At 43.7% G+C, this 116,500-nt stretch overlaps 3 protein-coding genes across 10 annotated transcripts; 2 read left to right on the top strand and 1 right to left on the bottom strand.

The window, feature by feature from the left end:
* The first annotated feature begins 1,333 nt into the window (after positions 1-1,333).
* On the top strand, positions 1,334-40,531 carry greb1l (GREB1 like retinoic acid receptor coactivator). Of its 4 annotated transcripts, none has more exons than XM_061084674.1 (34): positions 1,334-1,549; positions 19,612-19,723; positions 23,315-23,474; positions 23,828-24,001; positions 24,182-24,358; positions 24,496-24,672; positions 24,777-24,899; positions 26,328-26,450; positions 27,625-27,762; positions 27,870-27,995; positions 28,539-28,676; positions 29,189-29,374; positions 29,626-29,925; positions 30,018-30,146; positions 30,378-30,512; positions 30,874-31,074; positions 31,186-31,366; positions 31,808-31,997; positions 32,936-33,072; positions 33,286-33,628; positions 34,179-34,294; positions 34,377-34,609; positions 34,698-35,257; positions 35,394-35,499; positions 35,598-35,744; positions 35,860-35,999; positions 36,178-36,339; positions 36,467-36,671; positions 37,464-37,626; positions 37,903-38,130; positions 38,222-38,363; positions 38,456-38,656; positions 39,214-39,352; positions 39,494-40,531. In XM_061084674.1, the coding sequence occupies exons 1-34, from the start codon at positions 1,530-1,532 to the stop codon at positions 39,655-39,657; spliced, it is 5,976 nt and encodes a 1,991-aa protein (XP_060940657.1). In that variant the 5' UTR covers positions 1,334-1,529; the 3' UTR covers positions 39,658-40,531. The 4 variants fall into 4 exon arrangements, with proteins under 4 accessions (XP_060940657.1, XP_060940658.1, XP_060940656.1 ...); XM_061084675.1 differs by having other exon boundaries at positions 30,871-31,074; positions 32,939-33,072; XM_061084673.1 differs by having other exon boundaries at positions 30,871-31,074.
* Positions 40,532-47,158: 6,627 nt separating this feature from the next.
* Positions 47,159-55,787, bottom strand: abhd3 (abhydrolase domain containing 3, phospholipase). Its single transcript, XM_061085088.1, has 9 exons — positions 55,626-55,787; positions 53,788-53,951; positions 51,800-51,982; positions 50,439-50,484; positions 48,654-48,766; positions 48,181-48,354; positions 47,869-47,917; positions 47,612-47,777; positions 47,159-47,340 (listed from the first exon to the last, which is right to left on the bottom strand). The coding sequence occupies exons 1-9, from the start codon at positions 55,785-55,787 to the stop codon at positions 47,159-47,161; spliced, it is 1,239 nt and encodes a 412-aa protein (XP_060941071.1).
* A 2,031-nt stretch (positions 55,788-57,818) lies between these two features.
* On the top strand, positions 57,819-110,684 carry mib1 (MIB E3 ubiquitin protein ligase 1). 5 transcript variants are annotated; one of them, XM_061084379.1, is made up of 22 exons: positions 57,819-58,688; positions 59,346-59,517; positions 63,048-63,177; positions 66,774-66,878; positions 67,913-67,979; positions 68,469-68,673; positions 69,090-69,273; positions 70,781-70,925; positions 71,062-71,195; positions 72,219-72,326; positions 72,482-72,679; positions 72,890-73,041; positions 101,321-101,453; positions 102,416-102,502; positions 103,010-103,168; positions 105,238-105,419; positions 106,424-106,613; positions 106,725-106,803; positions 106,910-106,996; positions 108,519-108,587; positions 109,382-109,482; positions 110,517-110,684. In XM_061084379.1, the coding sequence occupies exons 1-22, from the start codon at positions 58,460-58,462 to the stop codon at positions 110,655-110,657; spliced, it is 3,057 nt and encodes a 1,018-aa protein (XP_060940362.1). In that variant the 5' UTR covers positions 57,819-58,459; the 3' UTR covers positions 110,658-110,684. The 5 variants fall into 5 exon arrangements, with proteins under 5 accessions (XP_060940362.1, XP_060940361.1, XP_060940360.1 ...); XM_061084378.1 differs by having other exon boundaries at positions 108,516-108,587; XM_061084377.1 differs by having other exon boundaries at positions 106,910-107,110.
* Positions 110,685-116,500: the final 5,816 nt, after the last annotated feature.

Genomic DNA, 116,500 nt, shown 5'->3' with positions numbered 1-116,500 from the left:
CATCAATTCCAACTGACGTATGCATATTATTCATTTAAATTCCTTTTTGTATAATCCGTTCTTTCCTCCTGCCAATTTGTGTGACGTAAATTATTACCCACAACAGTCAGTGTTGGTTATTTTAATGTGCAAACTCAAAAGCCTGCAAACCAAAAACTGTCGAAGATGAAGTGATTAATTTGTCAAAGCGACATTGTGTGCTCATTACTTTCATCACCTTTAGTCTTTCTTTCATTTGTGAAACAGCTTGGTCACTATCAATTTAAATTTCCACAAATCCTATTCTTTCAATAAAATTGTGCTTTGAACAACGTTATCTGAAGTTTGAGTGTGAACCTCAATGAAACCCTTTATCTACTCAACTCAATTTACATTATAACCTGTTGAATCAGTGCATCAATTCAGTATTTCTACCAATAGAGGGGGATGATCTCCTAAAAACCAATGACTGTATGATTAAAAACCCAAAGCTGGAGAAATACATTTGCTGCTTTAATGACACAGTTTAATGTGGCCTATTCATACATGCTTATATGCACTATATAGTATTTGGACATTGTCTGTACAATTATGCTTTATACATATATATACTGACTGTGTATGTAGGAGTTTTTATAAACGTGAGCACACATAAGTCCTTGTATGTATGTATGTATGTATGTATGTATGTATGTATGTATGTATGTATGTATGTATGTATGTATGTATGTATGTATGTATGTATGTATGTATGTATGTATGTATGTATGTATGTATGTATGTATGTATGTATGTATGTATGTATCATTCAATGAGTTATTACAATGTTTGCAATGCATGTATTTTCATATTTATTCTTTGTTATTATTTGTTAGTTTATCTAATTTCTAATATTTATATTTTTTCTCTCGAGTAATGGATCCTATATTTGTAGCAGTGGTCTGTCCATTGACCCCTCTCATCGTGACTCAGCCTGTTGATCTTATCTTAAACTTCACAGTATATAAAGTTACACTGGGGGGGGGGGGGGCAGTGAACTATAACACGAGTATTCTCTCCATTGTACTTTTAAACTTCTATTTGGATGATTTGATATTTAGCTGGTGAACATTAGAGCCCACTTGTGTGATATTTGGATGCATTTATGAATCGTCTCTCTCCTCCCATCACATCAGACTGGCCTGTACGTGCAGTAAGTCCCTGACGTCACAAGTCAGCTGTGGCGGAGCGGAGCGCACGGAGCTCGGACACAGAACCGACACGGAGCCGAGGAGGCGGCGGTGCATGGAGCTCCACATCCGACATGGACATGGCTTAAAGACGCGTTTCAGTCCGGATAAAGGTAGGTGCATGTGAGGCTGCTCCTTCTTCCCCTTCTCCCTGAACACCTCTTCATTATGTCATGTCCCGTTGAGGAGCCTGGGTCACTGTGATGAGCTGTGTGTCGTTGACTCTCCGTGGGTGACGGTCTCTCTCCAGCCTGTAGCTCCGCCATGACCAAGACGTTCAACTCCACAAGTTTATTTCATCCTCAAGTGATGCCTCGATGAATGCACTTTTATTTTGAAAGGTGAGGTTTAAATGTGGCATGAGGTGATTGGGTAATTTATTGCATGCAAAGTCAACAAAAATGCAATTTAAAGCAGTTTTTCTTATTTAATTGCCTAAATAAACAAGCCTTGTTTTATGCCATGGCGGTCTGCTGCAAATGTGTGTAACAGACCCACATCTATTTGCCTAATTTGTGTTTTAATGAACACATTTTGTGGTGACATATGTCAGTGTGCCCTTTCTAAAGCCGTGGCAGTAAAATAAGTCTGCTCACACTTTATTCTCCATGAGCACACAACCAGTTTATTTATGATTTCTCCAAATATCCTGTTCTGCTTTCATTCCTGAACATGTCCCTCCCTCTGATGAATCATTGTTAACAAACTCCTGTCAGGTACAAAGTATATCAATCTTGGACAGGGCTGTGAGTTTACACGTTTGTCTGTTGAATTCTGTTACAACTGCCCAAGGCCCGGTGTTGAAACAGGCTCCAGCAGCTTGCAGATAGGCAGAGATCAGATAAGACCGGCCAGGAGATGTCTTTGGTGGTTTGTCATTGTAATCACAGGCAAACCGGTCCGTCTTGACAACGTCTTATCTTTCCATTCTTCCATGTTTGATGTCCCAAAGGTTGCGTTGCACGCCTCCTCCATAACCTCCCAGCCCCCCTCCTCCAAAGTGTCACTAGAGCGAATGACAGTTGCATGCACAAAGGACAAGAAAGAGGAGATGTTGATTTTGACAGATGCAAACTGGGCCTTCATATGTCAACATCATTCCAGGTCATGCTGTACTTTAAGAACTCCTTTTCATGTAAAAGCAGCATTTAAATCCTGCTGTTTCTGGTCTCCTGTTTCTGCTGTACAATCTCCAGCTACAGAATTGGCACATAATAAGAAATACAGACCTTCTATCTCAATTGTTTACTTTTGACTGTACTGGCAATATATCAGACAGCCGTGTTTGTTTTTTCTGCATGGTATGAAAAGAGAACCATCCCTCAAAGTCAGCCAGGTAGTATCTTGTAAGTGTGTGCACTGTACGAGCAGCGTGTGTCGTGAGTTCGCTGGGTGGGCTGTCTCAGCCAATGACAGAGAGGGCAAGGGCTGGAGGGGTCAGGGGGCTCTGGACGCTGACCATCTGGCCGTTAGGGGGGGGCTGGTTTCCTCATTGGCTGTCTTTGTTCCCAGCAAACAATTGGGACTTAATCTGGGAGGAGATAAGTAAGGCCCCCGTGACACCACTCCTGTGCTCGGACAGGTTTCGCTCCTTTAGCCTTTAAGGAGATGTCTCTCTCCCATGTTGCTTTGTGAAGGCCTCAGGTTTAATGCTGAGAATTCGTGTGTGCAATTTCTGCAGCATCTTGCTTTTTTTGTGCCAGCAGGCATGATGCATGTGATTGGAATTTGAGTAGGAAACAGTTTGGATACAGCTTGCTTCAAACAAAAATGCTATATGTCATTAATGAGGAATAAACACATCAAGTTCTCTCCTCGCTAGGAAAACCATGCAGCTTTTGTGACCCATTTCACAACATGTCTCTTTAACTCTCAAAATACATTTCATAAACCTTCTTTCTTGTTATGATAATGGAGCCTCCTCTATTTTTTTGTCCCAGCTCTCATTCACAGTTGTTTGATTTTGATGAAGACCTGCTCTTAGGCTCAGAGAGTCTCCCAAAAAACATGCACCGTGACATTTCTCTTATAAAAAGCTGGACCACGCTGTGGATAGATGACTGTTTCATAACCATTTAAAGTGATTGTCACCAGGGTAACAGATTCATTTATTTTCTCTCATTCTTGGTTCACTGTAATTCGGAGCACACCAAGTTTTTACTTAATATGTTTATTTCTTTATTTAGAAAATGACGGAGCCGGTTTCAGCCAGTCCAAGAAAAAAAAGATAGGGTTAAGGTTAAAGGGAAAAAGGTGGTAAAAAAAGATACTAAGTTGTTACTTTAAGATATTAAGTATTCTTTTTAGATCCTACTCTATTATTTTGGTATATTAACTCTGTATTTTATGATACTAAGTCATCATTTTGAGGCACGAAGTCATTATTTTGAGATATTAAGTCATTATTTTACGATACTAAGTCATTATCTTGAGGTATTGTGCCTTCATGGTGAGAAAGTTTGTCATTATGACATACAGGACGTTTGGGGGCTTCCTCAATAGGGTGTGTGTTCATTTGATCATTAATCTTATTATGTTATGACCAGTGTGTGATAGATCGCTCTTAACTTGGGTTCAGTGTCATAACAAAAAGGTTTACATCGCCATTGATTACCAATCCAGTCAGTTGCTCAGGGGTTTCAGTTTCTGCTGTGGCCTCGGCCAGATCCAGAAACATTTCATTTAAAAAAATTGTGAATTACGGGTTTAGATCATTAACACATCAGCGCTCTGCACGAGTCAGCAGTGCAGGCAGATGCTTCTCTTGATCCTTTCAGTGGGTCCTTCGCAGGGATTGTGGGCTTTTCTGATCCAGGTTGCAGATGGTCAAAGGGACAAAATCCCAACTAGAGAAGAGATCAGTGCTTTTGTTTGAAACTTTTGTTTTTGACTGGGATGTGACAGGACCCAGAAGACAGGTGGTCCTCAAAACAGCCGTCATTCACCAAACTGCTGAGGCAGCAGTCAGGAGCCGCTTTTCAAAATGTCACTGGTTATACTCCATGTTTGCGGTAAAACAATATCACAAAATACGTAACAATACTGTGAATTCATTATGTTAAACATGGTCTCTGTGCCTGTTTTGGTTTTATTATATACCCTATTGTTTGATATATATCACATCTGCATTAATGTCTCAGCTACAGCTCTTGGAAGTGATGCTAATTTGAACAGTTTTATGTATTACTGGTAAATTTGATCTGTTACGCATCATTTTTTATATGTAGATAATATTTCTCCAGATAACAGGGTAACTCATACGTTTTTTATATTAACAGCCAACTCAAATGACATTTCATAAAAGGTTCATTATTTCCCAATGGAAAGATGTATGAAGAGGCATGAAATGGAGAAACTCGAGTGAAGGCCATAGTGAGCACAGGAGGATTACACTTGAGTTGGTACTTGAGTTAATGTAGCCACTGATCCACTTTCATACGAAACAGGATTCAATTATTTTTTTATGTCAAACACAAATCAAACATATATAAATCACAGATTCAATCATTTCAGTTCCTGTTTCGTGATTCTTAGCAGCATCTGTATTTTTCTGGCAGTACCACTGTCGGCTGTAAGAACCATTCTGGTATGTAATGCATAGAATTAGAGTAGGACAGACACAAATAGCTAATTCCCACAGTGAGGTCTGTCATTACATATCAGATATAGTGACCGTTTGTCCGTCTCAGTTAAACATCAGGATTTAATGTTTAAAAGATCGTCTCTATGCTGATAAAGCCAAAGAGTGTTCCGCATGGATGCTTGTAAACTTTTAACCTGTCCTTTTTATTGAGGGCCAAGAATTCCGGGAACACCACGTTCACTGCTCGAATCCCAGTTCAAATAAATGGGAGGAAAATATTCACAGACTGTAATGGCCCGGTCAGCGTGGGATGTTGCAAGTAAAGGATTACAGTTTAATAATGTTTCTATAACAGAAAAGCAGTAGTTCCATTGTTTGCTGTAATTGAACGGTTTATTCAGTTTCCATAGAAACCCATTCATCGGAGTACCTTAGAAAAATGGTCGTGTCCTCCTGCCTGGCCTTTGGAGTGACCACATCTCTCTTCAAAAAATGCAGCATGAAAGGAGAGGGAGGGAAAGCACAGATAAGGCCTGAAGAGGAGCAGGAGAGGGAGGGGGCTGAGGAGGAGAAGAGATGGGAGAAGAGGTTGAAACAGATGTGGGAGTGATGAAGAGAGGGAAGCGAGGCAGCTGGATGCAGACAGCGAGCGAGACAGGGGGCGATGCGGTCGACCCAGACCTCACGCTGGTGGCCCCCCCAGGGTTCAGGACGACGAGCGGAGTGTGGCGTGTGTGCCGCCAGGCCGAGCAGAACCTGAGTCCACCTGTATATACTGTATGAGTGTGTATGACAGAGTCGACAATTGGATCATTAAAGCCATTCTCACAAAGGGCCCCGCCCCTCCCCCGGCTGAAAGGAGATGTCAAAGGTCTGTGACCTCTTGCATTTATGTGCATTGATCCCTCTGGCGGGGGAGGGGCTTCCTCCTCAAAGCCTTCCACCATCAGCTGTTACATCTTAGTTTCACCTGCAGGAAGTGGATGTTACATTTTATTTTATTGTGGCAAATGTGCACACATACAATGAGCAGGGCTTGGGGATATTGTTCCTTTACATCGGACTGGAAAGTGACAAGAGGCTGCGAACATGTCATATTTAGATTTAGTTCTATATCAACTAAGATTTAGTTGTGATGTGTGTGTGCAATGTTGTTTAGAGGTGAAAACTGTCAATCAATTAAAATATGAAAGAGAATGGGTTTTCTGCACAGAACGAGGCAGCTCTGGCTCTGAGAGCATGTGACACACACTGACACTGTTTTCAGTCATTTCATTAACGGAATACTTCATTTAAAAATTAGTCGATTAATGGAAAATGACAGTAATTAGCAGTTGCAGTGCTGCTTTTGTTCCGTAAGGCAGGACAGGCACACAAGCTTTATTTATGTGGCACAGTTCATTCATTTATTCCATGTTGAAGCACAATGTGTTGCACAAAGCAGTGGAAAGTGTAACGATAAGAAAAAACAAAGGAATAAAATCTGATTAAATACAACGATAGCTATGCTAATAAATTATTAGACAAAAAAGGGATTAAAAGCTGAGGAAATACTTTGGAACGTTGTCTCCTCTTTGTCACGTCCTGGCAGCTGCAGTGTTTTAAAAAAAACTCAGTTTGTTCAGTGAGCAAACATCTTGTATCGTGTCCTTCCATCACAAAACAGTGACAAGAGAAGGAAAATTAAGTTGTTATTGATATGGAATTGTAGAGCTCTGTGCTTATCGTTTGACTAGTGTCTGTGGAACACATCACTCCTGGCTTGATGTCTTGACCATGAATTTGTGAGTCCACCTCGTGCCTCAGTGTTTACGGCCGACTCACAGTGAAGTGAGGGAAAGGTTGAATGACATTCTAAGCAAAAAAAAAAAAAAAAAACATGTTGCTTTATCACAGTCCTAGAATGTGTCTTTAAGTGATGGATGGAAGGAACTGACAGCCAGGAAAGTAGGACACGCAGTACAGCCAAAAAGACTGGCCTATACATCCTGTTCTTTTGTTACAAGGGAGGCTCCTGATGATTATTGTGTGTGGGTGTGTGGGTGTGTGTGTGTGGGTGTTATGCATGAGTGCACGTGACCCTAAGTAGATGGCACTTCCTGTTGTCCTGTTAGTTATCACTGATTGTGACATGCAGGACAGGTTCTTATCCGTCACCACTGAATCTCCTGGTTGACCCGGTCCCCAGTTTATTTTAACCCCCTGTCTCTACAACTTAAATAATACTTCTTCCTATTCATGCAACTATTTTTTTATGGCTCTAATACTGAATATTTTTTAGAGAAAATGTCGAAATGTAAGAAGCATAAAAATATTTAGCATTTCCCAAACTTCCTCCATTGCCCTAATGTCTCCGTGCCCCTCACCCCCGGATCAAAGTTGAAATAGCTCCCTGGCAGAAATGAATGGAACTTATCTGTACGTGCCCCCGAGCCGTCCATCAGGAAGCGTGTCCGAAGCAAAGTCAAAGGGTCACCGTTAACCGCACGCGTGTGTGGGTGTGTGTGTGTGGGGGGGAGTGGTGACATGTCAAGGTGAAGGAGGAGTTTCAGTCCTGTGTTCCTCCAGTTGAACGCTTTCAATTGCAGCCGCAATAAACAAATAAGGGTCAATAACCCTGACACCTGGGTAACCTTGCCTCGCACACCACATCCCAGCAGGACGCAGGCATGAAGAACTCATGTCTGCACTGTTCCTCCTTCGTTTACTTGTATTTTCCGTGGGCTCCACTACACCGACGTGAGCTCATGAAGAGCAAAGTATGCGGGCAGCTCTGTGGAGAGCACTTAGTAATAATATATCATCATTCTTGCCATTGAAACCTGGAAAGCACTGAGCCGAGAATTCCTCCTTGCACAGCGCTGTTATGGAACAGTGTGTTCTCACGGAGTGCACCTCTGTATTCCCTTTCTCTCTGAGCACAGACGCCAGCCCCAGTGGAACAGTTCCTGCAGCCAGAAATCACTGAATGCAGCTTAGGTGTTCTTTTTAAAGAGTACAGTGTGTGCCGCGACACGGGACACAGGACAGATCATGTTACTGTGGTCTGCAGGAAAGTTAATGGTTGTTTTTTTTGGTTTGAGGTTCATTGTTTTGGCCTCTGCATCAAGTGCAGGATTGTTTTTTTTATCGATGTGGACATCAGACACAACTGAATATTTTCATGAGTTTTATGCTTTTGATTACAGGCCACATCTAATATGCATGAGGCAGCTGTCAGAGACAACACACAGGGGAACTGATGAGTTTCAGAAAATGTTTGACTTGTTACATAATGGTCGATTGTAATATGAGTTCATAACAGTGTCTGGATTTACTAACTTTATTGATATCAACAATATTAAGAATCCAATACTTGATTAAGTTTATTTTTTTATTTTATTTGCCTTTATTTAACCAGGTCGGTCCCCTTGAGATACAATGACCTCTTTTCCAAGGGAAGCCTGGCCAAGACAGCAGCATACAAAAAATGTCAACAGTCACAAGACACACAGAAATCACATAACACAGATAAAATACATTTAAAAAAAAAAAAAGATAAGGCAACAGGACTAAAGCTCCGGATTCACACCAAAACAAGAACAAGTGCGGTATGAAGCACGTTAAGTAAACACGATAAGTAAAATTATCTTTAAGTTTTGGACTGTCACTCGTCTTACAAATGAGCTGTTTAATTGATAATCACTTTGTCTTTATTGCACTTTTCATATTTATAGGTAACACATCAGTTTTTCAGCAGCTACGAAAAGTTTGAACGCTCAGCGGTAGATAGAACATGTGCAAACAACAGCTGGAAACACTCAGGCTCACAGCCAGATTTCTATGACAGCATCATTAGCTTTTGCCCACATGTATTGTCCCAAACCTCCCTCCCTGCACACACACACTCACACAATCACACACACACAGACACAGTCCAACACACACACACGTGCGCGCACATCGGAACACAAGGTCACAGTGTGTTGATGTTGCCAGCCAGGGCTTGTGGGGGAGAGTGCTGTCTGTAGCAGAAGGCTTTTCCATACGCTGTCACAGCTCGTCCAAGGCTAAGGTGACCAAGACCCAGGCCTGCTGCGAGGACTCAGCGTTCCTCTGTGGCAGGGGAGGTCATTCTCTCTCTCTCTCTCTCTCTCTCTCTCTCTCTCTCTCTCTCTCTCTCTCTCTCTCTCTCTCTCTCTCTCTCTCTCTCTCTCTCTCTCTCTCTCTCTCTCTCTCTCTCGCTCTCTCTCCTCTCTCTCTCACATCAGACTTTAAATAGAAAACTACTAGAAAACGCAACGCAATGATCCGATACCGTTTCTCGTCCTGATATCTGAATTTGGCAGATAACGAGTACTGATCTGATACCAGTGCATTTTGTGAAATACCGACTCTATTTTAACAGCTCACTGCTAATAACCCTCTATGGAAGTGATGATAACTATCATTGTTGTGTGGCCTGGTTCAGGTTAAACAAATGCATATAGAGAATTAATCCTATATGACTTCTTTTATCATCTAGTCTGATAGTCATAACTTAAAAAGGCCCAAAATTTATGAATACACAGCAACAGACGACATGTTTGTCTGTTTTCTATCTTTGCTTTGCTTTGTCTTTGTGGATTCGATGAGGTTTCCAAAGTTTGCTGCTGCTCCTTTTTCCCCTTCGCCTCGGGGAGATGTTTGCTGTAGTTGTAGATGGCAGAACTGTAGCGTCTTTCATACGGCAAATGCCACCGATTTACTTGGACTTTCCAGCCTGAAAATATTGCTAAGTTGCTGACATGTTAGCCTGGAGCTTCCTGTCTTTTTCGTCCCATCTGCCAGTTGGTCCAGTATCCATCTCTCGCAGGGATCAGAGCGGGATGAAGTGGCACCGCTCCTGAATAGGTTTACTGTCACTTTTTCTCATCAGCCAGGTTTGTGTGTGGGGGTCAAGCCCGCAACAAAGCTCGACTCTGCTTCCATTGTCTTGTTAAGACAAAAAAAAAGAGTCCTGCTGATGCCCAGGCTCTTGCTGCAGTAAGGGGGTCTGATGGGATTTAAGTGTGGGTCCTGTCACCGTGGGCAACCTGGCGCTTATTAATCGGGACGTTGGGGGATGACGGAGGCGACCGGGGGTGGGGTTGAAGTTGATGCAGCAGTGCCGCCTGGGGTCAGGAAGAAGGGCATGATGGATACAGTTGATCGCCCGGTAAGGAAGTTTGGAGATAAAAGGGGAGGAGGCTCTGTCGTCAGGACATTAAGGAGCCTCTTTGTCACCGTGTCACTCAAATGGATTCAAGGTGGCCGGGACTTTTTTTCAGGGATGCAAAGAAAGGAGGGGTCCCATTGTGAAAGGTGGGTCTCTCTCTGGATGCCTGATAAACACAACAGACCCCTTTCTTATGTCCTCTCCATGAGCACTCAGGTCTCCTGCATGGCTAAATTAAGTTAGTGTGGCAGAGGTCGGGTCTTTCCGGGGGAAGACTGTCGACTGGATCCTTTCTATTGTGTCAGCAACTTTAATCTACGTTACTTCTCTTTTAAAGCTTAACGCATCTAAAATGTTTAGTGAAGATCCTTAAACGCAGACAATGGACGTCTTAATCTCCAACTTGTCTCAGACATTTAGAATTAGTAAAGCCGGGTATAGAGCTGCAACCTATACGACGACTCTTTTTATCCATTAATGTGCTAATTACTTTCTTAATTATCTAATTAAAACCCCTATAGGAGAAAAAAAAGTGCCTCCTTTATGGTGGAAAAGCTTGAACTTGGTTTTGTTTTCTATTTTTTGTTACATACAATTTATCTTACATACTTGAATATACCTTTTCTATCCATCATTTAATTAATTGCATAATTCTTTGATCATTAAAGTTTCTGACTATTCATTTTATATTCATCATTTTTTTTATTATAGCTACAGAGCTACTAAAAAATATCAAAACAGGTCTCATTCTGAAATCTGGCATTAAATCCATAGTTAGGTCAATAATTAATACAATAGTTTTTATTTGAAATATTTGTTATGACCTTTATAGCCTCCATGCAAACATATAATTCAGCACATATATAGAATAACATTTCCGATGTATGATGAAGCTTTAATGATATAACAATAACCAAGTGATGCATCAGTATTTATTTTTCTATTGGTGATCATCTCCTCATTGATATCACCACTCACCCCCCCCGTCTGACTGAGATATGATGTATATGCATGTTGCAGCTCAGGCTCCTGGAAGCAGAACCTGACCCCTGTGCTGGTCGTGTCATCTGATAAGAGCCGATGTTTTGATAGCGCTGCCCCTCTCAACATGATCCATGGATCTCCTTTTACACCCCATAACAAATAGGGCTGTCTAAACAACAGTTTATGACCAGGACAAGGCCTGGTCAACCATCATCAAAGATCTGCTCTGGGATGAGCCATTAGGTGTGGACCAGATGTTACAAGCTGTGGTGATGGAGGAATCACTTTCTTGCTTCGGGTGGGATACAGTAAGGGAACTAGTTTATGTGTCTTTGCGAAGGAGGTTAATGTGTTTGTTTGTTTGCAGGAATACGCAAAAACATGCAAAAATAACCCATCATATTTCGGTGCTTCTCCTGATCATATCAACAACATGGATCCTGATGTTTAGGGACATGTATTTTTTTTAGAGTGTGAAATTTGGTGCAGATCCTCAAAATGGGTTTCACTCTTTGACCTTTTTCATGTAAGGCCAAACAGGATTTTTGCAGAAATCTTTTTTTTTTTAGAAAATCTGAGTTTTCCTTACCTCCTCTTGCCCTTTACCATTGACCAGCGTTTGACCGCTGCCGCTGACAGTTTTACTGTATGAAATAGAACTCATTGTTGTCTTATTCAATATCGCTCCCCCTGAATAAGTCCATAAATGCATTAGGGTCCTGTGTCTCTCCCTGTTGTTCCGACTCAGGGTTGAACTGGTGTTCAACCCGGCCGCGTTGTAAAATGCAGATTGGGTTGACTGACAGGGCTTCCATTTTATTACACAGTCATGAACAGAGCTGTAAACTGTGACTCATCCTTCACATTCATTCACTTATTCCATCAGGGTTAGGAGTCATGAGAGCAGATCCCTCTGAATGCCGCTCCCATCGTTTGGTCTTTTCTGGAGATGAGATGATGCTGTTTGAAGTCTTTAAATGATTTATGTTGAAAATATTGGTCTTGTGATTTATGGCACAGACGCCCAAAGTAAAAGCATGAGCCTGTATTTGGCTTTCAAGTTTGCAAAGGATGAAATTGAGGGAAAAGTGCAATTTCTACAGCCGTACTTCAAGCATGGGTAATAGCTAACTCATTAGTATATCATTAGTTAACAATACACATAAGGACACAAAACCTTTTGTAGCTACTAGCCATGTCCAATGGCATTGTTGGGACCTGTCTTGTCGGCAACTGTTGTTTTGCATGATAAAAATACTTTAAGTTTTCTTTTTTTTTAAATTTAATGGAACTTAACGCTTGATCAAAGACATTGTTTAAAAATATAAACTTAAAACTTACTGTACCACATAAATACCACAAACACATAATTCTGTATGTATAGGACGGATATTTACATGATTTAACAAACACCAACTTAGACTTTTGGTTAAACAATAAAATCCTCGTCAAAATGTCAGAATAAAATTAACTGAAAAATTACAGCAAACAACCTTAAAAAAAAATCAATTTATCAATTGACTCTCGACTATTTTTTGGAGAATTTTCAAGCTTTTACCTGTAACACATTATTAATGATATTTCTAATTATGTTGTTAACCAATACTTAGAGTCTGTGGTGTCACTCGGGTCAGAGCTGCGTTTAACAAGGTTTGATTTTCATTTGTGCTGCATCAGTTCTCTGCTCGGTGGACCTCTGCCATTAGACCACGCTGGCCTTTGTCCGCGGCTCAGATTCGGTTTAAGGTTAAATGCCTTGCCCTTAAACTCATCCGCCGGGCCAAAGTGTGTGGCAAGGTCACCGTTCCAATCAACTGAGTGTTAACACAAAGGCTGCTTGTCCCCTAATGGATTAGCTCTACAGTGACTCAATGAGTCGCTGCACCACCCCTCCAGCCCCTCGCGGGCCTTCCCAGCGCTGCTCTCCTTTCACACGCACCACCTAGCCCTTCATTTTGAAATGAGTTTTATAACTGGACAGTAAACTTCCAGTGGGTTAATGATGATGGCTTCTTCATCTGCCCAAATGCTCCTTTTGTCCGCCCCTCCTCGAGCCCGGGACCCTGCCCCCGTTGCCTCTGGTCACACCAGGCCTTAAACCCTGGTTCACCCCACTTTATAGTTCCACAGATAATCCCCTAGAACACACACACACACAGACACACACGCACGGACACGCACACACACACCCACACACACAGCCTCGGGCTATTATCTCCACTGAGCCTTGCACTGGTGTCTTTCTCCCACTCTTTCTCTCCCGACTTCAGCAATGGCATTCAACTGGAATGTTTGCCTTTGTCTGTGTGGCCTACTGGAAACCCATGAATGGCCTTAGCTCATCTGCTATCCTCACTAGCTCCGATTTGCACTTCAGGGCCCAGCAGGGGGTCCCGATCCGAGGGAGGAGGGAGGGTCTCGGAGAAGGCCGGGGGGCTTTTATAAGGAAATTAGAGCCGCGGACTGCCACCCGGACAGTAAACAAGGGTGCGAGTCCTCACACCCTTGGCGTCACGAAGGCCCGTATGAAACCAGCAGCGAAGGGCCTCCTGGTTGCGGGAATTTTCACATGGTCGCCCATTTCGGGTTTGTTGTTTTGCTTTTTTGACAGTTGTGCTGCGGGATTGTTTTCTTATTATAAGAGTGTGACGTGTTAAGTGGCACCTCGGCCGCTGTACTTCCTCTCTGACCTGATACTCTCAGTTTGTCGCTGGAACCTCAATCGCAAATCACTTTTAATTAAACCTTAATCTGACATTTAATATACGGAAGTGATCCTTGTGTGCTAGTTGGGCCGATCGGAGGAGCAGTGGAAATTGAGGTGATTCTCTTGTAGCTCTTGGCTGCTTCGAACAGCCATCATGTGTTCGGCATCTGCTGAGTCAGCGAAAGACAAAGCTGCGGCACTCATCTGGGAATCCTAAGAGAGAGAGAGAGGAAGACCCCCCCCTCTTTCTCTGAATCTAGAACAAGATCTCCCCCCACGGCTGATCACGTGACTCGTCTTTCCTCAGGTGGCAGGGACACTTCCCCTTTGTCAAGGATGTAAGCAGGAGCTCAATGCAGAGGTGAAGGATGGGCTCGGGGGGCGGGCGAGCATTCAATCCACACTCTTTTGTTTTCTTTCCCTTTTCTGAACTGTGTCTTTTGAGGCCAAACAAAAAAAAATGCCGGGGTTTACTCATTATCTCCGTCTTTAAATGGGGCCATTTAAGACAGGGCCATGTCAAAGTCAGGGGCTGAGGCGTAAATCACGCTGACAGCTCTTTTCCCTCGGTTGAACTTGTGGCTGCGCCGGTGTCTTAACCTCGGACGACCGGAGAGATTTCTCTTTTGCTTACACCTGATAAAGAAAACCTTCATAAACAGCATCTCCACCACGTACCGTCACGCAGAATCCGATGTGAGGCCCGAGACCCGTTTATTTGTCTGGTCTGTGTGGTCAAAATCAGCAAGAGCCGGACAAATTTCACAGTCAAACTCAAGCCCAATGTGTGGACAAATGTGGCCGATTGGGAGAAATGGGTGCGTGAAGGCGCCGTAAGGACTAATGGGGGCTCCTGATTGGCTGGAGCGGTGGTTTACAGCCGCCCTCACGCTGACTGCGCCCTCATATAACCATTGGAGGGGAGGTGAGAAGAGCTGCACACGACTTGATTAAAACAACTGTTGACTGTGTCTGTGGTAATGAACTGGAACATGAGTCACGCGGCCCGGTGAAGCAGGAGATGTGGATAACCAGAGAATTCGTGACAACGGAAATATAGAAACTGTTTATTTCAGACATTATTTTGACTTTATTTCTTTTTTTATCAGGTCATTTGTGTGTTCAAGATGGTATTAAAAAAAAAATCCATCATGGTGTTTCTTTCATCTCGAGAGTTTGAATCAATCAAATCAGTGTATTTGGTGGAAAATATTGGCAAAATGTAGAGACTCCGGTGATTTGGGAATATACCCTTCTGTCAAGTAGACGTGAGTTTACTCAGAGTTACTGTTTACCTGACAAATTCTTGCTGACTTTACTGGACATTAAGAAGTTGCCAGGAAACCAGACGAAGCAGCTTCAGTATGTTTCATACTGTACATTTTGTTTGTTACGTCGGCAGAAATTATTAAATCACTTTTTTTCCTTTATAAATTTGGTAGTTTTTCCTTATTCTAGTTGAGGATTAAGGGCAGAGGATGTCACACCTTGTTAAGCCCTTGAGTCAAATTGCTATTTGTGAATACGGGTTATAAGAATAAAGTTTGATTGATTGATTGATTGATTGATTGATTGATTGATTGATTGATTGATTGATTGATTGAAGAACAAGATGTTGAATTTCCACAAACCTGCAGAAAAAGGACAAACTTAAAAATGATGCTTTGCAAATGCAATCACTGACTATGGATTGTGAAATGGAAGAATGAATGAAAACTGACTCAAAGGTGAAAAGGCGATTTCTTACATTTCAGTAACATTCAAGTTAAACTTAAGAAAATGTGACATTCAACCGCAAAGTGGTAGATGTGTGTTTCCCATCACTGATGCGACACATTCCTAACTTCACTCAACCCACATATACAGTGTCATCAATCTTGACCCTTGGTTATTTCCTCGGGAATTTGTCCCTTTCTCTTCCTGGCAGAGTCCTGATAAGGTGCTAGCGCTGATCACTGAGCTGTAATGACACATAATCCTCTAACATCTGCCGGCGCCTGTTGATTTGCGGTGCATTCCCGTTTATTTATTTTGACCAGATGAGCCTCTGGTATTTACAGCCCGAGTAAAAAGCCCTAGTGTGGGGTCAATCCCGGGCACGGCTTCCAAGACAAAATGCTCCGGCTGACCTGAGACGAATTCTGCTGTTGTGAATTGGCCCCCAATAAAAAAAAAAAAAAAAAAATAAAGAAGTTGGGGTTTGGCAGCGAGAAGCTGAGATTTTGGAGTGCGAGGGGAAAGTTTAGAGATGACCTCGCTTCCTCGAATGCCTCCACATGACAGGGCGCCCTCGGACAGATGTCGTTGGCGTGCTGGGGGTCACGCGTGGCAGGGCGCCGTGGCCGTGTGGCGGCCGGGGAAGATGTCGCTCCCCTCCTTTGTTTCCCCCCCCCCCACTCCTCGACTCTGCAGGCCTCCAAGAGCATCTGTCACCACAGGGGGTCAGCAGGGCCAAGATGAATGAGCCCCCGATGGATTCCAGCCCCCCCTCCTCCTCCTTGGCAAATGGCACAGGACAGAGGAGGGCATAGGGGACTTGGGGGAGGGGTCTGTGTTTGTGTGTGTGTGTGTGTGTGTTTGTTTGCATGCCAGTGAGAGAGAGAGAGAGAGAGAGAGAGAGAGAGAGAGAGAGAGAGAGAGAGAGAGAGAGAGAGAGAGGCGGGTGTCTGCTGTACTGAGGGGAAGGAGTGGGATTCCCATTTCTCTCTATACAGGATCATGACAAAGGTGACTTGAGACCCACCACAGCAGAGTGAAACTCCATATGCTGCCTGGATATTAGGAGATTCCTCCCACCAGGATTTATTATCTGACATGGACTGCATTTGACAAAAAAAAAAAGGAAAAAAGGAAAAACGCTGCCTTCACATTTTGGATTTACTGCGTTTGAATTGGATCTGATGGGTTTCCTGTGCTGCTGCTGTGAGGCGTCATGGAAGGTACAGGAGAAGTTTGCTTGTGGGTCACGTAGCATTAATGAGATGGGCTTTTAGCACCTCATTTAGAGAACATGCAGAGATGTTTGTCTTTTTTTTCCATCCACACCCCACACCCCACTCTCTCTCTCTCTCTCTCTCTCTCTCTCTCTCTCTCTCTCTCTCACGTCTGATGGGCAGTGGTTGTCTTTTCTGATGTTAAGAGTGTGCTGAGTTCTTTCCCGCATTTCGACCCATTGGTATGGACTTTAACACGTGGAAGCATAACAATGAGGTGAAAATGACCTGAGATATTTATCAGATTCCCATTAACATCTTATCTGCTGCTACACAAGGGGACTGGAAGGCTTCAGCCCACAGCCAGTTTTAATTTAGGTCTCAGTAAATCCTGGATAAACCCTTGTTTTGTTGCCTGCAGTTTCTGAATCAGCTAAATGTTAAACTGGTATCAAATGTCAAGTTAACCAGTTTGGAGGTAATGTAACTGCAGGTTGAGATTTCTTCACATTTCTGTGGCCTTTACGTGAAGAATCTGCTGCTTCAGAGTGAGATCAAACCAGTTTAAGTCAATTTAATCCTGCTCCTCACACACCACTGTAAACACTGTAATGTTATTATGCAGCTGAGGGAGAAACAAAAGGACCAGAGAGAAAGAAAAGGCCGATTTGAAAGTAAAATCAACCCAGTGGAATAGACTTAAATAAAAAAATAAATTAGGTTAAATGTCTTGAGATTTATTCTACAACATGTGATTTTGGGAAGACTTTTATTTGCTTTACACATTCTTAAAGTGTGTCATTAAACAACCAAACCAATTCCAGATGTTTTAGAATTTAATTTCATGCTTCATTAGTTTTACCAACTTTGAAGCATGAACTTAAACAAACTACTATAGATTACTATTATTTTACCTCATGGAATAATTTTATTATCTCAAATTAAGGTCTCATCTTTCTTGATACAATCTTAAATATAAAATGTAAAAAATTAAATATGAGTCATCACTACAGATGGAGAACAGTGTATAAACAGATGTTTCTTTTGAATTTGATTAAATTCCATTCTGAATGGATCTGTCAATTTTCTGACATCAAATAAATCTTTTTACATACATTTTTGCACCAAACTTATTAACACACTCAGTCATATGATGTGTTTATTACAGGAGTGTGTGTCCATGCACGTGTCGTTGCACTATAAATGTATTTGTCTTTCACCGTCGCCTTGATTCCTGTCTCAACAAAAAAAAACGCACATCATCAGCCCCAACATGCCCTCGAATGTCATCCCTGGAAAACCAGAACCTGACCAGGCGCCTCAGGGCCAAGCTCGAGCATGTGACCAGCTTTACGGCACCTTCCGTCCTCATCTCCTGAGACATCTGCGTCTCCTCTCGGTGTCGTCTCCCCCCTCGCGACCTGATAAGCATCCAAATATTTCAGGACTGTGCTGCCTGGCTAATTAACAGAATGTGAAACCTCAGGTGGAGATTCATATCCTCTGTTGGAACACCCAGGGGAAGAGGAAGCCCGGACCTGTGCTACTTCATACTTAAGCTGGAACTACTTTCATGTCATCAATGCTATTTTATGTTAAAGTAAATTTGCCGTGAGCTTTTCAGTTCCCCCCTTTTTTTTTTTTTTTTTTATGTTTTCTGACATATTGGCATTTCTGCTTTAACTCTTCAGTTTGATAATCTGCATCCAGCCGGCTAATCATTCACCAAATAAGTTCCAGTCAGTAAATGCAAGTTGAACCAGCTTGTGTACACTTGCTATTGGAAGGACTTGGACCCCGGAGCGGCGTCGCTCTTACAGGACGGCAGCACACAGTCAGAAGTGATGACAGTCGGCGCTGAGCGGAGAACTTTGCTTCGGCTATATCAGACACTGAGTGGCTAAACAATACTTTGTCAAGGGGTCAAAGTAACTGACGAGTCCATTCAGAGAGTGCTGCTGCAAACTAAAGCACCCAATTGTGTTTCATGAAAATAGCCCCGGGGGGGCCGTGGTATCACATAACAGCCTTTTAGCCTCGCAATAGTGAGTAATATGTCATGGTGTGAGTTTGAGAAGCCAGAAGTGTAACTATCCCCTTTGTGGACTGTGGTGACCTTAGGTACAATGTCAAAAGAAGATTGTTCACCCAATTGGGAAAATGAAGAATGAAGAATTTTGTTCAAATTAAAGTTATATTAACAAAATTCAACTTTAATTTGAAGAAACTGAATTAATTTGCGTGTTGCATATGAAAAAAAATTGCATTTGTTCTTGAACTTGCAAAAAAAGATCTATAATTCAATTTCCTATGATAAAAGTTAAAACTGAACGTGGACACTATGTTTTGACCTCTTTGCGAAGCATTAAAATACCATAATGACAGAAATACTTTGATAAAAATGTCCATTATTGTCCAGAGTATTAAAACTTCCAGAAAAGACAGATTTCTTAAAATGTTTAAAACTCTTAAAAGCAGGATTGGAACTAGAATACGACTCACTGGAGTGTAATCCTCCACCAAGGCCCAACAATCACCTTCAATTCAAACAAGCTGCATCTAAATAGACGAGTCCCCTAAATATGTTATATATTTCATTTAGATTTGTGCATTGTTCCCTGCAACCGGCAAAGAAAGCAATTATTTTGCCTGCATGTCCCGTCCTTCGATGTTTTGTTGAAATCTGCAGCTGTTGTTGCGTCATCCTGTTGAAAAACCAACTACCTAACTAAACAACAAACACATGTGCGTTGCTCAAAACACAACATAAGAGGCAACAAGTAGGATTTGGTTAGTAGACTCGTTTTATGAAAAAAGAAAAATACTGTAACTTGATAACATTATTGATTTTTGGGGGATTTCAGTCCAGAATCTGTTGCTTTTCATTTCCGTTCAAAACCGCAGCGTGCTACAGTGTCCATATCTTTCAGCACAGGTCCAAAAGGATTCATCTGTGTTCCTCTGTGTCGCTGATAGAGTCGCTGTGTGAGCTAATCAGAAATCTCTCTGCTCTCCCCCAGGTCTGGAAGCTCTGAGAGAAACTTCTTCTCTGAAAGTTCCTGCCGAGTGTTTCTGACCCAGCATGTAGCAGAGGTGAACAAGTCCCTTCACGCCCGGGAACCATCTGACAACGTAAGTCCCCTTGTTTTTATTTTAATAAGCTGCTTCATGTGTTGTTGGTAGAAATCCAGCTTCCTGATATTCTCCTCTTGGCTAGTCGTCTCACTCCAGCGAGTGGAGATTAGTGGAGCTTATTCTGACCCGGGGTCAGATTCATGCAATCTGTTGATGCCACCCAGGAGGAGAGGACTGGCCTTGACTGACCATCTGACTTCTGCAGAGTCACCACTTGCTCTCATGAACGCTCCCCTTTTTAGCCACTAGCCTCCTTGTGTTTGACCATCTATCATGCAAACAGCCGCTGCTGACTCACCACCCCCCCCCCACCTTCGCCACCACAGCTGACCTTAGCAACCACCTGAGTCACACCCCAGAAACATCCGCTGGGCGACCTCTGCCACAGTCACGCTTTGTTTTACGTGGTGCAGGTGATGAAAGGTCACTCTCTGTGTTCACCTCCGGTCGGCGCAGGGTTAATGACAAACCAGTCCTCTGAGGCTGGAGGGTCCGTCGGCTGAAGAGGCCTCCGGAGCCTCCTTTAACGTCACAATCCAACAGGCAGCGGCTGCTTTAAAAAACGCCCTCAGGCAATCATTTTCTTTTTTTTTGTCTTAAACCCCTTCTGTCATTGTTTCTCAACGCAGCCCCGGCCACCTTCCTCCCATCAGTTAAGCAAGAAATACTGTAGCTTCATTCTGTTAAGCTGCTTATCTCCTCAACAGCACAGTCAGGCACTGTTAATCTTGTCTTTTGTCTGGGTTGGTCGGATTCCTCCCCAGGAAGGTTGTTAGGTAAACACAGGGTCTGGAACCTGCCCAGGCGTGGGCAAGGTCAGGACCAGAAAGACGACTGCAACCGCATTCCCACCAGGCCTAATGAAAATAAAGAGTCAGGGGAAGAGAAACAATAGATGATTCTTAACCGAGTGACAGAAACGGTTGATTGAATCCCTGCAAAGTCTATTTTTAAAACAAGCCTCTGCCTCCATGTACATGTTTTTAGATCATGTATAAATTAAGACATTAAGACAACGTTTTTGACAAATATATGTTTATTGATTAGTTGGATTACCAGAACTCAGGGTTTAATGAAAAAACATAATCCAAACGAGGAGGCAATTCTTTAATAATAAGCTTGAATCCATTATTGAAACAGCAATTTAAGTTTTAGAGGCAGAAATAGGTAAAGTTCTATATTTTACTGGAAGAATGTGTTTTGTTGTAGGGACAAACTCTTTCAACTCTGCATACACGTGCACTTACTTTAAGTATAAGTATGAATATAGGTATAAGTATAAGTATAATGTTAAGTACAACTTACGACATTGCAAATAGAAACCGACAGATCAGATGTTTGGGGGTTGATTCCGTTTTCAATTTACTGCAACCGCATTCCCACCCTGCCTAATGAAAATAAAGAGTCAGGGGAAGAGAAACAATAGATGATTCTTAACCGAGTGACAGAAACGGTTGATTGAAGCCTCTGCCTCCATGCACGTGTTTTTAGATCATGTATAAATTAAGACATTAAGACAACTGTTTTGGCGAAAATATTTTTATTGATTAGTTGGATTAGGTCTATGACTGTGTTATAACCTTAACCAAGCAAAAAAATCCTATAAAATATTGACTCTTACTGAAGAATCTTTGGATTTTGGGACAAAACAGCACATTTATAAACACCTTTTGCACCTTAAATGGATATTTTACTACTTGTAGACAAATCTACTATATGTTATAAGTTAAATAGCTTCAATTGTTCTGTTTTCACAGCCATTCAAGGAGGTTTTGTTTTCATCTCCATTTGCTTGTCTCCAATTTGGATTTCCACCAAACTTGCCGGAGGGATGTTTTCACTCTCTTGAACGTTTTGTGACAGTCTTGTTGATTTCTCATTTCTATTTTTTTATTATTATCATTTTTGTGTTTTGTGTCATGTTTTCATTTGGCACATTTGCTGCTGTTACATTTCACATTCAGCCCATTTGCCCTGAACGAAACACAATTTTAAAGCTGATCCAGAGCTGATGCTGTGAAAGCACAGCCTGGCGTTAAGTTTAAACATAACTAAATGATGAGTTGAGGAAACTTGTGAAACCGAACACAGTCAAAGTTAACATGTGACCCTGTCCTGTTGTCCTGCTCAGCAGACGATCTGTCTACGTTAGGACAGAACCAGGAGTTTGAGCTTTTTCCAAACAGCTGAAGCCTGTAACCTGCGTCTCGCTCCACTTGACGGTTGTAATGTTTATTAACCACAACACTGTCCTGCACCTGTCAAATGTTTTCCAAGGACAAGCCTGGATGGCGTTTCAGGCTAAACGTCAGGAAAGCAGCCAAAACACTCCCTTTATTTTCTCTTTCAGATTTCCATCCTTTGAAAACTCTTGATAGTGGGTTCGGTATTAAAAACAGATCTGGTGACATGTTATGACAAATTTCAAAGTGGGAGTTTGAGTTGGAAGATGTGTTTTAATGAAGTGTCCCACTGAAAGGAGCTTTTCTCCTCACGCTCTGTCTTCCCCTCTTTCTTCTCTCTCTCCTCTTTGAGAGTCCGAGCTCGGCCCTGTGTCCAGCTGCCACCTGCCACCGGAGAGCCGGCCCGGGCCCACACAGCCGACCCCGGCAGATGTCCCACAGTGGACCCTGGGGTGGGGGGGTGGGGGGCACGGGGGCAGATCAGGCAGAGTAAAACATGGACAGACGGAGTAAAAAAAAAAACAGACAGGGAAAAGCCATTGGCCTTGGCTGTTATGTTTCCGTGTGTGTGGTCTAGATGTCACTCATTTAGTTGGGACCTGCATCTGCTTTTGGAATTATGTATTATAAACTAAAAGGCTGCGGCTAATATCAATTTTTATTATTAATTAACCAAATTTTTGTCTTGAATTAACTGGTTAATGTGTGAAATGCTTCAAATAAAATCCAACCAAGGAGGCAATTTTTTAATAATAAGCTTGAATCCACTATTGCAACAGCAATTTAAGTTTTAGAGGCAGAAACAGGCAAAGTTCTTTATTTTACTGGAAGAATGTGTTTTGTACAAACTCTTCCAACTCTGCATACATGTGCACTTACTTTAACTATAAGTACAAGTATGAGTATGAGTATGAGTGTAAGTATAAGTATAATGGTAAGTACAACAATTTTGCTTATTAGACACTGCAAGTAGAAACCGACAGATCAGATGTTTGGGGGTTGATCCTGTTATCGATTTAAAAACATTTCCAAAACAGAAATGTACACCTTTATTGTTCTGCATGGTTTATTCTGTAAATTAAAGAATAAAAGAAAAGAAAGAAAGGCTCATATCAGCTGATTCTGTTTGTTAACTTATGTATCGTCATGGTTCTGGTAAACTTTGGACAGATTTGCATTTTTTTAGCAAATCCATTCCCAGAGTAAAACCTCTCCTCACCGTGATCCTTGTCCCTTTTCACAAAGTATAAAACAGGATTATTATGTCAGGTCTCTCTCATGTGAACAGATCATTTGCTTGAGACACCTGTTGCTGTCTCGCTCTGTGTAAAGCCTCTCCTATCCGAGGATCTAATCAGTGAAGAGAGACGAAACAGCATCGTGACAGTGCATCTCTTCTCCACAGATAATGGGGAATTCATATGCCGGGCAGCTGAAGTCTGCTCGATTTGAAGAGGTTCTCCACAACTCGATTGAGGCTTCACTGCGCTCGAGCAGCGGAGATCCACAGCCCATCTTCACACAGCTCTACCTGGAGCCGGAGCCGTATCCTGGAAACATGGAAGGTAGGAGGAGCCTCACAGTGAGGGCCAAGTAGGCCAGTGCTTCAAATCCAATTACATTCAGGTTCACTCAAACCTTCTAAATGTTTTCTGTTTCTGTGTCTGAACAGCTGCAGTACAATTAAATGATAAAATTTCCTGAATTATTCAGCTTCAATTAAATTGCCTTATGTTTACTATGTCAGTCATCTCTGCTGATACATTATCAATATTGAAATATCAAGTCACAGCCCTGGTCATGACTTTATAGGTCTTTATTTCATAATACATATAATTGAAAATGATTTCAAATCTGTCAAATACATTGTTGCCCATTGTTGGGATCAGGCTCTAACGTGATTTAAAATCTACTTCAGACATTAAGCCCAAAGTCGACCTCCATGCCGGGGAGCCCCCGGGTCAAGACCTCATGAACGGCCACTCGTCCAACGATCTGGAGGAGCTGGAGGAAGAAGACGACTCAGACAGCAGCAGCCCCCCCCTCCCCTACCTGCAGGTGCCTGCACCCGACGGCTGCTGCACACTGGACGGTAACCACCCCCCCAACCTGCACGCCTTAATCCTGACTCTCAAATATAAATCAATCACAGAAAAGGACTCAAATCCTTACAGAACATGTCATATTTTTACTGATTAATAGATAAACTGAAAGCTCGGCCCCGTTTTTTTCTTCAAATCCCTCATCTGCTTCCTCCTCCTCCTCCTCTCAGGGTTCTGTCAGGCAGGCAAAGACCTCCGCCTGGACTCCATAGCAACAGAGCCCATCGAGGTCCCAGCAGGCTTCGAGCTGGTGGGCGCCAAGTCCCCCAGTGTCCCCGAGCACATACTGGTCTGTGCCGTGGACCGCCGCTTTTTGCCTGACGACAATGGGAAAAATGCACTTTTAGGTCAGTGTGTTCCCCCCCGAGGTCTGAGATCAGATCGTTTTTTTTTAAGTTCCTGGTAGAATGAATTCGGTCAATCACTGGATTGGTAAAATAACTCCTTCTAAACTAATGCAATCATCTTGTTATGTGACCTCCAGGTTTTTCAGGGAACTGTGTGGGCTGCGGTGAAAGGGGCTTCAGATACTTCACTGAGTTTTCCAACCACATCAACCTGAAGTTGTCCACCCAGCCCAAGAAGCAGAAGCACTTAAAGAACTACCTGGTGAAGAATTCTCAGGGTGCTCTGTGCAAAGGACCCCTCATCTGCTGGAAAGGTAGAAAAAACCATAATTTTTCAAATCTGTGTGAGGCTGATTTATTCTCTGACGATGAGCTTGTGAACACAGTGACTCACGCTTGTTGTTGTTGTTTCTCTCAGACTGTAAAACCCGCCAGTTGTCCAGCAACGCGTCCACCTCCAAACCCAGCTCGTCCTCCTCACTCAGCAGTAAAGAAAGTGGAGGCACCAGCGGACACAGCTTGTCTCCCTTTTCCCTTTCAGGTGAGACAGTACAACAACAACAACAACAACAACACAGATGCACATGATTCAAGCTCAAACAAATTTCCGACGCTAATTTAAATTTAAATTAAAAGATTTTGCCTGTATTCTCCCTAAAATGACAATCCGTAATATATATTCAACCAAAAAGTAGTCGTTGTGTCCGTTGGTATAGCTGACAGGTTTATGTTGTTGCCATAGAGACGTGTTGTGGCGCCTGAGCCCTGAAAGGTGAGCACAGTCTGACATGTGAAGAAAGATGTTCACGACTCAGGTTGTGTCAAACCGGGTTTTTGCTTGGTTTCATTCCACTTGCTTTGAATTATGGTTTGATACATTATTCTTAATGTCTATTGGACATCGGTTATATCTCTCAGTCCATAGTTATGGTTTATTCTGCAAATATGTCCTATGTGCAATAGAGGAAACTGAATTATGAGGTAAAGACCAAACACTAAGTTAACACCTTGCTCCAAAGCACCTCTACAAACTATACTGCCTTTTGTCATTGAGATAATTATTCTCCCCATTTTAAATATCTGTATCACTCTTGTTTTGACAAAAATATCTTATCTCAATGCAAAATAAGATTTGCAGTTTATGTTCATACTGTTCATATTGTTATTATCAGAATCTGGCATTAGCACCATCGGCTTTCTGTTGCAATTTCAGACTAAAAAGACAATTTAATACATTTCAGTTGCACGATTCTGTACAGAAAAGACATGTCACAACCCTGTTGTAAGAGGGTGAATCTTAAACAGCAATGTGATGAATTTAAGGCTGAATAATACGACCAGGAGGAATATTCTGCCTCTCTTCAAGTAGAGGTTCCTCCCTGACTTGTCACAACAGCAGGGCCTCTTTCCCTCTTTGATTGAAAAAGGGCTCCTGGGCTTCTGGTATTGATTTGTTCTGAACCTGGAAGCAGCCTGTCAGCACAGATCGCACACATTAGTGTGTTTAGGCCGCTGAGCCGCGGGGCTCGTTGGTTGGGATTCTCGTTTTTCCTGGAATCTCCTGACTGCGACCTTCAGGTACATCCTGCTCCCACATGAGGTCACTGAAACTCGCCCAGGAGGAGAGAGGCGGTGCACTGTAGCATGCAGCCTCGCAACCTCCGTGCCAAATTATCCTGGAATCATTAATGAAAAGCAGTGGCCTGTTTGTACTGTGCAAACGACCTGGAGTCTGAAGAGCGTGTGTTCATTTGACATGAGTTTGATACAAGCAGCATGAAGTCCAAAGGTGAACGATTGGTCCAAATTGACCCGTCAGAGGAATGGTGGATGTTAGGGCTTTAGTTTGAAGCAATCCATACAGTTTGACACCGGTCTGGTGCAAAGAAACACAACGCCACCGACAGTCAGAGTGTTTTTAAGTGTTATATGTGTTTTTACACTGTTACACGTCTGTTTTCATTTCTAGATTCCCCACCCACCAGGACGACGCAGGCCTCCTCTGTGTTTTTCGGGGGTCAGGACCTCAGCAGAGACTCCAGCTTCCTCAAACCTCTGGCCTCCACACCTGGAATCAAGACTCTCCCAATAGGTGAAGCTCTTTTTTCAGCACGGCAGTAGCTTTTCCATGGTTTCATCAGTGCATATTATTGCCAATTAAATTGAATTCTGCATTTTAATCCATCATATGAAAATCAAAGTACACATTCTAGTCACACTCCTACATTCCCAGTTGCATCCGAGCTTCGAAAGCAACATTTGTCCAGATTTAGATGCTGATGAGCCTTTGCCTTTGCTTGAGTGACACTTCACTGGCCTTGCCCTTACACTGAAAGAGGTTGCTTAGCTACAGGTTGTTTTCTACGTGGTTCAGCACAAGGCAGATGGATCTGCGGCTGACCGTGGAGCACAGATTAAGCTCTGCTACGTCCTGTTAAGACTCACACACACACACACAACATGGACACACAAACACGCGACTGTGTTTGTGTGTGTGTGTCACTTATACACACCAATCAATACTGAAAGAAGGAATGCTGTAATGACTTTTTAAGGCCTTGCTATCCATTAGTCCCTTTACAAGGTTGTGATATTGACAAGCAAAGACGACACATACGGATCAATGCTTTAGTGAATTGCATACACAGTGAATATGAGATTGGAAAAAGTCCAGTGGGGTCACTGTGGATAGACGATCATATACAGGAAATCAATACGCTGCTGTCAGTGCTGACACATTTATGTATTGTTCTCTCTGTGTTGCAGCTGGGAGTATAATTTAAATTAATGTATTGAGTAAAATATTAGACATAAATATTTCAGATTAGCCATTAGCAATGATGGTCTGTCAGTTTGTCAGTTTGTCAGTTTTTCCTTCACATTGACTGATCAACATCAACTGGATTAGGGTTAGGGTTAGGGATAGGGTTAGTTTTATTTTACATTTTCTTTATTTATTGTCATCACAGGATTCAATCTTTATTACGACTGTGTTTAAATACAATTTCCTCTAGCGCCCTCATCAGGTCAAGATCTAAATTTTATTTTCCAAGGTTGTTTTTTTTGAGTCAGCTTCATCCGTCATTCAGGATGTTTCACCCCCGTTTTATAACATCAAATAATCAATTCAAACCAAACTTAACTTGAGGTTTTGGCTTCACTTGTGGAGAGATTCCATGTCGTCCATCTTTACATACAATCCAAGGGTTCAGTATATGTTCTATCTGTGTCTAGTGTGTTAATATGGCATGTGTGTGTGTGTCCAGTACCCACAGCTCTGAGGGTGACCGGGCCGACTAACGGTCTGGGTGTGGATGGACGTCCTCCCTTACTGAGCCCATCCCAGGTGTCCTTAGGGCCTCAGGTCCAGGGCTATCGCTCTGCCAACATAGCAGACATTCCACGTAAGCCTTTCTCTCTTCTCTGGCAAAACTAGAATAACTGTCAAAACTGTCATTTTGCTCCATTTCCCATTCTAACGTAGTTCTCTGTGTCTGTTTGTGATCCTCAGTATCTTCTGTCATGAACTCGGGTCCGCCAAAAAAACGCCACCGGAGCTGGCATCCCACCACGTTAGTTCCTGTCCCGTCAACAGCCGTCCCTGTTCCAGCCATCCGACCGAACGTTTTCTCCCCAGGTCAGATCCCCAACCTCGTCACCACGGGTCTCTGAGCTGTAATGTATTCGACATGAGTCAATGGGAGCCGGATTTTAAATTGCCCTTAATATGTCACATGTTTCCTTTTTAGTTAATTTCCCTCTGTGTGCGTATGTGCTTGCAATGTGTATGTGTGTGTGTGTGTGTGTGTGTGTGTGTGTTTGTGTGTGTTCCTGTGCCTTTTGGAGCAGAGCCTGTGTTGTTCTGCCTCCTCTGGTTTGGGGACAGACTACGCACAGACCTGCTTTTCTCTGGTTGTTAGGGATGATTCACCGAACATCTCCATGGAGATACAGATGGAGAGTTTTGTAGCAGAAATGGTTTTTTAAAATTGCAGGATTGAAGAAGATTTCATGTAATTGCGGTTCTATATAAACCAGCACTATTCCAAATAAATTAGATTAGCACATTAGCAGAGCAGCCACAACTATTAATGCAGGGTTTATATGAAAATGCGTATCATTTAACAGATTAGCTGTTCTTATCCTGATATTAACATGTTGTTTCTTAATTTCCATGCAGGTGCTGTGTTAGGAGTTTCCTCTGCTCAGCCGCCGGTGGCTCCGGTCATTCAGCCCCAACCTGTCACAGTCGGAGAGACGGTCATCGTCCCCGACAACCTGCTCAACTCTTCGGGTGTTCGCCCTGTCATCCTCATTGGTACGATTCTTTATTCAGAGATCTGTCCTGCAGCACCACAACCTCATTCTTAAGTGTCAGGAAAACAGAATCAAATTCTGTTTCAACCCAGAGTAGGACAAAGTAAAATAAGAATTCAGTTGTCCTCCTGATGATAATCGGCCATTTTTAGAGGTCAGACAGTGTATTCATGTAGGTATGAAACGTTTTTTTTTTAACTCTAGGCTCATCCCTGCACTTTATCCCATTATTTACTTTGTAGCGTCACATCACACTCATACAGGATTAAAAAGTTTATCTTTTTTTTCAGACCATATTCGGGTGTCACACTTTACTTTGATTAGATTGTGATGTTCCTCATATTTTGACTCCAAAATGTAGACTTTCTAAAAATCGACTTTATATTATAACTAGTTAAAAATGTGTGTTAAATGTATTAACGGTAAACATATTATTATCATTGGTTGATATAGTTTATTTATTGCCTCTGTGTGTTTCAGTTTTGTCTAATGAAGGCTTCCTCTCTTTTTCAGGACATGGCACTTTACCTTACTTCTATGGGAATGTTGGGGATATAGTGGTGAGCCCCCTGCTGGTCAGCTGCTACAAGAGCAGCCAGCTGACAGAGAAAACCCTGGAGACTTTGGGCCTGAACAGGAATCAGCTGCTCAGTGTGGAGACCATGATCCTGCTCACTTTGCAGTACCTTGCACGACTAAGTAAGCAGCAAACACTAAAGCTCACACCTCTATCTATCCTTCCTCTTTGTGTTTTTACCCCTCGGGTTGCATGTGAGCTGAGCGGGGGGGTCGACAACCTTGAGGTGCTCATGTCTTGTTTAAACAACTAAACACCCATGCAAAAACAAACATCTAACTTCGATCATTTATGACCTTTTCTACATCTCGATGGAGGTCAGCTGATGTGTGTCAGCGATGTGAGATTTCATATTCCAAATTTTCCCGCTCAGGCTCCAATCAGATTCCTCTGCGGGAGGAGCTGGAGCAGATCGTCCTGAAGGCCATGCTGTGCTGTCCGGGGGGTCCGGCCATCTCCCTGTCCCAGCTGCCCTGGTTGGCCCGGCTGGAGGCCAGCGTCTCCGGGGGGAGCGTCCAAGTCGTGGTCACCCACAACTCTCTGGGAGAAGGCATCTCCGAGTCCCTGCGCACCCTCAGCGAGGGTCCCCACCCCCTGCAGTGCCTGCCCACCTATGTGGTCATCATCTGTGCCTCCAAAATGAGCTGCAGCGAGTTCTGTGTGCTCGTTTTGGGTGAGTTCTGCTGCTCCTTCCTGATCATCCCGACTAAGTTCTTCAATGTTCTTTTACATTTTCAATAACTTAATCTAATGTGTTGATCGCAGGAAAGTACCAAGCTCGGGCCTTAGCTGAAGGAATGCTGACGACTAACGAGTTCCTGAAGGAAATCAGCTACGAGCTCATCACAGGGAAAGTCAGCGTCCTGGCTTCTCACTTCAAAACCACATCATTAGGTGAGTTCTGCACATAACAGACCTCATTGTGCGTTTTTATTTTATACAGTGAAACCTTGTGAAACAGTCGGTTGTCATGACAAACCTTTAAAACTGTAGATATTTTAACAAAAAGAGATAAACTAGAACCAATGTGTGTGAATGTCCAATGAATACGAAGAAGGGAATATCTGGTTGCGTCCGTAACTTGCATCCTTGTCATGTGTAACCATGGTGACGGGTTGTTTTCAGGGGACAATCTGGACAAGCAGCTGGTGCGATACCAGCGGCGACGGAAGGGACAGGTCATCCAGCCCTTTCAGGGAGATGTCACTGACCACATCCACTCGCAGGAGGCTGCCAGCATGTCACCGCCCTCAGACAGAGGTAAACTCAAATAATCAGCCCGGAAGCCAGGGACTCCAAAACAATCTGTTCATATTGGACATTGGTTATATCTCTCAGTCCATAGTTATGGTTTATTCTGCAAATATGTCCTCCGTGCAATAGAGGAAACTAAATGATGAGGTAAAGACCAAACACTATGTAAACATCTTGCTCCAAAGCACCTTTAACTCCTGTTATTATGATTTGGACTAAACTAAAAAGTCTGGTACAAACTATACTGGTTTTCATCATTGAGATAAATATTCTCCTCATGTTAAATATCTGTATCACTCTTGTTTTGTCACATTTGATCGACACCTGTTTCTGATTCTGTTAACGTTTCCTCTGTGTTTCCCAGCAGCAGACCTCCTGGGTAAGGTGTTCCAGATCTACCCGACCCAGCTGAGTGTGGCTCGCAGCCTCCTCTCTCAGGTCTGCTCCATCGCGGACTCTGGGACCCAGAACCTGGACCTGGGTCGCTTCTGTAAAGTGGACTTCCTGGTTTTGGTCCCGCCCTCTCACATTCTGGTGCACCAGACAGCACAGCGCATCCGACAATCAGGTCCGTGTTAAGAACTTTCAATTCCAGTGTTGTCTCATGAGGTTGTGAGTGCACTTTTATGTTAAAAAAAGTTGTGTCGTCATTTGTGGTTCTTTGTGTGTGTTTCCTCAGGGGTGCTTGTGGACCTGGGAGTGGAGGACACCTCCTCGGCCTTTCAGAAGTCGGACAAGTACGTGGTGCGTCTGGACAATGACGTTCACGCCAAGATGGAGGCCTTCATGAGGAAAGTCAAACAGAACCCCTACACGCTGTTTGTCCTCATTCACGACAACTCGCACGTCGACCTCACGAGGTACGCCGACCCCAGACCGACCTTGTTTTGCTCCGTTGATAATCTGCGACTGTGTGAGAATATGAGCTGTTGTGGCTGCGAACATGAACCTTGTTCTGTTCATAGTGGAGAGAGGAGAACAGCTGCAAGCAAGTGAAAACAAACACAGGAAATCTTTAACCTTGAATTCTGGAGAAATGCAGGCCACCTCATTTGAGACCCATGAGCTTTTGTTTCTCTGTTCAAAGATTGAAGCTGTTGCTGCTGCTGCCAAGATCTTCGGTTTATTACGAGCAAATTGCTGTTCTTTTCTGCCAGAAGCATAAAATAGATCACTTCCTGTTTTCAAAAGCATTTCCCTCAAGAATGAACCAAAAAAGCAAACATTTTGTTAAAATGGTACATTTTGAGCAGGAGCCTCAAATATCCAACAATTCACCCCCTTTCTCTCTCTCTCTGCAGCGCTCTGTCTGGGTCCGTGTGCCACGGCGAGCTGCAGGGTCTGGCTGACCGGGTGGTGAACTGCCAGGAAGTCCTGGATGCCATGAACCTGCTGGTCCTGCAGGTCAGCTGCTTCCCACACACGCAGCAGACGCGTCAGTCCCGCATCAGCCTCCACAACGAGGTGCACTGGCCGGCCAGCAGAACTCTGGTGAGCGTTTTCACTTTACACAGAAGAAACCTCCTGAATTATGAAGTTAAAGGTTTTCAGTGGAATTAGAAATATGACTGACAAGTCTAACAACTGTAAAACGTTTTGTTGATTCATTAAAGTTATAAAAGCAGTTTTTGGCATATTGTTATTGTAAATGTCCTCAAATCATAACTTCATCATATCTAGCAGAGCCTCATTCGTAACTGAAGTGGTGTAGCTGCTCCACCTGGTGGAAGAAAATGCACTTACATCAATAGGAGGAGATATGACATCAGATAATAAATGAGAGATGTTATGCTGATAATACATCTGTCACGTTACAACCACATGGAGCCATAGAGTCTTTAAAACCATATAAGTGATGGCTTCAATTAATTGAACATTTGATATAGTACTATAATAAGAATAATAATACGAATACAATTTATAAAAAGTAAAATCAAACATATTATTACGTTTACATTCAACACATAATATTGTCATCAACAATGTCCATTATGAAACATTATTTACATACATGTACATTCTGGTTTCACAGCAACAAAACATGTTATTATATAAGAATGAATCCATGAATCCCACTGTTTCACACAATTAATAGTAATTAAATGGTAAATAAAGCAGAAAATAAATCTGCACAGAATTTGGTTTGTTTCTTTTTTCTTTTGTGAATAATTGGAAAATTGTATCCCTTCAGTTTTATGATAAATAACATAAAAATACGTAATTTTACTTCTGACCTGCTCCTAACACATGAACATTACCGTTGACATTTTAACTGTTCACAAGCAGATTAGGTTTGTAACCAGTGATTTTTATGACAACTTGCATTGACAACATTTAAATGAAGAAGTTTAAACTATGAGCACTTTAGGCCACGTCCTTCCTGGATGCATTCTACCTCGAACACTCAGCCATGTTCACTCTTCCTCCAGCAGGGAGAGCAGTCCGCCCACGAGCTGGTCTACTTCGGCCTGAGGGACTACAGCAGCTCCCTGCAGTGGGGCGTGGCCAGTCCCATTCTGCGCTGTGATGATGCATTTGAGAAGATGGTCCACACTCTGCTGGAAAGGTCAGTGTGAGGTCAACAGTGCAGAGAAGCTGTCGTCATCCAGCAGCAAAGCTTTCACACAGCTACAAAAAACCTTTGCACAGCTTCTCTGTTGTCAAGTGCCTCATTTTCAGAAACTTAAACATATCTGAATTGTATTATTGATTATGAGAAACAACATAAACACCTGAAAAGCTCTAAAATAAAACAAAACAATCCCATTTGTTGTCCCAGACATCCGCACCTCCACAGCATGGTGATCCGCAGCTACCTGCTGATTCAGCAGTACACCGAGGCCATGATGGCTCTGACCTCCTCCCCGTCCCTGAGAGACCACATCACCCCGGAGACTCTGGCCATGGTGGAGGACCTGATCAACGCCCCGAGCAGGGAGGGCTCCCAGGGGCGGGGCCACATGCTGCTGGTCCGCGTCCCCTCGCTGCAGCTGGCCATGCTGGCCCGGGAACGACTGGAGGACGTGAGGGATAAACTGGGGCTCCAGCTGTGCTTCGCCGTGCTGCTGGGGAGTCCGGCCTCCGAACTCATCCTGCACCGGAACTTCACCAGTCGTCTCAGGGTGAGAAAGCTACTGAAGTTGGTTTTAACTGTGTTTTATATTAAATATTCAAACAAAGGGATTCTGGCTTATTCGAGCAAGATCATATTTAGGAAATCAGACCCATGTGGAAAACTCTCTAGATTTCAGGATTTTAAAGAAATGAGGCTTTAAATAGAAGTCTTAAGTAATTATCAGGGAATTGACATTTTACTTTGAAATTATTTCTTTTGGATTTATTCAATATCCAACCTTATTTTTAACCACCACGATCCATTGAAACCCTGCAGATATATGTTTAGACTTTATTCTTTCCTTCACCAATACACCAGAATGAGGATTTTAGTAACATGAGTTATCTCACTTATTTTGGAATAAGTTTTAAATGACTGGCTTCTAAACTAACATGGTGGTAAGTGATAAGGCAATGTCCTTGTAAATCAAAGAACATGGGTTCAATCCCCACCCATGCCATTAAAAGGTATTTAAACAGCATTTTGTTGTACTTTGTGCAATGATGATAAAGTTGAATCTAAACTAAACACTGCACTATCTTTGTCTTTTGCTGCAGGCGTGGCGAGGCTGTGAGAATGAGGACTGGGTTCCTCACACCTACGAGGATCTGGAAGGGCTGCCCTGCATCGTCATCCTCACAGGCAAAGACCCTCTAGGAGAGACGTTCCCCAGGTAGAGTCACACTTCACAATAACCCCACAGCTCATCAAACATGGACACAAGATTTACACTCTTCTTCTCCATGCTCTCCCAGGTCTCTGAAATACAGTGACCTTCGCCTGATAGACTCCAGCTACCTGACCCGTACGGCCCTGGAGCAGGAGGTGGGTCTGGCCTGCACTCATGTGTCCATGGGCGTGGTCAAGGAGCCCAAGAAGGTCAAAGCCCCCCGGGAGTCCGACGGAGAAAAGGCCTCCCCCAGCCTGAACGACGGCGATGAGCTGGAAAGACCTCAGAGCAACGGCAGCGCGGCGACCAGAACTTCAAGTGAGTCTCTAACCTCACGAGAGACTGAATATTAGCATTTCACTTTTTACAATGTCTCACTCCTTATTCTCTCCATGTCTTCACTCAGGTTCTTTGGCAGAGAACGGAGTCAGTTCATCCGATGTCGCGGACTCGTTCCAGAAACCCTCCACCTGCCTGCCTGAAGGTCCTGCTATCACAGACATCGGCACCATGACACAAGGGTTCAAGCAGGAGTGCGATTCCCTGGGAAGCCAGTTTTCCACGAACCCCACCAAAGCATCCAAGGCGTCTCCGTCCCTTTGCTCCAGCTCCTCTTCTTCCTCCCCCTCCCCATCGTCCTCCTCCACCCAGAGGCCCAGCCAATCCACGCAGTGCAGCCGAGAACCCAAGCCCACCCGGGTGTCACCGCGGACCGTCATCATGTCCCGGGCGGCGTACAACCTGCTGGCCGGCGAGTCGGGGAGTCAGCTGAGCTCCTACTCCCTGCTGCCTCACGCTGATGTGGCGTGGAGCAGCCCACTGAGGCCCCTTATCACCCAGAACCTGCAGGGGGCAGAGCAGAGCACGTACTACCGCCAGTGGACCATCACCAGGCAGCATCACGCTGATCATGAATCTCCGACTGTGCCGCATCCACGACGTTTGTTACTCAGTGGACCCCCTCAGGTAAAGTTCTACTTCCCCTGAATCATGTGACAGATTGAATCACAGTGTGAATTAATCTAATTACTAGACAATTAACAGACAAACTCTGGATGTGTGTATAAAGGCAATTCATACTTATTCTTTTGTCCTTGGCCAGGTGGGTAAAACCGGAGCCTACCTGCAGTTTCTCCGTATCCTGTTTCGAATGCTCATCAGACTGTTGGAGGTTGATGTGTATGATGAGGAAGAGGACGAAGAGGAGGGTAAGGATCATTGTGATAGCAGATAATGAGAAATCAGTCTTTTCAAAAGTTCTAATTTAGTTTTAATTGTCATCCGTTCACGTTCTTCTCATGTTCAGAAACCTCAGAGGTCATGACTCCAGGAAACACCCAGTGGCCCGACATTGAGGACGTTCGAAAGCTGCCCTTTGACCCTTACCCCCGGGACCCGAAGTTCAAGGAGGCCAGCCCGGTTTTCTCTCCTAAGATGCCAAAGGTCTTACAAGGTCAACAGAAATAAGCAAACACTCAACAGCACTCGCTCAAATCAACTTTACAATCTACCAGTGCAGATATAAATACTGACGATGCATGTTGGGTTGTTTATATGTGCGTCTGCAGATTTTAATCAGGAAGGCGAGAGCCAAGCACCAGCCAAGCGAGAGACCAAGTCCATACGTCTGAGCAGGTTCGCGGCCCACAATGCCTTTCACCACTGCGAACAGTGTCACCACTACTGTGAAGCAGGCCCCGCCATGCAGGTGAGTGCAGACCAAACATCGGAGGCACTCAACTGCTTATACAATATATCCAGACCTGTCAAAATGCTTTGACAATTGAAAGCCTGTTACTCTTCTGGGCTCTGATGGTAATCGCTCTGTGTTAATAATGCATATGTTTGTGTGTGTGTTTGTGTGTGTGTGTGTGTGTGTGTTGTAGCTGTCGGAGTGCACCTTTCATGCCTTCACCTTCTGCTCCTCCATGCTGGGGGAGGAGGTCCAGCTCCAGTTCGTCATTCCCAAAGCCAAGGAGCAGCATTTTGTCTTCAGTCAGCAGGGTAGCCACCTGGAGAGCATGTGCCTGCCTCTGGTCTCCAGCAAGGTCAGTTCACCCCCCCCTCCTGTGTATGAGCCCACTGTAAATACCAACATCCAAAGAGAGAGGGTGGGCCTGTGTTTTCTCTTCATGCTGATGTTTGAGTTCCTCTCAAAAAATTTTCCGTGCGTAGAATCCTGATCTGTTGAAGAGTCCGATCTTCACGCCGACCACTGGAAACCAAGAGCACGGCCTGCTCAACATCTTTCACGCCATGGAGGGCGCCGCTCACGTGCACATCCTGGTGGTGAAGCAGTGCGAGATGCCGCACTACAGGAAGTACTGGCCCAACCACATCCTGCTCGTCCTGCCGGCCATGTTCAACAACGCTGGAGTTGGTGAGAAACTTACTGAGAAATCCTAACAATGTGCAGGAAGGTTAAGGACAAGTGTAAACCATTATTAGACAGATCCTATAGTACAGTAGTAAGTCATCAACTTGAATAAAGTAAAATGTTTAATTTCAAATTTTACTTTCTACATTTTTTAAATAGTTTTAAAACTTCTCATAAAAATTTATGAATATTGTCAATTTTCCCACCTAAATTTGGTTGTTCTCGCATTACAAAGACATTGCTCAACAGCGCTACTAGTGGTCAAAAACTCCTCTCTCTTCCTTAAAGTCTACATCACCATGCAACTTATCTCCCTGCTGATAATGAGGTAGTTTATTACAGTCATTCATGGTGATTAATTTATTACTGTCAGTCTCGTTTTACAGTTAGTAGGTGAAAAGTCCATTTGTCTTCTAACCAACTGGAGAGAGGCATCACACATGAAAACATGTGGCAGAGCAATAGTCTGATTTGTGAATCAGCCAATCAGGTCTATGGGCTGTCTGACAAGAGGGCCATTAAACTGCTCTATGATTGACAGCAAAGGGTTCAGCGGGTTCATGGACCCTTGTTCTTTGTGTTGTCCCTTAGTGTCAACGTGGCCGCATGAAATATATGTTGGTAGAATAGATCCATTTCTGCACAGCCCTGACCTGCATCAACTGAAAGAGTTCACCTGTAAACTCATAAAATGTCAGAATTCGGCTTTTATATTTGTTTTTTGCACAGTTTATTTGCCTCCGGTCGAGAAAGTGCTGTTGAGATGCTGATGCATGAGATCCCGTCTGTTTTCAGGTGCTGCTCGCTTCATGATCAAAGAGCTGTCATACCACAACCTGGAGCTGGAGAGAAACCGACTAGAGGAGCAAGGGGTCAAGAGGCAAGATGTGTGGCCGTTCATCGTCATGATGGACGATTCCTGCGTGCTGTGGAACGTCCACCAGTCAGCGGACTGCAGGTACGGATTGTTTGGGATTTTAATATATGGATAAACCCAGATTTGTGTGCCTCCGTTTCCGTCCGCCCCATTGTTTCGAACATGATTTCACAACAATGAGGGAATTTCTTCAAATTTAGCACAAACGTTTAATTGGACTCAAGGATGAACTGATTTTGGTGGACGAAGGTTAAAGGACAAAGTCATGGGGACACGCTAGAGACCCCAAAACTGGCAGATTAAACGGTTCTATCATACACTACATTCTGAAGTTTGTGTACCCTCTCTCTACCCTAGTGAGTCATCAGATGGAAGCTCCACCCTCATCAACGTGTCTCTGAAGACGGTGCTGCAGCACATGGAGGGCACGCCGAAGATCTCCCTGTACGCCATGTGCGGCACTCGCAAGTGGAGCAGCAGCCTGGCTCGCCGGTCTCCCAGCCAACCCTTCAGTCGCTGTCATCTCCACGACTTTGTCCTGCTCAACGTGGACCTGACGCAGAACGTCCAGTATGACCTCAATCGGTAAGTTAGCACCAGAGAGTCTCACCTGGCTGCGCCTCCACCGATGTGTGCGGTGTCTTGATGTTTTTGGTTGTTGCTGTTTTTCATGCAGCTGTGGCTGTGAGGAGGTGGACTTTAATCTGAGGGTGAACAGCAGTGGGCTGCTGCTGTGCCGCTTCAACTACTTCAGCCTGATGAAGAAACACATTCCAACTGGCGGGAACAAAGACTTCCTGGTCAAACCTAAACTCATGGTACGTGATGCAACATTTCTCAGGTTTTATTGTGTCTTCTGACAAAATGAAACGACGATCCGATCACTGAACTACTTTCTCCCTCTCTCCAGGAAATAGAGAACCTAACCCCAATCAGCCCGTCCCAGTACGTTTGCGCCCCAGACAGCGAGCAGACTCTTCTAGACGCCCCGGCCCAGTTCCTGCTGGAAAGGTTCCTGCAGAGCTGCAGCCACAGACTGTTTCCAAAGGCTGTTCAAAACAGAAACAACCCAGTTCTGTCCATCGACAGCTACCTCAACATCAGCCCGGAGGTAAGAGCTCACAGGAGGTTGCGGTTTGAAAGGAAGAGAAAAGACTGTTAGCATCTCCCCTTCAACTTAAACCTGCAGGAGGTCTAAACAGCCAGAACACATGCTGAATTTGATTTGAACAAACTGTTTCTGGGGTTAACACTAAAGCTGCAGAGTTTGTTTCGAAATGATCTCACAGGCCTGAAGAATTCTCTTAACACCCAGAAGCATTTAGTATGATTTCACCATCTGTTCTGCTAAAGGACATTGTGACCTGCATCCAAGCACATGTGCAAACAGGGAATGCAGACGATGCACATTTGTACTCTACATTAGAACAGATGACGTGTTCACACTCTGCACACCTATGCACATTTCTTTTGTTTCTCCTGTAATGGGAATAAATCATGAGGCCCAGTTGCAAACCACACAAACCTTTAAATTACCTCATAAGGATTCACCTAAAAGCTCATTGTTAGGGTTTCATGAAGATTATTTCATTAATTCTGACCTAATAAATGGATTCATTTCAAGTTTCTTTTATTTATCAGTTGCTTTTGTGTCATCTTTTGTCGCAGATTTCCGTGTGCTACTTCAACTCTCGACCACACTCCACCAACCTGAACCATCAGGGCCTGGTGTTCAGTGGCCTTCTGCTTTACCTCTGTGACTCCTTCGTCGTCTCGGGACTTCTCAGGAAATTCCGCTTCCTCAAAGGTGAGCCCTTCGTTCACACCAGTGCATCTGCAGTCTGTTGGTATTGAGTTGGCCTCTGGTGGGTTTAGCAAGCAGCTAGCATTCTAGTTTGATCTGCATGTTCTACTATCGGACGTTTCTGACCCTGGTTTACGTCCACAGGTGCCACCCTCTGTGTGATCTGTCAGGACCGGAATTCCCTGCGTCAGACCATCGTCCGGCTCGAGCTGGAGGACGAGTGGCAGTTCCGGCTGCGCGACGAGTTTCAGACCGCCAACTGCAGCGAGGACCGGCCGCTCTACTTCCTGACCGGCCGCCACGTTTGAGCCTGTGAACAAGCTCGGGTCTGCCTCTCCTCTGCAGAAGCACAATCAGAGACAAGGGTAGATTTGATTCCCAACCAGCAGTCCGATTGGAGGATTTGCTGGAGCACGAGACCTGAGGTTGTGGACACATTAGCGGCCTGATGTGGCTTTTCTTCATCTGTGCTACCACAGTGCACTATGCCTGGCTCTGGAGAGGAGCCGGTACATGTTTTGAACTCTTGCTTGTAGCTGAACTTGTCTCTACTTGAGCTTGCGTTTCACTGACTTTGCTGCGGGCGGGAAAAACCCCACAGCTGAAACTGAACTTGATTTGTTTTTCGTTGTTGTATTTGGCAGAAATGGACGCTGTTCGATGGATAATGTGACTATTTGAAGATTATATGTGTTCACAGACTGTGACTACAGTGCGTCCCATCCAGCACATAAAGTGTTTATCTCAGGGTTTTTAAGGCAGATCCAAGGGTGGTTGCTAAAAAAGGGGTTGAAGCTTTTTCTCCTTGTTCACAGTGTATTTTTGGCATTAACGTATGTATGCTGGCACCAAAGAAATCCTCCACTGCACCTTGTCCTTGTCCCTTCTCACCTGCTCTGCCTCTCAAACTCCACTGAGATCATCTCATATTGAAAAATCTGCCCAAACACAGGTTGGCCTGCTTTGGATTTGTATCATCTCGAGTATCAGATTCTAGCGTCCAACCAGTGTTATGCAAACAGAAAATCTATTTAAGACAAGTGCAAACTCTTAATCTTGTTTGCCTCTAAAATATGTCCATGGCACCAATAACCCTCTGACCAGGGATATGGCAGAGTGAGTGTGACGGTATTTTCCAAATGATTTCATCCAATAGAATAAATTCACAACAGAATCATACAAGTTGTGTCCATTCAAGGAGGCAGGGCAGTAATGTTACCTTAGGGATTAATCACAAAGCAGGTCTGCTCTCCACAACAGAGTCAATCAGATGGTGCAGCATGGAGCTTTATTCCAAATGTCATATATTTTGCATTAAAAGGCATTTACTGGCTTTAATATTAGCTATTTTAAGCAGAATCAGATAAAGTCAGCAAATGCAATATAAAAAGCCTCTTCACTGCCAAAAACCTGCTACTGTCTGCTGGGGATTTCACCTTCTGTTGTCATTCATGTACCCCCCCCCCCCCCCCCCCCTCCCAGGCCGAGACAAAGGGTAATGGCATACCTCCGCCAAGGCCCAACAGTCCCCTTAAACACAATCAAGCTGCACCAAATATCACACACTCATAGATATCGTTCCCTTGAATGGGCCAGATCCTTGATTTATTATCTGGGAAAAGGTTGAAAATGTTTAAAAATACTTACAATGTCAAAGAAAGAAGGTGAAAGAAAAATCCCACCACCTAATGCGAATGCGCGATAAAATATAATGGGTTCTTCTCTGACCCCACAATCCTTTCACCAAGTTTCACGGTGAATCCGTTCAGTTTCTCTTATCCTGTTTACAATCAAACATAAGGTCCGCGGCGGAGGTATAATCAAAGAAAAGGGAACACACTGTCAAAAGCACCCGACCAGGTCAATTATAGATACATACTTGAAAGTCGAATGTTTAAAAAAGAAAAGAGTATTTTTCTGCATAGGGTTGTCCAAAGAATATGCCTTAAGTGACGTCTCACGCCGTCGCTGCTCAGTTTGACGCATTTTTTCGGATTTTTCGGATCAATGACAATGAAGAAACCATTGAACTGTGAGGAGAGGAGATGTCAGAGTGAACGAAAGACTTGGATTTCAGACTACTGTACTGTTTAAAGCTTTGTTTACATTATTAATATATTGTGGCACCCCCTTAACCGCTGAGGGTTACTGATGTTTTTTTTTTTTAAGTCTCGTGTAACTTTTGCCAGTATATTTTGGTCAAAAATGTCTTTCTGCATTTTATGTTGTGTTGTGAAGGCAAGAATAATCTACCTAGATGTGTCCTTAACCATATGTCTCTATCCCTCCCTGTTCTTGTTGTTGGATTATTTTTTGTTTGAAAAGGAAAGTGAAGTCCACGAGGGATTCTTATTTATTTGACAAGCATTTTGGACTGATAATCATATTGAAGTGTAATTTTTGATTGCATGCCGAGCTCGCTTGAACTGAGGGGGTGTGTCCTCCTCAAGAAACCATCCACGTGAAGGCTTTGCACAAGACCCAAAGAATGATGCGTAGATTTACTGAATGTCAGAGGGGGGAAATATGAACTTGCACTATACAAGGTGCCAGCAGTAAAAAAATATATAACTCATATGAGCAAAACAATTAAATTAAGTTTCCCAATCCCTCGGAATTGCTTCTCTAAATATGAGACTGCTGATCAAAACCTGTGATGGTCCATAGAATGTATCTTTTCTCTTCTTTTTGATAATTTAACACTTAATATGCAACTTGCTCTCACAATCTTCACTGAAATACGTTTGATGACCGTGTACAGCCCACCAGTAGCTTTGGTGTCCGGGTGATCTACCTCATGTTTACCATCGTTGTTGTGGGTTGTGAACATATGACGTTAGAGCCATGCGATTGTAGTTGGAAATTTATGAATGTAATAAAAATGACTTCTAAATTTATTTGTGCTTTCTTTACATTTCTTACAGTAATAATACACATTTAAACTTCCAATTTTATATTTATCCCATTATGTTTTTTAATGCAGGCGCCTTACAGCCCCACCAGGTTCCTTTTGGCCTGAGGCCCCCCACAGTCCCTTGTTGAGGTGGTCAAAGAGTAGCAGATCCTACAACTCACACAATGCAACTTGCTTTCTTCTTTTAAGACAGCTCCCCATTGCCGACTTCTATCCATTTCCAGAGAATCCTCTTTGTAATACAAGCTTTCTGTTTGACATTTTAACACTGAACTACAACCTAGGTCACCCTGAAAACACCAGCAGGGTTATTCAGTTATTTATTTGTTTATATTCATTTGTTACATCACAGGCTTAACTCTTAACTATGTTTACTCAACGGATGATGAAAAAAATCAGACATGTTTAAGGGACTGACATTTTTGCATGTGTGCAATTCAGTGCAGATCCAAAACCAGGTCAAGTGAATTCTAATGAAGGGTCTTGGGCCTATGCTTGTTTGTTGGTTAGCAGGAATACACAAAAAAATACTCAACCGATTTGCATGAAAGTTTGTGGAGGTGTCCTGTATTCTTACGTGATAAACCCTAACATTTTCACTGTGAACTTCTCATAGAGGAAAGTGTAGAGTGCTAGATGTCTTTGCAATACATGGTGATTAAGTGGCCAGACAGCCTTGGCGGTCATCTGCGTTCTCTGAGTGCCCTTCTAGTTGATTTTATTTGAGCGTCCTTCCCATGTATCCGCTCAGTAAAGAAGTGCTGCAGGTGCATTAACACAGAACTCCGGCAGTGCTGTTGAGATGCATGCGCTGCCCTGTCTCCAGCCGGTGATTAATAATCCTTTCACTCTCTCCTCTGCATTCAATCCCAGGTGTTTTATTCAGCCGCAGAGTAAATCCCAGGCTCATTTCCTACCAGCCGTCTCTCCTCTCCTCAACGCCCCGGTAAACACTGCTGTGACCATGCACAAGGACCCTTATCACTGTATAGCTCCCTGATGGATGCTGGGATCTTCTCTGGCCTGGCTGCGGGGGGTGCAGGGGCAGTGTTGGTGCAGGGGCAGCCCTGATTCAGCTCCTGCAGGGTAATATTAGAGCGCGCTCTCCATCAACCTACGACACTCGTGTGATATAACACAAGGCTATTTTCAGCTAGCTGCAGGCAGGATATGATGAGGGAGAGAGGGCAAAGTGGCTGCCATTCTGATTCATGCACCTCATAATTGCTCTTTTGGGAAAAAGTACAAAGATATTGTGCAGGATGATCGAAGGAGTCTTGTCTCTAAGGATTTCAGATTTCCCATTGGATTCATTTGTCCAAGGGCAAAGGGTTGATTGCCTGCTTCATGACCACAAACCTTAACATATGTACACATTAGCTTTCTTTGGCTTCTCACATTTGTTTTGTTGTGGTGCACAGATTCTGAGATTGATTTCATAGATAGATATTTGTCTTTTAGCCGATATTTTAGCAAATGATTTGAAGACTGGGGAGAAAATGTCTCCTGGTAATTCCCTCTGACCGATTTCTCTCAGTTATGGATTCCTCAGGCTATGCAGTGCTTAATATTAAACTACTTTTAAGGACATGATTAAAAATATCACACATCATTATGGCACATAAAACACTTATCCCACTAATCTATAACTATATAATCAAATGGTTCAGATTGTGAAATGAGCAGAGATATTAGCAATATCTTTAATGTAGGGATTCCTGCAGCATTATATCAATTTTCATGGATGGTAACCGAGAATAAGTCATTTATCCCTCCTGGCAGGCTACTCTAATTACTCTCGGAGTTTCCATAAACCATCTCGCTAAAACCAAAGCTCATCTGTCTGTGTTCTCATTGGTGTGGAGGGGGGGTTGGGGGTGAAGGTAAGTGGAGTGCCAGGGGATTACAGTTCGCCTTTGGTGGATCACATCCACCACCGCAGCAGCAAATGCATATCCTATCAGCGGCTAAGCTGTTGTGAGCGTGGAGCGAGTCAATTCCAAGGGACCAAAACCCAGTGCTGTGACGTGAGAGGAGCAGAGGAGTGTGACCCCGTAGTGACACGCCGGTCCTGCAGTTATATGACAGTTCCAGTAGTAGACTGTTGAATCTGTCTCGCCACCAGAGGACAAGTGAGGGACCAAGAGTGAGGTCCTGGATGAGCTGGGACTCCTCGTGTAACTGGCGAGCTTCTCTAAACCGGGTAAGTTGGATTTTATATGTTCTTAGATGTAAATCCCCATAGAAACAAACCCCACAATACACAGTCAGTCAAACAAACCAATATACTACATTGAGGAAATGCATTGCAGGCAGGAGCACAGGGGACAGCTGACAAATGGATCCAGACTCCACACTTTAATAATTTATTAAATTCAGCATATTACACTTGTGTTGATAATGTGCATATACTAGTACTTATAGAGACACTTCTTCAATTCAAAATCTTATTGCTGCATATTCTTTTTTTAATGTGGTGTACAAAATGAAATGCAGCATCCTAAGGAAAAAAAAAAACATGTCCTTTGTGCTACAGATTAGGACATGATGTTGAGTTTCAGGACACGATGACGCCGATGATGACACATGCTACTGCCGGGACACTGGGCAGAACAGACAGACACCGAAAAAATTCCACAGGAACAGGAAGTCAGAATCTCTCATGCAGCGCAGCACTGAAAGCCTGGCTGCCAGTCCGATCTGCTCGTCTCGCCGCTGCCAACTCATCCACGGTAGCCAGCCGCTTGATCATTGTTGGCAAAACCAAAACACAAAAAGGCCGCTTCCTATGTGCGTTACTTCATCCACATCACTGCATCCGAGACTTTCTGACAGAACGGTTCCACCAACATCTTCACACAGAAAACGTCACAGGATTCAGACACGTTTCTGTTCAGTCTTTGGGATACATTTCATATATCGAATAAAATGAAGTGCCTTGCGTTAATGAATTAAGAGGCATGGTAGTCTTAACTAAAATATAGTGCAATTTAACATTCCTTGTCATTGATGAGTTACTCTCTGTATTATACAATTGTAGAACTATTTGGTGTGCGTAAAGGTAGAAAGTGTGAAAGTAAAAGTGCATGCAGAAGGTTAAGGAAAGTTAAGAAGTTAAGAAGATTGATAGCGCTCGTATGGCAGTAGCTAATTTGCTTAGCTTAAGTTAGCATGTGCAAGATTCTGATCATCTTATCTGAGCATAAAATGCTGGAATCAAAGGGCAGCAGTGAAGCTAACTTTATCCAACACTAACAAGGTTTTTGCATGAAAGGCTGGAAGCAAAGGAAAACAGCTAGACTTACTTTATCCGACGGTAACAAAACCTTGAAACAAAAAACAGTCAGTGTTGGATAAGCTTTGATTCCGGCATTTTATGCTTAAAGGGACTCTTACCTTTGTTGCATTTTTACACTTTTTTTGGATAAGGTTAAATTGGTATTAATAAGGTAATGACACTCTAAAATGCAAGACAGACCCACCAGGAGTAAAAACAAACAATTATTTCACTCTCATAATATTTAGTGAAAACTTCAACCAATAAAATTCTTCGGACCGAAGGACCTTATTGGCCGACAGACCTGTCTGTTTGCTGCATGGACATGCAGGTTTTCCGTCTGCTTCTTGTGGCGCATTCGGGCCCGCGTCATCAAGGCATGTGAATGTAAATGTATATAACTTACCGAATCCATTGCTTTGGTAAACAAAAACTCACGTGCGTGCGCGGAGGCAGTAATTGTAAGTCTGCTTGGAAATAAAGTTTCTTCAAAAAAACACCGCGGATGGGAACGAGGGGGTGGGGCATTGGAGGAAGGCGGGATGATTTGAATGTGCTGTAATTCTCAAATGCAACAAAGGTAAGAGTCCCTTTAAATAAGATCATCTGAATCTTGTGTATGCAGCTATATTCATGCAGTTATCTTATTTTAGCATAAAGGAAGCCGGATGTAAAGGAAAACAGCTGTGGTAACATTAACAAAACCTTATAACAAGTTCTGAGGGGAAGTTTTTTCTTTTTTTTTTAAGTCTGGACAAAGCCAAGCTAGCTGTTTTTCCCTGGTTCCAATCTTTATGCCAAGCTACCTACAATGCTGCTAGCTAAAAGCCATACAAATATAATCCTCAGCTATTTCTTAGCAAGAAAAAAAAATGTGCAAACTAGTCTTTTAAAGAAAATAAACTATTGTATGTCAACAGGTGAAAAATTGACCTCAAAATTAGAAAAGGAGTATGACAAAACAATGCTCACAGGAAAGAAGGCGGCATGAGAAAATAAAGGAAATCCCTGAGGGCTAAAACCCTACTAATGGACGCACTAAAAGATGCTTCATGCATAAAGATGGTTTGATTTTCATGTGCACTACTTGTTTTAGCAACAGTTTTTTTAGCTAGCTACTGCAACTACAGACTCAGCTTTTCAACAGCGACATGAACAGCTATGCTTGTTTTTTAATTAGCATAGCACTCAGAGTAGGATTTCATACAATGACTTGTTAACTAAGGAATAAATATACGAATGTTGAATGCAACACAAATGCTGCATTCAAGACGATGTGCCCTTCAGATAAGAAAGAATCATTTATTTGCTTGTGGAGCAAGACTGGGACGGAGGGATAGAGGGCAAGGATAGAAGAAAGTTAGTGGAGGGAAGGAAAAAGGCAGAATTGGATCAAGTAGAGAAGGGGAGGCAAGGAACAATGGATGGAATGCAGTATGGAGGGACGGAAGGCAAGAGCGACAGAGGAAAAAAGGTCAAGGGAAAGGGACGAAGGAACGCATGGGAAATGGAGGGAATAAAGGATGGAATGCAGTAAGGAAAAGTGTGTGACAAAGATGGAATTAATTCAAAAGCTAGAGGAAGTAAAACTAGTGGAACACTGTTATTAGTTCTCTTATCAGGAGAGGTCTTTGAGTCGGCCGCCTTGTTCGATGACTGCCTTGGCAAACTGCTTGAAGACCCGGTCCATGTAAGTGCTCTGTCGAGGCCACAGGCCCTCCAGGAAGCCAATATGGCCGCCATGACAGGTAATGAGAAGGGCCAGGTTGGGATTCTGCTTCACTGCCTCCACTGGAATGGCTGCAAAGGACACAAAGCATTCAAAAACACAAATTTCTCAAGGTATAATTAATCGATCTTGATAAGAAAATGAAGAATCAGCAATATTTACTGGATCTGATAGCTATGAGTGTTTTTAATTTTGTGTGGCCTGATTGATTTTAAGGTGGCTGTGGGGCCTTGGCGGGGGTATGCACTCTAATGATTATACATTTACACAATTGATCATGATTTAAGAAAACAAATAACAGCTTGATGGTGAAACCAGGATCGTACAGGAGCTGGGACTCACCATGAGACGGAGAGAAGACATCATCAGCAGCGTTCAGACACAGCATTGGCACCTGCACAGATTTCAGCCTGTGGACAGGACTGGCATCGTGGTAGTAGTCGTCATTGGTAGGGTAACCGAACATTATGGAGGTGAACCGCTCGTCGAACTCCCGGATGGTCTTTGCCTGCGGGAGCCGGGTAATATGATTAACTTCTGGCGATCTCATTTAACGAGATTAGCACGTGCAGCCAAGAGTCAGTGGAAATAATCCCTACCTTCATGACATGATCGATGTCGTAACAATTTTCGAGCACTGGTCTGTGTCTGGGGCGTGGGGATTAAGAGGAATTGAAAAATCCTGAAAAGTCCTACTGCAAAAGCATTACTGTGCAATTATATCATACCCATATTAATACACAGATTGGTATATATTGACAATATTATAGTTTTGTTGCCTAAAACTGTACAAAGCAGAATACAAAAGATAAACACTTCAAACCCAAGATATTCAAGCTCATGAAATGTTTAGCCCCTAGCATTAGCAGTGAGCTAGCGGTCATGTTAAACCAGCCCTGGCCTTGGCTGACCTGTGCACGGAGGCTTGGAGGCAGCTGGTGAGGTAGGAGTTGAAGAGGAAACGGTCGAGGGGTTTTTCCAGCGAAGCGGTGCACTCAAATACGTCCCAGCCTGCTGAGAAGACTACGACACCTTTCAGGCAGGTTTCCCGGCCCTTTCGCCCGAGATAATTGGCCAGCATCATCCTGAAGAGGAATCAGGGGTGAGAGGAGAGGACAGGTGGGGGGAAAGGAGAGGGACCGAGAGATGCTTCATTTCTGACCAACCCTTCAAATTGGAGGGTTAGAGTTATGCGGTAAAATAGCACACTGCTATGAAGAACTGAAGTCGTACCAAAGCTTCTTCACCTCATACTTTTGCGGTTATTTACAATATATTTCAGTCACAGATGAATTTACCACTGAGTTTACCACCTAAAACATTTCTTCACATCGTTGTCTGTTCTGAAATGTCCAGTTAGCTTGGCAGTGAGTTGCTTCATTACCCGCCCATGGACACGCCAGCAGCCATGATAGGAGCAGCTTCATTGGAACTCTGGATGTGGTCGATGACAGTCTCCAGATCCTCTGTGTTGGCTGCACAGTACGTCCTTGGGGTCTAGGTTGAACACAAAATTGTTAAATTAATAATTGCATACATCCCAGTTAAGCATTTTCTATCTTGAAAACAGGGGAACTCAAACTCGACTTCTGAATAAAAATATTCCACCTACAGTTTCTTACTGCTTTCCCAGGATATGAGGTCAAATGAGGAAAATACATAGTGTAGACTATTGAGATAATTTTTATATTAACTGAAACTACTACTGACTCTGCTACTGTCAGAAAATTAGACAAAGATGAAACTGAAAAGTAGCCTTATCGTTTTCTGTGACAACTATGACAGTTCTGCATTTTGGAAATATGATAATATTTCCATGTGTTCAGACCCAGTGGCCTAATGGATAAATCTGCCCCCCTAAACCAGGGATTGTGGGTCTGGAGTGTATGACAAGTAAAATAATGTCTGCCAATTCAAAACTTACACATAATGAAGGAGACCAAACACAGTCAACTATGTCTTAAATGTCAAATTAACTAACTAATTGGCCAACACTGAAATAAAATAACATTACACAACCATCCACCATTAACTTGACTGAGCCATCATTCTCAGGAGGCTGTTGACTCTAAAGCTATTCAAGGTCCTTCATTAAGATTCAACCAGAAACTCAGAGCAAAGTAAATTCCAGTGTTTCTGCTCTTTCTGTGGGTGGACAAGTTTTAGTAGCCAAGCACTCGGGACCGATTTTGAGGCAGGGGGCACCTTTCACACAGCATTTCATTCTAGAGAGCCGGCCTATTTAAACAATGGGCAATATTCACAGTAAGTGGACAGAGAGAAAACACTCACAGGAGCGTACAATTGCTAAATTGTTTGTACAGAATTGAGAAAATGGAGAAAATGCCTTCCTTACCATCACCTCTTCATACAGTGCCAACGCTACAGTGACCAACCCCTGTTTTTTTTGTTATCTGAGCACAGCCAATCAGACCAACCATTGTGCCCCTTATACTGGTTTAAATTAAACTGAGTGACACTTTGCTTCAGTGTCACATTCACAGTTTCTTAATCGCAGCTGAGACGGAACAAGACGAAGACAGCAGCAGGACACAGATCAGCCTGTGATTCCGGTTCACGCCCACAAAGAGGAACATTAGATTGATTGTGGGCAAGTCCTGCCTGTAATGAAACACCATTTGTGCTTTGGATGAGATCTCTGTGTGGTGTAGTGATGAGATGATTAGATCACGGTGAAACAGTCGTTCATGAAGAACGTGCCTCTGTTCCAAAGCACAGACATACCGAGGGGGAGGCATCAAACAGTGGGGAAGCTGAGCGCTATCAGAGCTCGGGCCCATTCTGTTGGCTAAATATACCCGGGTGTAAGAGGACAGATTAAGGCAGGTGTCAGGACAGCTCGTGCTCGAAGAGGTCATATTCCTGTGGATCAGCATTAAAAAACAGTATCTGCAATTTAATCCCTGATGTGCATCAACATTGTCTGTACAGCGTCTGCCCTGGCTCGTGTGACACGTGTGAGGCAGACATGCTCTGGACTGGCTGAGGCCAAGAAAAGGACACCTCTACTGGGAGGCTGTCAGACTGACAATCGAGAGAAACTGTTTGTCCTAACGGTGCTTTTCATGCTGTGTACGTGTCTGTTTTTATGGGAAAAAAAGTTACATAACATAGAATGACAGGGTAAAAACTATGGTTTGAAACTCACCAGTAGCGTTTCGCCAGAAACCCCTCTGTTGTTGAATACCACACACCTGAAATACAAAAAAAACATCTTCTCTTACACGATCAAAGTCTCATAAATGACTCTTTGAATTGCGCCATCTATTGATTGCAGAGCGGAAACAGACAGAACATTAACCAGTTTTAGGACAACTAATAGATCTTAATTACTTTTTAAGCATAAATGGACAAAATAAATCCCTGTAAACTAAATATCTGTTGACTGTTGGTCATGTGAGGACATGTGAAGAGGTCACCTTGGGCTCCAGGAGCATGGGCCTGGCACTCGGTGGAAGGATGCATTGTGGGTCAGGAAAGAACTCATTAACGTTTAGTATGGACCCGGCTCGGGGGGGGTTGATCCTGGAATTTTTTCACTCTCTTTAAGTGTGTCAGATTTTTCCCTATAATTAATGAATTTTGATTAATAAGGAATCAAAAATATTCTAGGGGAATAAAATCTTTGAGTTTTTGAATCATTAATTTATCATGACTGGTAAAAAGGTTAATGGTTGCTTAATTTAAGAGAACAGAGGCAGTGAGAAAGTGCAGAGATGCTGTGTGAGGACCGCTCTGTTGACACTGTCGAGCATCAGCATCCCTCCTCTCTCCGCACTTCTCACGAGTCATCATTTATCTGATGGGAGTCAGACTGTTTCTATCTGTGTAGCTCAGCAGCGGGGCGGGGCCAGATAGGGTGTTGGGAAAGGGGAGGAGGGAAGGTGGTGGTGGTCCGGTGCTTACACTCACACAGACATACACACACTGCAGCATAGACTTGGAAGCAGGTCTGGGCTAAGCTGCAAAGCTTGTTCAGGGATAAGCTGTAATTCATTAAGCTACACAGACAGGGGTTGAGGGCTGGAAGATGCTGAGTTTGTCGGCTCCATTCCCCTGCCTTCCCAAATCTGAGTGAAAGAATGAGTGGGGAGAATACAGAAAGGACCGAGTGGAGGGAGAGAAAGGAGGGGGAAGGAGGGGAGAAAACTGCCTTCCTCTGCATTTCTTCACGCTTGTGCTACGTTTAGCTATTTAAAAAAGGACACAGAGCTAAGCTCCCTCTTTTCCTGTGCACTTCACCTGACATGACTCAAAGCCACATCTCTCAAGCACCTATTACATTAACGTTACAGATGCACAACCAAAGTGCACATGGGGTTTCACGTTTCAATCAACATTGATATGACTGTGGAGGTATTTTGACTTTCATTGGACAAGAAATCTGTATTCTAGATGAATGGTAAGTTAAAACATAAGGCACAGGGAAGGTCCTTTTTGTGATGCAGTGCCCTGGATTGTGTGCTGAGTGCTGGACCTCGACCAGGGTACCCGGCCAAGACCACCCACCTATAGCCCAGATCCCGGCTCTGCTGGACCATGTGCAGAATGTAGGACTCTCGGCTGGTGCCGGTCAGACCGGGGAGAAGGAGCACCGTGGGCCTGGTTGCAGGGTCGGGATGAGCGAGGCTGTCATCGTTATCAAACCAATCCAGAGAGATCTGTCCTCCATCTGCTCCCTTAATAAGCTCACTGCAGAGACCATCGGGACACGCAACTCAGCAACGCGGGTCTTTCTGAACATTATCATGCATCTGTGTCTATATGTATCCATTCATTTGTCACATTCAAATGCATGCATACACTCCAACACACACCAACTGGAACATGTTGATTAAAAAAGTACAAAAAACAATATTAGATTTGGGTTTAGGTGCATATCTGCTCATGGAACAGTCATTAAAAGCTCAAGATAAATCCCATTCGGTTCAGTTCCAGGTAAACTGTGTCATTGTATCCATCACACACACTCTGCCAAAGGGAATCAGATATGTGGAGTGGAACCTACACTAACAGTTGCCTCAGCTCCCTTGTGATTATCTTGACGGAGAGCGGTGCAACACACAGCGAGTAAAGATAAGGAGGAAGGCTCTGCACCAGTGGGCTCTTATGGTCAATCAATTTCTGGGCTGTACAACCCAGAGCCTTGCTGATGAGGTCATCCATTCCCAATGCCAGTGCATTTTAAAACCTGCAATGCACTTAAACAACAGGCAGCAGCCCACGAGCCAATTTGGCCAGCCGGCGATAAAGACATCAGCTTGAAATTACAGAACCGCCATGAAATATGCACCTGGGGCGGGACTTGATGAGTGTCCATCACACAGGGCTGGGAGGAAAACCTGCTGCCTCATGTTTGCTGAGGACAACAAGATGAGTGAAATTTCACCCAGACAGAGAGACGCACGTCAAAGAAGACGGTTTTCACTGTGTCTGTCCTTGGATCGACCTTGGGTCGCGTCATTATGAGGGGGGATGTCCTGTTGTCCCCGTAGGAAATGTGATAATAAATTCAGCGGATGTGACTATCAGTCACGTGATGATAACAGAGAGTTGGAGTAGGACGGATAGAGTCGCAGTGCATTATGGGAATATTTATCTCCTTGACTTGGGGACAGCAGCGTATCAAAGGCATAGATCTCATGAATGTCCTTGGGACAGACAACTGACGAGCAATAAAACTGCCAGAAAAACCAGAAACTATTTTAAATAACTAATAATAACAATCATGTGGGTCAACTTTTGAAAATCCAACTTAACAAATCTAGGACAAGTTTCCTTCAGTAATTACCAATATTGTTGATAAACAGTAGTTTGGTTTAAATGATTTTAAATTTTTTTTTAAATTGTAGCGGTTATGGTTAAGGTTTAGGTTTTAATGCGAAAGCTAAAAAAAAGGAAGAAAAAACGACATTTACAGAAAGGAATGTCCTAACACATGAAACAAGTTGTGTGAGAACGTGACAGGGATAAAAAAGTAATAAATAGTAGTAATGAAAATCAAAGCTGTGTTAATTCGTTTTAATCTCCTTTACACACGGGGGCCAATACACAGTTGCAATTAATCTTCAACAGAATGTATGTTATCGAGCAGCGGGCAGAGCGGCCCTACAAAAGATCCTTTCTCCTCTGAGCATTTGAGTCTCGGTCAAGAACAAGACTGGCATTTGTTCCCAGTTGTGAAAGTGGAAAGAAAGGAATTAGCAAACAGACAATAGCATTTTCTCAGTGACCAAGCAACTTTTGGACGTTTCTCAGTACAGCTGTGCACAGAAGAGTTCTGTGTGTTTTCTCTGGGAATTAATTACACAAACTGCCAGAACAAGACAGCTTAGCTTGCATGCTCAACACCTATCTCTCATTGGTTATGACTCCTTCGACTGCTTTGTGAGTTAAATGCACATTTGAACCATGTGAAACGTGTCTGCTTGCAGATTGAAACACATGTTCAACTTGTGTAATGGATGATTAGCGTGTCAGTCTTGATGAGGACTTACTTTCTGTAAACAACCCCCGGTTTGGCTGTGACGAAGGGTCTGAGCAGAGTCTGGATGCGGCTCTCCCAGCACCAGAAGGTGGGGTAGTAGGTCTCCGACACCACCGGACATTGTTCCCGCAGGAACTGGTAGAACTTATTCCCCCCCGAGATGAGTTGTGGCTTCTGAAAAATACAAGTAAATTAAGTTTGGCACAGTCAGTGAGTCAAAAATTGACTTTTCCAACCTTGAGGATTATTCCTTGCGTTGTTATATAATGTGAAATCTGCTCTATGACTGAAATTCACATTTTAACCTTTTCTTTTTACTTTTTGTCTTATTCTCTTTGGACCCAACTTCGAACAGTCATATTTTAAACTTTTTTAACCTAAAAAATAACACTTAACATAGAGGACATTATTAGGTTATTACTGAGAACAGCCTACTGACCATGGAGTAGAAGTTACATGAGATAAGCATGTGACATTGGCATGAACCTGCCAATTAGGCCTTTAATACAATTGGAGAGACTGATGATAAACATAAGGCATCCATGAGCTTTGCATATATAAACACTATCAATAATGTTCATATATAATTGTCATCAATATAAATACAACACAGGTTCAATATATATCGATGTAGGGAATATGCATTATGTAAGCACAGTTGAACACATCATTGATTGACCTCAGATTTGTGTTTTGTTGTTTATTAAGTGTTTGTCATTCTCTGTCCAGTAAAGTAAAGATGAGTTTATATCCACAACCTTCACTCAGGAGCAAAGCTTTATTATTACATATATACACATTACATATACTGTACAAGTGTGCTTACTGATGTATATATAATATAATATACTAATTTTACTTCAAGTATTGCTATTATTGGTAATGCAGCACGTAGTCCAGGTCATTTCACTGAGGTTTAGTTCCAACATTTATCATTTTAATGTAAGTAGGTATTTTAATGTATTTATTTAATTTTGTCTCTACTTGCTTGTGCAATCATCCTTTTCCACTGCACTTTACCTTATAACATCTCTGTAAAAACCACTACAGTGAAAGGTGTTGATGTATTGTTATGTATTATATTGTACTGAACTTGTTTTTATCATGACCTCTTTCTACCTTGCTTTTATTTTTACTTAACTATTGCACTGCTGAGCTGAACTAGCATGGTACCGTTGACCCTGTGTTAACTGCATAGGACAAATACACATACAAACTTAAACGTATATATTATGTACACGTTTTCTTTATTTTTCAATTTTTATTATCCTGTCTATTCTCTTGTGGATTAATGAGGATTTATCTTATCACACTTAACCTAACTACATGCATTGTCTGTATTGGTATCTTGTAAATAATATATATGAAGTTATAACGATGTAATAAGCTCAGTCTCTCGGGGGTCATCCGGTGAAAGACAGCGGTTAAACACCAGCACATCATCCCACCTAAAGCCTCCTCTCTACCGGCATCTCTGCTGCTGTCATGGTAGCCTAGCTTAGCCGGTGCTGACATCTGACTTTAACCGTGAGGCTAATCGTTCATAAAGCGCAGTTACATAAGTGCTGCATGGAGGAGAATATGGCCCCGGGTGCAGATGCTGATTCAAAGAAGCGTGGCATGCAGCCTGAGGCGATCCATCCATCCCCACATGTGCAGACATTAGCCCACCACCACCTCCTCCACCTCCTCCTCCACCACCGGCGGAGCAGAGCGATGCAGCCCGGGCATCATCATCCTCCATCCGGCAAACCGACCGCAGCAGCGCCGCCTCCCCCCGGTCCCTACCCGGCGAGGAGCTCACAGACCCCCGGTGCAGCAGCATCATCTCCCACGGGGGGTGCTTACCTTCGCTACTGAGATCAGGTAGTAGCAGGTGTAGGCTGCGCTGAAGCCCAGCACCAGGGACAGTCCCACTCCCGAGCCCAGCAGACCCACTCTCACTTGGTTCTCCAGATAATGCGACAGGTCCCGGGTCAAGATGTTGAAGTTGAAGTCCAGCGAGATCATTGCAAGCTGCCGGTGGTCCACACACACTCCAGCGGCGTGTGTGTGCCTGAGAGCCCGCTGTGAAGGAGACAGTCAAGGGGACCTGGTGTGCAGGGATATATAAGTGTAATGCCGAGTGGGGGCGCTCTACACACACACACACACACACCTACACAGACACACACACACTGTCGCCTCCTGCCGGCTGTGGAGGTGATGTGAGGCCTCTGCAGTCAGTGGGTTCACCATCCATGACTCTAGACAAGTGAGTGGTAAATGAAATATGTGTTTGAAACCTGAACACTTTCAGCTTTTTAACATTATTGTAACTATTGATAGAGATGATTATTAACTGCTGTGGTTAGAGGCCACTATCCCAAGAGGCCACATACAGACCCAATGGGGCCAATGTACGGTGGCCGAGAGAGATCAGTGCACTGCAGATGGAAAAAATTCAACTTTAACAATTTGACGATAAAAGTCACAACACATGCAAACACAGAAGCTGTATGCAGTTTGTCGTTAGGCTGCAAATAGCGAAAACCACACCAGAAATGTTTCCAGGGGACCTATAAAAGTGATGAACCAACGCTTTGTGAAGTTCCATCAACACAGATAAGAAATAAACTTCAATAACTTTATTTGCAGCTTTTGTGTATCTTTCTCTTCTTTCTGCAGCACATCTGTTGCCAAATTGATCTTAATTTGCAGTGTGTTGAGCACTCTCAGCCAATTGCCTCCAAGTTAGCAGTGTGATTATTTAATAAATAAATAATAAAATAATAAATACATATTCAAATTATTAACTATATTCAACAAAAGTGTTAAATGTACAGCAGCTGGTGACCTTTGACCCATTCATGAAACAGTTTCTTCTCTGTGGGTTGGATCTCATGTAATTATGAATGATTGAATTAATGTCAGCTTCCTATACCTTCAACACTTTATATCCTATAATTATAATTAGAAGAAGAAGAAGAAGAAGAAGAAGAAGAAGAAGAAGAAGAAGAAGAAGAAGAAGAAGAAGAAGAAGAAGAAGAAGAAGAAGTTCTGTTTGTATAACACAGTGATTACAAAGAGGAAAAATTAAAACAAGAAAAATAAAAATAAAAGAAATAAATTATACAAAAAAATATTTTATAAAAGATATACACTGTAGAAATGGCATGGTTGTATACAATATAAATATATTACACCAGGTACTTTTTTAATTTGACTTATATCTTTATGTCAGTGGTGTAGTTAAATATTTGCTTAACAGTTCTTCTTTGTAATCAACCACAATGCAGAAGTTCTGACTTTTTGTTTCATCATGTTTATTCATCAATAGCTGTACTTGTCTGATAGCTATTATAAACATTTACAAAGAGCGAGCGATTATCTGAAAGCATCACATGGATAAATATCTCCTTGTCTCTGCTCCGTTATTTTCTAATGCTGAAACAAAAAAATATATAATAATAATAATTATAATAATAATAATAAGAAGAAGAAGAAGAAGAAGAAGAAGAAGAAGAAGAAGAAGAAGAAGAAGAAGAAGAAGAAGAAGAAGAAGTTTTGTTTGTATAACACAGTGATTACAAAGTGTTTTACAAAGAGGACAAATTAAAACAATAAAAATTAAAATAAAAGATATTAATAATACAAAAAACTATTTTATAAAAGATATACACTGTAGAAATTGCATGGTTGTATACGAATATAAATATATTAGACCAGGTACTATTTTACATTTGCCTTATATCTTTATGTCAGTGGTGTAGTTAAATAATTGCAAAACACTTCTTCTTTGAAATCAACCACACTGCACAAGTTCTGACTTTTTGTTTCTTCATGTTTATTAGTACATATTTGTCGTGGTCTGATAACTATGATAAACCTTTACAAAGAGCGAGCGATTATCTGAAAGCATCACATGGATAAATATCTTCCTGTATCTGCTCTGTTATTTTTTAATGCTGGTAACAAAAAATGATGAAAAAAATGAATTTGCACATCACGCAGATGCGCAGGCGCGCCGTGGGCCGAAGCCTCGCTTGTTTTGCAGCCTCTCGTCTTCGGGCTTTGTCGGTCTTCTCCGGAGCGAGTTGTTGCTGCCTCTCAACGATGAGTGACAATAATGGCGACGCGTTCATTCTGAGTTGACTCCGGGGAACCGTGTCTGGCCGACGAAGGGAGCCTCTCGGACGGATCGTGGGGAACCGCACTCGGTCTCATCCAGGACGAACCAGCACAAAGAGGATCCACCTCCGCGGGGGAAACCCGGGCAGCTTCACCCTGCTAGCACCGCCACAGCTAGCAACTCGCACCGCCAGCTAGCCAAGTTGAGGAGGTGGTGTTCCTGTGTGTGGAGTGGAGGAGAGGGACTGGGAGTGGGATTCCTGCCCAGTTAGCTGTGTGGCGCCGTGAGGGTCTTTCATGGTAACTGGTTTCTGGTTCTCGGAGGCCACGCACAGGAGACCCAGTTAGCTCTGTCTGGGAGTTTGTTGTCTAAACAGCCTCCACAGGCAGCTAGCTTAGCTTCCCAGCTAGCGAGAGGCTAGCTTTGTGGATTGTTCCCGTCTCGTCGCCACTCGGCGTTTTGGGAAACTGCCCCCCCCCCCTCCTCCTCCTGTCTGATAGCTGGCTAGCTCAGGCTGCTTAGCTCCATAACTTGTACGAATCGCTTGGGAGCAGCGAGCCCTCTTTCGGTAATGACTACCGGCAGGAACAACCGGGCGATGATGGAAGGAGTCGGGGCCAGGGTGGTCCGCGGACCCGACTGGAAGTGGGGGAAGCAGGACGGCGGAGAGGGGCACGTCGGCACCGTCCGGAGTTTTGAAAGTCCCGAGGAGGTGGTGGTCGTCTGGGATAACGGGACGGCGGCGAACTACCGCTGCTCCGGAGCCTACGACGTGAGGATACTGGACAGTGCACCCACAGGTAACTTCACCCCAGCGGGTCTTTGTTTGGGTTTGTTTCGATCCGAGGACCAGCGTCCCTCCGGTGCCTCCGGAGCTCGACCCTAGCCTGTCTTAGCTTCACCTTTTGGGGGCCACTGGGTGGATCAGACAACCACACAGCGAAATCAACATTCAAAGATGAGATTACGATAGTGTCTTAAAGTCTCTGCCCTTTTACAATAGTTGCAGCTGATGAGTTGTGTGTAGTTTTCTATGTGTGATGGACGCACCCTAACCCAGTTCGCACTAAACCGAGACCTATTGTCTGAAAGGAGGTCAACGGACCACATCCTTACAGATCATATACATAATGTTTATAGTTTGTCCACTGTTTGTGTGAGAAAATGAGTTGAAATGTTTTTGGTTCTATAGATTCTGAAGTATAAACCCTGTTTTGGAAAGAGGTCTTGAATTTGTCAGAATGAGCCTAAAAGTATTTATATCATAAGTGTGGGATTTTGTAGGAATTAACATCCTAAAAAGTGTAGAGAATTAGAACATATGCACAAATCATGTATCTCAAATGCAATAACTTGAATACATAGTGATTACAAAGCGTGGTAAAGTTATTCTAGTACACAATTACATGACACAACCCTGGTTTATTTACTTTGACTAACACTATCCACCCCCCCAGGCATCAAGCATGATGGAACCATGTGTGACACCTGCCGTCAACAGCCTATCATAGGCATTCGCTGGAAATGTGCTGAATGCACCAACTATGACCTCTGCACAACCTGTTACCATGGAGACAAGCATCACCTGAGACATCGGTTCTACAGGATCACCACCCCGGGCAGTGAGAGGTGAGTTGACCCGGCAAAGTTTCCCATTGAGCTGCAACTTACACCAACCAGTGATGCAGTGGACACAAGGTCGCCAGGTAGTCCCTGCAATCCACAGTGACATAAATTAGCTTCATGCTGCTGTGTGTGTGTGTGTGTCTTTCTGTGCACCCTGGCTCTCAGGCAGACAGAGTCTACTGTACCCCTTTGCTCCCAGCCCTCAGTTGCCAGGCAACAACTCAGCCTCATTTTAAGATCAAGTCAGACCAATAGAGTAACAGGCTCTACATTTCCAAGATCATTTTTGTTTCCATGTCCATGGGTGTAGATTTAAACAGAGGCAGTTATGACATTTCCCTACCTGTGTCAAGGTGTCGCCCAAATGTCCCAACTAAGGATCCTGCCATTTGATCTCCTGTCTGTGTTACCGGTCAGATCTAGTTGCTTTATGCAGGGATGACCAGTGGCCCTGGCAGTAATGGAGTTAGATAAATAAGTGGTTATGCTTTTGAAATAGCAAGGATTTGTTGTTTTAAAGGTTTTAAATGTCACAGTATTTAAAACGTCTTAACTGAGCCAAATGAACATCAGTTGATATTACACTTACATTTCAGTTGCTAGGCACTGGCTAAGTTGTGAGGCAAGTAACAGCTGAGCTCAGTGTACAAGAATGTTGTGTTATAAACCAAGACATGTATCTTCCTTGAAATTAGCTGGAGAAATATTGAATACCACCCTCCCTCTTGCTTGAGGGGATCAAGGATCTTGTTCTTTCTGAATGTTGGTTATTAAGACGTGAAGATTCTTATGAAGTAAATTGTGCAACTTATTTGTCTGTTTATGTCAGTCATGATTTTATTCTAAGAGTCTTTCAGCTCTGGTGTCCTAGTGAAAGATATTGTTTTAAGCTCAGGGGCTTAATTTACAATAATCCAACATGATGTTTTTCGTTAATATTAAGTGATCAATGTGGCTCTTTCATGAAATCCTGGAGTTGTGTCCAAAATAAACAATATGAAATGAACACAGAATGTCAGAGTTGATTTTAAAATGCCTCACAACCAATAGTTGCTTCAAACTGAGTAGCACATAACCTGTTTTACGTGGTCTAAACCTAAAAGTCTAAAATATTACAATTTATTGGCATTAAAAAACGTGAAATACATGTATTGAAATGTTTGCACCAAAGTAAAAACAAACAAAATACAGATGGTTTTTAAAAATGACTTGCATGTGATAAACAGAGAGAGTAAATATTATTGAATACATCACCATGTAGAACAGCTTCCTGTAAAAATACTCATTATTGTGTAATAACTGTCTTAGAAGATAGTAATTACATCAAAACAAAAAACAAGAATAACACTCCGGTATGTACAACCCAGGGTTTTCACTTCATTTGGTCTCAGCCATTCATTCTGCTTATTGTTATTATTTATCCAGCGTCAGTCTGTCATTTTGTCCCAGTGGAATTTCCCTTGTTGTCTCTTTCGCTCTGTATTTGCTGCTGGAAACTATGTGTTAAATTACCACTTGTGTGAACTCAGCCCGTCCCTACTTGTTAACAACCATAAATGCACTTCAGCTTGTGCATTTGTTTCGCTGTTGTACTGTGTCACCTTCAAAAGTGTTGACATCATCAGCATAATTGGTTTTCAGTGCTAAAAACAGACTCTGCAAAAGTCTTTTTCTTATGATCGAATTAGACATTTTGAAGTTTTTTTGGTGAGGACATTGGAGGTTGGTGCAGAAGCTTTTACAGTTTGGGCAAACTTCAAACTGGGGCATGATCTGTGGGCATGTGGCACTGTATAGGTTATTGTTTAAGTTTTCAAAATATATTCAAATGCGTTTTGGAAAATTACCTTCTATACCCTTCAAAACAAATGTGTAGTTGAAGGGTGGGTGTGTGGAAATGTGCATGTATGGACAGATCAAATTCTTGATGGCAGCTTAATCTCTGCCCTCAGAGATGCTCTGAACAGTGGAGCAATCAGATCTACTACCGATTTAATTGTAAATGCTTAAACTATATTATTTGGACTTGTGTGTATACATGCCAGCTACATTCCACCACTTTCATTTGATGATGTTGTTCCAGACACTCTTAGTCCTGCGATGACACTTAATCCATTTCAGACCCGTCTCACCCAAACACCATATTTTAGTAAATGAACACATGGCCCGAACAGCTGGCCGCCTTTTCAACTAAGTGCGAGTTCAGTTCCCTAAAGACTGACGTTACATAATGCACAATGGGTGCTGGAGGTCTCCCCAGCTCGCACCGCTCTGGCAGCACGGTGGGCTGTTTTGTTACACCACATTAGATTCTTTCACTAACTGCCGAAGAGGGAGTGGTTAGAAGCCACAAGCTGTTAAGGCTGGTTAGACCTACACCGTCCAGCTGCCGGGTCTCCCACCAGGGCTCACATTGTTGTTTGATGGTTAGAGCTCAGCTGGATGTTTTATTTCCTATTTACCTTATTGGTCAGGAGTTCAACTATAGGGATTCAATTCCTATAGGATTAAAAAATGTCCAAATTCAGCATTTGATTCCAGTGTTGTTTAATGATTGTGGGTCATCGTTGAAAAGGGAAGTAATTGTCAGTAAGGTGTTAATGCTGTACTGCCACAAAAATGACTGTTATTCGTAATGTTACGACATGGCACCTACAACTTAATGACACACAATGTGTTGCTGGAATTTACAATGGCATTATAAAGGCAGCAGAAAGTCAAGATTGACCGTGACCTTTCAGAAAGCTCTTCTCTGTGCTCCGGCCACTGTGAAATGTGATTTCCAAGTACTGAAGAGATCGGTCAGTAGTGATGTGTCCATTGTTTCCCCGGGAATTTTTTTTTGTGCTTGGGACTTCTGACCACAAAAAACCCAAATGAAGAAACAGAGAGTGGATAAATAAAGGTGCCTAGAAATGCAAAAACACTGAGCCAAAGACCTCACTCTAATTGAAAACTATGCCCAAAGGCCAGTGACAACTGAGTTTTTTTCCCCGCATGTTGTTTTGTTTGCGTTATTTTTTTGCTCCGTTTACAATGGGGGTTCTCGTTCTGCCTTATAGAGGAAGTCCTGCGGAAATTGTGTTTCTGCTTTGATTTATTTTCCAGTCTGTTGCTCAATGCTCAGACAGTTATAATGGTGGTCGGGGACTCATGGTTGATCCAGCAGTTTAGATGCTGGTGCTTTGTCTATAGCCATGTTACATTTGAAAGGAATTCACACCAAAACTTGAGAAAAAGTTTGATAACTTGCCAGGTCAGTTAGGGACACAAAGTAGAAGGAGGGAGGGTGACAAGGGAATCATTTTAAATCTGTTTTACTTAACAATTATTGTGAAGCAGGCACTGTCATCTGTTCTGCAATTTATATTTGCGAGTAATTGAAAAACAGTGAATTGATCCGTGTAAACAGAGCTTCTGCAAACACCTGCTTTTGACTGCTCTGTTTGACTGTGTTTGTCATAGAAGCGATTTAAAGCACAGACCAATTGAAACTAATAATCTCTGTGTATAAACTTTCTCAATCTGTGCAGAGTTCTTCTGGAGTCGCGTCGCAAGTCGAAGAAAATCACGGCCAGGGGGATCTTCACTGGCGGCCGGGTGGTGCGAGGTGTGGACTGGCAGTGGGAGGACCAGGATGGAGGAAACGGGAGGAGAGGAAAGGTAGGAGACCAGACAAGGAGGTAGAGCTTGTTACTCTATTCTACTCCATTTGTTTTGATCGTCCAAACCTGCAGTTGTGACCTGTAAATATGTGCAACAAGGAGATGCTGTTTGATCTTTAATCTGTGAATGATTAGTAGGACACACATTTCAACCAGGAAAAATTATCTTTATTAATCTGCCCCTTTCAAAATTATTTATTATTGTTATATATTAAAAGCAAACATTGTACTCGATGCTAAGACCAATGCTACAAAAGAGAAAGAAAAATTAGTCTCCAATAAATCCTTACAATAAATCTGTAAAGTGAGCTTCAAGTGTGCAGATGGATGTCCAAATTTTGCAGAACATACAGCGCGGCTAAAAGGTGAAAGGCACCGTTAAGAAATATGACCAAAACTCAACTCTATGTCAAAGCGGCACACTTAAAGTGGTTAATAAATCCCTGGAGGTAAGGCAGACTTTGCCAGAAGCAATTAGAACCACATGTGTGTTACAGAGCAGAGCATGACCCCCACCTGAGGGCTGTACGCGTAAAAGAAACATGGTTTGCTTCCCTCAAACAATCTTAGGGTGGAAAAAACAAAAACGCATCTTGTTGTATGGATATACGTAAATCAATCATCCATTGTAATTTATACACAAACCAAAATACGAGTAAGCATCTTATCCTCCTTCAATTTGTCAGCTGAATAGTGATTTATCACTAAACTGAAGCTGAAGTGAAGATTTAAATAGTAGTTGATTGAAAATGAGATTATTGGTGTTCACATCAGCAAACACTTCAGATAAAGATTTAAGAATATTTTTGTATGTGGAAGAAGACTTAAAAGGCTCAATTTGAACAGCTTGTGATATGTTCATCCACAGAAACATCCCAAATATTGTACAGGATTTAAAAAGAATGTTGTAAAATCTTTTATAATAGAGTGATAGTAAGAACAGGTAGAACATGAAGCAGAAAAGCCTTTAATTCACTGATTCTTCTTCATCTTTACCGAGGCTGTGCACAGATTTCCTTGCTGCAGGTTGTTCCTGGCTTAAATACCTCATTATCAAGTAATGCGATGTGTGATGAGGTTGCATTTGTTTTGCACCCTCTACGTAGATTAATACTGTAACCGTGCTGTAAAGTGCTTCGGTTTTGACTCGGGTCCAGACCCCAGAATATTCCATTTAAGAGTCCCTCCAGGCAATTTAAGACTTCATTTTGCCGTGTTATTTAATGGCGTATCTCATTACTGTTTTATGATGCTGTAAGCAATATGCTCTCCAGAATACTGCTTTTACATGTCCTGCAGCTCAGATGTTGTGTTAGTTTAGCATGAATATTATCTCCTAAGGCTCATTAATCAATTACCTCTGGATGGGAGACAGAAAATAATTTAACAGTTTGATATCTGTATTAACTTAAGGCACAGCTTTTAATTAAAGAATGACTTTACTCCACTAGCTCTTCTCTTTACATTTACTCTATGGTATGACACTGTTGCGCTGCTTGTGATGGACAGAGAATTATCTAATGTGAAAATCCCAGCCTTGTCTTCTAAATGTGAATATATTTTGTACAGACTTCCATTTATAACTCATTTCTTATTTATGCATATAACTCCTCATCTTCAGCAGTTTACAGTACCTTGCAGAAGTTGTTAGATAAAAGCTGTGAGCTGCTCGTCACCACAGAAGTCATGTTCAGCTACTAAATCCAGAGAATCCTGTGCAAAGATACTGGAGCAGTTGCATTTTCCCGGCTGCTTAAGGGTGCTTGTGAACAATTTAATGCACACGCACAAGTTGAGGAGGGGTAATAGAGCAGAGAACTGTTGTTTTAGTCTTACTTTACTGCTCCATCCCACCATAAAAGGCAAAGGAGAATAGGTTATGATAGCAACTTTTCCCCTTTACTTTTGCCTTCCCTCTCTTTTAGAGTCATGTGTAGCTTGTAATTCATCTAAATATAATCATTTTTTGTGTTTGTTTGGAGAAGGACTGGTAATTACAATTTTTCCAAATTATCATCTAAAAATACAGAGCAGTTTTGAAAGTGTTGGTAAAAAAAATTTAAAATCACAGAATTCCAGAACTAAAGTGCTTAAATACAGTGATTGACCATCAGTATATTCTTAATATATGTCGGTGATAGCCACCAAATTAGTATGCCGGTGAATAGAGGAGGATTTCTAGATTAGATGGTTGAAGTAAACAACATAACTTCAACCACAATTTGTAATTGATAGAAAATAATGTCCAAGATGATTACTGGCCAGTTTTGCATCCCCTGATTTGTTTTTATAATTGATTAAAAAAACAACTGCATCTATTTCCCATTAAATAAGGAGTCAGACAGACAGCTGGTAGAATACACTTGTAAGCCGGGTTCAAGCCAGACCACAGGATCTGTCTGTGGTCTGGCTTGAACCCGGCTGGCTTTTGTCTTGTGTCTTGTTTTCCTTTGCAAGCAAACACAGTAGTGTTACTACACAGATGTGCTTTCAAATGTTTAATTAAAACATTCCTGTGGTTTGCACAAGTTTTCCCAATTCGCGAATAAAAGCAAAACACACTTTTTCAACTATTGACTGTAAAAATGCAATGCTGTGAAAATTAAACCCTTGGTAACCCACTGCTGATATTTCTAGACAGTTACCATGGAATCTTTCAGTGATGATGCAACATACAGAGCATCTGACGCAATAGATTTACCACGTAAACTTGCCATCCATCACCATGTTGGAAAAAAGTAACACAAACAGCTAATACTCAGTACTCCGGGTGCAACTGGTGACCTTTACAAGGCCGAAAGCAGAGTGAAGGCATCAGCTAGAGGAACCCAAGTTCAACTCTGTGTGTCAGCAGACGCCTCCTTGTCCTTGTTGTTCTGGAGCTCAACCTTCTGTGTGAAGGCAGCCAGTGAGAGATGAAAGATAGTTTCCAACAGGGATCAATGAAGAATCATATTTTACTTCATTATTAGGTTGGAAGATGAAAGTCACCTGCTGAGGAAACAACCCCCTTTGTTCAATATTTTATTTCATGTAAATGGGATGTAAATCTCAAAGCACTTTGCTGTGTCCTCTTTTCTCTGCGAATAAAGTGGGGGATATAGTGAGTGATCAGTGCTGTTCATCCAACCATTTTTACCAGTGAAACTTGGTCAGATAGTGAAGTGGTGCCTGTTGATATTTTAAATTTCAATAAACTTAAAAAATGTTCTTTAGTTCCTTGTCAGCGAGCTAGATTTAACCAAATTGAGAATAGGTTTTAATTCCGGGGGTAAAACACAGAATCCACGTGGATTATTTTCAGGAAACGCAACAGTAACGTTAGTGGTACCTTTTATTTATTTTTATATTTCTTATTTAATTAAATTTTTTGTGCATTTCCATCACAACAAGTTCGATTTTGAGACAAATTCAGATTGGGCTCTCAATGCAGACCTTTCCACCAATAGCCAACATAAACAAAGCTCTAATGTGAACTTCCAATGTAACTTTGAACTTTTACAACTTCTGGTCGGTGTGAAGGCTCCAAATGATTTACTCTTATTTCCCGATGCCTCTCGTTGTGTTTCTCATCTCATGTCTCGTCCTCAACAGGTGACAGAGATCCAGGACTGGAGTGCGGCCAGCCCTCACAGCGCCGCCTACGTCCTGTGGGACAACGGGGCCAAGAACCTGTACCGCGTTGGCTTTGAGGGAATGGTGAGCAAACTTCCCGTCTGACCCTCGCACACAGCCACTCACACACACACTGGTTCTCACAAAAGATCAGCTGTCAGGAGGCCTTTGTGTTTGGCCGCAGGGCTGAGGCTCTTTCTTTGGCTGCCAGGCCTTTGTGAGGGCCACGCAGCCAGCATGAGTAAGGCGCCATTGTACAGGCAGCTGGAAGAGGAAGGTATCTGCATGATAAAGGCAATCTGTTCTTCCTGCTTTTTAGGGGGGGGGGGGAGTGAACATGGAGGTCAACTTTAGAGGAGGGTGCGGACGCAGACACACACGCGTCTCAAATGAAAAGCATTCCTCCTCATTGGTGGAGACTGCCCTCGTCTTTTTATGAAAGAGGCCAATCGAGTTTCTCGGTTGCATAACAGATTTGGTTGTTGTTATTCTAATAGGTTGAAAGAAAGGTATGTGGCATCTGCCTCTGGATCAAGTAAATCATGGGTTAGACCCCCCATCTCGGCTGTTTTAACTTGGCTTTGTTCCTTATTAAGACCTTGAACAAATCCTTAAAACAAATTCTGAGGGAATCCAGCTTGCTTTACTGTATTTTCCAAATGCAGCTTGAGAGGTCAAAACCTTTCTTTTTGTCATGTCAGCTTTTTAGCTTCAAGCATCCTAAGATTAAAACATGTCCTAAGGACTGGGTGTTGTATAGACCTGAGTTATTAAACCTGTTGGGACTTGTACTCAGGATTTAAGTTTTCCATCAGTTCAGAGAGATGTTTCCGCTGCCACATGTTCATCTTTGCCCTCTAAATCTGCCACGGTGGCCGCCTGGCCGCATATCTGAGTCATCACAAGCGATATGACGCTGTCTCTCCAGCAGTGTAGCGTTTCATTGTCCTGCCTTACCCCCGGGGCACAGGTGCTGTTGGTATTCCAGACAACGACACTGTCGCCGGAGCCTGAAGTGTGTAAATTCTCCGTTTCATTATTCATGATGGTGCCCCCTCTTCTATTGGAATCCCCCCTGGATAAATGTCTAACCCGCTTTCCCCTCATTTCTCTCTCAGTCGGATCTGAAATGTGTCCAGGATGCTAAAGGAGGCTCGTTTTACAGAGACCACTGTCCTGTTTTGGGTAAGTAAGCCACCGTCATTGTTGCACCAATTCTCTCACCTACCATTCTGGTGCAGTGGATTCAAGGACATTAGGGGGAGTTTCACTTGTAGACTGTTTTGTGTGGCCACTAGATGGCAGCACTACCCAGTTGCCTGGCCTGCCGAATCCAGTTACAGGCTCAAGGCATGTTGCAGTTACAGTATTCCAAGAATCCCAGGAATTAATTGTCTCTCTCTGGATTTAGCACTGCAGTGGAAGTCTCTTATTAGATCTTAAAGTGTCATTATTCATAGATTGCAGCACTTTTGATAGGTAGTTCATGTAGCAATGCCTCTCTGTGTTTTGTTGTTAGAAATTTCTTACTGCATTAAAAAGTGTTATAGTATTGTTTTTATTTGTCTTGCTATACCTTAGTTTGCAGACTCTAAATCTTAATTTGCAAAAACACACATACACTAAATCAGTTAGATTTCTCATAGACTTATTAACTTTACCTTTATCTTCCAGGTGAGCAGAACGGCAACAGAAACCCGGGCGGTCTCCAGATTGGAGATCTGGTCAACATAGACTTAGACCTAGAGATTGTCCAGTCCCTCCAACACGGCCATGGTGGGTGGACCGACGGCATGTTCGAGACCCTCACTACCACTGGCACAGTGTGCGGCATCGATGAGGATCATGACATTGTGGTGCAGTACCCCAGTGGAAACAGGTGAGTCCTGAGATGGACTGAACTCTGGGTTAATAGGGTCTCAGTGTTGCTTTAATGCTCGTCTTGCATAGTTTCCACAGCAGTGTGTCAGTATTGGAAAACTGTCTGGCTGCAGCCATTGTAATTCTGCTTTGGGAGAAAATGATCTTACTATTTATTTATTTATTTAAACCAATCACAGTCGTCTTTGGAATTAGTGATGTGCCCCTGCAACGTAGTATCGATGGGAATTTTCCCAAGAAAAGGGGTCTGGATATTGCGCAATCCAAATTATTGGTAAAACTTTGTGGTTAACCACACTGGCTGCTAGCTTAGATGTGGTTGCTGCTTTTTCCTGCCACTAAGGCAAGTATTACACCCCCAGTCTATATTCATTGAGTCAGACTACTTTAATGCATACATTTCTCTATTCTCAGATGGACGTTTAATCCAGCTGTGCTGACAAAGGCCAATGTAGTGCGCAGCGGAGACGCTGCAGCCGGGGCCGAGGGAGGAACCTCCCAGTTCCTCGTGGGAGACCTGGTCCAGATTTGCTACGACATCGACCGCATCAAGCTGCTGCAGCGTGGCCACGGAGAGTGGGCTGAAGCGATGCTGCCGGTAAGACTCTGAAATGTGTTCTCACTGATTTGTGCACTGATCTGTAACCACAGAGGGTCTCATTTATTTAAACGCCAATTTAAATTTAATTTTGACAAAGAAATCTGCATACATAATGCTCAGTAAGTCTCCTCCAACAACATGTTGGTTTTATTATTGATTTCCAAGAAAATCTAAGTAGGATGCTCTTAGAAATGTGTCTCACTAGAAATTCACTAGACTGTAGCTCTAAAGTTTTGTGAGTAACCTAATATCAAATCTAAACTACATTCCAGGCAGCGATTTTATTTTAATCTGAAGCACGGGACCTCTGAGAAAATAAGAGCTGTTATTAGCATATTTAAAAAAAAAAACATAATGTCCTCATCACATGGGCCTCATTTATATGCAATCTATTAATTAGGCTCAATGACTCTGTGATTGTGTAATCTTCTGCTGTTCCTCTCACACTACAGTGACTAGTCCCTCTTCTCCTCTAAAGAAAAGTCGCAGTATTATTAACATGCACAGCCACAGCTTCAGCCCTCAAATCTCTCTATAGCTGTTTTGCTGTCGCTTTTATTTATCTTTTTATTCTCTCACACCAAGACGTTATTCTTTGTTTATGATGTGTATTCACTGCTGCCCTGTGTGCCTTAGGTTATGTAATGCCAGTCTACTCCAATATGCCACTTGTCCCTGCTAAACTTCCCCCCCCTCACCAGCTAATGAGCCTTAAAACCCCGAGATGGACTGTGGCTTTGATCACTAACCACGGCTGTTTGCCGCCCGCTGTTGCTTCCACTGCAGCAGTCCCCATTATTGATGGCATCCTCCAGGATAGCCCCGGACCCGGCTCGACAGATAAAAGTGCCTCTTTCTCATATAGCCAGGATCAAGATGATATGATTCAAAATTGGAAACCATTTTGCTCTGTCCTCTCTGTATTGCCTGTATAGATGAGGGATAGTCCAGCAAGTAGGTTCCCTCTCTTTTGAATCCATCTTGTTTCTTCTGGAGCAAGTGCATCTCTGAATAATGAAATGCAGCTTTAATTTATAATAGTTCGTTTTTTCTGCCAGTCTTTATTTTAGCAACAAGCTTTGTTTCTTCTCCCTCTTGGACAGTTACTTTGTTCAGGTGCTGTTCTTTTTCCAATTCTTTCTTTCCTTCTGTGCTTTTTTGCTCCTTATCACAATCTCTCCATTTTTCCTCTGTCGCTTAAAGACTCACACAAGTTGCAAAAAAAACATTGCTCAAAGTCAACAACCCTCCCCAAAGTGATATGTACCGGTATTTTCAGATAAGAAATTACATTACAAACCATACAGATTGGAATATAATCAAAAATGCTCCAACGAACTTCGAAATTTACTTTATTAATATAACTAAACATCAATTACCCAGTAAAAAGCATGTTTCCCATATATACAGAAATCTGTAACAGGATAAATCAGACAACACTTTTTATATTAAAGACAACAACCCTTCATATACTAATGTTGTATGTGGCAACATTTATCAACAGACCTTAGGAAAGGTGGGGCGCGTCCAGCAAATCTACTCTGACAGTGACCTGAAGGTCGAGGTATGTGGAACTTCGTGGACGTACAATCCTGCTGCTGTCACAAAGATCGCCCCCTCTGGCTCCGCTGTCAGCAACGCCTCTGGAGGTATGTATGAAAATGGAAAACTGACAAGAGGGTTATCTTACTTCTTTTTCCTCACTGCTTCCTTTTTTGTCTGACTCCTGCACTCAGACACGGATGTTTTCGTCGTTCTTATTTTTTTTTTATCTTCTTTTTTCAGAGCGTCTGTCTCAGCTGCTGAAGAAACTATTTGAGACACAGGAGTCTGGAGACATCAATGAGGAGCTTGTCAAGGCAGCAGCCAATGGGGACCTGGCAAAGGTGGAGGACATTCTGAAGAGACCGGATGTGGACGTAAGTGACCAAACATTGTCTTATCCTTGCAGGAGCTGCTGCTAGATTTCTAGAGGATTCTGATGAACACCACATGACTTGGTCAATAAACATCGACAGAATATCTAGAGTATATTGATAGTTGAAGCTGGGTGTTGTTCACCAGTTACCAGCATTTTTTTCTCTCAACATGACAAGGGATAGTATCGAAGCAGCTTAATCTAGGAACCCTAGGAACACATCTAACTCTGCTCCGCTCTCAGTGTATTGAGGAGGCTGAGAGTCTCTTAGGAAAGGGCTCTGAGATCCTCCCACTCCTGCACCTCTCTCAATCTGAAAAGCATTAAGGCTGGGCCCAGAGGAGGCACCAAGGACCATTGGTGTGCACTGCAGCACAGACCCAATTCACTCTCAGAATGAAGTGGAGATCCACAAACCCCATATGGTTGAATGCTGTGTTCTGACACATGCTATAGGCCAGGGAAAACACCCTTTCAGGTTATGAGTTATAAGTCTGCAATACTGTCTTCACTCAAAGAGCAGGAGACTGTGTGTGTGTGTGTGTGTGTGTGTGTGTGTGTGTGTGTGTGTGTGTGTGTGTGTGTGTGTGTGTGTGTGTGTGTGTGTGTGTGTGTGTGTGTGTGTGTGTGTGTGTGTGTGTGTGTGTGTGTGTGTGTGTGTGTGTGTGTGTGTGTGTGTGAGAAATGCTGGCCAGATGCCCTACTGCCTTTCAGTGGAATTATTTGCTTAAAGCTGAGCACACTGAGCCTGGCCAAGTGATCCGCCTGCCAGGACAAGAGATGTCTCGAGACTCCCAAAGGAGTCCACATTAATATTTATGCCCTGAGTTTTTGCAGTGCTGCAGTTGGTGATGAAACATGCACACACAGCCACACATGCACACATCCAAAAGCTTACTCACATCCTCACCATCATCTCTCAGCCCCTCGGGTGATCTGCACATTCACTATGTGCAGATCTAAACATAAAACATGGCATTGCTGTACACCTGTATCCTCACTCGTGCTCTTGATCTGTTCGCAGGTGAACGGTCAGTGTGCCGGACACACTGCGATGCAGGCGGCCAGTCAGAACGGTCACGTGGACGTCCTGAAGCTGCTGCTCAAACACAACGTGGACCTTGAGGCCGAGGTTGGTACAGTGTAGAAAATAATGCTTCCCTCCGTTCTCTTCCTAATCAGAAATGCATCTCGTATTATCGTGAATGTCACACAATATGGCAAAAGGAGGAAAATCAAGTAGCAAACAAAACACTTAGTCATTACGCGGGTGTGTGCTGTACTCAGGACAAAGATGGAGACCGGGCGGTGCACCACGCATCCTTTGGCGATGAGGGCTCCGTCATTGAGGTGCTGCAGAGGGGCGGAGCTGATTTGAACGCCAGGAACAAGCGAAGGCAGACTCCGTTACACATCGCTGTCAATAAGGGCCACCTGCAAGTGGTCAAGACCCTGCTGGACTTTGGCTGCCACCCAAGTCTCCAGGTAACTGTGTCTTGTTTAGTTTTGAGACATGAAGTGATATTTCAGTAAAGTAAAACAGAGACAATCACATACAACAGCGCTGTCAGAGGTCAGACTGTTCAGACGACATTAAGTGTTGAACACGTTATGGTCTACTGTCTGCTACTGAGGCCATTTTAGACAAGAGTTCACAGTCCAGTAAATAAGTGACACAAGGTTTCCCCCATTCAGGATTCGGAGGGTGACACACCCCTGCATGACGCCATAAGCAAGAAGAGAGACGACATGCTGTCAGTGCTGCTGGAGGCCGGTGCGGACGTTACCATCACCAACAATAACGGGTTCAATGCCTTGCACCATGCGGCCCTGCGAGGAAACCCCAGGTATGAGACCTCACTTACTCTCCCACTCACTCGCCACCACCAGCTCTCACACTTATGCAGCATCTGCATGAGACCGGAGCATGTTTGAGTGGAATCTGTGGAAGCTGTGTCCCCAAATGTCTGCCAAGTGCTCTCAGTAAGGATTTTACATTAGATACACTCCTGCTGAATAACAAAAACAATTATTGTTTTATTGATGCAGTCTGACTGAAGTGATTAAGCATCAAAACTCAGTAATAGCAACAGAAGTATGGAAATTTGATAATTTGAGCCGCAATGAAAATCTCATCGCCCTGAAAAATAATTAAAGATACCTAGATAATAATGAGTGGCGTCAGACATATTCAGAAATATTCCACAACTATGTTCAGTACTTTTCTTTGGTGCCTTATTTAAGCTTAAGTATATTTGATATTTTGAAAAGTCACTGCAGCACTGAAACAACATTAAGGGACCACCAGAGCATGAATATAATTGGGCCTTATACAAAATAATTTGTCAAACTAGAACCCCTCAGGTTTGTAGTCTGCTTCTTAGCAGCTAAAGGACAGGGGCCGCGGCAGAAGCACTAATCTGGTACTACTAATCCATTACTTTATCATCCTCCTTTGGAATGAAAGAGGTCGACTCACCACCTACAGGTCCAAACTAGAGAAACAGACTAGCTTCTATCATCCACACACACAGAAATAGAACCTTTTTGAATAACTGACACAGGATAAAATGAACTCACCACCTGGTGTGGATACTTCTTCCACAGATTCCACTCAAACTTGGGTAGTTAAAACGGAAATAAGACTAAATCCACTATCTTACTGAGCACATTTTCTTCATCTGTAAGCTCTTTTTCTCGCATCTCAAGGTAGTTTGACATTGATCGAAGTCTGAAACAGGCCTATAGGCTTCCTCTCCCCAGCAGATGGTATGGTCCCAAACTGACATGAGACTACCTTTGAGGCCCTGACAGCATCTGTCTTATGTTGACTTGTTTTTTTTTATTGGTGTGGCTAATAGTCCTTGAAGTTCATTTGATGTTTCCTTTTACTGTTATGCTTGTCCATGGCTGTGTGCTGCGAGCAGAGGCTGGCCCGGAGCGGCTGGCCCGAGCTTCAGCAGCAGCAGCACGCCTTGTCCTTGGTCATTGCTATTTCGAGCTGCAGGAGTATGCTGCCCTGCTCTTTGGCAGTTTTATTCTGGTCTCTCAACCACGAGCATATTAAGGATGGCTCAGGGAGACGGCTGTCTGTATCAGGTTGATCATGTACGGCCTCCTAAGGTGATGGAAATAGACGTTAGAGGGTCAGACTTATGGACTCGGGCGATTTTTGGAGAAAAGTTAACAGCTGCTTTCCTTGCTGAGCGATTTGGGGCGTGTATGTGTATGTTTGCACACGAGTGTGGTTATCACAGGCTTAATGTCATTCCCCTTCACTGGCTTTCATTCCTTTGGCGTGTGGACAAATGAAATTGAGGTCGGAGGGCTCTGAAACACCTGCCACCTACCACAAGCCGGGCCAGGCCCAGCCCTCCACCTTTGGCTCCACTGCGGAACAGAGCAGGTCCTGTTTTCTGTGTGGCACACTGAGCAAATGTTTTTCACATTGAGTTAGACACAAAGAGCAACTCATAGAAACACAAAATAATGTTTATTTAGGCTAAAACAAGCTGTCAAGTAATGCATTTACAATATAATGAACATGCAAATATAGTAAATTCAATAGCATACAGATTGTGGGTCATTGGTTTATTATCATGTCGATGGTATGAATAATAGCATTTATTTAGGACTTTAAAAAAATAAAAACATTACACATGACAAGAAATCCAGCGTGTTACAAAAAGAGGATCAGAAAAGGAATACACCAGATTGGACAATAGTACAAAATTAACAAATTAAGATAAAGTATGAACAGCAATAAATGGGCAGAAAATACCCACAATTCAAAGATAAAATAAACACATTTGTTTAATAAGTAGTTTGTCTGAAGCCCAATGTCAAGAGTTGATGAACCCTGGATTCCCTATAATATAACCTAATTGTATAGATGTACATCTACCTGATTCCAATCGACACGATGAAAACTTGGCAAATTATACGCATTAAATTATATAAATAAATCAAAATCACATCTCACACACACACACACTTACACACACACAACCATATGGTCAGCAGTCCCAGCCCGACTCTGTCGTCCGATAGGAAAACAATATTACAAAGCTGCTGTCTAGCCTTTTATTACAGAGCTTTTAAACTTTAATGAATAATAGTAAATCTATGGCGGGTAGGTCACAAACTGGCTGAGTTTAAACAAAGCTGTTATTGTAAATATCATCAATTATAATTATTCATATTAAAATTCAATGGGTGTGTTATTTAAAGACCAGGATTGAGAAAATAAAAGAGAAGATAGTAACTGTGCTGTACGCCTCAATGTTCAGGAGGCAAAAAGTGCTTGAGCTGTATGTGTGCGTGTATGTTTATGCTTTTATATTTTTCGAATTTGCTGTCATTTGTCTGCAGCCGCTGAATCACTAAATCATCTCCTGCTCTGAGCGATAAGAAACTGTGAATGACAGTTCAGACGATGCTCTGACTGATTCAGATTGAATTTATGAACGCACCCTTAACAATCAGCTGGCTAATGGTTACTTTTTTGTCATCAGCCATGTTTGTATAATTAAGTTTACTCAGTGTGTTGGCTCCAGGCTGTCGGTATGTGTTACATACCTGAGGCGACAACAGATGAACTACGAGCTATAGGAAGTGTTAATATCTCCACCTGCATGCGACAGACTTTTTGTGTGTGTGTGTGTGTGTGTGTGTGTGTGTGTGTGTGTGTGTGTGTGTGTGTGTGTGTGTGTGTGTGTGTGTGTGTGTGTGTGTGTGTGTGTGTGTGTGTGTGTGTGTGTGTGTGTGTGTGTGTGTGTGTGTGTGTGTGTGTGTGTGTTGAAGTGGGAAATCTTATTTTAGCATTTCTTCTTTCTTTATTGCAATAGAAAATAGGACTTTTATTTTCTTAATTTCTTCAGTACTGAGAGCAGAACCGACGACACCACAGCATAATGATTTAGCCCCAGCACTGGCTCTCTGTGCCCATCTCTACCTGGAGTACAGTATTTTATCAGGGCCTCTGTCATGTAGTGTGTGTGTTGCTCTCTTTGGTCCTGGCTCTGTTCCCTTGCCTTCACAGAAACGAAGATATATATCGCCTTCACCAGTCTGCCCATTTACTTTTATTTCACGCTCGAGCTCCTGCAATATCAGGGAGACAGTCCACAAGTCCTAAAGCCCTCGAAATCTCTCCCTAGGTTGAAGTGAAAGTAGCTTGCCTGGTGTATTTTGCAGTGGAGAGGCCGTTGTTTCGATCGAGTGCTTTAGAGGAATTCCGACTTCTTCTTCTTCTAAAAAATAAGGTTGATTGTCATGAAGAAGTTTGTGGAGTTGGAATCTAATCAGAAGCCCCCCAGACCAAAGAATATAACATGAAGCCTTTCTTGTTAGTGATGAATGTTACTATTGTTTCCTGATAGTAATTTAAAAAAATCAGCTCTGCTCTGTCTCGGCTTGTTTGGATTGAGCACCAGCACAGGATGCTCTGGCAGTTAAACAAGTGTAATCTATAGTTTCTCATCAACACTCTGACAATACAACGAGAAAAAATTGCTCCTACTTTGTGTTGTTTTACGCTCTCTCTTTGTAAGTGATGCAAGTTATCATACGTCAAATGCTAGCTTTTGGGTTCCTGTTGTGTGTGTTTGTGTATGCGTGTGTGTTTGTGTATGTGTGATGTGTGTCTGGGTGTTTTAAGAGTGCGGGTGGGTCTTCCAGCAGTGGAGAGAAGATTGAGGGAGATGCACTGGAAGAACCCTGTGGGTGACAGATGAATCTTTCAACTTGGGAGTCCTGAGACAAATCAACTCTACCAACAGGGGTGCGGCAGGAACCGGGGAGTTTTACTGTCTCACCTTGTTCATTACTCACACACTCGTCCACTACAGAGTGTAAAAGGCATTCCCCTTATAAATTAGACCTTGTTGTTAAATTTTACAATTGCCAGTAAATCGAAAGTGCCAGTATAACCAGCAGTAACGCGTCGGGTAAAAGGATTTCCTCGGACATCCACATTGTGCGATCTCCTTGTGTGCGTTTGCTGCAACCTCTGCCTGCGAGGAGAGCCTGGCTCGTCTCCCGTGTCTTTCCCTCCGGCTGCTGGAAGCCAGTAGCTGCTACAGTACTGTAAACAATACGATTAATAGCCCATGACTCACAAACGATCTCCAAACAAGCCCTGCAGCGGCGGTCTGCACCCTTTTAAGTGTCACCTCCCTGTATTATTTGCCCTCCTGCCTCTCTCTTATTGCTTTCTTTTAATATGGCGACATATAGAGAAACCCCAAAATGCTAATCGTCACACCTGAGGAGACGGAGGGGGCTCTGCAAGCAATCAGCCTGTGCTCCAAAATGCAGAACAAGTATTCCCAGTGGTCAGAGCTAATAGGCTGCACCACAACAGTAGTGGTATTGTCAGCGGAGATTACTGTTAGACAGAAAAAAGTGCTATAGGTCCATGGAGATAAATTTACAAAATTGATCAAAGGTTTGCATGTTCGTCTGGGCTCCCATTGATTCACTTTTCACACTCTCTTGTTCATTTAAGACTAGACTAATCGAATTAAACTTCTGTGATTGACTGAGCTAGTGCTTCTTATGTTACCCAAATAGATTTCATAGTTATTGGTCCAATGAAAACACTTTAAAAACTGTCGAAATTGGGAATAAGAAAGCTATTTACAATCAATTTGATCTTCAATCTCTGTGGGTAATTAGACAAATTAGATAAGCTTCCAGCCTTCAGATCAATCTTGGAGCAACTGATTCAGGAGCGTTTCTGTGGCTTTGTTGTATATTGTCGGAGTTTGAGAACACTTCAGTTTGACGTCGCATTAAGCACCAAATTAGGAAGGTATAAAAAGAGAGAATAGAGAAGGAGGGATGGGGGAGGGAGGAAGTTTTTTCCCCTGGCTGCTTGTTCTGCAGTAACAACGAGTGAATGTGTGAGGCTGTAACTGTTTGCGAATGTCTGCTCCTGTGATTTGTGCGTTGGGCTCCTGTCCTCCAGAGCGTCTGGGTCTCATCTCGGCCTCGTCCAACATCATTGCAGGAGGCTTCAGGGGAACGAGACCAAAGAGTGTGTGCCTCTGTGTGTACTCTAACAACTCTATCCTGCCCCCTTCCTTGTTTCCATCACAGTTATCGTCATATTTCTTTTTCTACTGTCCCATCATATCCCTGCTGAGCTACATCCACCATGTCCTTTATGTTTTATTTTTTTCCCCTTGTCCCTATTCCCACCCACAGTGTAATTGACTGTTAGCATCTAGTGACATGAGCTTAGGAGGTGTCCCAGCAAGACAGCCGCACATTCTCACACAGACATGTGAGTGCTCTGCTTCTGAAATAGCGCATACAGTCTACCCCCCTGCTATTTTTGAAACAGCCATTGATAGTGTGGTCAGAATATCAATCCCTCTAGAGCCAGAGAGGCAACACGCAGGAGTCAGGAAACGGGACCAGGGCAAAGTTTTTAAAGCTGGGATTGCTTTTCTTTATTAGTCAAAACAAGGTAGACAGGTTTAACATTGAACATGACAACCTCTGACCGAATACCACGATGTTGTAGAAAGAGGAATAGGCCGTAATAAGCCAGTCCTCATCAAGACGTGGCTTTGCTTCTGCTGGAGTGATTGTGTCGAAGCTCCTTGTAGTCATCAATGCATAGCTACAGCTGGTTGAAGGGGACCAAATCCATTCAAGAGGTGATTTGGTTCCATTTTACCAGCTTTAGCAAAGCATTTTGGAATCACAGTGTTCAGAGACCGACATGGAAACCGCTGAAGTCAAGTGAACTCCAAAGGTTTGGTCTGCCGTTAGGTTTCAACCCCAAAGAGCCCGAGCCAGGCCGTGTTGCATTTGAACATCTTGTTAAAAATCAAAGTAGTGGCTCCCACTCGTTGAAATGGACAGTGCTGTAGTCTCTTCCTCTCGCCTGCACACTTCCACCCACTCTGCGTGACGCACACAGGCACATTTACCACCTCACCAATAACACATGGGTACAGTTGATCAACCTTACCTAACTTTCTCCTTTGCTGCCTCCCAGGCAGCCTATTTATCCCGCTCGCTATCTTTTTAAGTTTAGTGCTTGCCCCCTCCCAGAGAGTGAGAAAAATTGTTCCCTGAGAAAAGGATAATAATAATCTGTGGCAGTGCACTTGAGTCAAATGTCCTGGAGTCATGAAGCAATTACAGACTCTGACAGATGGGTCCTGCTGCAAGCACGCCGCTACTCCGGTCACCGAGACGGCCAACAGACAAATGCAGACGCATAACCGCATACACAAGCTCTTTCACTCACACGCCTACTGTAGCACTCTGGGGCGTCAAGTCACAACATTAATTTAAACAGTCATTTAAGACCTAGAGACTGATTTCTATTGTAGAGGGTAGTGTTTGAACAGTGACTGAGGGCAGATTATATTATGTCTCTTTCAGGGCTCTGCAGTGCACTGCTGTAGTAACAGTTTGTACTAAAAATCCATCCTGTGCTAATACAAACAGAATTGTCACAGTAACAGCCACATAAAGAACATTGTGATTATGTTTTTGTGGTTGTTTTGTACCTAAGTTTATGGCAGTTGTAGTCATTTATAAGATCACTTAACATTTCAGCTATTCGGGCAACATCAAACCTCCTTTTCCATATATTAGCCATGCTGCACAAACTGCTATGCAGTTTTTCTTTTTAATTTTACTGCTGCAATATTTTTTATTATTGCCACAAAACATTGAACTCTTAAACGCCCGTCAGGCTCTACTTTTGAGTTAAGATATGTTTAAGCAGTATTTATTTGGCCAATATTTAAAACTTCATTATTTTTTTAATGAACTTAATAAATGTTCCTTTTAATGCTATTTTTAAAGATGAGTTTGAAATAGTCAGCTGTTATAATTATTAAATGTTTTCCTGCCAAGGCTCAGGAGAGGTTCTCGGAGTGGCCAGCGACAGCTGAGGGATATACAGCGCTGCTTGTAGACAGGATAGAGGTCAACATAGGGCTAGGCTGATATGGCACACCAGAGGCAGGTCTATTTGTAACAAACACATGCACATTCATGCTTGCTCACTTACACACGTGCACACACTCACACAGTCCCTCCGTCACTCAGAGTCAGGTGGCCGGGCTGCTCACCTCGTCTAAGGGCCATAACAGGGCAAAATCAGAGAGGGGCGACAGGCACAGAGTATTTGATAATGTCAGCATCTGCTGCGTTTGTCACTCAGACAGCAGGTCAGTGCTATTGAGGGCCTGGTAGAAACATGCAGTGCAAGCCCTTCACTCCTACACGCCTCTTATGTCCTGGCAGATCGAATATCATGCAGGGCCTGAATGGTTAGAAGCCTGGAAATTAAGCTTTATTATGTTGATCCTAGCGCAAAAAATAAGAAAAGATTTTTTCCGTTTTACCTTTGGACTGAGGTGACCTTTTCTCTAGCGTCTCTTTTATAATATTAAATTATTATAAATTGATCTGTCCCTTTTTAGCTGCTGACATTTGTTTTATTCTTCATAGCCTCGAAATCGGTATCTTTGGGCTAAAATCTCATTTTGATTGTTGCTTTTTCCCGCTTAAGTGTTTTCAACTAGAGTCGGTCAACTCGGTTTAAAGAAGTTTTGATTTTCGTTGTCTTTGTCACGGATGTCAGCTCTGGTTAGATAGTTCTTTTACTTAATGGAAATAGATTGAGTCAGCCGTAACCTTGGCTAATTAATCAGTTCAGAATGAAGTGTCCTGTATTTCAGAAGCTTGTACTGGAGTTCCATGGGTTTGCTATTTCGTTGCTCTACTGCAGGAGAAATTTTGATGGCATGGATACACTCCAGCCTGCAGCTACAAACAAAATACATTTTAAATGAAAATAATTTATTGAAAGAACTTTTGATATGAGCATATATAACCAGTAATAGTTGAATTACCGTTGTGGATTTTTGTTTAGGATTGTTCACCTTCTGATTAGTTTATTTCTTGGTTAGAACTATTGAAATATTTCTATCTTTTTTATCTCTGTGCTAAAACAGGTGCAGGCCTTGTGATCCAGGCACAGGCCATACAGAGGGTCCGAATAGGTGAAAGTGCTAGATATGAATAGCCCGCTGTGCAAACCGCCTCCCCCCCCCCTGGCTTCATCGCTCTCCGCACCTCTGTCCATATTCTGTTGCCCTTTTATTTGTTTGAAGCAGTTGACAATCGGAATCAGCTGACGGGCCAGAGTGGACCCTGATCCTGCATTGTCACTTTTTGATGGTCTAATCTTACTGCCATGCGGCCCCGGCAAAGCATTTGGCAAGCATAGCAAACGTGAACAATGAGAGCAGGAATCAGGGGGAGAGAGGAGGGGAGCCACGGGGGCAGCCGGGTCGATGTGGGGTGGGGTGGGGTGCGGAGAAGGGCAGCAACATAAAGGGACGGGCAGTCGTAGTTAAACACACAAGATTGTTAACACGGAAGCCATATGATACAGCAGTGGGACAGAGCCGGTGTGTGGCAGTGCCTCCTCGTTCTGCCTACTCAGCAACTATTTCCTGCTCTTTCAGTTGCATGTAAAAAAAAAAAAAAAAAATGCAGCACCAAAGGCAGAGTTTATGGTCCCTTTCCCCCTTTCTTTGTGGAAGTACTGGAAAAGATTATGGTATTAATGGTCAGGAGCACCATTCTCTGTTGGCTGAAGTTAGGGCTAAGTTGCTACTGGCTGAATTTCAAGGGCTGTAATGCAGTAAAATCCCACGATGAGGGAAAGAGACCCAGTGCATATGGCGATGTAACAAGGCGACTTTTTGCTCCTAGTTGGTGCCGATGGCTGAAACTCAAAGCGAGCCCGAAACCCCGATTGCTATCTTACATAATTGTCCAATGAATTGTGGGATTCAATTGTTGGCCTATCTTGGATGAGAGATTTTTATTGGCCAACTCAGCCAAATTGAGAAAGCAGTAAGTTCCCTACAGCGATTATTGCTGCAGTGAGACTGCCCAGAGACAGTATAGCTAATGTATGAGCCCTTCCACTCACATCCATGCTCTCTTTCTCTCGCTTTCTTCCTCCCTCTCCCTCTCTTTTTTTTTACCTCGCCTGCTATTTTCTCTCACACCACGATCACAGCCATATTAGCAGTTTGCAAAGCACAAACACGTCCTCAGACAGCGCTGTGCAACATCACTCTTCCAGAACGAGGACTCGCACCTCACCAGGAATACATACTTCTTTACATTCCATAGCTATCATATGTTCATATGGGTACATAAAGAAGTATGTGCACCAAGGAGGTAATCTTAGGTAGGAAATTGTCTCACCTTTCGCCAAGGTCAGGAAGTTGTGAGCCGAACATTTTTTCCTCACCGGTCTCCCTTCCCAAGTATGGTAGTCTGCACTGTAAGGTGACTTTGAGTGTAAATGCAGGTCCACGCTCAAGGCTTTCCTTTGGTTGCCATGTAAGGCTGAACAGCCAGTCCCCCCCCCCCGCCCCTGAACATAACAAAAGTTTAGCAGTCCATACCATAGTCGACTGTAACAGTGACCCCCACTGTCCTCCAAAAAAAACTGGGAGGAACCAGGAGGGTCAAGGGGAGGAAGACAGCTCCCTTTTTTTTTAAGTAGTTAGAAAGTGGAAGTCTTTCTGTCTTTTCAGGAAAAAAATGTTGAGGAGGTAGATTAAAAAATCTGCAGCGAAGAAGAAGAAGAGTTCTCTCCTTGAAGGAAAGTCCTTGGTGAGAGGCGCCTCTGTGTGCACCTCATCTGGTGTGACGACCATTTGCTGTGTCCCGGGAGCAGTGGTGCACCTATAAGCTGCACGGCCTCGCTGACATACTCAAACAGTTTCTCTTCTCTCCTCCCACTCCCGTCTCCCTCACCGTCATCTACTTCTCTGGTTTCACCCCCCACCTTCTGTGTCCTCTCTTCTTTCCCACCTCTCACTTTTGCCCATACGTACCCCCTCTCTCTCTCGCCTGTCTCTCTGGCGTCAGCGGCGTCCCCAGTGGCGAGCCGGAGCAGTTGCTGATGCTTGAAAACGAGGGTGATCCAAGTGGAACAGGAAGCTATTGTGAGCAGGATTTGGGCTTTAGGCGCAGAGGCAGGCCATAGGTCACATGAAGGCGCTAATGCCCACTCAGCACTTGTGGATTGGTCCTGTTTAGCCCCCACCCCAATGCCGTCCCTCTCTTTCTCTCTCTCTCTCTCCCCAACACTGTTTTAATGGTCAACTTCTCTCACTTCCTCTTCCCTCTGATCGAACGTCACCTGTCTGTACTCACAGCTAAACCAGCTGTCGTGTTGCAGAGCGGGTGGAGCAGATCAATAACCGTTTGCATGGTAGCGAGAATTGTTCGGCAAGCCTCTAATGAATCTTTGCCCCACACCAACACATTCCACAAGTCCACACGGCCTCCCAGCCGGGGCGAAGCTAGCCAGCAGACTGAATGCTGAGGCTATGGGTGTAAATCGAAAAATGGATTAGGGGAGGAGGGGGCAGCGGCGGCTTAGGTTGGAGTTGGGAGACTGGGTGGAATGGAGCTGAATAAATGGGGGAAAGTGGTGCAATGTTCTTGCAGTGGTAGGGCTCGGAATAGTAATGAAGGAAGGTTGAAGTGGCGGCGACAGTTGTTCTCTGCACAAAGACAGGGGCTGGGCAGGTGGGTGAGCTCGGGCCGAAAGGTGTGACGTCCTGTTTAGGAAATGTCACAGCCACCCGAGAGGGCGAGCGAAGAGGAGAGAGAGAGAGAGAGGGGGGGTGGAAATTCCTTCCTACGCTTAGCAGGACAGAGGCTGGGGAACATGAACCAGCAAATTAGCCCTGTGGTTGTTGTCTGTTCTGGTTTAGGCGATAACACTGCAGCACTGTGTGCCCTCCACGCCCCCCCGAGCCTATAGCAGTCCTTTACAGAGAGAGACATAGAGAAGAAACTGGGTTACCACCTCAAGTGCTAGGGGTTCAGCCAGTGACACACATCTACACAACCAACTATTTCTGCCCAATAACCCTCCCTACCCTCCACATCTGTGTTAATACACTTCTCCCAGCTGTGTGCCGTCAATCCTCTTTTCCCCCTGTTCCGAACTCCGGACCTGCCTTGCTGTTCATTACTCTGATGCTTCGTCATCCCCCCCCGGTCGCCACAATCCAGCCGTCCCCCCCCAGTCGGCCAGCCGCGGGTTTAAAAGTGTGACGTGTCCTCAAAACTTACCTCCCATCAATTAAGAATGGCAGCGACCTCCCCCGCCCCTCAATCTAATTGATAAAGTGGTCTGGTGAGACCCAAAAAAATTAAGGAAAAAAAGAGATTAAAAAAAGAGATTGAAAAATGCATTAAAAGTCCCATTAATTATAGTATCCTCAGTCATGGAGACCAAAACACCTTGGAAGGAGTCGGCTGCAGAGGGCGAGTTGTGCATAAGGGAATGTCCCTCCACACCAGTGCAGGTCTGAGTTAACGAGTCCGTCATTAGATAGCGGCAGGGCTGCAACCATGAAGCCTAATGAGCCAAAGAGCTCTGCTGCTGCAGCATGTCCGGCCAGTGCCAGGAACACGGGAGAGAGAGAGAGGGAGAGAGTGCAGTGCAAGAGAGGGAGGGAGGGAGAGAGAAAGAACAAGATGAGAGAGATAGAGTGGAGAGTGCAAAAAACGGGGCTAAATTCCATGTGGACCATAGCAACTCCCCATCCTCCCTTTCCCCTGTTCCACCTCCTCCTGCATCCTCTTCCTCTCCATACTTTTTTCTTGTCATAAAGCCTTTTATTTCTTCCCTTCTTCTAAGACAAGAGGAACATGAGCAGAAAAAAAAAAAGCCCAGAGGTGTTCTCTGGTTAAGTTCTGTCCCAGTGCCGCTGCTGCTGCTGCTGCTGCAGAACATTCCACTCCCCCTTCCGACCACGCGGCTCACAGGCAAACCATGCAGTTAATAACTGATCGCATCCGAAGGAGAGAGAGAGAGAGAGAGAGAGAGAGGGAAGACACAGGAGAGGGGACGTCAAAGGCCCTTCAGGGGTTAACTCCGTCCAAAAAGCCAAGCAAGAGCATATATTACCTGTCAGATCAGTTTTCTTATCTGAGCTGCTCCTCCTCTCCTCCTCCTCTCCTCTCCTCCTCTCCTCCTCTCCTCCTCTCCTCCTCTCCTCCTCTTCCCGTAGTGAGGAGAGCCATAATGACCTAGAGAGCGCTCCAGCTGCTGCAGCCATCGTGTGTGCCGGGTGCACGCCTGACTCGCTGAATCAGCTTCTATGATTGGGGGGAGGAGGGGTGGTGGCGGGCGGGTGGAGTGCCAGAGTCAGGGAGGGGAGGATGGGGGAAAAGGAGAGAAAGAGAGCATGCACCCACACACAAACTCTCACACACACACTCACACACTCACACACATCCACACATCGTCCCACACAAACACAAGTCATACCTTCAGAAAAGGAAGACGTAGAGCTGGCATGAAGAACTGCCTTTTGCTTTTGAAAGAAAAAAAAGGGGAGGGGAGGGGGGGTGCAGGGAGAGAAGGAGGGGTAAAAAAAAAATATTCTGCAGCACTCTCCTCTCCATCATGTGCATTCTGAGGGGGAGAGCTGGGAGGATGCCCTGGTCGCTGGAGGAGGCAGAAAGTACACCGACCGTCCTCCCACCCTGCCTCCTTCTTATTCCACCGACACACGCAGCCCCAGAGCTTTATGTTGCTTCTTTAAATACGCTTTTATTATTCAGTGCAACTTTATACAGCAGCTTAGAATGGGTAGTTTACTGAATGTTTGAGAGCAGAGTTGTGATAGAGGTATTTAGCAGGGACGGGAATCAGCAGGGACCTCCCGATACGATACTATCACGATACTTAGGTGGCGATACGATATGTATTGCGATTCGATATTACGATTTCCTGGGATTTCTTTTGGTTATTTTTTTTTTTTTAAATACTGGACCATGGAAAAATGTTGAATCATACCTCCAAATACAACAGTCAAATTCCCTTAGAGCTTTACAAGTTTTATTTCAAATATTAACATTAACTTAATGACTGCCGGGCAGCCAATAGAGAAAATAAATAAAAATGTTCCCTATTATTGTATAGCCCCTGTCAACTGCACATAAACTGACAGATTAAGAAATGTATGCCACTTAGGCTACTTTTAAACAATAAATAAAAGGTAAATTAAATAGAATGAATAAAAGTTTACTTAAAACATAAACTTTGAAATAAACAAAAAGTAGGCTATTGTTGTTTGCATGTAGGCGATGCTAAGATAGTGCTTGGGTATGTTTAGATTCTTGTGCGAAAACAAGAGCTGGTCAACATGCTCTGGGGTGATGTTGTCCCCTTCATATATCCCCCCCGGTATAAACCAATAAATATTAAAAAAAAATATATATATATATATATATATATATATATATATATATATATATTTAAAAAAAAAAAATCGATTTGGGAGGCAACATGGCGATTTAAAATCGTCATTCACAAGAATTGCGATTTCAAGATTCAAGATTTTTATTGTCATATGCACAGAGATAACATGAAGCAGTCACTGTTAATTAAATACTTGGGTCACAGGCTCTCTTTAAGCAATGCTCAGTAATTTCAACCCAAAAAAATAAAATAAAAATAGAAATAGTATAAAATAGAATAAAATAGAATAACAATAAAATAGAATATCAAAAATTTTAAAAATAAAATATATATATCTAAATATATATCTTTACAGATGAGTTCAATTTGTGCAGTAGTGCAAATATTCAAATATGCTTATTACGGTGCTGGTGCAAATATTCCAGGGTGCTGGTTTGGTGGAGTTATTGCAGTTGTAACTTGTAACTGAATCGATTTTTCCCCCCATCACTAGCATTTAGTAAGTGTATCTGCCGCTGCGGTAGAAGACAGCTGTACTTTTAATTGTCCCTCACGTTCCGTGCTAATGTGATCACTATCGCCAGGGGGCTACCACATGAGGGAAATTGCAATATCTATTTTGGTGTATTGGCTGTTTTTAGATTTTTTTTATTTGCCCATGTATATAAGTCATCAATATGCAGCCTGTGCGTTCCTGAAAGTGCACGGCGAGGGTCACCTTTTTTACGAGGAAGAGATTAGGCGGAGAGATGCCGCTGCGATCAGGGGGGCAGAGAGCACAGGAAGAACACGGTGGCAACAAATTAAGGGGACAAGAGGCCGACCACGCCAGCGGCTCCCTTCCCCACAGAGCGGGGTCCGAGCGGTGAGCACGTGGTGGGAAGCCGAGCATGAGGAGCACGCCTCGGCCCCTGTTGCCGGGCTGCTCCTGTGTCTTGTCTCACCAGCCGACCTGACCATATTTAGTCAGGCAGCGCAAAAAATAGTTCCCCTCTCCGCTCCGTTCCACTCTGCTCCTCTCCTTGTCTCACCCCACCTCCCCTCGTTCATACTACACCCCCACCCCACCCACCCCAGCAACTGTTGGTCACAGGCTCCGGGAAGCCTTCCCTATACAGCTAGCTCCCTGCCTATTGATTCCACCGGCCTGGAAGGAGAGAGAGCAGGCGTTCGGCCGGCTAGCCGCTGCTGCTACCATTTGCCTGCGCTATTTTTAGGAGCACCAAATAAAGTGGTCTCTCGTGCTCCCACTTGTATATTCTTGATTCTGTCCCCCCCCTCTCCCCTGTTTTACATCCTTCACCACCGATTCCACCGCCTCCTCTGATAGCAACCCCTCAATCTCTATGTCCTTTTGACCCCCCCTCCACACACACACACACACAGACACTCTCTATGGTTCTCCTTTTTAAATAGAGCTGCAATACTCTGCTTATGGTAGAGCTTCGTCCGCTCGCCGCTATACTTAGAAGAACTGCATATTCGGGAGAATGGAGGGGAGAGTGAGGCTGAATGTGAAGTGCAGAGCAGCGTGGAGGATGTGAGACAGTGGGATAGGTTATTGTGTTTCATATAAGGTTCCTGGCAATGCAGGGGGGGGGACAAGCGGCAGCCGCACCTCGGAGGCACTGGAAACTTTGGGCTGCCGACTCTCTCTCTCTCTTTTTGAGCTCTCATTAATTTCCAAGTGTCTTTTTCAAGCTTTCCCGAGGCGCGGCCACTGAAGAATCTGTTTAATTAGTCGGGCTCATCACGGGGCACATCTATACTGTACGGAAGCAATGTCCTCTATGCCCTCCTCTCTTATGGTTTTTCCACTCTCTCCTCCACCTTCCTCTTGTACCTCTTACACCTCAATGACAGCACGCTAGTCCTCTCACTTACCCCACCTGCATTTTAACTGCAGAGAGCCCCAGGATGTGTGGGTCTGTGGTTGTGCACACCGAATGCTCTCCTCAACAAGGTGATCGCACGGGTATTAGAGTGTGGCATTTCACTTGGAATAAACGAGACTGTGAAAACTCACAAACACCTCGAATACGCCCGTGAACATCTCTTAAAAAGCGTATTTTTTCCCACAAGCCAGAAAAATGTCATGCGATTGTCTGGTCCTCGATTTGATCAGCCTTTTAAGAAGCGTACAGTCACTCTGTCCTCACTCACCTATCTCTCAAGTCGTCATGGCTGAGATAATTCTGCATAGATTTAAGCGAAGCCATTTAATTAATATATCGTCACTGCGATTTACGGCTCTTTCGATTACATTATCTTTACGGCTGTTGCAAGAATTGACCGTTTGGCGAGATAAAATGGATTCCCTGTTAATGTGCCCACTCAAAACTTGACCTTACACGGCCAATCAAAAGTGCCGAATTGCTGCTGCATAAATGGCAACTGGAAATGTCCACCTGTTATCGCACTACAGTATCTACGTGTGCACACTGCTTAACTTTTAACCGGGAGCAACTGTCCACAGCAGCCTTTTCATGAATTATGTGTAGATCTACACACACAGTCACTATGCCTGCACGTGCAGATTTGTTAACTTGCCATGTGTTAAGTTTTTTGTGGCCTGTAACCAGTTCCCACAGAAGAATCCCTTGTGGATCCCCTCTGCGGGTCTCCACCCTCACTGTTCCAGCCACCCTACCCACCAGTTTAATCTCAGTTACAGCCAGACATCCCATCTTCCCCTGAAACTCAGCAGCGTGGCTTACATCCCCCCCCCCCCCCCCCCCCCCCCCATGATGAATAGCTCGGGGGCCGAATGTTTAGCTGAGCAGTCAATCGATCAATAAGAAAAGGGTCTGCTAATGGAGGTGCTTTGTTTCACTGGATGAAGGCGTAGAATGTGTGTTTCTCCCTTTGAATACCACTTTAAGGTGCATCTCTCCATTCATATTGGAAAAACTAATAAGTAAAACAGATTAATGTGAAATCACCCATTTTCATGTTTTTATTATTCAGGGGAGTCAGTATGGATGGAGACGAATGCAATGTTAATCAGCTGATTAGAAAGTATTTGTTGAAACTTCAATAATTGAAGTTTTTCTTTTCCTCTTGTTATTCAGGAATTGTCACTGAACACCATTGATAATTTTAATGCTAATAAGAAGACAAAGATTGAGTAGAATACTCTAATTGATCTAAATTAAGTACAAATATAAAACCACTGATTGCATGAGGATTCATTCTGGGGGCTAAGCCGACAACAGCGCCTATAATTGCCGCAAAAGGTGCCTCTGCTATCCACTTGAATAAGGGGAAAACAATTATTTAGTTGTTTTTTTTTGTTCTTAATTAAAATTAATTTGTAGTCGTTTGTTTTCATTTGAGCATTACTTAGTCTTTTCTTTTTCTTTCAAAGTTATAACACTAAAAGTCCAGGACTGGTGCGGTGAATATCTTTTAAGAATCATCCCTCCGAGTTTACTGAGAAGAGGTAGAGGTAGGTCTCCATTGATTGAGAAGGTTTGGTTGAGAGAATTCTGTTTCTCTTCAGATTCCCCCCCCAGCGTCTGCTTGTAAAATTCTTTTGCCAGTTTCACAGTTTATCTTAGTTCCTCATTTTTGTGTGTCTACCCACCGAGCTACATCACAGGAGGATAAGATCTACTTCTAAATCCAGTTTGTGCTTCTTTATTTACAGAGAAAATCTGCATGTCCCTCTCTGTCCCAGACTTCCTTTTCTATAATTTGTCTCTCTCATCACTTCCATTCCTCAACCTGCGTCCTACTCCTCTCCCATGCCCCCACTCTCTCTCACACACACACACACCACACACCAGCCACCCCTCCCTCCTCTTCCCTTTACACAGTGCATCATTCGAAGAGGTGAGGCTGTTGAGCACTTGGAGGAATAAAAGTGATTTATGAATGGGCCAGCCTACCTTGGTGCTGGAGGGGGAAGCCAGTGGAAGCCAGGCTCTGTGATCCAGCAGCCCATTGTTCCCTCCAGCCTCACTGCAGGGGAAGCTCCTCTGCCTCACCTGCTTCTGATCCTTTACCGTGCCTCACTGGCGCAGCATGTTACCATTAAGTGACTCACAAGCTGCACAAATACCCATGCACTGCAGCAGAGCCCGGCCGATATAACGGTCCACTGATAAATCGGTATCTGTGCATTTGAAGCCTGATCTACATTGATGTGAAAAGTTGTATACAGGAAAATCATGCAGAAAAAGATGCTGGGGGTAATTTAGATATTGAAAAAATATATAAATAGACAAATGCTTTGCATCAAATTTAGCTACATTCTGATTTCCGATTGTAGCTCAGAGACTGTATAATATATATCTTTTTCACAGCATTAAGTGATATCAATGACATTCACAAAAATACAGTATCGGTCGGGCTCTACACTGCAGGGGTGCGTGTGTGTGCAGGACCAGGCACACACACCTGTCCCACACACCAGGACATTTTGTTTTGTCTAATCTCAATTTAACTTTTACGATGGGACATTTTACATTTTTCAGAATTCAGAAATTAACACAAAATAAAATAATAAAAGTAACAGGAACAGGATTGTAGCTTCTGAGGAAAGTGTATGATTTTATGCAAAACATTCACAGAAAACATTTCTCTACTGCAGCTCTCCTGTAACTCTTTAAAAGAAAAGTGATGACAGAGATATGCTAAAGTAATATCCTTATATTGGATAGTTATTATAAAGCGTAGCCTCGAGAGACCGATCCAATCTGCCTATTTTCTTTTTGTAATTACATACGTCTCCTCAGTATTATCTGTTGGTTGAATCTTCAGTTGTTCAATTAGTCTCTGCATTAGGTTGCCGTAGCTTATTACATTTAAATTATTCTCTGACGAGTGCACCCATTGAAGATGCACTGCAGGGACTGGTTCCTTCAGCGAGCCTGGGCACCAGTTTGCTGCAGCATGCACTGTGACTTAATTTAAGAGTCCCCCAATCCTAGAATCCCTCCCAGTGTCCACCTCTATGAGCTGGGACCAGTCCAACAGATCAGCCAGAGGACAAGCTGATACAAGCTCCAATCCTCCTGTGGCCAATCAGAACGCCCACACCTCTTCCTAGGGCCGGGCCAACCGTGGCGCCGAGCCAATAGATAAGCTCAACCATGCTGTAATGCTCTGTCTGTCCTGTGGCATGCTGAAACATCGAGTCCTGGCTGCTATGTTGCTATAGCACATGTTGGGAGAGGGAGGGGTGGGGGAAGCAGAGGGAGGCAAGGATGGATGGATAGAGGGGAAAAGAGGGAACGAGGGATGGGTGGATAGAGAGGGAGAGGGAGGGGTGCACCCCTTACTGTTGGGACTCAAGGACATAAAGAGCTTTTGGGAAAGTGACTGTAGAATGCAAAGAGAAAAGCTTGCGTCGTGAACCCGCCATAAGCGCTGATGGTATGTGTTTCTGCCCACTTGCCAAACCTAGAAAGAGGAGGATTTATTTGAGGCACTTTAAGTGCCTCAGCAATGCAGGTAATAAATATGACAGAGCAAGGTGATGTACTTCCACAGCACAGCTGTCAGGCATCTTTAATATTTTCTCCTCCCATTTAAAAACAAATGTAGTTTATCTATTTACTTGATGTATTGGAATATCTAATATAATTTATTTGGCCTATAGACTGTACTTTTACTTCGGTGATGGTTCTTTGGCTTGTGTGCCGCATTTTTCTTAAAGTGCACTCATGCACAATGTCATCATTAGAAAACCGTCTTTTTTTAACCAGCTGGTTTCTCAGTGTGTTGTACCCCATGTTGCTTCCTATTTTATCAATGTAACACTGATAGGCAGATACTATATCAAAATGAATGTCATTCTGGGTTTTAGCTGGAGATGTTTCAATCAGGCTTTTGTAATTACAGTCCCAATCACGTAATATTGATTATCAGTCATGTACATGTATTGTACACGTACCAGTCAGATGTTCAGAGAAAGATAAGAAATGTATCCATCTTTACTTATTAAGCAGGTAAATACATTTTGACTGCTGTAAAATTTAACGTAAGGAATAAGTGGTCAAAATACGATCGACCAGGGGATCTTGGAATTAAACCTGTGATGTAAACGATGGATCAAACATGGCAGAACCGATGGTCTCTGACAAAAATTGTAAATGACTGCATATGGACAGAGGGGTTTCTTGGAGAGGGTCTTTGTAACCTTCATGAACTTTGAGGGACACATCCAGGCCAACGTTCACATCTTAACCATGCTTGGCTGTTGAATAATGCAGCCCATGTTACCCCGGTAACCTGTGCGGACAACCAAGTCAATGGCTCCCATGTAAATGCGTTTTGACAGGTCAGAGAGGATGAAGGATTTGCCCGTGCCCTGTGTGTGTGTGTAGATTCAAGCTTACAAACATGCAAAGAATAATCAGAACAATGGGGAAACAGCAAAAGCACTTGACTTTAAAAAAAACATGATTATATTGAGATGTAAAATTTCACGTGATAACCTCCAGAATCATGGACCTGTGTGTAATATCTTTAAGTTGCTCTGGATCCTTATCTGTGTAATGTACAGTCATTCAAGCTCCATTAACAAGATGGCTGATAGAGATGTTCTCCTCTGGTCCGGGGCACGTGACTTGTTGTCTTGGTGCTTCGAGGTGGCAGCGGCGGATTCGAGGCCTTTTGATCCCCATTATTTCCGAGTGCAAACAATGGATTTTAATTGCCAAATCACTCCTTCAGCCACCGCCTCCTCCTCTGCATAATGTGCCCAGAACTGCCAAAGATGTCAGACTCATCAGCAGCACGACAGCGGCTTGTTTGTGTCACTTTGGATCCAGTCTGCCAATTACTGTGGAAGGGAATTTGATGATGCGTTATCTTTGGGTTTTTAACAGTGCGTTTAAAGGGCGACACTGTCACTGCTGTCTTTCCGTATAAGGAGACCCTCCGCCGGTTACAAGGTGCAGGGATGAACTCTAATGGAGCAGTGTGAGGGCAAGGGAAGGTAGCAGGCAGTACCCGGGCAGCGAGGGGTGATTTAAAGTGGTGGATTTGCCGTGAGACTGTAGATCACGGCAGCCTCTCAGACTCTCTGCCCGTACGGTGACAGTGTGGCAGGCTGCTGCTGAGTGGCTGTCGATCGAAGGACCTTCAGAGCGCCCGTATTCTTCACCGCTCTGCAAAGCCCAGAGTCAATCCCTTCGGTTCTATTTACCACTCTGCAGTTAATTTCACCAGGCAGGGTTAAGGTTAGTTTTGCTCCAGAAGGAACTGGCTAAAACCTTATCTATGCAGGATATTCCTGAAAAAATACAACTATACAAAAGTAATCCCTCTCTTACATCCGTTATGAGTCACTAGATGAGTGTGGCAGAGAAACTGTCCTCCCTCTATTTCTTATTTTCCACTCATCTTTCTGTGTTGGGGATGTTTTCTTGGTTACAACCTTTGAGTAGCGAAGGCTTAGCTCAGAGTGTATTATGGCGTGAAGGGTGCGAGGGCAGGACTCGTAGCAACCAGGTTACACCGCTTCCTCTGTCTCTCTCCTTCACTGTGTCATGGGTGTATAAAGAGCTGTATGTCTGTTGTGATTGGCGGAGGGCAGGGATGAGTTATAAAGACACACACACACACAGTAGAAAGACCACTGCGGATAGAAAGAAGACTTTGGTTGCATTCATACAAAATGCTGCACGCTCCCACAGAGTTGTGTGGTGGAGCCACAACCGCAGTGAGCAATCTGAAAACAATTTCTCGCTGCTTTATTATCATTCACGCCACTCACTGCCTCGCTTCATTCACTCTCTAGCTCGCTTGACCACCACTGCTGGCACTCGATCCTCTCACTGATTGAGCTGGTGAGGAGAGACCAACTTTGAATAGTGTTAACGAAGTGCAACCCACAAATCCTGCTGCTAACACATTTTTTAAAGTTTAAATTCTGGGTTTTTGGAGCTCAACCTGATGACAAACGGAGTAAACGTTGACGTTGACTGTGATGTTCCAGCACAGAGTAGTGATCATCGGTATCTCTGCACTGTGGAGAAACACCGATGGAGCATGCGTGATATTATCCATTAGCCTCTTAATCCTCCATTTGTGTTTGTCGCATATATCTGAACAGTTATAGGGGCCATGAAATCAAAATATCGACAAAAGCCCAGATTTGCATTAAACACAGCAAATTAATGACCTCGGTTTCTCACCGCAGACACCACACGAGCGGGAAAAAAACGCTGTGCTTATCAATAAAAAAAAATTACATATCCATACAATAAGCTACGTATTTGATTTCTGTACCCCAGGCAAATAAAGTTTTTATTTGTAGCGGGTTGTGTGAGGGTGGGTCACTGATCTGTATCATCCACCAGTGGGCTGTTCGTTGAAATGTTCTAGAGCAGGGTGATGAGGCCAAATCTGATTTCCTTTGCTCTGTTAGCAGCGTGTGGGGGGGGCAACTACTGCTGTGAAAAAGTAATGTGAAGAAGAGGCCAGTGAGTTTTTGGAAGCTCTGGTTAAAGTGTGTTTGAGTCTATTTGTGTTTTGGCTTACAAGTGATTTGAGGCTCAACTGTTATTGTCTGTGCTTTGGATTGATTTGCACACAAGCGTATTCACTAGGGACGGGAATCGGCAGGGACCTCCCGATACGATACTATCACGATACTTAGGTAGCGATACGATATGTATTGCGATTTCTGTGGGTATTGCGATTCTGTAAGTATTGCAATTCGATATTACGATTTCCTGGGATTTCTTTTGGTTGTTTTTTTTTTTTTAAATATTGGACCATGGAAAAATGTTGAATCATTCCTTCAAATACAACACAGTCAAATTCACTTAGAGCTTTACCAGTTTTATTTCAAATATTAACATTAACTTAATGACTGCCGGGCAGCCAATAGAGAAAATAAATAAAAATGTGCCCTATTATTGTATAGACCCTGTCAACTGCACACAAACTGACACATTAAGTATGCCACTTAGGCTACTTTTAAACAATAAATAAAAGATAAATGAAATAGAATGAATAAAAGTTTACTTAAAGTATAAACTTTGAAATAAACAAAAAGTAGGCTATTGTTGTTTGCATGTAGGCGATACAAAGCTAGTGCTTGGGTATGTTTAGATTCTTGTGCAAAAACAAGAGCTGGTCAACATGCTCTGGGTCGATGTTGCTCCCCCAATATATCCCCCCCGGTATAAACCAATAAATATGTTTAAAAAAAAAATATATATATCGACTTGGGAGGCAGCATAACGTCATTCACAAGAATCTCGATTTGTAACTGAATCGATTTTTCCCCCCATCCCTAGTATTCACCATATTAACTTTTTGTCATTTGAATTATTTTTCTCAGGCTTTGCATTGGTAATCAGAATCATTTATCATTGATCTGGAATTATTTTCTGGTGCAACATGGAATAGACTAAAAACGAATAGAAAAACCTATTAGGTTTAGATGCATGTCTGTTCGAGCCATTTAGCGAAAAAAGTGATGTTCAATAATTATACGGTTGTTTTATAGGTAATAAGCAATTCTTGTGTGGAGTGCACTTGATTGATTCTAATATAACCTGCATGTCCTTGCTTCTTTTACATCTCTTCTCACTTTTTGAGTGAAAGCATGTACATTACACCTCTTATGGCCAGTGTCTGAAATGAGAATGAGGCTTTCAAGGTTCTGAGGAGAATAAAGTGCAAAGGAAGACTAGCATGGGGAAATAATTGGGTCATCTCGAAACCAATGGGACATTAACGCGCCATTGGGCTTCTCCGACTGTCTTGCTGCGTCTTTCTTCATAAATTGCTTTGAATCAGGACACCCCATAACACCGGGTGATTTAAGGCTAATTAAAGCTAAGCCTTCATAGTCTCCCCACTTACTTCCCCAAATGGACGGAGAGCCATACGTGAGAATGTTTGAAAATGCAACCCGGCGTCTCCTAAACAACCTTCAAGGCAGCAGCCATTGCTACAGTGATAACCAAAACATCATCAGAAATGCACCCCCGTTCCTGTCTTCCCCTTCCCAGTTTATGCAAATAGTCCTTAATAAAAGCATGCTCACTCAGGGGCCTCAGGTATAGGCGAGCAGGGGAAGGTCACATTGTAGGGGAAATTATTCTCCTCACGGCACGGTAATGAAAGCCTTTTTTTATCGAGCGGTGCCAGTTAGGTTCTTGTCCTCAGCTTTCTGCTGCACTGCCAGCCCGGACGCGACATGTGTTTATTTACTCTGTCCACAGCAGGAGGACCGGTAGCTGGGCGACACACATGACTAAAACAAACTGGTAACTAATTACTTCCAGGGGCGGCGCGATAGCCAGGATGAAGTATGAGGGATCTGAGCTCCAACCAGTTACATCTACTTGAGGATTATTGGCTGATTTAATTATTTTTTCCCAATGTCTGGTGTGTAGTTTCAGTTACAGCAGTGGAATTGACAGTCCAAGTTGTCCCTGCTTCATTTTAACACACACATAAACATTTTTCAAAAGGAAGTAAATGCAATATGAACGCCACCATTCCCATCCAGAGCTGCATGTTTTAAGATCAATGAAATGCTGAACAGTTTTACGACTCCGAGTCTCTCAGCTGCCTCTGAGTTAGGGACTCTGCCTTCCAAAGCTCTCACACATGATGGAGAGCTCCTCCCTGCCCTGAGTGGAGAAGGAGGGGGGGGCTCCTTTTAGACGTGTGTGCGTTAGTGTGTTGCATTTATGAATGATTTGTTGGGAACGGTGTTCACTATTTCAGAGGACCTGAAAGTATTGATCCTGTCCCCGATGAGCAGACACCTCATTTATTGTCTGAAGTCGTAGGATCTGGAGAGGCTGTTCCAACAAGGACTCTGCATCAGAGAGGAACATGCTACCAGCTAAGGAATATGTTGTAATTCATTTCATGGATAAAGTTTCCACCTTAACACATTTTTGACGAAAGATAGAGTTTGTTCAGTTGCCATGGAGATCAATTATATTTCCTACCCTTGCTAAGTAGCAGAAGTTGATGCTTAGGACTTGTGATCTTTTGTTTATATGTTAAACCAGTTCCCTTAAATCCTGAAAATGTAGATTAAGTTGTATCTTCATCACTGGACGGAGGCTGTGTGACACAAAGCTCAGATGAAAGTTATTGAGAAGACCTTGAGTTTTGTTCTTCTTCCCCCAAGGTCAAAAAATAACTTTTAGGTTAAGACGTCCAAGTACAAAGCGTTTGCAGCAACTCGTACAGTTCTGATTTGTCTATTTGACGCCTAGCTACGCTCACAGTTGCAACGCTAATCATTTTCATCATTAGTTTTATAAAGGTTTTTTATTTTCCCAAGACAGGTGGCACCTTTGGCGACTAATCTCCGACGCAGAATCTGAATCTCCTTTCTTGAGCTTGAAGCCTTAGTTAATGGATGGTGTTATGCCAAACACGTCTCCTACATCAGAGGAACCATATGTTTGTGCACAGCCATTAATCTCAGGCTGGATGTTGACTGTTCCCGCTTTGCCCTGTCCTACGCAAGTTGTTGTCCCCCGACTCTCACTTCCTGTTGTAATAACGGCCACTGACCACCACACAGATGGCTGTCAGCCAGGCGAGGGCAGCAGAAGGGCCCTGTCGACCCCTACACACACAAACACACACAAACACACACACATGCACGCATACACTTTTAGTTCACTGTCTTACACACAATGACAAACGCCAACACACACAGAGCTGAGGGCATCAGAGAGCGTCCTGGTCAATGACAAATTGCAGCCGAAGAAGACGGGCCCCGGGTGTAGCTCTCCTGGGGGACTCTTGAGATCTCTCGCAGGGTGACCCAGTTCCATCACGTCTCCCGCTCTCCTCTACCTTTCTCCTCTCTCGGCTGCGCGTCCTCTCGCTTCCACAGACACCACGGCATTGGTTTTTTCGTGTTCTGCTGTCATAAGTAAATCCCCACCACACTTTAAATATGTTTCCCACCCGTAGCAGATTTTTAGTTTGTCCTGTTCAAGTCAGTGAGAGCTCTGCAGCCTGAGCTGGACTCTCTCTCTCTCTCCCTCTGTCTCCCTCTCGCTCTACATTCTACCTGAAGAGCCAACACACAGCTTCTCTCATACCCCCCCCCCCCCCCCCTCAGTCACAGCTAACATCACTTACCAAGGAGATAGAAAAAAAGGAACATGTAGGATTTTTTCCTTGCTTCTTAATTCACTCTCTTTTTTTTCTGCCTTTACAGCAAATAGCTTAACTGCATTGCAGCAGTGCCAGTATGGGGCATTAATATTAATGTCTGCCTATTTGGCCCAGCGTGGTAGGGAGCCTGTCAATCCACACTTCTATTGGAGGGGCTCCCTACAACAGTGAACACCTGCCCAGCACTCAAGAGCCGGGTTCTGACACTGGAAGGTGCCAGTCTGCCCCTATAGTGAGGAGGCAGGCGTTCATTGGCCAGTTTGCTCGACGTATAGGAGACGTTCCCAGCCAATCCAGATCGCACAAATCTTATACATTGCACCAATAGGAGAGAAAAAAACCCCGGCACAAAAGGAACAAAGGCTTCGTGTAGGACAAATGCCCTTGATTCTGGTGGTGGTTTATCAGTTTTTCACTGTCAGTTTTTTTGTTTCAACTTATTTTCTTGAAAGAAAGCTTAAAGAGTGTGATGTATAACCGCTGGGAATAAGTTTTATGTTGTAGCTCGAGGCAAGAATCTGATGTGGCAAGGTCTTTTCCTGCATAATGTGCTTGTTTAAGTCTCAACTCCTGCCCCGGTGGGAGCAGCATGGAGGAAATTACTCAAAAGTCCCCCCACGAGATGGAAAATCCACAATACGCAAGCAAATAGTACTTTGTATCAAAGGCGTCCTATTATGAATGTGAGATTAGGTAGAGTGGGCGCGGTTGCTATATCATTTAAGAAGTGCTCCTCTGCATTAAGTGGTTGAAGATGGCTGCAAGCAATGCAGGTGTGTGTGCGTAAGCCTCTGTGCAATGAGAGAGAGAGAGAGAGGTAGAGAGAGACAGTCATAGAGAGAGAGAGAGAGCTCTGGATCCTGGGATCAGTGTGCTGCGCTGTTCATCACTGCAGCAGTAGACCAGCCCTGAATCTCTCTGTCCGTGCAGAGGTGCTGACTGCCTGCCCCCCAACACCCCCTCTCTCTCTCTCTCTGCCCCTCTTTTCTCCGCTTTCCTCAAGAGAGCGGGCTAATGATGCTCTCATTCATTACTCCAGGAGGAGGGAGGGAGGGAAGCTGTAGATTTAGCAGAAAAACCTGCGGGGAACCAGCCACCCTGATTACCTTCCGTCTGAAAGCCTGCCAGCGCGTTGTTGGTTTGCACTGGTTTGCTTCCCTGTCTCTGTCTTAACAGTTAACGGGTTTTCATTGATTGTGCAGGATGTGGCTCTTTCTCTGTCCTGTGCCTGAGCCCATTTCCTCCCTGTAATGTTTCAACCCGTATTTACCTTCCTCTACCATGTACATAAAGACCCCAGTGCCTGCATGGCGTCCGTGGAGTCGTATCAAAGTCAGAGTGAAATGTGCTGTGTCCCTTTTGTCGCAGTTCAAAGATGTGCCCTGTGAGATTATTGAGGGTTAATCAAGGCCAGAAGCGCTCCCTCCAGCCCTGCTGCCTTAATGCCTATTGAAGGTACATTGTGTACCTAACTCCGGGTGAGAGAGGAGAGCAGCGTTGCAGCTCAGGCTTCCCAGTGTCTTGTCTCTGATTCTGTAGAATTAGTAAAGAAGGGGGGAAAAACAGAAGAATTCCTGCAATTAATTCTCAATCAGATATTTTTGTCTGATGCACTGCTCAGATATTAAATAAGGATTAGTCTCATTTCAGTTTGCTCTTGTACCATATGCCGGGGTGTGTGTGCCCATGAGCTAAAGCAAGAGGAGTGCACGGAGAGAGATAGGAGTTGGGGGGGCAAAGCAATGATGTGATGAGTTCAAACGCTAAACTCAAGCTGACTTCACACGAAGAATTATTCTTACTCGCATGTATTTCCTTCTAATTACAGTCAATCTACCTCTTACGGGGATTTTTCTTTCTTTTCCCCTGCAGTGTTTTGCTTTATCTTTTGTTTTTAATAAGTAATAGAATCACTAGTGTGTGGCTTCTAGTAACAAGGAGGTCTCTTGTCTTCAGTGACAGCGGGGGAGTGACAGTCAGGCTCCCTCCTTATCCCCACTGTGACACTCTGACTCCTTCCTCTTGTGCAGCTGCCTTTGCAGCCGCGTCTCTCCGTGCCACACATCCTCTAAATGACCTTCAATCGCTCACAGGACTGACTCGCTCTTTTCTACCACACCAGGCCACTTCTGTTAAACAGCGCTGTTTAAAACAATGGAGGTTTTTCCCTTCCCATCCTGTCTTCTTCTGCCCCAGGAGTCCTGAGTGAATGCGGTGGAATCTCGTGTAATTACCATTTTGCCTCCCAATGATAGGCGCTTTTTTGCGCATCATCAAGGGAGAAGTGGCTTCCCTTTTTCAACCAAAGTGACGGTGGAGGGACGGGCACTCTAAAATAACACACGGCACTTGCACCGCTCTAAGCTTGATGTAAATAACACTCTGCCTGGGAAAGCAACTCCTCCCTAAGTTGATTTAGTATTCTTGTCCCCGTGTGTGAAAATGGGATATGCTCTGCTGTAAAAATGGAGGGGAAAAGTGTACTGGAATACGCTGTGTATCAGCAGTGCAGACACTGTGATGTGTTTGCGTTCAACAGATTGTGTCTAACCCCACGCTGTCACGTAGTGCACGGAACATTTATTCACAGAAATATGAATTGGAGCTTTTAATATCACAAATGTATGCATTCGATCACTTTAAGTGTCTTGTCTTCCTTTCGGGGTTTTCTCATGTCAAACACTCACTTCTTCCTGTGTCTCCTCTCTGTGCAGTGCCATGCGTGTGCTGCTATCCAAGCTGCCGAGGCCTTGGATCGTGGACGAGAAGAAGGACGACGGCTACACCGCACTGCACCTGGCTGCCCTCAACAACCACGTGGAGGTGGCTGAGCTGCTGGTGCACCAGGTAACAGCAGATTCTTAATGCACGCTTCAGCACTCAACCTGACAACGAATGCGGTCGTTCATGCTCTGTGAGAGACTTTTCCCATTTACAATTATTAGCCCAAAGCACAACTGCATCAGCTTCACCCGCACTCGTGCCTTTTTTTTTACCTCACTCCAGAGCCTGCACTCCCCTGCAGCCAGCAAGCTGTAGACCAGTTGAAGCTGCTATAACTGCCATTTTTTTTTATTGAATCCATACGGTTCACACGGCCTCCAGGGGTAATGTTTAGTGCTGCTGGGCCCTCATATCATTCTCCTCTCGCAATCATAGGTTTGTGCTCTTTTTCCCTTTTGAGATTGCAGTTTAAACTCCCTATAGACTAACACATACAGGCGTTTATGAAAAAACAGTCACCTGACCATGCAGGAACTGGGTTAATTAGGACATGGTGCAAGGCAGCAATGTTGCTGCAGCATACCAACGCATGGACGTTCGCTGTGCAAGCTACCTTTCAGTGGGGACGGCCTTTTTCCCCAAGTCCCTGCAATGGGGCTGGTTCGCAGTGATGGCTCAGCTTTCTATTCAGAAATTGCAGCACACTACAAGGTGCACTGCAGATTCCCAGCCAGCCAGCCAGTCAGTCTTATTACTTGGGGATTTCACACACTGCCTGATCACAATGCTTATCTTCCCTCCACATCTCCTCAGCCGAGGTATTCGCAATTGGAAATGACAATCACATGCAGCGTTATTGTAGGATGCAGGTTTTCCCCCCCACTCCCTGGGTGATACTTTGGTCTGCAGGGTTAAAGGAAGAAAGGTTCTTTGAGGCACATAAAGCCAGAGAAGTTGTAACAGTCTTCCATGTGCTAAACATTTATTTTATATAATTTTATTTAGTTTTATTTTCTTTGTTGGTTGTTCATGTTCAATCACACGTGTTTGAGTGTTTGCCTCTCTCTCTTCTTCCCACCTCCCAGGGCAGCGCCAGCTTAGACATCCAGAATGTCAACCAGCAGACGGCGTTGCACTTGGCCGTGGAACGCCAGCACACCCAGATAGTCCGGGTTAGTGTCACCTCTTCTCTCTTATCCTCCTTTTTTCTTATTTGTTCTCCTTCCTTCCCACTTCACATCCACCACAAAGCTAAGATCCTGTCCCTGGTTATCTCTGTATCTGTCCCTCATCCTGGACGTTACACAAAAGGAAGTAAAGTAATATCAGTGCCACTCCACATTTAATTTACCCAGTTGGACGTCCTGCAGTTGAATGAAGTCCTCCTCCTGAGTGATGCTCTGAGACTCTGTGTCTTGGTCAGAGTCATTTGGTGTAGTATTGGATTTGAGATTGCCACGTTGCCATCTTGTGGACTCGAGAAAAAATGCACTCTATAATTGGGTGACTACAAACACTGAGGCAGTTCATTGTAAGCAAGCAACGATATAAATCAGCGCGGTTGGCATTTGCATTGTAGCAACAAAAGAAAATAAAGTTGTTTTATGGCTGTTGCTGGCGATTCTGTTTGACAGCCTGCTCGTGTAACTCTTTGTTTATACGCCTCCTCTTTACAACAGCTGCTGGTGCGGGCGGAGGCCAAGCTCGACGTGCAGGACAAGGATGGGGACACGCCGCTTCACGAGGCGCTGCGTCACCACACACTGTCCCAACTGCGACAGCTCCAGGATATGCAGGATGTCAGCAAAGTGGAGCCTTGGGAACCCTCCAAGAACACAGTAAGTCATCACAGCGTTTAAGATGTTCAACAGCCAGCAGCGGCCAAAAGATGAGAAAAACATCAACATTGGAATATGTGACTTACATAAGGGTTTCATTTTCATTGACCTGTCATCACTTATATCTCTTTATAATCATTACTCAATGCATGTTTCTATTAAGGGGCTCTCAAGTCGTATTAGCCTGTACATACTCAGCAGAACACTGGGAAGACAGGATGCTACTCGACCAACACAGAGTTGATGCACAGACTCGCTGACTGTTATCTTTTGCAACTGAATTTTTATTATACCAGTGCAATACCCGTTCTGTTTGGAATGGACTGTGTGCTTTTACCTTGCTGGTTGCAGCTATCTCTCTGAAATGACAAAGGTGACCTGCAGTAATTGAGCCTGAGCGAGTAAAGACCGGCTGAAGGACTCGGTCCTCAGGGACCTGAAGCCTCAACACCGCTGCTGCTCAAAGAGCCGATCGCCTGTGAAACGTTCAGAGAACCTCAAGTCACAACCGGAGAAAATTGGTTGTGGTGGATGTCGCCGTGATTGACAATGTCACTTGCGCTAATGAATTCTAGCCGAGGCTGCTACAGAGCACCGATCACCTGATCACTCACAGCTTATTCATTTTGAACTTATCACATGTCCAGATCTCACCAAATTTGGCAGAGCACTTCCTCTCTCAAGACAAACCTTCCAGATACAGACAAACAGAAATATGATATTACCAATAGCTACCATGGACCCAGTAAGCCTATAACAACTCTGTAGTATCCATGTGACGGTGTTAAGTGTGACACCCTCTGATCAAACATGCACCAGTCACTGACAGTGCTATCTCCACTCATTTGATTTGCATGTCACCAGAGGCTTCCAGTGAAACCCTTGGTGAACATGGAGAGAACACACAAACCATTAAGAAGAACAGACAGTTTGCATGCAGAGCGTTCAGTCACCTTCATGAACACGTGGCATGTTTGTTCTGTCAGCAGTTAGCGACGAGTATACTCTCGTCATAGCTCTGTGCATCTTTAGTGACGGGAGATTGTGACGAGGTTCCTGCTGTGGCAGTGTTCTGCAGAACCTGTGTACACACACACACACACACCTGTTTGACAACCTGCGTATGGTTCACCGCCCGGGGTGTGACAAATGATGATGGATCACACCTAGACAGGAAGCTCAGTGCTCCTCAGTCCCCTCCGTCACCTGCATCACTGGACAGCTTAGTCTGCAGCGGCCCATCATTCAGACAGCCGTCCTGACGTGAGCGGGGGGGGGGGCAGTCAGCCCGCTCGCCGCCGCCTCTTGACCGGCCTGAATAGAGTTTTTCCCTCTGTAGAGGCCAACATGTAACACCTGGACCATTTCTGTGTTAACACCACATCACTAATCCCCACAGGGATGCGTTTAAGGCTGGAGTGTTAGAGCGACAGGCTTACTTTACCTGTCACCCCCCCCCCCCCCCTCACCACTTCTTTCCTTCTCTGCTCCACCTCTTCCCGGTCTTCTCGCCCTCCCTGGTTCCCCGGCAGAGCAGCGGAACAGACAGAGAGTGGGGGCCTAATTGTGATGTGTGCAGTTAGGTCACTCTCCCACACCCTCTACCCCTGTCTACAAAATCCGAATTCAATTAGTCGGCCCGGTGGCTCCATCAGCAGAGATTCAAACCCTACTGGTTGAAGACAATTAGACATGGAAGACCCAAATTGCTGGAGTAAGAGAGAGAGAGAGAGGCTTTGAGTTGGGGGCAGAGCGAGTGAGGCGATGAGCTCTCGGAGGGACAGAGATGGGACAGTTAATAGGATTTTGGGTCAGGGTTGAGGGAGTTCCACCGCCTGACGGCAATCGTAAGGCGTGTCTTTGATTGGCTAATTAGGGGGTGATGTGATCGCACTTTGACATGGTTAATCTGAACCTAACTGTGAAGCCTTCTGAGTAAAATTAACATCAGGACTCCTTGTTCTTCTTCACACTGTGCACTAATGGTCCGAATGCCCGTGTGTCAGCCGACTGCTGTGTGTCTCCGATTCTGATCTGTTTTTTTCCTCCGTCTGTCTTCCTCTCCGCAGTTAATCATGGGCCTGGGCACCCAGGGGGCCGAGAAAAAGAGTGCAGCATCCATCGCCTGTTTCCTGGCTGCTAATGGAGCCGACTTGACCATTCGTAACAAGAAGGGCCAGTCGCCCCTGGACCTGTGTCCCGACCCCAGCCTCTGCAAGGCCCTGGCCAAATGTCATAAAGAAAAGAGCAGGTAAACAGCGCTTAAAGGGAAACACACTTTCTTGCCAAGAGTTTCATGTTAACATCAACACCACCCATGTATGTACGGTAAATATAAAGCTACAACCAGGAGATGTTAACTATTATCTCATATGTCACATTTTAAGTTGAAGAAAATCAGTGTGGGTTTATGAGTGGTTAACGTTTTTTGTATGGATTGAAGAAACAAATCAAAAAGTTCTTCTTGCCAGTTTATCAAATTCACAGTACAGTGCTTCTGTAAAAACACCAGAAAGAGAAGAGACAAACATAATTTGCACTTTTTTTTCCATGGACAAAATATACAGAGTGACTTGAATGCCAACTACATCTTACAGACTGACATACTGGAATAGCCATATCATCCCTGCACACACAGGCACAGCATGAACACTGACTCAACATGCAGAAACATGTCCTGTTGTCAACGTGCTGTGTAATTTTCTTTACAAACGTGTACACACACAACACAGCACATGGTTTATTCCATAAAGTCAGTTGTTAAGAGTGAGTTTAATCTCTAACCATGATCCTGTCTCTATCTGGACAAAGTCAACTCACTGTTACTGAAAATATAGTTTATTTTTTGTATGATTCTGAGGTACTAAATTATCCCAACGTCATCCTCATGAATTAAGATGCATGGATGTTTTTAAATAAAATGATTAAAACCTGTTCATCCAACCAACTGCTAACTGTGAACTGCTAAACTTCAAAATTTGGTCGGTATATCTGCAGGTGAAGCTGACTCGATCCTCATAAGATTGTTGAGAGTCAGGCCAATTTATGAGAATGGAGCCTCTTGACCCGTAGGTCACGAGACTCGGGTAAAGACATGGCTGAAAGAGAGAGAAATCTTTTTGCCTTTCCCCCCTCCGTCCCTTTCTAAGTCTCTGCTTGTCTCCACCTCTTTTCTTTGTTCGCTGTCAGCCCCCCGTGCTTGTGGTCTCTGCTGCTCTCTCACACACTGTCTTGTTTTCCTCCCGTTGCTCCCAGTGGACAGGTGGGCACCCGCAGCCCGTCTCAGAACAGCAACATCGAGTCTCTGGACGAGTGTATGGTGTGTTCGGACATGAAGAGGGACACTCTGTTCGGGCCCTGCGGACACATCGCCACCTGCTCCCTCTGCTCGCCGCGCGTCAAAAAGTGTCTCATCTGCAAGGACCAGGTCCAGTCTAGAACCAAGGTATTACCCTTCTGCAATCTCTACCACACAACAAACTGAGTCCTATCGATGAGAAGTGGGATAACACTTTTACTCTCCTGTTTTTGTGCGTTGAATTTTGCCTTTCAACAGATCGAGGAGTGCGTGGTCTGCTCTGACAAAAAAGCAGCCGTGCTGTTCCAGCCCTGTGGCCACATGTGCGCTTGTGAGAGTAAGTTACACACATCTCCGCCTCACATTAGACTCCGCCTTCTGAAATCTGGCTCCTCCTTCTTTATGAATTCATCTCTGACCGTCACATGTTTTGTTTCCACCAGACTGTGCGATACTCATGAAGAAGTGCGTACAGTGTCGGGCTGTAGTAGAACGCCGCACTCCTTTCGTTCTCTGCTGTGGAGGGAAAGGTATGGAGGATGATGATGATGCCGCTGATGATGATGATGATGATGGTGATGATGATGATGATGATGATGATGATGATGATGGTGATGATGATGATGATGATGATGATGATGACCGTAGTGAGTGAATCTTCCACACGTTCCCTTTTAATACCCTCACTATCTTTTGTAGTTTTCTTTTCTTCTTCTCTTCTTCCTTCACTGTTCTTAAAAAAAAATTCTGCTTTAGCCCTTTTTTATCTTTTGTTTAGCTTTTGCCTTGCTTATGCATTGTACTTGTATGTTTACATCACTGATATGTTGTTTTATTGTGTTTTTTTCATCCTATTGAACACATATAGATGTAGCCACACATTCAAATCTGTCAGAATTAATTTCCTAGATCTGCCATCTTGTTACCATTGCATCCATTTCGATCATCTAATATGTTCTAGCTTCTATGAAGACATTTGCTGTAGAAGACAGTGGCCTCACTAATGCTCAACAGTCTCCTTATATTGAATTAAACTGCACCACCTTTTGTCCGGATTCACTCAAACATTTAATTGGTACAGTCAGGGAACATGTTCCATTCTTCTAAGTTTCTCGGAAATCCATCGAGTAGTTCTTGCATAATCCTGCTGAAAATCTAGTGAAGTGGGGTGAAAACATAACCTCAGAAAACCTGATCAACTTATTAATGTTCCTGCGACCTCCAAAAGTTTGACTAGTCACATAAAACAGATACCTGAATTGTAGGCAGATGCTAAAACACCTATAGTCCTAATGATATATGCATATTAATATTAGTAACCAACCTGGATTTCATCACTTTTGCCCAAAATATGATTTGTCACATATCAGCATGCAAGTGTCTGATGAATCATGATGAAATGTTGTGTGTAAATTTGTTTATTCTTTCCGTTGGCTCCACAATCCATCTTCTCGTCTCTAAATGAAGCCGTGTTATTCTGGCCATGTCTTTATTTTAGTGCTGTTATCTCACTGGTGCTCGTTTCTATCGTGTTTTTCCACATTTTTTTTACGTTGAGTTAAAAGGGAAACTGTTGCAAGTTCACTAACCTCATTTTTATACCCCCCCGCCGTATTAATTATTGAACACGTCTTTCGGGTTTGTTGGCAAATCTTACACGCGGCCACAAGCCAGACGTGCGAAAGCAGAGCCAAACACACTCATGCAAGGGGCAGCATCCCTGTAACACTCGCTGTTCACGTCTGTAACCGAAGCAAATCGAGTGAGCAAAGTTAAATCTGTCACTCTGATTATTCCCACCACTTACCAGTTGGGTACCTGGTTCAATAATCTACCTCTAACCCAGTGAGCATTAGACTCATGCTGAAGCTTCGGCTGAAGCCAGAAACACAAAGAATCACTCGCGCATTTTTGACAGTTGTACAGCTATTTCCCTTTCCTCTTCTGTTTCAAACTTTCAAGCTTCCTCTTTAGATTTTTTCTCTGAACCTCCCCCTTGAGGCTGTAGTGAGTAGCTCATGCTATAACTATGTGACTGGTTATCCCCAGCAGGGAGCTCTAACACTATGGCAGGGGGATCGCAGGATCTTCTCCAGCCCAACAATCTGGCACTAAGTTGGTGTAAGTATGACCTCCATGAATCCCCCTCCCCTTATCAGAAGCCTGGCTTTTAAAGAAGCTCCTCCCACAGTGCTGCCCTGGCCCCTTCCCCTTCCCTGAAACCCCCTCCTCCCTGTCTCTTCCAGTCATACACACACACACACACACACACACACACACACACACACACACACACACACTGAACTGTAGATGATGATGATGATGATCCACATGCCAAGAATCACAGAGCTGATCACTGCTTCTGGCAGATGTTTGCCAGTCTGGAGCCGAGTCCCCAGCACGGCCTCAGTCCAGCTTGTTTTTGTCGAGCACTCACATAATAAACCCCGACAGTTCCACACCAGCGTTACACACACACACGCATCCGCTGGAATCGCACAATGCCAAAAACTCTGCATGATGTTTTTGTCCTTTGCCAGTCTATATTTCAGATAATTACAAAGTACTCATTTCTGAAAAACGCAGACATTTTAAAAGTGAGTGCGATGCCAACACAGACTGAGTTTGATCTGTCATACAGAAACAAACTCTGAGTGCATGTTGTTTGTTAATCTTTGCTCGTTTTACAGAGCTCATTTCTTTTAAAATAAAATCCAGCTTCCGGCTTGTTGCAGAACGGCACTTGCTGGTGTGGCTGCATTTTCGGTTTTATTGGCAATATAGTTTATCATTATGAGGAAGTGAAGTTTGATGGTGCCGCTGGTGCAAACTGTTACTCTGTGTAGTCTGTAGGATGGTAACAACATTTTTTTTACTTCCCTTCAACTTTATGTGGCTTTGTTGTGTTCAAACAGCCAGTGGAAACATCCCAGCCATGCAGAGGGACAAGGACAACACCAACGTCAACGCTGATGTTCAGAAGCTCCAGCAGCAGCTGCAGGACATCAAGGAACAGGTGAGGATAAGTGTCCTGAAGGGACAGAGGCCACCAGATGAGAGACTTCTCCTCCATTGGACAGTTAGTTTATAAAGTTGGACAACTCGTCTCCACCTACATCTGCTACCCAGAAATTAGAAAAAATGTCCCACTTACAAAAGGTCCCATTTGGCACATTTGGAGCCAAATTCTGCACAATAGTGAAGATGCCATTTTTTTTAATAGCATCAATTAATTAAAGACAAACTTATTATAAAAATGATTACACTTTGTGGCTAATGAACTACCAAGAAATCTTAAACCTGATCTGAGCTGGGAGGTGATCCCTGATCAACAGTGTCAAAAGTATTCACATTCATTACTCAAGTAGAAGTATAGATACTAGGGTTTAAAAATACTTTTGTAGTAGTTGAAGTATCAACTCAAGCTTTTTACTGAAGTAAAAGTACTGGTTTCAAAACTACTTAAAGTATAAAAGTAATTTAAGGGGATTTTTTTTTCCATTAAGGACAAACTCTTAAGCCGCGTCTCAGGGGCCTATAGTGCACTACCCCACCTCCTCCATAAAAAACATTTTTCTAAAGGCCATAATGACTATAATGTTATATTAAAATGGTATGTTGAAAAATGTGGGATGCACTAGGCTACCCGTTTCAGCTGCATATATGCCCATTGAAAATGATCACATTTTATTACAATGCAAATACATTAACATACCATATGCATACTACTGAGCATTAACATGCGTGTCATGGCTATTTTTAAAATGTAAGGAGTAGAAAGTACAGATATTTGCGTGAAAATGTAAGAAGTAGAAGTAAAAAGTCGTCTGAAAAATAAATACTCCAGTAAAGTATAGATGCCCCAAATTTCGACTTAAGTAAGGTAAGGTACTTGACACCTCTGCTGATCAATAACCAACATCTGTATCCAGGTTTGTTGAAATAAGTGACTGTCTATTTGTTTCTTTGAAAGTTCAAATTACTTTTTCAAATGACTTTTATCGCAACAAAACATCAACCCAGAGTTTGTTTTTCTCCACCTCTCCTCAGACCATGTGTCCGGTTTGTCTGGACCGGCTCAAGAACATGATCTTCATGTGCGGCCACGGCACCTGCCAGCTGTGCGGCGACCGGATGAGCGAGTGCCCCATCTGCCGCAAGGCCATCGAGCGCCGCATCCTCCTCTACTAGACCCCCCCGCCCCCCCCACGGACTCTGTCGCTTCTCTTAAAGTTCACACCAACCACGCCTGCAAGGCCACAACCACACCAGCTGCTGCCGCTGCTACTGCTACTGCTGCCGCTGCCGCTGCCGCTCTACCATCCTCACAGCACCCGGGTCAGCCAGGGCGTCCTCAACATGTCTTAGTCCACACAGCAAACGCTCTCTTAACGCTCTGACTGTGTTCATGTGGAGTTTCTGTTACAAAAACCAGGAGAAATTACGAGTCGACTTCACCAGATCTGCTGTTGTCTCCTAAAAGCAGCCGGAGAGACGGTTGCTTCTACGCACATCGCCCTTTTCTTCTCTTTGTCGCTCTCTTTTCCTCTTTCTTACCACCCCCTTCTCATCCCTTTCTCTGTTTTTACTTCTTACGTGAACCTTCTTCTCTCTCTTGGAGTCTACGGCGGCACCCTCAGACTTTAAATCTTGAAAAATGAACTCAAAGGGTTCGAACCTGAGCCTGGATTCCCCCCCCACCCCCTGGAACAGCTTGGAGCACCAGAGCGAGTCCACGAGTGTAGAGGCGGCGAGGTCGGCCCGCTGCCTTCGGTGTAAAGTTCTCAAGCATCTGTCGCAGTCGAGTTTTATTGTATCTGTAAATCTTAATTCCAGTGTATTGCTATCTGAAGCTCCTAAGTTTTCATTACAGTACGGCAAGTTTGTGACGCTTCACTGTTTGCACCCACAGGCTCCTGTGAGTGTTTTTGGCTTGGTGTCTGTGTTTGGCCGTCGTGACACACGCCGCACGCCGACTGTCCTCGCCGCCGATGACCACATGTCGGCGGTTTTGCACTAGAAAAAAGCTGAGTCAGGGTTTCTAACGCTCGTTTCCGCACCTACTGTGGCGGCCCCTCTGCTGCTCAGTGGTGAACAAACGCGGAGCAGTCGGACTGCCAGGTAGCACACCACACCCGTACTCTGTTTACCGAGCTGCACCGAGAACGCCGGCGGTGCTTTTGCGACACGAGAGCGCCGGCCGTGCTGGGTTTCAAGACAAACACGTGAACCTCCTGCAGCTTCTGTCCAGTGAGCGGCCCTTGTCGTACCTGTTTGTTGTTCACACAGACCCACGAGATGCAAACCAGTCTCCTGTCACAACCTTTTGTTAAAGCTCTAATGAGACCTGGTGGTATTGTACAATTCAATGAGCATTGCTAATTTACCATTGATTACTATGTGCCATTTTGCTTCCAAAAAAATCTACCGGTTTAATAACTTGTATGGGGGATAAGGTGCTCTTTATCTTGTTTTTCTGTTTTTCCTTTTTATTTAAAGTGTATTTCCCTTTCTTCTCAAAAAAAATCTACATTTATTGAGCTGGAGAGTACAATCTATTAGAACACTAAGATGAAAAATGTAGATTAAATTATTTTTTATTGCTGCCCCAAAAATAGGATTTATAGGTCTCACTGCCTTCCTAATATGTAGCCTCAAAATCTCTCAAACATTCTGCTTTGATATTAATGTTGAGATATGTCGTGATGTTTCTGTTTTTTTTCTGTTTGCTTTTCTGTTGGCTGTAGCTTTCTGGAGAGAAAGATAGAAGCGGTTCTCCCCCTCTCTGAGTTAGGTCTCTGTAAACCTAACTCGTTTGTGTGAAACAAAAAAAATGGAGACTTTTGTTGTCATAAAAAAAATGTCAAGTATCTTCTCACCAGTATTTTTCTTTAGGAGGAAAAGCTAATGATTTTATTTTCTTTAAAAAGACAGAACTTGCCTTACCTCTCTTAAAAAGGCAGTTGCCCACGTGGCCGGCTCGCTCCGCTATGTGGGAATTTGCAACCGCATACAAGCATTATTTTATTCCCCCCCACCCCACCAACCGACCCCTTCTTCTCTTTGTAGGACTGAAACTTTTCCCCCCCCCAGTACGGTTTTTGATTCGTTCCACTGATAACACTTTAAGCTAGAAGCACTAATACGCTTTACGGTAGTGTTGTCTTGTTCTGGTTGTCATGAAAAAGCCTATTTTGTACTTTATTTTCAATCCCTGTAATTGTCCTGTTGGAAAATGTATCCGTGGTATTATTATTATTATTTTTATTTGTTTTATTTCCTTTTGGCATGAATGTTTGACATATGCAGTACGACATGTATCATGAAAACAGTTCGGTCTGTATTGCTGATAAGTGCTTTTAAAAAACAACAGTATAGCTGGAATAAAGATCTAAATGAACCATGGGGACATTAAACACAAGGCGCCGTTTGTTTTTTCAAAACTTCAAACCTTCTTTTAGCTTGTGTTTACCCAGTGGAGCTCAGGTGTAGTTTGTTGCTCTTCCCCTGCTGTGCAGCGTCTGCCCGGCGGAGGAGACAGGGTGCCAGTGATGGGAGGTGTGGGGTAATTGAAAATGCTAACACCTAATAATGAGTCGGCGCCCGCGTGCGATAGGTCAGCTATGCTAATCGGAGAAAGAAGAGAAGAGCAGGAATTTAAAGGAAAAAAAAAACCCAGAGGAGAGAGAGAGAGAACAGGGTGATGCATCTTGTAAAGTGAGCGGTGTGACACGGGGGGGGGACGTCTCAGCAGCCGTCTCCACCCGGCTGACAAATTATCACCAAAGGCCATTTATGTTCTAGCTCATTGACTGGTCCATTCATAACCTGGACGTCTTCGGGCCCGGCTCACGCTCCACAGCGGCTCGCACCAGGACATCCATCACGCTGTCAGCCGCTCACTTCATGCACACTGACTGGAGAGGACACTCTTTATTGTTCTGATCTCTGGGACTTGGCGCCGGGCCGAGACGCTGGACGTACAGTCTGGTGTCCTGTCGCTGGTGCTTTGTCACTTTACACTCGAGGACCTGTCTCTGAAAACGACTCGCTCTCTCTCTCTCTCTCTCGTGTGGTTCACCTGTTAGAGCGGAAACACAGGGAGGAAATGAAATGGCAGCTTCTGCTTCTGGACACTTTGTGTGTGAAAAAGACTAATTGTTTTGTTTTATTTATTCTTTTGTTTTACCAGGACGGTTCCTTCTCTTCTGAATCAGAATCAGAATTCTTTTAATTGCCAAGTATATTTGCACATACAGGAAATTGCTTTGGTGTGGTTGGTGCACATAAATAACAATCCGACATTAAACAACAATATATATATAAAACGAAACAATATATACAGTGAGAGAGTTATGGGCACGTACAGTGCTAAGGTGCAGAGATTTTCTGGAATAGGCGGTGACCGTTAATATTCATAAACAAGGAAAACAGCTGTGTGTGTGTGTTGTGTGTAAAAGTAACTCTGGTGACTTTTCAACTGAGGTTAAACTGAGTTAACCTCTTAGTAAACTGAACAGTTGCATATATTGGAAATATTTGAAATTGCCACTGTACATAAAAACAAAACAACAATATATACAATAAGAACAATAATATATACAGTAAGAATCAATTTTTGCCAGAATTCTGCCAGGGAGTCCTGCTCATGATGTGCAGCAATGAAGTTAAAAAATATTAATACAAGCAGAGTCAAATAACACAAAGAACCTAAAACACAGCAAACTAACTAAAAACTAAGAACACACATAAAAAAACATAGGAACCAGTGGCTAAAATGACTTCCTGTATAAACAATAAAAGGCCCATGTTAAAAATAATGATATTGTTGTGTAAAAAGTGATATCAGAGGATTTAAGTTATAAATAAGTATGTTGACAACTTCAGATGAAAAGAACAAAGATACAGATGTATAATTATTAAGCTGGACAACAAACTGTATCGGGGGGGTCCAAAGGTCCCAGCCCACCCTCTCATTCACTTGAAGGGGATCTTTGGACCCTCCTGCTGAATTCATGTTGTTTTGTTAATGTTGTGTTTTCACGCCTGTTTGTTTGCTTGTTGGTTTGAGAGCAGGATTACTGCTGGATTAGCATGGAAGCTGGTGGAGGGAAGCTGTGTGAGTCAGGGAAGAGAAAAGAACAATTCAGTTTGGATCCAGGATTTCAACATTGTCCTTGATTTTCACAAAAGAAAAATAAATAATCAGGCATGTTTAGGGGACTGGTATCTATGAGTGTGAGCAATCTGGTGCATATCAAAATTAAAAAATCTGCATCTTGTGGATCTAGATGTGCTTCCCTCAGGGGAAAGTTGGGCCTTGGTGGAGATTGCAGGAGTTTAGGGAACGTTGTCATTTTGGTGTCAATCTACTTGACCTGACCTCAACATATTCATCCAAATCTCTGCTCCCAGGTCCCGAAATCCAAAGGAGAAGCCTCATCAGAACAGTGGAGGCTGTTTCAGCTGCAGATTGTTTAATTCAGCGATGACCAGTGGGTGTAGAGTTCACGTGTCCACATTCTTCAAGTACTTAAGGTTTGGAATGACTCAGCCATGACATCAGACGGTGCTGAGGTGAATGACTGGTCCCAGACCCCTCGCTGGCCTGCTGGCTGACTGTCAGGGTGCCGGAGACGACCCTATCTCCCCCCCGGTCGGTGGCCTGGTCCTGGGGAGCCTCCTCTGACGGCCACGCCTGCCACACTCAGACACTTGAAGGCTGCGGCGTTGCTGACTGGACGGCAGGGGCTGTTAACTCCCACGCCAGGGGGGGGGGGGGGTCAGCTAATTCTCTGGCTGCTCCTGCGGAGTGTGAGTGATGGTGGGCCGGCCACTCACAGGCTTGACTGAGCCAGCAGATAGAGATGAATTGAAGACCCCTAGACCCCCGGAGAGGAGAGAGCATGAGGGAAAATGCCTCTGACTCTGCTTCAGGTCTGTGATCATCGAGCCGGGTCAGTGGAGGCCAGTCCGTGTCCCCCCCCATCAGGCTCTGCCACTGGCACTGTAGTTTTAAAGTCATGACCTGCACAGACATGATTAAGATACATTTATTTATTTATTTTGTCCCAAACACATGCACAGACACATGCACACTCATGCAAGGAGGGAAAGTTAACCTCTGCTTTTAACCCATCTGGTGCAGGACACACAGAGCAGTGAGCAGCCATGTACGGCGCCCGGGGAGCAGATGTTGGGGGAGTAAGGTGCCTTGCTCAGGGGCACTAGACAGGGTAGGGAGAATCCTCTTGGATTTTTGGACAGATCAATCCAGGTTCGTCTTTTTGTTGTTTCTCCGTGGAGTCGAACCAGAGACGAACCAGAATCCTTTTCTGCCCATAGTCCAAGTTTCTGATGAGAGGGTCTTGACGTGCAGGTTTCAAACCGCATCACAAGGTGGCAGTGCATGCAGCGACTAAACCCTGAGACTCTCCTGCGCCTGCGTCTGTGCTGCAGAGGACAAATCCAGAGCGTTCAGAAGAAGATGCTCACTCGTGCATGAGATTTCTGTTTGACAGGTAGTTATGGACTCCATCTTTCATCTGGAGCAGTAGGGGTCACGACCTCTGGGGGGTCGGGAGCCACAAGAGGAGGGTCACAAGAGTAATTACAGGAATCAAATACGGTTTAGAACCAACTCAAACTAGCTTTTTATTCCCATAATTGTTTAAGAAGCTAACAAATACAACTTTATTCATGTGCTCGTCTGCCAACTTGTTGGTGAACTAGCTCAAGTCAGGATCCTTTAGGAAAGTGGGGGTCACGAGTCTGTGGCACAGTTAATTTGGGGTCAAAGCAACACTTTGAGACCAAGTTTTTCATCATGTCAGCAAGAAAAAGAACTTGATCATCCTGGGATGAGATCTGTTCCTGTTAGAGACAAAACCCAAAGGATATTTCAGGTAACTGTCAAAATGAAACTCCAGAAGTATTAAAAATGTACTCGGGGTCTCGCCATCAAGAAATGAAAACTTTAATTTGACCTCATGTCGATAAAATCCAGTTTTATGAATTGTGTACATTGGTTTATG

Source organism: Limanda limanda, chromosome 13 (genome assembly GCF_963576545.1).
Source record: "Limanda limanda chromosome 13, fLimLim1.1, whole genome shotgun sequence".
NCBI lineage: Eukaryota > Metazoa > Chordata > Actinopteri > Pleuronectiformes > Pleuronectidae > Limanda > Limanda limanda.
This window is presented reverse-complemented; position numbering and strand designations above follow the sequence as displayed.

Excerpts from the sequence above, each read along its gene's own strand:
- greb1l (XM_061084673.1), top strand. The coding sequence starts at position 1,530 with ATGCACTTTTATTTTGAAAG. Across the intron at positions 33,629-34,178 it reads ACTTCACCAGTCGTCTCAGG|GCGTGGCGAGGCTGTGAGAA; the intron begins GTGAGAAAGCTA and ends CTTTTGCTGCAG. Across the intron at positions 37,627-37,902 it reads CACCAGTCAGCGGACTGCAG|TGAGTCATCAGATGGAAGCT; the intron begins GTACGGATTGTT and ends TCTCTACCCTAG.
- abhd3 (XM_061085088.1), bottom strand. The coding sequence starts at position 55,787 with ATGATCTCGCTGGACTTCAACTTCAACATCTTGACCCGGGACCTGTCG. Across the intron at positions 53,952-55,625 it reads ACCTGATCTCAGTAGCGAAG|AAGCCACAACTCATCTCGGG; the intron begins GTAAGCACCCCC and ends TGTATTTTTCAG. Across the intron at positions 51,983-53,787 it reads CCGGGGGTTGTTTACAGAAA|TGAGCTTATTAAGGGAGCAG; the intron begins GTAAGTCCTCAT and ends TGGTCTCTGCAG.
- mib1 (XM_061084374.1), top strand. The coding sequence starts at position 58,460 with ATGACTACCGGCAGGAACAACCGGGCGATGATGGAAGGAGTCGGGGCC. Across the intron at positions 69,274-70,780 it reads GGGCTGAAGCGATGCTGCCG|ACCTTAGGAAAGGTGGGGCG; the intron begins GTAAGACTCTGA and ends ATTTATCAACAG. Across the intron at positions 72,327-72,481 it reads ACGTGGACCTTGAGGCCGAG|GACAAAGATGGAGACCGGGC; the intron begins GTTGGTACAGTG and ends TGCTGTACTCAG.